The 144,179-nt window shown below is 40.9% G+C and overlaps 3 protein-coding genes across 6 annotated transcripts; all 3 read right to left on the bottom strand.

The window, feature by feature from the left end:
• Positions 1-13,060: 13,060 nt before the first annotated feature.
• On the bottom strand, positions 13,061-35,668 carry paqr7b (progestin and adipoQ receptor family member VII, b). 2 transcript variants are annotated; one of them, XM_043717551.2, is made up of 3 exons: positions 35,539-35,668; positions 35,324-35,432; positions 13,061-21,862 (listed from the first exon to the last, which is right to left on the bottom strand). In XM_043717551.2, exon 3 carries the CDS (start codon positions 21,829-21,831, stop codon positions 20,773-20,775), a length of 1,059 nt encoding a protein of 352 aa, XP_043573486.2. In that variant the 5' UTR covers positions 21,832-21,862; positions 35,324-35,432; positions 35,539-35,668; the 3' UTR covers positions 13,061-20,772. The 2 variants fall into 2 exon arrangements, with proteins under 2 accessions (XP_043573486.2, XP_043573488.2); XM_043717553.2 differs by having other exon boundaries at positions 13,061-21,857.
• Positions 35,669-83,713: 48,045 nt separating this feature from the next.
• On the bottom strand, positions 83,714-117,412 carry LOC122563605 (stathmin-like). Of its 3 annotated transcripts, none has more exons than XM_087977011.1 (5): positions 116,672-117,412; positions 96,410-96,489; positions 92,218-92,381; positions 90,912-91,103; positions 83,714-84,146 (listed from the first exon to the last, which is right to left on the bottom strand). In XM_087977011.1, the coding sequence occupies exons 2-5, from the start codon at positions 96,420-96,422 to the stop codon at positions 84,084-84,086; spliced, it is 432 nt and encodes a 143-aa protein (XP_087833137.1). In that variant the 5' UTR covers positions 96,423-96,489; positions 116,672-117,412; the 3' UTR covers positions 83,714-84,083. The 3 variants fall into 3 exon arrangements, with proteins under 3 accessions (XP_087833137.1, XP_043573485.1, XP_087833138.1); XM_043717550.2 differs by lacking the exon at positions 116,672-117,412 and adding an exon at positions 116,455-116,567; XM_087977012.1 differs by lacking the exon at positions 116,672-117,412 and adding an exon at positions 116,283-116,407.
• Positions 117,413-118,982: 1,570 nt separating this feature from the next.
• Positions 118,983-132,107, bottom strand: LOC122563604 (stathmin-like). Its single transcript, XM_043717544.2, has 5 exons — positions 132,042-132,107; positions 126,202-126,288; positions 121,519-121,691; positions 120,085-120,276; positions 118,983-119,492 (listed from the first exon to the last, which is right to left on the bottom strand). Exons 2-5 carry the CDS (start codon positions 126,218-126,220, stop codon positions 119,433-119,435), a joined length of 444 nt encoding a protein of 147 aa, XP_043573479.1. The 5' UTR covers positions 126,221-126,288; positions 132,042-132,107; the 3' UTR covers positions 118,983-119,432.
• Positions 132,108-144,179: the final 12,072 nt, after the last annotated feature.

Below are 144,179 nucleotides of genomic sequence, written 5' to 3'. Positions count from 1 at the left end.
TAGGTACATGTCACAGGTCAAGAGTTATTGATGGGTAAGGGCAAATATAATGCGATTAGGCAAGAATTAGGATGCATAGAATGGGGTAGCAAAATGCAGGGGATGCAGACAATGGGAATGTGCATCACCTCACATTGAGCTGCATTGAACTCCATTTGCCACCTCTCAGCCCAATTCTGCAGTTTATCCAAGTCCCCTGCAACCTGTAACATTCTTCCAAACTGTCCATTACTCCACCGACTTTAGTGTTATCTGCAAATTTAGTAATCCATCCACCTATGCCTGCGTCTAAGTCATTTATAAAAAATGACAAACAGCAGTGGTCCCAAAACAGATCCTTGTGGCACACCACTAGTAACCCGGGTTCAATTCCTGTCTCAGGCAACTGTCTGTGTGGAGTTTGCACATTCTCCCCGTGTCTGCATGGGTTTCCTCCGGGTGCTCCAGTTTCCTCCCACAGTCCAAAAAAAATGTGCAGGTTATGAAATTGGCCATGCTAAATTGCCCGTAGTGTTAGGTGAAGGGGTAAATGTAGGGGAATGGGTCTGGGTGGATTCCTCTTTGGAGGGTCGGTGTGGACTTGTTGGGCCGAAGGGCCTGCTTCCACACTGTAAGTAATCTAATCTAACCTGACTCCAGGCTGAATATTTTCCATCAACCACCACTCGCTGCCTTCTTTCAGAAAGCCAGCTTCTAATCCAAACTGCTAAATCACCCTCAATACCATGCCTCTGCATTTTCTCCAACAGCCTACCATATAGAACCTTATCAAAGGCTTTACTGAAGTCCATGTATACCACATCAACTGCCCTACCCTCATCTACGTGCTTGGTCACCTTCTCAAAAAACTCAATGAGGTTTGTGAGACACAACCTGCCCTGAATGAAATCATTTTGACTATCTGAAATCAAATTGTTGCTTGGAGATGATTATAAATCTTACCTCTTATAATCCTTTCCAAAACCTTTCCTACAACAGAAGTAAGGCTCACTGGTCTATAATTACCTGGGTCATTTCTACTGCCCTTCTTGAACAAGGGCACAACATTTGCAATCCTCCAGTCCTCCGGTACTAAACCTGTAGACAATGACAACTCAAATATCAAAGTCAAAGGCTCTGCTATCTCCTCCCTAGCTGTCCAAGAATCCTCGGATAAATCCCATCTGGCCCAGGGGACTTGTGTACTTTTACTCCTTCAAGAATTGATAACAACTATTCGTAACTAACCTCAATCCATCCTAGTCTAATATCTCGTACCTCATTCTTCTCCTCTACAATATTCTCCTTTTCCTGAATGAAAATCGATGAGAAATGTTAGTTTAGCACCTCTCCGATCTCCACAGGGTCCACACATAACTTTCCACTTCTGTTTTTGATTGGCCCTATTCCTACCCTAATCATCCCTTTATTCCTCACATACCTATAGAAAGCTTTAGGGTTCTCCTTTATTCTATTTGCTAAAGACTGCTTGTGTCCTCTCTTTGCTCTTCTTAATTCTCTCTTTAAATCCTTCCTAGCTCATCTGTAACTCCCCATTGCCTCATCTGAAACATCTTGCCTCATCAACACATAAGCCTCCTTCTTCTTTGGGGGCTTGGCTTTAAATTAAGGGGTGGTAGGTATAGGACAGATGTTAGGGGTAGATTCTTTACTCAGCGAGTCGTGAGTTCATGGAATGCCCTGCCAGTAGCAGTGGTGGACTCTCCCTCTTTATGGGCATTTAAACGGGCATTGGATAGGCATATGGAGGATAGTGGGCTAGTGTAGGTTAGGTGGGCTTGAATCGGGCGCAACATCGAGGGCCAAAGGGCCTGTACTGCACTGTATTTTTCTATGTTCTATGTTCTATGTTCTGCTTAAGAGATGCAATTTCTGTAGTAAACTATGGTTCCCTTACCTTATCACTTCCTCCCTGCCTGACAGGGACATACCTATCAAGGATACGCAATATCTGTTCCTTAAACCAGCTCCACATTTCCATTGTCTGCATCCCTGCATTTTGCTACCCCATTCTATGCATTCTAATTCTTGCCTAATCGCATTATAATTGCCCTTGCCCCATCAATAACTCTTGACCTGTGACATATACCTATCCCTATCCATTGCTAAATTAAACGTAATTGAATTATGGTCACTCTCTCCAAAGTGCTCACCTGCAACTACATCAAACACCTGGCCTGGTTCATTACCAAGCACCAGATTCAATGTGGCCACCCCTCTTGTCGGCCCTTTGACATACTGTGTCAGGAAACCCTCCTGTACACATTGGACAAAAACTGATCCATCCGACATACTAGAGTTATAGCATTTCCAATCAATGTTGGGGAAGCTAAAGACCCCATAAGGACCACCCTGTTCCTTTCACTCCTACCCAGAATAACTTTGCCGATGTGAGGTGATGCACTTTGGGAAGAATAAAAGGAAGGCAGAGTACTGGGTCAATGGAAAGATTCTTGGTAGTATGAATGTGCACTCCTACCCAGAATAAGTTTGCCAATCCTCTCTTCCACCTCCATGGAACTCTGCGGAGGCCTATAAAAACTCCAAGCAGTGCAACCTCTCCTCTCCTGTTTCTAACCTCAGCCCACACTACCTCAGTAGTCAAGTCCTTATCAAAAGTTATTTCAGCCGCCATTGTACTATCCTTGACTAACAAGATCACATCTCCCCCTCTTTTACCGCTTTGCCTGTTCTTAATGAAAGATCTAAACCCTGGAACCTGCACATCCATTCCTCACCCTGCTCTATCCATGTCTCCGAAATGGCCACAACATCGAAGTCCCAGGTACCTATCCATGCTGTAAGCTCACCTACCTTATTTCGGATACTTCTGGCATTGAAGTAGACATACTTCAAACCAGCTTGCTATCTGCCAGCACATTCCTGTGACCGTGAAATCCTGTCCCTGTCCTCCCTGCTCTCATCCTCTGTGCACTGCAACTATACCTCAGGTTCCCATTCCCCTGCTGAGCTAGTTTAAACACACCCGAATAGCACCAGCGCATTTCCCACCCAGGATATTGGTACTCCTCTGGTTTAAGTGAAGACCATCCTGTTTGTACAGTTCCCACCTTCCCCAGAATGAGCCCCAATTATCCAAATACCTGAAACCCTCCCTCCTACACCAGCCTTGTAGCCACTTGTTCAGCTGATATCTCTCCATATTCCTTGCCTCGCTATCATGGGGCACAGGTAACAAACCAGAGATAACAACTCTGTTTGTTCTAGCTCTCAGCTTCCATTGTAGCTCCCTGAAATCTTGCCTTACATCCCTATCCCTCTTTCTACCTATGTCGTTGGTACCTACATGCACCACGACTTGAGGCTGGTCACCCTTTCCCTTCTGGACCCCAAAGATACGATCTGAGACATCACGGACCCTGACACCTGGGAGGCAACACACCAACCGTGAGTCCCATTCGTTCCCAACATACCTTCTATCTGACCCTCTAACTATTGAGTTTCCAATGACTAATACTCTCCTCCTTTCCCTCCTTCCCTTCTGTCCACAGGAATAGGAACTTCATCAGGAACTTAAGATTATTAGCAAACTCTCTACTCCCAGCAAATTCTCTGATTTCAGTATCACCTCTTGCTCAAAGTTCCACACAATATTGACTCGGACATCTTGTTTGTGTGAATAGCTGCAAACATGTCCAGTGTGAAAGAGAGAGTAGAGAAACCACAATCACATTCATCTACAGAAATAGCAGAAAAACCTCAGCTGGACTGGCAGCATCTATGGAGAGAAATCATCGACACAGTTAAATAATGCCAATGGTTGCTGTTTCAGGTTCAGATTGAGGAAAGGTAGGCACTGCCCGCACAATGTTAGGCCAGCAGCAGTAAAGAGAGAAGGGGTGAAACAAAAAAAATTATCAAAGATCTTGGGGGGGGTTAGGTGTCAATGCAAAGTCACATAGGGGTCATACATAATTTATGCTGAATGTTAACACAGAATCCATCAGCTGGTACAATAAAAAAGGCTTGGCACTGTTTTGTGGAGCTCTTTCAGTTATTTTGTGACAGTAATGATGTTGAAGAGAAGAATATTTGTCCAACACTGTAACCAGGCCACACACCAGGAACTATAATTCCCTGAAATGTATTTAGATCAGTGATAAGTATAGAAAGTGTCTATGTTATTAAGTTTAACTTGGTCATGTCCACGAGGAATTCCTGAGCAGACTTGAACATCACTACTGTAACTCGGTTCCATCCCCCATGCTAATGAACCATGGTTTCACATTTGAGCAAGAGATGAGGTTCTGATTTTTTATTTGCACCAAAACTAAGATCACCTATTTGTATGAGAGTGTGATGCTGGCAAAGCACAGCAGGTCAGGCAGCATCCGAAGAGCAGGAGAGTCGACATTTCAGGCAAAAGTACTTCCAATTTGTACGTCCGTAACCCTGCCTGACCTCACCACAGTTTAGCTCAGCTGCTGCTGAAATATCAATTTCATGTCTTTATAACATCGAGGTTTGATAGTTCCATTCAGCTGCAGCCCCTAAGTTTACTGATCTATAGTAAATTCATAGTCAAACTATAACTTGATTTCAAAATTCTCATAATTGCTTTCAAAGTCCTCCATAACCTTTCCTTCCCGATCTCTTATCCTCCACTAGTGATAAAATGTTTGAGGATATCCGAAATCCTCTGATTCTGACCTCTTAACCTTCCTCAGTTTTAATTGACCGTGTCTTCAGTTGCCGAGCTCGTAATTCCAGCCTAAACCTCTCAATTTCTTCTTGACTTTCTTCCCAATAAGTCACTGTTCAAATCTGGTTCATTGACCAAACTTTGGTCATCTGACCTAATATCTCCTTACGTAGTTCAACGTCAAACTTTAATTTATAATGGTCCTAAAAGGGATCTAGGTTTTTTATTTATCTAAGTATAGGCTGTTGTTGAAATCCCACAGATATAGGCACAATGGGCCAAATGGCCTCTTTCGGTGATGTATTACTCTATGATCCTCTTCAAAATACTTAACACAGACAATATGGGTGAACCAACTCCACAGAGGTCAGTATTCCATCACCAACCCAGTCTTTATTCACACATGGAGAGTCCTTGGCACTGATCCAGCTCCCTCAGAGCCAGCTCTAAGGGTGAACAGAATGTCTGATGCTCCTGATTATCTATCAGCTAGGGCTCCCTGATTGAATCAGATTAACAGCCCCCAATTGGGGAACTCATATTCTATGAGGTCCACCTGGCTGACCTTGTTACGATCATTGCAATGGGTCAATGTATTTTCAAGTTGAAAGTTTACTGAGTAAATATACACCACTATTTGAATGATTAAGGCAGTAGAGCAGTTCCATTGATCAAAAAAAACTTGATCACCCTCCTTCTTTGGATTAGAAGTGTGGAAACAGGCCCTTCGGCCCAACCAGTCCACACTGACCCTCCGAAGAGTAATCCACTCAGACCCATTTCCCTCCAACTAATGCACCTGACACTATGGGCAATTTAGCATGGCCAATTCACCTAACCTGCAGATCTTTGGACTGAGGGAGGAAACGGGAGCACCTGGAGGAAACCCATGCAGACACAGGGAGAATGTGCAAACCCCACACTGACAGTCATCCGAGGCTGGAACCAAACCTGGGACACTGGTACTGTGAGGCAGCAGTGCTAACCAATGAGCCACCGTGCCACCCTATTCTTGTTTTAACATTTTACCAAAAAATGTGTAAAATTGGTTAAAGCTCCCAATTTTAATGGGAACATTATGATCAAATCATACCACTAATGACTATCTTATTATTCATTTAGTCAGATATGGCAAGTGGATAAACATTGATTTAACCTCTGAACTCTTAAAGAACACAAAGATACAGAGACAGTGTCTGCCAATGGGAATTGCTGCACCTGCCTAACAACGCTTCCTTTGTCATTCACCCTGCCTTTAATAGAAGAGTGGTAAATACACAGATTAGAGCAACAAAATGGGCATCTCATTCACTCCAAACATTACTGTCCAGATGTAGCAGGAAGACTTAAAGTACAAACCAGCAACCTACCCTGGCACATTCACATTTTCCAAATTTTCACACTTGTTTAATTTCCAATTGCATTTATTTCCTTCTCTTCTCCCTTTAAACTAATGTGTTTCATAGAATCCCTACAGTGCAGACTGAGGCCATTTGCCCCATCAGGTCTGTACCAACCCTCCAAAGAGCACCCTACCCTATTGCCATAACCCTGCATTTACCATAGCCAATCCACCTCATCTGCTCATCTTTGGACTCATTCCTGAGGCTTCTCTCTAATGCAGTATTCCTCGCATCTGACCTGCCCCTATAGCCATTGTGTTTATATGGCTAGTTGAGGTTCTGGACAATGGTAATCCACAGGATATTGAGAGAGAAAAATTCAGCGATGACATTGCTATTGAATGTCATGTTGGATGTCCTCTTGTTAGAGATGGTCATTGCCTAGCAATTGTGTGGTGTGAATTTCACTTGCCAGTTGTCAGCCCAAGCCTGAATATTGCCCAGATCCTGTTCCATTTGAACATGGACTCCTTCAGTATCTGAGGAGTAGCGAAGGATGCTGAACATTTTGCAATCATCATCAAATATCCCCACTTCTGACCTCATGATGGAGGGAAGGTCATTGTTGAAGGAACTGAAGATGGTTGGGACTTAGGATGCAGAGATGTCCTGGGGCTAAGATGACTGACTTCCAACAACCCCACAATCATAATTCTTTGACCTCGGTATGACTCCAACCAGTGGAGGAGATAGTGAACTGATTCCCGTTGAGTCTAGATTTGCTCGAGCTCCTGGATACCACATTTGGTCCAATTTGGGGGGTAATGAAGGGGACTTGCAAGTAGTGGTGCTCACATATATCTGCTGTCCTTGTCATTCTCGGAGGTAGAGATTGCAGATACGGAGGGTGCTGTTGAAGAAGCATTGGTAAGTTACTGCAGTGTATCTTGTAGATGGTATACTCAGCTGCTACTGAGTGTCAGTGGTGAAGTTGATGAAAGTTTGTGGATGCTAATCAAGGTGACTACTCTGATGTGGCTTCAGGCTCCTTGTGTGTTGTTGGAGCTCTTGTCTTCCAGGCAAGTGAAGAGTATTCTATGACATTCCTGACTTGTGACTTGTAGATAGTGGACAAATTAGAGGAAACATGGATGAGTTCCTGCCACAGATTTCCTAGCTTCAGACGTACTCTTGTAGCCATTGTATTTACATGGGCTGCTTGCATTCCATATTTGGTCAGTAATTGCCAATATTGGTCCAATTAAGTAAAAAGGATCCTGTTTGGTTACCAATTGGCCATGGGCAGGCAGAGTAACTGGAGGATGGGTTCAAGGCAGCAGGTTGAATTAAACCACCAGAAATGTACCCAGCTAAAAGTTCTACTGAAACTCATTAATGGTTGTAACAGATTTTGACATGCACCTTTTTTCGTGTGACAAGCTGAAGTTGGGATCTGGTCATGAAGTGCACTACAGGCTTTGACCATTGTGTGGTAGCATTTTCACCCTCAATGATAAACTCCCACTTAATTGGCTGAAGAGAGATTTCAAATTTCTCCATCTACTAATTATTAAATGCCACCTAATTCACAGCTTCAGTATATCTTTCTCAGATTTCATTGGGTTCAGTAACACATCCTGAAGGAGTGGAGAGATGTAGCATCTGTTTAACAACTCAAATTCATGTCACTCTGTCAGCCTGGATTTCATGCTCTCAAGTGAGACTTAAAACCCACAGCACATAGACTCAGAGGCAACAACATTATTCATTGAGCCACGCTAACCCTTAGCAACCAAATGACATTTCCTGTCAATTCTGATCTGACAAAGTCAAACTTTTGAGTAGAACGTCCAAAGTCACAGTCTCACTTAAATAGATCAGCCATTTAGCCCATCATGACTCCCGGACAGATTTATCTAATCTGTTCCTTAGCCCTGCAAATTCTACTCAATAGTATTTAGCTAGTTCTGTTGAAAGTTATGATTGAACCTGTTTCCACCACCCAGATTCCAGATCAGAGCAACTAAATATATAACGAAAATTCTCATCACCCCAGAATCCTTTTGTCAATTATCATACACCTGCATCCTCTGGTGACTCACTCTCTTGCCAATGGAAACAGTTACTCAATCCCATTGTAATGTAACATGAGATTTGAACATACAGATAAATCAGGAGTTCTTTATTCTACTGGCATCAATTAATTACAAACAGAAAGGGAAATTCAGGATAAACAAGGAAGTACTTATAGAAAATAGAGTCAAGGAGATGTACAGCATGGAAACAGACCCTTCGGTCCAACCTGTCCATGCCGACCAGATATCCCAACCCAATCTAGTCCCACCAGCCAGCACCCAGCCCATATCCCTCCAAACCCTTCCTATTCATATACCTGTCCAAATGCCTCTTAAATGTTGCAATTGTACCAGCCTTCACCATATCCTCTGGCAGCTCATTCCATACACGTACCACCCTCTGCGTGAAAAAGTTGCCCCTTAAGTCTCTTTTATATCTTTCCCCTCTCATCCTAACCTATGCCCTCTAGTTCTGGACTCCCCGACCCGAGGGAAAATACTTTGTCTATTTATCCTATCCATGCCCCTCATAATTTTGTAAACCTCTATAAGGTCACCCCTCAGCCTCCAACGCTCCAGGGAAAACAGCCCTAGCCTGTTCAGCCTCTCCCTGTAGCTCAAATCCTCCAACCGTGGCAACATCTTTGTAAATCTTTTCTGAACCCTTTCAAGTTTCACAACATCTTTCCGATAGGAAGGAGACCAGAATTGCATGCAATATTCCAACAGTGGCCTAACCAATGTCCTGTACAGCCACAACATGACCTCCCAACTCCTGTACTCAATACTATGACCAATAAAGGAAAGTATACCAAATGCCTTCTTCACTGTCCTATCTACCTGTGACTCCACTTTCAAGGAGCTATGAACCTGCACTACAAGGTCTCTTTGTTCAGCAACACGCCCTAGGACCTTACCATTAAGTATATAACTCCTGCTAAGATTTACTTTCCCAAAATGCAGCACCTCGCATTTATCTGAATTAAACTCCATCTGCCACTTCTCAGCCAATTGGCCCATCTGGTCCAGATCCTGTTGCAATCTGAGGTAACTCTCTTCACTGTCTACTATACCTCCAATTTTGGTGTCATCTGCAACTTACTAACTGTACCTCTTATGCTCGCATCCAAATCATTTATGTAAATGACAAAACGTAGAGGACCCAGCACCGATCCTTGTGGCACCCCACTGGTCACAAGCCTCCAGTCTGAAAAACAACCCTCCACCACCACCCTCTGTCTTCTATCTTTGAGCCAGTTTTGTATCCAAATGGCTAGTTCTCCCTGTATTCCATAAGATCTAACCTTGATAATCAGTCTCCAATGGGAACCTTGTCGAATGCCTTACTGAAGTCCATATAGATCACATCTACTGCTCTGCCCTCATCAATCCTTTTTGTTACTTCTTCAAAAAACTCAATCAAGTTTGTAAGACATGATTTCCCACGCACAAAGCCATGTTGACTATCCCTAACCAGTCCTTGCTTTTCCAAATACATGTACATCCTGTCCCTCAGGATTCCCTCCAACAACTTGCCCACCACCGAGGTCAGGCTCACTGGTCTATAGTTCCCTGGCTGGTCTTTACTGCCCTTCTTAAATAGTGGCACCACGTTTGCTAACCTCCAGTCTTCCAGCACCTCACCTGTGAATATCGATGATACAATTATCTCAGCAAGAGGCCCAGCAATCACTTCTCCAGCTTCCCACAGAGTTCTCGGGTACACCTGATCAGGTCCTTGGGAATCTATCCACCTTTAACCGTTTCAAGACATCCAGCACTTCCTCCTCTGTAATATGGACATTTTGCAAGATGTCACCATCTATTTCCCTACAGTCTATATCTTCCATATCCTTTTCCACAGTAAATACTGATGCAAAATATTCATTTAGTATCTCCTCCATTATCTGTGGCTCCACACAAAGGCCGCCTTGCTGATCTTTGAGGGGCCCTATTCTCTCCCTAGTCCCTTTTGTCCTTCATATATTTGTAAAAACCCTTTGGATTCTCTTTAATTCTATTTGCCAAAGCTATCTCATGTCCCCGCTTTGCCCACCTGATTTCCCTTTTAAGTATACTCCTACTTCCTTTATACTCTTCTAAGGATTCACTCGATCTATCCTGTCTATACCTGACATATGCTTCCTTCTTTTTCTTAACCAAACCAAACATGGAACAAACCCTGTCTGTTTGGAACAAACCCTGTATGTTACATTGGGCTGATGAACCCTTTGTTTATCTGCTTCCCCCTTCATTAGCCCATTTATCCAGTGAGAACTGCCCTCCCATATCACTGCCACCTGCTGCTGGAGGTCCCATTGCACACTTCCCTGCTTGAAATGCATCGTCTCGACAACTACAAATAGCACACAGTGACTGTCAAGCAATTGCATGATTAGTAGATTCAGTTCTGGCATGATGGCTAGAAAGTTCAAGCCCACGTTAGTGGCTCTTTCTCTTCTTGCATCGTTGATCATGGCAAATGGTAAAAATTGGGATGATATCTAGCATTTGCTCCAGTCTCCTATCTATGTTGGTACATTCCAAGGGCTCTGGGCTTTGTGGAAGATCACCAACATTGGGATCTAGGTCAATCAATGCTCCAGACATCAGCAGCACATGCAGCTTCAGTTTCTGCCTCCTGACGATTTCTCTTTAAGCCATTTTCTGACATGGGAATAATATGCATCATTGTCCGGCTCCACCCCTCTTGAACATCACGCACTGACACTTCAGGTTTTGCAAAATCCCTGACTGAGCTTCTTGCTTCCTCATCATCCACCAGACTCCTGGCCTTCAGCAAATCCTCTCCCTCTCTGAGCTATTACCTGAGGCTGACTCCTAGCTATCGGTTCAACAACTTGGCTGACTGAGTCCAGATGACTCTGTAGGTTTCAGGGTCCCACACATCCTGTATCTTCCTCTGATCCCTGATATCCCAATTTTGGAAAAATGCCCTGATGTCAATTGGAAGATCAGCTCTTGTGATCAGTCAATGTCTTTCTTCTCAGTGGTTCTCTCTCAGTCCTCTAGGACACCATCTTGAACATCTGGTTTAACCTCGTATGATGCTCAGGCATCTCTTATCAGAAGGCATAGGGAGCCCATGGGGATGGTGAGCCAAAGGGGATAGGCCATAGGAAGCACTGTGTCTCATCAAAAGGACAGAGTGTGTGGAAAATAGACCATGAATGAGTGTGAGGTGCTATCAGAATAATCCAGGCCACTTCTATTTATTCTCAAGGCCCTGACATAGATGTTCATGCAGAGTGCAGGTACACTGTTCATTACTCTCTGGGTGTTACAAGTCAGAGCAGATGTTGGCAATGCCATAGAGCTTGCAAAGTGCCTGTAGGACTTTGTTCTCAAAGTTACACTTCTAATCACTGTGACTCTGACTTGAAGCATTAAAATAGACAAATGAAACATTCAGATTAAAGTTGAGGCCCTTTGACCTTGGATGAGAATGGCCTGCATTAACTTGGTGAAAAAAGTCTAAGTACAAGAACATGCTCAGTCCAGTTTCTACTGGGGTCAAGGACCATAAAATCCATTGCAAATACCCCTAGAGGTCCCTTGGTGAACAGAGATCCCATGCTGGTTCAAAGTCACTTCCCTGCTTTGGCCACATACATCTCAGTCATCCTGGGCCAGTAACACCTCTCTCTGGTCAGATAGTTGTCTTTTCCATCACTTTGTGTCTTGCCTGACCATGAAGTGCTGCCAAAACTTGATACTTGAGCTTGTTAGGAAGGATGAGTTGCTTTTCTCTCTCTCTCTCCTTGTCAATGCACCAGCCAATAACAGATTCTATCTTCTTCCAGCATCTCAACAGTTACTGTTTGGACTCCTTCATCAGCTGGCAGTGCATTGGTGGGTGTTAGACTTTCCAGTAAAGGTGCAGTCTGCTGCTGCACATGTAAATCAGTTGAAGATTACTGAGGTTCTTATGTTTTCCCTGGGGTGAGGGAGTTCAGAACTAGAGGACATAGGTTTAGGGTGAGGGGGGAAAATTTTTCATGCAAGAGACATGAAAACGGGCAACTTTGTCATGCAGAGGGTGGTGCATGTATGGAATGAGCTGCCAGAGGAAGTGGTGGAGGTTGGTACAATTACAACATTTAAAAGGCATCTGGGTAGGTATATGAATAGGAAGGGTTTAGAGGGATATGGGCCAAGTGCTGGCAAATGGGACTAGATTAGGTTAGACTATCTGGTTGGCATGGACAAGTTGGACTGAGGGTCTGTTTCTGTGCTGTACATCTCCATGACTCCAAGGTAGATAGGAAAGGTGACTATCTGGTTGAGACCTCACTCACAGGTGTATTGGTGACATTCTGCTGAATCTTATTCCAAATACCATAGGAAATAGCGATCAGAATGCTGTCTTTGATATGAGGCGTTAGCAAGGGCAAGGCATCAGCCACAACTCCCTGCATCCAGGTAAGGGTTTGTCCTCTCCCTGGTCAGTCATCTGATTAAAGATACCACAATTTTTATTAATTTTGCCTGACCGGTATCAGATCTGGAATTGAAACTGTGGGAGTTCAATGGGCTATTGTGTCTCTGTTGGTCCCTGTTTGGTGGGCAATTGAAAGTAGCTGAATTCCTATTCGAAACTGGGCATCATTATCTAAATAGCTGTGCTGAAATGCCACCATATCCTTTTGCTTTGAAAACGTATGTTTCCCCTTTCCCAAACCCTACCCTTCTATTTTCGTTTTACAACCCTCTCTACTGTCCTGGTTATTCAACGCACCAGTTCAGATTACTCCTGCCAATACCTGTGACTCCAATGATCCTGGAGCAGCTTTGACTTCTCTCATGATCATTACCAGTTTCAACTCCTCCACCGTCCACTCTATCTTGGCCAGGCGCCTTTCACCCCCTTCCACCAAGATTTCATGCCTGTGTAATGGAATCGTGTTGACTATGTCAGAAATGTAACAGAAAATTTAAACACATGGGAAAACCAAAGATCATGAAGCAGAGATTCTTTATTCCATTTGTATTGGGTCATTATAAACATGAAGGGAAATTAAAGGATAAACTAAGAATTATTTATAATACCCACAGGGAACAAAACCTGTGGGTTATATTGGATTTAGGAATCCTTTGCTGAAAATGTGTTGCTGGAAAAGCGCAGCAAGTCAGGCAGCATCCAAGGAGCAGGAGAATCGACATTTCGGGCACGAGCCCTTCTTCAGGAATTGTCTCTGGGCAGAGGAGATGACCTGGGGTATGCAGTGAGAGAGGGACTCACTGAAATCCTTGTAGAGGGAGGAAGAGAGCTTCTTCAAGGACGGCATCCTTGTAATAGGATTTGCAGTAGGTTAAAATCAACAAGGAGAAAGTGAGAACTGCAGATGCTAGAGATCAGAGCCAAAAATGTGTTGCTGGAAAAGCGCAGCAGGTCAGGCAGCATCCAAGGAGCAGGAGAATCGACGTTTCAGGCATGAGCCCTTCTTCAGGAATGCTCCTTTAGGAATCCTTTATCTGTCTTCTCTCCCTTCATCAGCCTTTCTTCGACCAAAGACATTTTCTTTCCCTATCCAGAATCCATTCAACTACTTCAACTGCCCTCCCCACAGTCACCATTGGCTGCTGGAAGTCCCATCACAACAATTTTAAATGTCTCCATTAATTCTATCCTTATTTCTCTCTGCTCTAAGGACGTCTGACGTAAATTCAGTCATTTACAAAACTGTAAAATAATTCTGCTAAATACTGGACTTTGTGTTCAGCACTGATTGTGTTTACATTGTGCCTTTGATATTGTAAAAACATCACCATCACGGAAGTATTGAGATAACCTTTGACACGTCACAGAGATTTTGGGACAGCTGACCAATGTTATTCCATTAAATATATTTTAAGGAGCAGCTTAAATAGAGTGCTGTCAAAGATGTTGAGTGAATTGCTGCAATACATCTGGTACATGTTGCACAGAGTTGCCACTGCCCCATCAATGATAAAGGGAATGAACAGTGAAGTTGTGAACGTGGTGGATGAGATGCTAATCAAGTGAATTGCTTTGTCCAAGATAATGTCAAGATTCTGGAGTGTTGTTGGAATTGAACTCATTCAAGAAAGCAGAGAGTACTCCATTACAGCACAGCCTTGCAGCACACCAGGTGTAAATGCAGTTTAGCAAGCAAAACCAATGATCAATGAATGGAAATTGGTAGGAATTTTCATGAGCTTAAATTTACAAAGAGTGGAAAGTGGAAGGACAGTGAGCAGAGTAGTGAATCCGAACAGTTCAGCTGAAGGACAAGGACTGCTGCTTATTCACCCATTCCTTTTAAGCTCATTACTAGAACTTTCCACTGGTGAACAGAACAATTTACAGTTCCAGGGGAATGGCTTGAGGTTTCCATTACAGTACAGGAAATGAGCTTATCTCCGGTTCTTGATTAGTAAGGGTTACAGCAAGAAGGCAAGTTGAGAAATGCAGAATGGGGTTGAGAAACATATCAGCCATGATTGAAAGCTGGAACAGACTCCATCGGATGAAAAGCCTAACTTTGCTCCTGTATCTTATGGTCTGCAGCTGAAACAGGATTTGTTTTAACTTACATTTGTGTAAAATATTGGCAATGGGATTCTGAATATAACAATGAATGGGCTGTACGTTTAATAGAAATGAAAACAGTTACTCACAGCTCAGAGTCCTTTCATGGTTACAGCTGTTTGTGTCAGTGTCATTTACTGGCCACTCCATCACACAATCTAATGTAAAAAATGGATTTTAAAACATACACTGCACATTGTCACCTGTGCCAGAATTTTAAAGTCCAGCAACTGTGGAAACAAGCGTCAACTTGCTCTTACGCTCAAATTTCTGATCACGGCATTCTGCAGTGGCCCAGGAAAACCCAGCACAAGCTGAAAGAATAGCATTTCATTTTCCATTTAAATACTTTACAGCCTTCAGGACTCAACGTTGAGCTTGATAACTTCAAACGTGGCTCAGTGATTAACACTATTGTTTCACAGTGCCAGGGATCCAGGTTTGATTCCACCTTTGGATGACTGTCTGTGTGAAGCTTGCACATTTTCCCCATGTCTGGGGGGGGTTTCCTCTGTGTTCTCTGGTTTCCTCTCACAGTTCAGAGATGTGCTGATTAGGCATATTGGCTATGATAAATTGCCTTGCAGATAGATTAGCCATGGGAAATGCAGGGTTACAGAGATAGGTCTGGGTGGGATGATCTTTGGAGGGTTGGTGTGGACTCGATGAGCTGAATGGCCTGTTTCCACACAGTAAGGATTCTATGATTCTAAACCATGAACTCTGTCCTCAATTTTGACTGTCATGGAATAGTTGTAAAAAGGGACCAAAAACATTGACTTAAAAAGATATTGACTTAAAGCATTGACAGAGACAGGGTAGATAGAGATGAGCTTTTTCCCAAGGTGAAGGATGCAATAAAGAGAGGTCACGCTTTCATAGCGAGAGGTGAAAAGTTTCAGGGGATATACATGGCAAGTACTTTACGCAGAGGGTGGTAGGTGCCTGGAAGCGTTGCCAGCAGAGGTAGTGGAGGCAGGCATGGTAGATTCATTTCAGATGTGTCTGGACAGATGCATGAGTAGGTGGAGAGCAGAGGGATACAGATGCTTAGGAATTGGACAACAAGTTTAGAGAGTACATTTGGATCGGCTCAGGCTTGGAGGGCCGAAGGTCTTGTTCCTGGGCTGTAAATTTTCTTTGTAAAAAAGGTCACAGGTGTTACCTGACCCACAGAGGTTGGTGACGTTTCACAAAACTGACATGGATTAAATAAAAGATAAAAACCGAAAGATCTGTGATGTGTAAATCAGAAACAAAAACAGAAGTTGCTGGAAAAGCTCAGGTCTGTCAGCATCTGTGAAGAGAAATTAGAGTTTATATTTCAGGTCTGGTGACCCAGTTGAGTTAACTCGGATTGTTCTCCACAGGTGCTGCCAGACCTGCTGAGCTTTTCCAGCAATTTCAGTTTTAAACAAAAGATAGATAACCTGAAATAAAATTAACGTTTTTGCCCGAGGCAAGAAAAAGCCCTTATCTCCTATTTCGACTTGCACCATGATGAGAATTTTGACATGCGAAAGATGGAACCTCACCCGCAATAATATAACCCTGAAAGCAAAAACTTGAGCAGACAGAGAATATGCATCCAGCTGTAACTTCAAGGGACTTCTTTGATTGAGCAAGGGAATTGAAACTAAGATGCAGTCCTCAAAACACTTCACGAAGAAAAACACCTGCCTAGCTGTAACAGCATATATATAGTGTTTTTCTGATTGGTATGCTGTGACAAGTGGCATGTCCCAAGTTTCAGTGCTGAGGCTTCAGCTTTTTGCAATATATATTAATGAGGGGAATCAAAGGCATGGGAGCTGAACTTGCAGATAAAACAAAGTACAAATGGTGAAGAAGGCATAACAAAGTTGAAGACTGATATAAATACGTTGAATGAGTGGGTAGATGTCCAGTAGGTGGAACAATGTAGGAAAACATGAAGTTGTTCACTTCAGCAGGAAGAAATAAGGAAGTGTTACTTAAATGGAGAATGTTTGCAGAATTCTGAAGCACAGAGAGATCTACATGTTCTATTTCATGCATCAAAACGTTATATGCAGATACAGCAAGTAATTAGGAAGGCTAATGGAATGCTATCCTTTATTACAAAAGGAATTGACTAGTGAAGTGAGGTCATGCTTCAGTTCACAGGATATTGAGGAGATCACATTTTGAATACTGAACGCAGGTTTGGTCTGCTTGTTCAAGGATGTAAATGCATTGGAGGTGTTTCAGAAGAGGCTTTCTAGGTTGGTACCAGGCTGTTCTTTCACTGGAGTTTAGAAGAGCAAAGGGTGAAGTGTATAAGTTCATGAAGGGTGTTAATAAGGTGGACATTAAAAAGAACATTTCCTCTTGTAAGGGGAGTCTAGAACTAGTAAGCATTATTTTAAACTTCAGAGTCATCCTTTTATTATAGAGATGAAGATTTGTTTTCTTCCCCAAAAGGTTTGTGTAATTTTGGAACTCTGTTCCTCAAAGCAGAGGTGGTAGTGTTATTGGTTTTTTCATTGTTTAATAAAGGTGGTGATCAATAAATTCTAAACAGGCAAAGGAAGCTGAAACTTTAAAAGTCAGTGCAGACTTTGCTACTGTTGATATTCCAAGAAGCAAAAATCAACCAATCACTATTTCAGGTTTTAAAAAAAGTTTACACTTCAAGGACACCATAAAACTATAACACTTTCTTTTCTACTGGACTATAACCCCTTTTAACTTTGTACCTATTTACGAAAGGGTCATGTGACTACACAAGAGCCACACGTTCGATGTTGCATCTTATTTAATTTTCTCTCAGGATCAGCATTGAATAAGGTCACTCTTTCTCAAGAAACCCCTGCTGCCTTATTCCTGACAGTAAAATAATAACTAGAAAAGGTACAGCTACGTGTTAAAAAGAAATTAAATGTTTATTACAACCAACTCATGAAGTTGAAAAGATAGTGGTGTCAGCCCTCCTCACCTGGTCAGAACATATTCAACCAAAGTTCCATCCTTGCTGTCATACATATTTATCTCATTATTCTTCCAATGTCATTTCTCCCTCATCTGTGTTCATCAGAACTGGTGCAGCACATCAGAATGATGCAGAATGCTGGCTCAGTCCATTTTGGCTGACAGCCATTAGCAGCACCAGCAGCTGGGGAAAGGGATATACAAGTTTACACCATTTCACAGGATCTGGTTACTGTTGAAGATGGAGGCTTTGAAGATGGCCTATCCCCTCAGGGCCAATTCTCAACTGCTCTCCATGACAACCTGTATTCACAGCCTCCGCTCTTTTAAAGATCAATTGTTGGAGAAAGTTTCTCGAGATTTGCCAACTACTCATAAACCCTGCCTTTAGCAAAGCTAGGTCAGAATCAACAGAAAATAAAAGGCTTTTGTGTGGCTTTCCTTTTAAAAAAAAATGCATTTTGAATAGGGACCGGGTTAAATCCAAATATGCAGGTCAATTCTTGCCAATCTGCTACAGCCCTACTAAGAATTACACAGTACCTGCAATACGGATTCTAACAGATAGCTGACCAGGTATTCACTTTGGTAATGCGGTCTAAATAGGTCCTTACATCCATTAAAAGCGCAACTGATGTTAATGTTGAGCATTTCATTAGGTTAGCAGCTGCTCAGCCCCATCATCACTAGCCTGGTGATCATTGGGTCAGAAAATTACAGGAATAAGTTCATCTTTTCCCCCAAAATATTTCAGTGACAAACAAGTATTTTACAGAGGGGATGATTCACTGACTTGCAATAGAACTTTACAAAATACCTATGGCCAGAAAAATGGGCTTAAATAAACTTTTATTTTAGGGTAAGTACGAGTGGAGAGGCTGAAAAATGTTTACGTCATCAATGTACTCTCCATTTGTTCCCTTGCCACTCCTGAAAGTGACTATTAGAGAAAGAGCCGAAGCCCACAATTCACTTTACTTTCCAACAAAGGAATAGGGCATCAACAAAATGATGCATTAAGGAATGAGGAACAAGAGGCAGCATCTCTACTTAAGTCAGCACTTAGCTCACGGAAGACAGCACCAAATGGATTAATTTCTCTTGGAACATTCACAGATACTCAACACCGTTCATATCCAATTAAGAACGGGTCCATTTGCAATAGACTTCATTCACCAACTGGAGGTCTCCTATGTTCATTCATGTGTGCTCTGACCAAAGGCAGGTCTGTAGCCCATTATCTGATGTTGCTTCATCATGGAGATGTTTCCTTGGCATTTTTTCTCAAGAATGTCTTGGCATTGCTTTCCACCCTTAGTGGTGAGATGAGCAGGAAGGTCATATATCTACTTCAGCTGGAATGGGAATCAAATCTACACTTCTGAACCACAAATTAACTAGCTTTCACTATTTGTGCAATAAGCAGCATAATTTATTTGGTACGTGTGACAATTTCTTACTGCAATACTGTTAGATCTTAAACCTGCACCCTGATCATCCAAGGCTTAGTAAGTAATACTTTTTCCTCAAATCAAGAGACCATGGGATCAAATCCTACTCCAAATGTATGCTAATACTCTCAATTCTGGATTCATGGTATGTTGAAATGAAGAGATCATTTCATTGTTAAACTGAGACCTTTCCTACTGTCTCAGGAGGGCATAATCAATCCATTTCATTATTTCAAAGTAGAGAAGGGAGTTTTCTCCAGTATCTTGGCCAATACTGTATGTTTCAACCAACGTCCCTAATTGTTATCATCTAATTTGTTTGTGCTTTATCCAAGTTAGATACACGTTTGCTAATTTATCAGAGCAACAACAGTTCATTAAAAGAATTTCAAATTGGATACAGAGGGACATCATGCGATCATGACAGACTCTACACAAATGCAAGTATATTTAATCTTTTGTCCTAAGGTGCCTCAAATAGTAAAGCATTGCAAACAAACAACACAATTTGTCGAAGATATCTGGCATTAAATGGTAGAAAACAGCACTTAGCAAACTGTACACCGACTTTTGAAAGATTTTCTAATCGTGTAGAAAATCTAATGGAGTTTATCAGGAAATCTCCTTTCTACCTCTACTGACATTACACCAACTGAGCTTGCAATGATATCAAATGTAGTGGACAATGTCACTGAAAAAATCTCCAAGTCAGCTAATCAGGAGTTGAATGGGACGCACTGGTATGGAATTGAAACATCCAAATGGTTGAGAAGCAGAAAAGGAGCTGCACTGATTCTGGCAGGGATGCTTTGCCAATGTTATTTCATTTCTACCATTAAAAAGGTACCATTGGGAGGTGACCACTAATTATCACTCACGGATCAGCATGACACGACAATGTGCAAACTTCTTGACCAATCTGAAATGTTCGCTTTGGTACACATTAAAGCATTTCATCAGTCAATCAGCCAAATTATTCAGTTTGAGTATAACTCTGGATAGTTGGAAATATTGAATATGACCTAAAGAAAGCACGGAAATTAATAAAATGCTGGAGAAACACAGCAGGTCTCACAGGGTCGGTAGAGAGAAAACAAGAATGAATGTTTCAGATTTCAATGACCCTTCTTCCTGAAGAACAAGTTTTGAAGATGGATCACAGGATTCAAAAAGTTGACTCTGCTTTCTCCCTACGGATGCTGCCAGACCTGCTGAGTTTCTCCAGAACTATTTTAGATTTCCAGCATCCGGAGTTGAGTAAAGTTGGACAAGTTAAGTGAACAGGCCAAGGAATTGTTGCTCGGTTAAATAATTAAATTCAGACCCACTTTTGATATTCAGGCATAGTTAGGCACGCCATATTGAATAACACAAGGCCAAAAGTCACTCGTTGTCTGAACTTGACACAGCAACACTTGTTGAACAAATCAATTATAACAGAACATGTGGTTTGAACCAGCACTGAGTTCACATCTGAAGCTGAATGTTCAGCAACAGAGCTTCACTAACATGACAATTTTGTTTATGTAATAGCAACTTTGGAACATGTTATTTTGTCTCACTGCAAAACAAATTGAGGTCAAGTTCAAGCCAAGAATAAAAATCCCCATTCCACCACCCAACGGATAGAGCCACCCTTCCCTCTTCTCCCTTCAACCACACACAAAGTTGAAAATGTCCTAAATGTTGAAGATAATAAATCGGGAAGTGACAATCTTCATTTCTCCTTGTGGCTCAGTTTGATTTTAATGAGGTGCCTCATGTAAAGCATTGTGGCAATGCTGAAGGAGATAAGGAGTACAAAACTGGTGATCACAGACCATGTGGAATCTCTGTGCCAAATCTGATAGAAGTGCTGTCTGTTTTTATAATCCAAATGGACAGCTTCCAGTTGGGCCAGGGTACACAGGACAATGAACACGTGGAAAATCTGATGCCCCTGCAGGAAAATGTCACACTTCCCCGGGAACCACTTCTCTGGGTGAGGGCAAGAGAAGAAATGAGCACTAATGAGGAAGAAGATGATCTGGCCTGAATGGTACCAAATGGTGTCATCGGTGCAACCAGAGGAATAGCAATTATTTATTCGGTGCACTATAGGGCTAATGTCTAATATGTAGGCCAGCCCTGCTGGCACTACTTGGTAGAGTTTGCGTGTCCAAGGGCACAGCACCTTAGCATTGGATTTTGAGTAGCAGCATCCCACACAGGACAGCCAAGCCAAAATGGTAGCCATTGGGAGGTAGAAAGGCTTAATAATGTGGTACCACTCCTCTTCAACAGAGTAGTAGTAATGGACCAATGCACTACCATATTGATAGATGGCCACGCCAACATAGTCCAAGAAGAAGAAGGAATAGTGGGCAAATTCAGAGGTTGAGTGAAAGAGATGGGCCAAGGAACTGAAAGTCAAGTATGTGAAGGCAGAGAGGAGAAGGATCAATAGTGGCAGCGCATGGGGATCAGACAAAAACTCCTCTGTCTCGGACAGCTTCTGTAATTTGAGGAGGACGACCAGCGCAGCAATAAGGTGGGTCCAAACATTGACAGATTCATTGTGCCGCTGGAACAAGGTGAAGAAGTAGTAGCGCCAACTCTGTTTTACAGGCCTGTAGCCAGAGTAGATATACTGCTCCCGAAATATCTGTGGCACTTCAGAATCCTTCACGGGGCACGGCATACTAGGGATGGACTGCTCCACCAGGCTGGGGATCTGACGGATCTGCTGGATGTTGATGAAGAGTCTGCCAATCTGATCCATCACCACTGTTGCCATTGTCACACTGGGGACTGTTGCAAGATCTAGACTTTTAAACACAAAACAAAAAAAAACAACAGTTAATAGGATCAAGAAGGAATAATGTGAGCATAACCCAATCAAAAACAACGGGTGCTAACTCTAAGGCTGAACACAAACTTCATTTCAGGGGAACATGCAGTACCATATGGGGCCTCAGGACATCCCAGGGTACATTCACATCCATATGCACATTGCTGAAGTACCTTAACTGTGGTATCATAGGAAATTTCTGCACAGCAAAATCCCACAAACAAATTAAGAGGAAATTTAGAAGCAACATCTTTACACAGAGCAACAGTGTTAAACTCACAAAACAAGACAGTTGAGGAAAATAACGTAGACACATTTAAAGTACCAGCTAAATAAAGCACATGAAGAAAGGTAAGGTTACATGGAGTGTAGGACAAGAAAAAGCAAGTGCGAGTGATGGATTCACATCAGTGTGGACTGGTTAAACCATATGCCTGTTCCTACCCTGCATGTCATAAATGATTCTGTTTGAATTTGTTGACAGCATTAGATCAGAAAATGGATCAATTGTATTATGTCATCAAGTATATAACAGCTTATCTCCATCAGGGGTCCTTTGAAAAACATTACTAATCAAAGTAGTCTGGAGCTTTTTTGTCAGTTTTTGTCTGCTGAGGGCAGGGTATGGTACCGCTCAAACTACCTCCTGCTGTGACTACATTCCAAGGCTCGAAATTGCAATGTTGACTGGCAGAAGGGTGGAGTGGGGTGCAGGCAGAAAAGGAAGCAAAAGAAATGTTAACCATCCAAGATTTTTTTGTTTTAAGTGCTCACTTTTTTTGCAGCAAGCATCAGGCCTCTCAGATTGCTCAGTTAGTCTGCACCAACCATTTAAAAATGAGAGGATTCACTGGGACACCATTGTTGCCTTGGAGCTCTCAATCTCAAAATCCTGTCTTGTGACCCATCCCCCACAAGGCATGCTACCTAGTTTAGCAGTTTGAGTGAAAACCAAAAGTGAGTTTAAATATTAGGATCCAACAGTGGGCTACAGATGGCCCGAAACCATCAAGCAGCTTTCAAGTAGAGAGTTTCGAAGCACACTGTCCCAAATCTAACGTGTTACCATTCCCTCCATCCTGTGCCACTATGAAGGGAGGTAAAGGTGGGCAAAGTGCTCAGCTCCAGAAGTTCATTTTCTTCATGTCTTTGACATTATCGCTGGGATGGTTAATGGACCCTCATCATCAAGACCCCTTTAACAATTAATCAGTTACATTAACATAACTAGCACCCTTTTGTTCATTTTATGTCATTGCCTGCTTAGACAGGCTCCATGACACCAGACAAGCACTGGTTGATGCTGCTGATCAAGTTGCAGCAGAGCCAAATCTCAGATACATCTCCAGGAATGAATCAGCACAATTTGCTGGTGATAATTCATCTCTCTTGCATCAGCCAGTTAATTAACCCTTCCAAACCAGTATCCCAATTGGTATTCACTGTTAAACTCAAACAAAATAAACATTTTTTTTGTGACTGTGTCATTATATTGAAAATGTTTATGCAGTTTTACAGAAGGATTTAAGAAAGCAAGATCTTAGTACTTATTATGCAGAAAACCTCTTGGTTTAATGATTCTACATCAAACAGATTTGCAAACAAACCTAGATCCAAATCCAACTGGGAATAGGTGATAAGAAAGAAGTCTGAGAGCTTTGCAATCTCATCCCAACCCAAAAGATCTGATGATATTGGAAATGAAAAAATATCACTGCATATAGAACCAATCGTCATTAGGTAGGTCTGAGACAGTATTAGTGGAACACCTAAAGAGTTCTGCAGTTTTACTTGCCCGGAGTATACTTGATGGAGAAGTGTAGAAGAATTTTTCCTCACTAAATTGACATGTCCCAAAGTGCTTCATAATCCATTAAGTTGCATGTACTTATTCTGATAAACATGTACACTGCAACTACGAATCATCATAGAAAATCAGGACATCAGAACTCTCTTCCTCGTATTTTAAAGTTAAAATCACACAACACCATGTTGGATGGACGCTCCTTCATCAACCACCTTTTGAAGGAGCAGTGCAATGAAAGCTAGTGCTTCCAAATAAACCTGTTGGACTATAACCTGGTGTTGTGTGATTTCCAATTTCACCACGATGGTGCACACAGGAAGCTTTACTGACACAGACACATTGTACTAGAGCTGGCAATGAAACCAACTTCAAACCTGTTGAAATAGAGTTACAAGGATGACAACCAGACAGTTCCCGACTATAATTTGCATTTATAATACTTCAAGTAAGTGGTTCACAGGAGTGTTACCAATAAAAATTTAACACAAATCACTAACAAGCATTGGGACAGGTAATCATAATCTTAAATTTTTATAGTTTAATGAGCATCTTTAAACAAAAGTGCAGATGTTTCGGGAAGGAATTCCAATACTTATTGCCCAACTGACTGAAGGCACAACTGCCAGTGTGTAGCAAGTTCAAAAATCACAACACCAGGTTATAGTCCAACTGGTTTATTTGGAAGCACCAGCTTTCGAGAAGGAGCAGTGCACTGAAAGCTAATACTTCCAAATTAATCTGTTGGACCATAATCTGGTGTTGTGTGATTTTTAATTTTGTCCACCCAGTCCAACACCAGCTCCTCCACATAATGTGCAGCATTTAATTCCAGGAATGTGGAGAATCTTAGCTCTATGGTTGGTGGTAAGGCTGGAGGAGGTTACAGAGGCAAGGTGGGGTGAGCAATCATGAAGGAATTTATAAACAAACATTAGAATCTTAAAAATCAAGGTGTTGCCAGGGCTGAAATCAAATACAGGGGGAATGGACAGTTACAAAATGGGTAGCAGAGTTTTGAATGAGTCTTAAATATTTTCAGAGTGCAAGGTAGGAAGCCAGCCAAGGGATCACTGAAATACACCCATTTAGATCACAAACATTCACACATGAAATAAACAGGCAGGTTAAGATCAAGTGGTCCATTAAGCTGACCCCACACTCAATGTCCAGAGCATCGTGACTAGATACCTCAAGTTTCAGCAGCGTAAAAAGTAGAAGTTAACATTTCGACATAGATTAGATTAGATTGCTTACAGTATGGAAACAGGCCCTTCGGCCCAACAAGTCCACACCGCCCCGCCGAAGCGCAACCCACCCAGACCCATTCCCCTACATTTACCCCTTACCTAACACTACGGGCAATTTAGCATGGCCAATTGACCTGACTTGCACATCTTTTGGACTGTGGGAGGAAACCGGAGCACCCGGAGGAAACCCACGCAGACACGGGGAGAACGTGCAAACTCCACACAGTCAGTCGCCTGAGGCGGGAATTGAACCGGGGTCTCTGGCGCTGTGAGGCAGCAGTGCTAACCACTGTGCCACCGTGCCGTACTCCTGTCCTATCAGAGATGTCATCTCCTGAACGAACTATTCAACTCAGGCCCTATCTGCCTGCTTCTGTGGGTGCTAAAGGCTCTATTTCAAAAGGGCAGGGGAATTATGCTTTGTGTCCTTGCCAATATTTATCAACATTATAAATACAGGACATCTGTTCATTACCAGATAGCTTTTTGTGGGAGTTGGCTGAGTGTAGATTGGCTTCCACATTTTCAAACTCAAAGTGACCACACTTCAAAAGAAATTCATTGTTTGTAAAGTGCTTTGGGAAGTCCAGAGGTCAAAGGCATGGACAACAATTCTTTTTAAAAAAAGAAAGGGAGAGGCAAGGAACAGAAATAACATGGGCCAAATTAAAAAGCAGTACTGTGAAAAGTTCTTGACACCCTTAGATGACAAACCAATAAACGGAGAACAGGGTTGAACACTTCAAAACAATTTTCACAGAATTTGCAGAAGTGATCACATTTAGCATTTTGAAAAAAAAACACTGGGGCAAGGCAGACACCCTCATTGAATCCCTTGATGAATTAGCTGAAATCCTGAACAATGAGGCAGCCACTGAGTGAGGGAAGATAAACAACTATGAAGCAGCACAATTGAAACTGGTTCACCATAACACAAACTATGTTGTCTAGCTAACACCAAGTGTTACAGTTAACCTGAGAATGCACCTTTTTAAAAAAAAAGGTTTTTTGTGATTTACACATGAAAGAAGTGAAACTATAATGGTATTTGAATTGTTGAGAAATGAATGTTTCTAATTAGGAGACAGAACAGCTGATTCTTGAAACACTCAAAGCCTACCCGACACCAACATCCAATAACACACCTCAATGATCTCAGGTTGACATGGTACTGGCTCCAGTCCAAGTCACCTGTTGCCAATTGGATAGTACCACGCCCGAGTTGGATAGTAAGGGTTCATATCCCTACGTCGGAGTCTAAAAAAAGTGTGGCACTGGAAAAGCACAGCAGGTCAGGCAGCATCTGGGGATCAGGAGGGTTGATGTTACAGGCATAAGCCCTTCACCAGAAAAAACTGTAGCACGTGATCTAGACTGACACTCCTTCAATAACACATAATCTAAGATACTGTCTTTTGGTTGAGATGTTAAATCGGTTTGTTTTTTCACATGAATAGTTGAGAAAAAGCAAGGAAATTCTCCCCCAGAGTTTCAGTCTATATTTATTCCTCAACCAATATCTAAAAGGGCCATCTTTATGATGCCGTTTTTGACAGCAAATTTGCTCTTACCTTTCCTACATTCCATGAGTGGCTAAATTTCAAAAGTACTTTAATCGTCTGTGAGACACTTTGGGATGTACCAAGACCATGAAAGACATGCAGAGATGCAAGTGTTTTGCTTAACTTTAGCCTGTTGATATTGTTGCTCTTGCTCTTCAACTCATCAGGACAAACACAAGAATGCCAAATTTCAAACGATTTTATCAATTTATACAATAGGAGAAGAGGAATGCCTACTGGATGGCAAGTTGACTCTGATTGACAAAGGTGTTGCCAGTGACAAAGCAAAGAGGAACTATAGGTTCACCAAGCTACTGGTTTAGCAGATAGTAAATACCAACTTAGAATTTGTAGCATTCTATTCATCTGACATGAACACCACACAAAGTTTAATGAAGTAAAAAACTGGAGTTTGGTATCATGGGAGGAACTGCAAGGAGTGACGTGAACTAGGAACTGTTGGTACAGAGAATGGTAGACTCCTGTACTTTGAATTAACTGCAGAAAACTATGTGCCCTTAGTTAATTGTCAGTAAACAAATTTATTCCTCTCCATACAACAACAGGCAAATTACCAAATATATTACAATCCATATGATGGCATGTCTGACTTGAGCCCATTACAATGTCTGTGCATTCTCATTGTCTGCAGAGACTATACATTCAAAAACATGTTTTCTCCAAAAGTTACAATTCCCAAAGAAAAGACTAAAAGGGAATAATTTTGTGCGTGCCACTTTCTCTTCAGGCCCTGCTCAAGTCTTCTGCTGAAAATATTCTAATATTGAAATTTGGTTCCACAATTCACTTTACGCACCCATATCAGGACCATGGCAAAATCCTATTCAATGAACTCAGAAGGGCTAATCGACTACTCAGACAGAATCTGTCTTCATCCAACTTGCAAGGGTAAAGGAGGTTGGGAGATATTTTGTGGGGTTTGCAGCTGATCCTGGTGGATCAAGGCAAATTGTAAATCAGGTGCAGAACAGAATTGCGCCTCCATCTCATTAGTATGATGCTGCACATGAGCTCGGAGTGCATAAACAGCCCAAATCAATAACCAAGCTTTGCACCTTCGTCTCCCAAAACCACCCCTTGAAAAATGCAATGCCCCAATACACTATTTCAGTGAGGAGTGACATGAAGAAAGCACAATGGAGGAGATACACAAGGGAGAGTTACTACACTACCAGGAGGATGTGGTGGCTTTGGAGAAGCTACAGAAAAGGCTTACCAGAACATTGTCTGGTTTGAGGGATATTGACTGTGACGAGAGATTAGATAAACTTGGTTTGTTTTCACTTGAACATTGGTGGCTAAAAGGTGACCTAATTGCAAAAATTATGAGGGGGGATGGAATAGAATGGATAGTTGGAGTCTTTTTCTCAGACTAAAAAAATGTAAATTATTAGGGCACATAGGTTTAAGGTAAAAGGGGGAAGTTTAGAGAAGACACGACAGGCAAGTCTTTGTTTTAAAAGCACAGTGGGTGGTAGGTGTCTAGAATTTGCTGACAAAGGAAGCGTTGGAGGCGAATACAGGAGCAATGTTTAAGTGGCATCTTGACAGATATACAAATAGACAGGGAATTGGGGACATGGACCATATAGAGCCAAAAGGTTTTTAGTTTAGATAGGTGCCATGTATTGGCACAGGCTTGGTGGGCCATAGGGACCTGTTCCTGTGCTGGACTGTTCTTTATTCTTTTACAGCGGATGGGTCTGGTGTGTGACAGGAGAAAGATGGCAGCAGAGAAGGACCAGGAGCAGGGCAGAGAAAACTCTGTTTTTCCTCTCCAAATTTAACCCAACAAGTAATACTGAGAATTAATTAGCTAGTCAGAGCATGAAAGAAAGATTTTTCATATTTTTGGACAAAATGACCTGGGCTATTAGCATATTTATAAAGTCAGAGGTGTACAGCATGGAAACCTTCAGTCCAACTCGTTCACTATGACCAGATATCCTAAATTCATCTAGTCCCATTGGCCATCATTTGACCCATATCCCTCTAAACCCTTCCTATTCATATACCCATCCAGATACCTTTTAGATGTTATAATTGTACAAACCTCCACCACTTTCTCTAGCAGCTCATTCTATACACATGCCACCCTCTGCATGAAAAAGTTACCCTTTAGGTCCCTTTTATATCTTTCCCCTGTCAACATAAACCTCTGCCCTCTAGTTCTGAATTCACCCACCCAAGGGAAAAGACCTTGTCTATTTACTCTATCCGTGCCTCTCATGATTTTATAAACCTCTCTAAAGGTCTCCAATGCCAGGACACAGTGACGCAAAAGAAGTGACAAGCAATTCAAAAGATACCAGATTCAAAGAAAGAGTTCATACCAGGGAACAATGAAAGGAGGACACAGGATCTATCAAGATAAATATTTAATCTTTATCAACAAGGTCACAAATCTGTGGTTTATTGTATATTAGTGCTTTGTCTACAAATTAACATGTAAACAATGGTACTTTACTAAAAATTACATAATACATCAGCCTTGTGTATGTTAAAATGAAACCCAAATAACCTATGTCTGTCTTTTTCACCCCGACCTCATTTTCAAGGCTTACACTTCAAGTCTTACCACAAGCCATTTGGCATTTAGTAAGGAATTACAGTTTGGTAACTGATGAACGTAACTCCCACGGCCCATAGTCCTGGCCTAGAAATCTAACAATTCTGGCTAAGTGGTGGAGATGCTCCATTGAATCACAAGTCATTATATACTAAACTGAAATCTTGTTTTTAAAGCATACTAAACATCACACGTTTGCATCTGTTGCATCCCTTGCCAACTCTCACACTTATAGAATTGTACAGCTCAGGAGGTAACCATTCAGCTCAAATTTTGACTGGCACATTGGAAAAATAAACTATCTAGCCCCACTTCCCTGCTGTTTCCCCATATTCTTACATTTTTTTCCCTCCCTCAAACAATCTATCCAATTTCCTATTGAAGCCAACTTCTAAATCTGTGTTCATGAACTTGTTAGGCAGTGCATCCCAAATCCTAGCCATTCAAAATGTTTTCCCTAACATTACCTCTGGTTCTTTTCTCACTTACCATAACTCTGCCCATTGGTTACCAAACTTCTGCCACTGGAAATAGTTTATTATTTACTATTCTTTCAATCAGAGGCTGTGCCTTTAGATCTTGAATTCCCTCCTTAAAGCTTTCCACTCCTTCTAAAAGATGCTCTAAAATTGTCAGCTGAACTCCTTGACTCCATCCTCCTGAAAACTTTGGCAAAATATTTCCATTGCTAACATCAGTTTGAAGTTTTACTTTATTAACAAACTGATGTTGAACTAGTTGGAGTTACCTGCTTCACCTAATCACTGCCACTTAATACATAATGTCTCTGCCCATCCACACAGAATTGTTTTGCGATGAAAAATAAACTCTCAAATGTTTAAAAAATTCAAGACTAAGGCAGAACTACAATTGTTGAACACATTTCATTTAGTGCTAATAAAAATAGGAATAAAGCCATATTTTCACAAGAGAAATATAATACTTGGGTCAACAAGATAAGTGTGTTAGATCAGGAAAGACATAGGAGGAACATAAAGTGGAGAGAATAAAGTTGTGGTATCTTACTGCTGAGGCTCATGGTCACATGCCTCAGCTTGCAGAAGATTTTCAGCAACTTGTGACACATGAAAACACTGACCATCATGCAATGCAGAACATTCTGAATTAAGGTGGTGATGCAAATCTGGAAGCACAGAATCATTCACTCTGCACGTTAGTTTTCTAACTCCAACCTTTCATTTGCTCTCAAATAAAATAACTGAAAAACTGTATGCCTAGGTTTGATTTTCTTCTATTCTTTCATGGGACTGAGGCAATGGAGGCGAGGCTGGCACTCATTATTTTGAGCTGAAGTGCTTGCAGGCTATTTCAGAAAACAGTTAAGACTCAACACAAATTATTCCGGATCTGGAATCACACGTTGACCAAACTAGTGAAAGAAATCTGCAACGGTGGAATTTGAACTGCTTTACCCAAAATATTAGCCTGGGCCCTGGATGACTAGTCCAATGATATTACCACTTTATTAATTAATCAAAAACACAAAATATCAAGTGTACAAAATTGCTGTTAATAATTTTAGGTGTTAGTTAATGTCAAACACCAGTGGAGAGGACTTTGAAGTACAGCGGGAAGTGAATAGCAGGGAGCACTGTAATGTGTAATCTCTCAGGCAAATTTCTTAAAATTAAAATAAATTTAAAACATTCCCCTCTCTCTTGATTCTTCACACTTCTGCTTCAATGAGGGTGCTGCATTGTTAGCCTGAAAGTACCTCATGAGTTCTTTAAGGACTGATCAAAAATGAATACAAGATGACATGTGTTTTCATATAAAGCAAATTTATTAGCTTGATCTACTTTAGATATATGCAAACTAATGAGTGAATTTATTAGACACATTGGGAGTCTGATGAAGGGCCTTTGCCCGAAACGTCGATTTTACTGCTCCTTGGATGCTGCCTGAACTGTTGTGCTTTTCCAGCACCACTCTAATCTAGAATGTGGTTTCCAGCATCTGCAGTCCTTGTTTTTACCATATTGGGAGTCTGCCTGGCAGAGTTTCCTGGGGAACAGCTGGCATTAGGAGCTCTCAGATTCCACCACACCAGTTCATGAACCCCAGTCCAATAGTGAAGGTCCATGACCCCACTGTCACAAGTCTGGTTTGATGGGGAAAGTCCAAAGTGTGGGATAAAGTCCCTGATCTTTGCACTATCCTGATTATGTGATGAATTACCATTTCACCCTATGTTTGTACTACTTTTCCAACCCTCAAAAAAAAAAAGAGGTGAAAAACAAGTTCAGGTGGCCCATGCAAACATACATGTAAATAGTTCCCACCAATCCTCCAGGTCAGGCCGTTTCCACCCACCCACACCCATTCAAAATAGGCTGTTTTTGCATCAACCATGTTTTACATGAACTATAATAAAAAGTCCCGTATTCAATTTGCTCCCTTCCTCAAAGAATTAACTCCCACAAGAAGCTGAAGATGAGCTAATATGATATTCAACTGTAAATTATTTTAGGATCAAAATGTGTGGCACTGAAAAAGCACAGCAGGTCAGGCAGCATCCAAGGAGCAGCACAGTCAATATTTCAGGCATAAGCTCTTCATCAGGAAAGGGAAGGAGCTGAGAGTTAAATAGGAGGGACTGGGGCTGGGGGGAGGTAGCTAGGAAGGCAATAGGTAAATGCGGGTGGGGGGTGATGGTAATAGGTTGGAGTGGAGGGTGGACCGGATAAGTGGGAAGGAAGATGAACAGGTAGTTTGGAGGGTTGGATCTGGATAAGGTGGGGAGAGGGGAGATGAGGCAATGATTATTTTTGCAGCAAATTATTTTACGAGGATGTGATGAGCACTCAAATAAGTCTCTTACGTTTTCCACCTTAAGATAGTGGCCAGAGCTATCTGATGGAAATGAAAGGAATCTTGGCCAATTCTGTTTCTCTGCCGACTCAAAATGCAGCGGTCATCTAGAGTGTCAGAGCCCATTTTCTTCAGTGGTTGTCAAATACAGAAAGCGAACAACCCTGTTAAATATGATGCAGTAGAGATGAGGGATACCAGTTATGTGGAGGGATAGACAAACTATGTTGTTCACAGACCCAATGGGTCTAAGGGAGTGCAGGAGGGGGGCATTGGATTTAATAGTTCAAAATGATAATAGAAATAAGTAAGGAGTAAAAGTATTGGCAGATCAGTAATAGAAGGGGAAAATAAGGATTTAAATCAGGATCTGGAATGTGCTACTTGAAAAGACAATGTAATAACTTATAACTAGAAAAATATTTGAAAAGGGAAAAGTATTCATCACTATAGAGGGGGAGGGAGGGGAAATCAGGGGAGTTTACTATTTCCTATTTCAAACAACCAGCATGGGGACACAGGGAGAATGTACAAACTCCACACAGACAGACACCTGTCAGAGTCATCGAGATGTACAGCATGAAAACAGACACTTCGGTCCAACCCGTCCATGCCGACCAGATATCCAAACCTAATTTAGTCCTAACTGCCAGCACCCAGCCCATATTTCTCCAAACCCTTCCTATTCATATACCCATCCAAATGCCTCTTAAATGTTGCAATTGTACCAGCCTTCACCATATCCTCTGGCAGCTCATTCCATACACGTACCACCCTCTGCGTGAAAAAGTTGCCCCTTAAGTCTCTTTTATATCTTTCCCCTCTCATCCTAACCTATGCCCTCTAGTTCTGGACTCCCTGACCCCAGGGAAAATACTTTGTCTATTTATCCTATCCATGCCCCTCATAATTTTATAAACCTCTATAAGGTCACCCCTCAGCCTCCGACGCTCCAGGGAAAACAGCCCCAGCGTGTTCAGCCTCTCCCTGTAGCTCAAATCCTCCAACTCTGGCAACATCCTTGTAAATCTTTTCTGAACCCTTTCAAGTTTCACAACATCTTTCCGTTAGGAAGGAGACCAGAATTGCATGCAATATTCCAACAGTGGCATAACCAATGTCCTGTACAGCCACAACATGACCTCCCAACTCCTGTACTCAATACTATGACCAATAAAGGAAAGTATACCAAACGCCTTCTTCACTATCCTATCTACCTGCAACTCCACTTTCAAGGAGCTATGAACCTGCACTCCAAGATCTCTTAATTCAGCAACACTCCCTAGGACCTTACCATTAAGCGTATAAGTCCTGCTAAGATTTGCTTTCCCAAAATGCAGCACCTCGCATTTATCTAAATTAAACTCCATCTGCCACTTCTCAGCCCATTGGCCAATCTGGTCCAGATCCTGTTGTAATCTGAGGTAACCCTCTTCGCTCTCCACTACACCTCCAATTTTGGTGTCATCTGCAAACTTACTAACTGCACCTTTATGCTCACATCCAAATCATTTATGTAAATGACAAAAAGTAGAGGACCCAGCACCGATCCTTGTGGCACTACACTGGTCACAAGCTTCCAGTCTGAAAAACAACCTTCCACCACCACTCTCTGTCTTCTACCTTTGAGCCAGTTCTGTATCCAAATGGCTAGTTCTCCCTGTATTCCATGAGATCTAACCTTGCTAATCAGTCTCCCATGGGGAACCTTGTCAAACGCCTTACTGAAGTCCATATAGATCACATCTACTGCTCTGCCCTCATCAATCTTCTTTGTTACTTCATCAAAAAACTCAATCAAGTTTGTGAGACATGATTTCCCACACACAAATCCATGCTGACTATCCCTAATCAGTCCTTGCTTTTCCAAATACATGTACATCCTGTCCCTCAGGATTCCCTCTAACAACTTGCCCACCACCGAGGTCAGGCTCACTGGTCTATAGTTCCCTGGCTTGTCCTTACCACCCTTCTTAAACAGTGGCACCACGTTTGCCAGCCTCCAGTCTTCCGGCACCTCACCTGTGACTATCGATGATACAAATATCTCAGCAAGAGGCCCAGTAATCACTTCTCTAGCTTCCCACAGAGTTCTCGGGTACACCTGATCAGGTCCTGGGGATTTATCCACCTTTAACCGTTTCAAGACATCCAGCACTTCCTCCTCTAATGTGGACATTTTGCAAGATGTCACCATCAATTTGCACATTCTCCTTGTGTTTCCTCCAGGTGCTCTGGTTTCCTCCCAAAATCCAGAAAACGTGCAGGTTAGGTGAATTGGCCATGCGAAATTGCCCATAGTGCTAGGTGCATTAGGGAGATGGGTCTGGATGGGTTGCTCTTTGGAGGGTCAGTGCGGACTGGTTGGGGCCGAAGGGCCTGTTTCCAAACTGTAGGGAATCTAATCTTATCTCTAAAAAAAACTTTCATCTTTTATAATGGATTATGCTGGTTTCAGTTCTTTGACATGCAAATCCCAGAGCTTCTTTCAAATTATATTCTCAAGATAGCTCAGCCTCCAGTACTCAGAACAGCAAGTAGTTTCCGTGTAGTTCTACTCTTGGCAGAGGGACATACGGTAGTATGATAAAGTATGAAGTATGGGAAAGAATGTCACCACCCATAGAGCTCTCAAGAAAGGCAGCAGAGAGAAAGAGGGACCTGTAATTCCATACTGTTTGAGTCATCCACCGGCTTTTTAAAAGGGGAAAGTTACACCCAGAAAAGGGTTAGGCGATAAGTGGCTAATTTAGCCCACTTCAGCTCAACTAACTTGAAAATGTCATCGCTCTCCTCACCCTCATGGTACCTCCCGATTATTTGTACTGTATAAATACATACACGCCTATAAAACACAATGGCCTCAATTTCAAAATTCTCGTCTTCTCAGAACACAGATGTCCTGTAATTTAAGATCATTTCGACATTTACGTTTTTGGGTTTGGGAGCTGACTGTACGTACCTCCTTAAATACAAGTGACTTACAACCGTCGAGAAAAAAGTACCTCAGGGTCTGTAAAGTGCTTTGCAGCTTCCTGAGGTAGTGAAAGGAAAACAAAAGGTCTCCTATTTCTGGAAGTTTCATCAGATATGCCCCCATCTCTAACCAGCCCTCAAGACAAAATATTCCGAAAGGAAATAAAACAAAACCATTTGATGTTTATCCCGGTTTTGCCCCCCACGTCCTGGAGATCAGTCATAACGCTAACTGGGAGCCTCCAGAACAATCTGGAAGAATTGCAGCTTGTGTCTCCCAGCGACATAGTGGAGAAGATCCAAAGGGAACCGCTTTCCGGTGAAACTGTCATTGCTGAAATTGTTAAAGCCGCTCCCCACAGTCACTTAACATGTTACTTACCAGACGGAGAAAAAAATACTTGTCATTGCCCCTGACACTTACCGATTTATTGAAACCTTGTCACTTTCCAGGCGCAGAGTTCAGCTCCACATCCCCTTCTCCGAAAGCTGCCGCCAGCGCCGGTGTTTCCAAAAATACATTCGCCTGCAATCTACCCAAGAGATTAATGAGATTAATGAAATTAAAGTGAAAGACAGTCCAGTGTTTTCTATTTTTGGTTCAACTTTTTAATACCGGTTTTAAATTGAAGATATTACATCTAACTGCTGAGTGCCATAGGGAATATCTCGGCCTGGATGCTGCTGAGCTCGCTACTTCTCCTCTGTCGGATACACAGCATCTCCCCCAGCTGCAGCCCCCAGCAGATACATCGTGTTCCAAATCCCGGACACGCCCTGTCAATCAATCAACATAGAACTGTCAATCAAATTCCCGTCGCAGCAAATCAGCTCCTTGCTACTTGCGTCGCACCGCCAATCAGCGAGACACGCAAGGGTTGGACGGGCGAGGCCCCGCCCAGTCGTGGGTGTCACTGAGGAACAAAACAAGAGGGAAGAAAAGGGAAGGGCTGTGGATTGAGAATGGCTTTCATTCCATGAAGAATGATAACGTGCAAGTCAGTCATAGCCACTCTCTGAGCATAGAAAATATGTAATTGTTTTATGAGTATACCCAGTTCATTACTTATGCATGTTGTTTCTCACGGATGGAGGTAATTGGCACTCAGGGAAATGCAGGGAACTACTGGGTCTGCTTACTGGACTGATAAAGTGAACCACTGAAACCAAAGCAGCAATTTCTGTTAAACCTCAGCAGGTTTGGCAGCATCTATGGATAAAAACAGAATTAGCATTTCAGATCCAGTGTCCTTTCTTCAGAACTGTTCTCCATAGAGCTCCAGACCTGCTGAATTTCTCAAGCAATTTCAGTTTGATTCAGATCTACAGTGTTTGTCTCAGTTTAGAGGTAAACAGCTTCCTGGTCTAAGTAGAAAAGGGTTTTGCAGTTGGCATGATAAAGTACGTTTCATGTTGATTACTAGTTACAGATTATATTGATACATTAGGCTTTATTTCACAGGGAATTTGATCAGGGCTAGATGTTAGGTCTCACGCCTTAAAGATCTTAAGTTGCTCTGCCACAAATCTAAGGCACATCATCACAGTAGATGGCATTCCTCAGTATTAACCCTTTCAGATCCATTTACATCAGCAGCCCAGGTTCAAGTCCCAACTGCTGAAGATGTGCGACACAACATGTCCAAACCGGATTAAAAATAATTCCAACAACAATGAGCTCCACCCATGCATTTCCAGCTTGTCACCATGTCTTATCTCATGACAAAATGGCCAATTACCAGACAGACATAGGAAAGAAATGCCACATTGATCAAGGTGACTGCCCTAGTGTGAGTCACTTTATCCAGAAGAGGAATAATGCTGCAGCATGTGAGTATAGGAAATGGAATTCAAAAGTTAGAGGTGCTATCAGCAACTTCCTTGGAGTTACCATTGACTGGAAACTGAACTGGATCAGTCAAACAAATGCTGTAACTGCAAGAATGAGTCAGGCAACAAAGATTCTGCATCAAGTTAGTCACCTCTTGACTCCCCCAAATCTTATTTAATATTTCTCTCCTGAGTGAGTGTAGCTCCTATAATGCTCAAGAAGCTTGACACCATCCTGCACAAAGCAATCCACATGATTGGGACCAACATCCACTATGCTCAACATTCACTCCCTATACTAGCAGTGCTCAACTGCAACGGTGTGTGATCTCCGCAACAACTCACCAAGGTTCCTTGACATCATCTTCCAAACCAACTCCATCACCTAAAAGAACAAGCACAACAGATATATCGGATCAACACTTCCTAAAAAGTGTTATCGCTGTTTATTATTGCTGGTTTAATAATACCTTGAAGAGTATCTTAAGCTGTTTTTAAAATTAAAACTTTAAATTTTAATTCAAATTCTGGGATGCCAGTATGAAAGGATGGCATGAAATACAAATGCAGCTTCACTAATCCTGTTTTTTTCACCAAACAAGGAACACCCATTGAATTTAGGTGTCAGATCTGGTAATACAACTTCTGGGATATAATTCTGCAATTTTAAGTGAAACAGTACAAATAATAGCAACAACTTTCCAATATATTCTTGTCAGTGTCAGCTTTGGCTCAATTGACAGCAATTGTGTCTCTAATTCAGAGGCTTGTGGGTTTACTCAAATAGCTTAATCACATAATTTAGGTTGACATAGTACTGTGGCAACAAAAGAGTGCTTGTTTTGTCAGTGATGTTGTACTTCAGACCAAAGCTATGTTTAAGTTGAGAGGGGAATGATTTGAAAGGAACTTACGAGGCAACTTTTTCACACAGATGGGAATGCATGTATGGAATCAGCTGCCAGAGGAAGTGGTGGAAACAAAAACAACTGCAGATGCTGGAATCCAAAATAAACAGATAGGAGGCTGGAAGAACACAGCAAGCCAGGCAGCATTGGGAGTTCAAAAGGGTTACATCCAAAAGTCGACTTTTCCACCTCCAGAGGAAGTGGTGGAGGCTGGTACAATTACAACATTTAAAAGGCATCTGGATTGGTATATGAATAGGAAATGGGCCAAATTTTGGCCAATAGGAGTACTAATTTAGGATATCTAGTCAGCATGGATGAGTTAGACTGAAAGATCTGTTTCTATGCTGTACATCTTTTTGACTCTATGACTCTAACCTGTCAGGTGGATCTAAAGGTGCAACAGGGTTATTTTGAAGAAAAGCAAGGGAGTTTAACTAGTGTCCTTCAACTGATATCATTAAAACAGTGCTTCATGAGCAATACCTACCCCTGCAACCTCCACCCTGAATAACAAAAGCAATAAGTTAATGAGAAGGCCATCACATTCCCAGCACCCACCATCCTGAATGAAAATAACCTTCAATTCCTTTATTGTCACTTGTGCAGAATTCTGAAACTCTTATATAACTAACATCACAATTGCACAAGTTTAAGATGAGTATTTTCCACAACCGGAGGTAAACTAGATTTGGATAAATACCAGCCTTGCCAGTGACATCCATATTTTGAAAAAAAAAGTTAAAATTTCAAAATCAATCTTTGAGATACCCTGTGGAAATGGTCATTGATTAAGAAATCTTGATTTTCCATTTCTATCTCCATTTCTCTCTCGAACTCTGTTTCAACTTTCTTGAATCACCTCATGAAAGTTATCTGATTTTTCATAAGCTTTTCTCCGTCATAAGACAACTTGTTCTTTTTTTATTCTTGTGTCAATTTTACCTTGCTGGATATTGATGCAACACCTTCACTGCCTCTGATTTCCTGCATCCAATGGCTCCTGCATCTGTTTCATTTCTTTCTTGGACTCACTTCACTTGACAGATCACAACACAGTAATTGATTGCACATAATTAATTTCTGCTTTCCACTTTGTTTTCAGTTATTTTCTATAATTTTCTCATGTACTGCTAGTCATTTCTCAATTGTTATAATAATGGTCTGCAATTGGTTGGTTTGAGAACATATTTACTGATAATGTCTCTCCGAAGTCAATCAGGCAGGCAGGAAATTACTTGGTATGAAAATATTATTCTATAATATCAAATAAATGTCACTGTCCAGCAGGAGCAATGCAGTTTTTAACAGAGTCCCTAAACTTATTTCCTATTTGCCTTCAATTCATGTTAGTCTTTAAAAGAGGATGTTAATATCAGTGTTGTGATCATTCCCAGGAATAAACAGGTACCATATGGGAACAGGATCATTGAATTTCTTTCCTCTCATATGATCTGCAAAAAGCACAAAGACTCTTAAAACAAAATGTAAAAGGACATCTATTATTGCACTGTTTAACAAACACATTAATGATTAAAAGCAGTTTACAACTAATTAAGTACACTGAAAGGCATTGTTGTAACATAGAAAAGGCAGCAACCAAATTGAAAACAGCAAAATCCCACAAACAGCAAGGCAGCAGTGACTTCGTTGAATGATACAATACAGAAATAAACGCTCATTCAACCCATTGTACCTGTACCACTTCTTTGAAAGGCAGTAGAAGCAGAATCTTTGAATATTTTTAAGGCAGACAGAGATGTGGCTGAATCCTACATTATACAGTCTGTTCTGCAATAGTTCCATTCCTGTGCAATCCTGCGTTATAAGAAAATTTGTGTAATAGCCGCACTGTCTAAACCAATGGGATTACAAATGTGTTATAGCCAATACAGGTAAGGAAAGTTCATGTTCTACAAACAATGGTCTAAATTCTTCAATCGTGTCATAGCCAATTCGCATTGAAGAAACACATGTTAGAACAGAACTGACTGTATACATTGGAGTAAAAACAATAACTGCAGATGCTGGAAACCAGATTCTGGATCAGTGGTGCTGGAAGAGCACAGCAATTCAGGCAGCATCCAACGAGCAGCGAAATCGACGTTTCGGGCAAAAGCCCTTCATCAGGAATAAAGGCAGAGAGCCTGAAGCGTGGAGAGATAAACTAGGGGAGGGTGGGGGTGGGGAGAAAGTAGCATAGAGTACAGTGGGTGAGTGGGGGAGGAGATGAAGGTGGTAGGTCAGGGAGGAGAGGGTGGAGTGGATAGGTGGAAAAGGAGCTAGGCAGGTCGGACAAGTCCGGACAAATCAAGGGGATAGTGCTGTATACATTCCCTGGTGCTCGTTCATTTGGAACTAAACCTTCCCCACTGGTTGAACAAATAACAGTGTAAACAGTACATAAAGTAAGTGCTGGTATCTTGTTTAGAAATGTCCAGCTGTCCCTTCTGTGATCCTTGGGTTTTAGAAGGTATGGTGCACAACTACCGTATAAGGTATTGTAATTGGCTTTATCAGTAGGCAGTAATTTGGCTATTATTTTCCAATGGATCACTAAGGTGTGATCAGATGCAGATTAAGGCAGTTGCAAATTAGATCTGGTCAGCTACAAATTGTGACAAGTGAGTACATATGGCAAAGACCTTCAGGTAGGGAGAGGAGGATGAGGAAATAGCCCAGGCATTTACCATAACTGTGACAAAGCTGGAACATCTGCTTGGTCATTGAGAATGGAGGATAAATGTGGAATGGTGTTTTTCTGACTGGAGGTATGTGACCATTGGTGTTCCACAAGGATCGGTGGGTGACTCGTGTTTTTTGAGATTTATGATTTGGATGAAAATTTAGATGATCTGATGAGTAAGTTTGCAGACGATATGAAAATTGGCGAAGTTCTGGATGGTGAGAAGTTTGTCAAAGGATGCAGCAGGATACAGATCCCCGTTGTAAAGTTGAGTGGAAGGTAGGTGGAATTTAATCCAGCCAATGGTGAGGTGATACATTTTATGAGGTCAAATGCAAGAGGGAAGTATACAGTAAATGGCAGGACCGTTAGGAGCCTTGATGAGGGGCCTTGAGGTGCAAGTCCATAGCTCCCTTAAAGTTGCAACACAATTGGATAAGGTGTTTTTGCTAGAGTGTCAGAGGCTGAGGAGTGACCTGAAAGATGTATATAAAATTATGAGAGGCATGGATAGAGTGGATAGTCAAAGGCATTTTCCCAGAGTGGAAATGTCATATACTAGGGGGGAAATAGGTTTAAGATGAGACAGGAAAAGTTGAAAGTAGATGTGTTAGGAATGTTTTTTATGCAAATGATGGTAAGTGCCTGGAACGCACTGCCAAGGGAGGTGGTATAAGCAGATATGATAGCAATATTAAAGAGACAGTTAGATAGACACATGAACAGGCAGCATATGGAGAGATATGAACCATGTGCAAATAGATGGGATTAATTTAAAGTGGCATTATAGTCGGTGGAGAAATGGTGGGCCGAACAGCCTGTTCCTGTTCTGTATTGTTTGATGTAATAGCCCAGGAATCAACATAAGAGACCTTACAGGAAAGATGGAGATACCCCGATCCAGAAACAGGCCATTTGGGAAATGTCTCGACTTATCAATGCGAAGACAGATATCAGAGCTATCTGACTATTGTAGAAACTCTGTTGAGGGGTAGACAGAGATGATAGCTTCGCTGGTGTCCCCTGTGAAGCAAGGTGGGAGGGGGGCACACCCCAGAAAAGAAGTGTTCCTCTTGGGTGAGGAACAAGAAAATGAAGAAAGCTCTCTTGAAAGCTCCTTCACTGGGACTCCCACATCCTGGGAATGGCCTTACACCTGGATGGTCATAGTGCAGGAAGGCATTGGAGAGCTATTCTGGCTCAGGAACATAGAGGCCAGTTGATGCCAGTGGTGTATACAGTCAGTTTTGGTGGAAAGAATATCACGCTGTATAGCAGCAATTGACTGTGTCTCATGGGCAGTGAAGGCTTGTGACCTGTGCTGTAAATAGAGTCAATGGGAATGAGGGTGAAAACTCCCAGCTGGTTACAGTCATACCTGCCAAAAAGGAAAATAGTTCTTGAGGTTGTTTGAGAGCTGACAGCTCAGCTCCAGGATGTCTCTGCAGGAGTTCCTCAGAGTAGTGCCCTTAGCCCAACCATCTTCAACTGTTTCATCAATGACCTTCCCTCCATCATAAGGTCAGAAATGAGGATGTTCACTAACGATTGCACAATGTGCAGCACCGTTTGTGATTCCTCAAATACTGAAGGAGCAGGATCTGGATAATATCCAAGACTGGGCTGACAATGGCAAGTAACATTCACACCACTCAATTGCCAAATAATGATCAACTCCAACAAGTAATAATCTAACAATTGCCCTTGATATCACATCCAGTAACCTGCACTCCCTGAGTAGTAGCAGTGTATACTATTCACAAAATGCACTGCAGAAATTCACCTAACATACTTAGAAACCTTCCAAACTCATGACCACTACCATTTAGAAGGACAAGGATAACAGAAGTATATCACAGTTCCTTCAGTGTTGCTGGGACAAATTCTGGGACCTCTCTCCCTAATGGCATTATGGATTTATCTACAATAAATGGACTCCAGCAGTTCAAGGAGGTAGCTCATCACAACCTTCCTAAAGGCAGCTCAGGATAAAGAATAAATATTAACCCCGCCAGCAACACTCACAAGCCATGAACGAATAAAGAAATATTTAATGACAATTGTGTTTGGTCCTAAAGCTACATCAGGCCGTCCCATAGTGCTGTGAAGTAGGGAGCTTCAAGATTTTGATTCACTCATGTGCAGAAACAATGATGTATTTCCAAGTTAGGATGATGGATAATTTGGATGAGAAGTTGTAGGTCATAATTAGATTAGATTAGATTAGATTAGATTACTTACAGTGTGGAAACAGGCCCTTCGGCCCAACAAGTCCACACCGACCCGCCGAAGCGTAACCCACCCATACCCTTACATTTACCCCTTACCTAACACTACGGGCAATTTAGCACATCTTTGGACTGTGGGAGGAAACCGGAGCACCCGGAGGAAACCCATGCAGACACGGGGAGAACGTGCAAACTCCACACAGTCAGTCGCCTGAGGCGAGAATTGAACCGGGGTCTCAGGCGCTGTGAGGCAGCAGTGCTAACCACTGTGCCACCGTGCCGCCCACATGCTATCCTTGTCCTTCTGGGTGAGGAAGGTGAGGACTTTAGGAGATTTTGGAAAAGTATGCATTTGCAAGTTGCTGCAATGTGGCTGGTATAAGGTGCAGTCATGCTGTCTAAGTGGTGAAGGTCGTAAATGTTTGCAGGTGGATGGAGTGCCATTCAATAGGCTGTTTTGACCTGAATGATATGGATTTTCTTGAGTGTTGTTGGTTTAGTACTCATTTAGGTATGTGGAAACTATTCCATTACATTCCTGACTTGTACCATACTGGAAAGGCTTTGGGAATTTAGGAGGAAGCTTTGTCCTCTGAATACCCAGCCTCTGATCTGCTTTTGTAGCTACACTATGTATCTGCTGATGCAGTTACATTTCTCATCAATGATGATCACAGGGTGATCACACATTTGATAATGGAAACGATGTTGAATCTCAAAGGGAAGTGGTTGGAAGTAGTCATTGCTTGGCACTGTGTGGTTTTGGACTCTTATCAGCCTAAACCCAAATGCTGTCAGATCATAGCAGTGGTAGTATTTTCACCCTTTAGTCTGAAATCTATAGGTCATGTCTGACTCCAGAAACGTGAATATAAAATCTATACTTCAATGCCACAACCGAATGAGAGCTTAACTATTCAAGTTGCCATCTTCCCTTTAAATCCCAAACCCTGTTTGCCTTCTTGTTGGACTTAAAAAGAATACATGGAATTATTTGATGAAGTGGAGAGGCATTCACTCTAGCATCCTAACCAATATTTAACAATGTATCCCTAAGCAACATCAGGTCTATTGAAAACATTATTGACATTTCCCCGGAGAAAGGAAAAGGTGAACTGAGCAGCATTTTAAGACCATTGTCCTTTGTTTGCTGTTTGATCAATCACTAAAACAGATTAGCCAATTATTTAATCTGCTATTAATCAAACATTGTTGTGACCAGATTGGCTGCTGCGTTTTGTTGACATTACATCAGGGTGACTACACTAAAAAAAATTAATAATTAGCTAAGAAATTCATTGGGATGTCCTGAGGATGTGAAATACAGGTTATTTATTTCATTCTGTTTTGCAGATATAAGAAAAAGCTCGTTACAGGAGGTGAAAGGCTTGATTTCCCCAGTGTGAAAATTAATATTGAATTCACTGCAATGGGAAATTTACTGAGGAGTGGCTGTATTTGGGCCTTGTTTGCCTAGTGGTGAAAATGAAACTAAGTTGACAGCAAAGTAATTTGAAGATGCCACAGCAAAGCAATATGTTGATCAGCAGCTGCCAGACCAAAGTTTGCTGCATAGCCACGAACAGAATAGCACATTATTTAACGGGAACATGTTGAAGAGGCAATCAGTCCAAAGTGATAACATTTGGATAAGTCGTTGACTGTATAGAAAAAAAGAAAGTCCCCCTGACTGAGTGCCTAGCCTTGTAATGTTTCACTGTTAATTACAATCCGCGCTCAGCAAATGAGAAAAAAACACAGACTTGCATTTAGATAATGTTTTTCATGACTACTGGAAATTTCATAAAGCTTCACAGCCAATGAAGTGCTTTTGAACTGTAGTCACTACTTAATGCAGGAATTTAAATTGCTAATTTCAAAAGGCAATGTGATCATATGAATTAAGAATAGAAATAGACCATTGGGCCCCTCTAACCCGCTTCTCCTTTCAAAGAGATTGTGATTGATCTTTTTGTTTTTTTCAATTACACATTCCAGTTACTCCAAATATCCTTTACAAATAAGAATCTAAAAAGATTTTAATTACCTCTCATGTAAAAATATTCAATTACTCTGCTTCTACTGTCCCCTGGAGCACAGAGCTCCAAAGTCATGGAACTCACTGAAAGAAAGAACTTATCCTCATCTCTGACTAAAAAGGATCTGATTTTAGATCAGTAGTCACAGTTCTTGACTCACTCACAAGACGAAGCAACCTTTCTATGTCCATCTTGTCAAGACCATTCAGCAACTTAAAGGCTTCAATCAATTAGCCCCACATTCTTCTAAACTCCAGCAGAAACAAAGACCACTTTGTCCAACCTATACTCGTAAGACAACCTACTCAATCTAGATATCAATCTAGTAAACCTCCTCTAAACTGCCTCCAATGCAGTTCCATTCTTCCTTAAAGCAGGAGACCAAACGTGCACACAGTATTGGAGGTGGGGCCTATCCATAAACCTGTATAAGTGAAGCATAGCATCTTTGCTTTTATGTTCAATTTCTATCATAGTAAAGGATACCATCCATAAGTCCTCCTGGTTTGTGCCATACCTGCATACTATTTTTTTGTGATCCATAAACTAAATTATCTAGTGTACCTTTGATTTTGGCAGTCGAACTTGGAATTTGAATTCATAGAGTCATAAAGTCATAGAATCATACAGCACGGAAACAGACCCCAATCCAACCAGTCCATACCAGCCATAATCCCAAACTCAACTGGTCCCACCAGCCTGTGCTTGGCCCAAGTTAAAAAAATGCCCCCGAGTTTGAAATCCCTCACCCTAGGGAAAAGACACCTCCATTCACCTTATTGAAACCAATCATTATTTAAGAAACCTCTATAAGTTCACCACTCAAGCTCCTAGACTCCAGTGAAAAAAAGTCCCAGCTTCTCCAACCTGTCCTTATAACTCAAGCCCTCCATTCCCGGCAACATCCCAATAAATCCCTTCTGAAACTTCTTCACTTTAATAATATCCTTCCTATAACAGGGAGACTAGAACTGATAGTACTCCAGAAAAGGTCTCATCAATGCTCTGTACAATCTCAACATAACATCCCAACTCCTATATTCAAAGATCTGAGCAATGAAGGCAAATGTGCTAACTACCTTCTTGAACACCTTATCTATATGTGATGTTAACTTCAAAGAGTTATGCACCTGAATCCCTAGGTCACTCTGTCCTATGGCACTACCCAAGGCCCTACTTTTAACTGTAAAAGTCCTGCCCTTGTTTGTTTTACCAAAATGGAATTACCTCACATTTATTCAATAAAACAATCTCAAATTTAGAATCTAATGATGACAAGAAACCATTGTTGATTGTCAGAAAAACCCATTTGGTTCACTAATGTCCTTTAGTGAAGGGAACTGCAGTCCTTACCTGGTCTGACCCTAATGTGACAACAGACCCACAGTGATGTAATTGATTCTTAACTGCCTTCTAGGCAATTAGGGATGGTCAGTAAATGCTGGCCTAGCCAGCAATGACTTTTATTTGTTTCAAAAATATACTTTATTCTTAAAATATCTTTAGATACATAGTTGGCACAAACACAATTTAGCTCTGTGTAATAGCATATGAACAAACAAACACTGGAGTTTGACTATCGAGCAAATAAACCAAAGGCACTTCTTACTTGCACAAGACTATATTTACACATATTTCACAGAGAGTATCTGATCACTGAAGGGACTCCCATTTAACTTCAGCAGAAAGACCACAGAGCTGCCCCAAGCTTTAGTGCGTCCTTCAGCATGTAGTCCTGGACCCAGGAAGGTGCCAGTCTGCAACTCCTTGCTCTGGAAGACCAACAAGTTTCAGGAAGAGTAAAGAGCATCTTCCACCAAGTTGATGGTTCTTTAGATGCAGTCAATGTTTGATTCGGTATGTGCGCTGGGAATAGCTTGTAGATTACAGAGTCCTGCATCATGGAGCTGCTCGGGCCGACACTTGACCAAAACCACTGCATCTTCTCCAAACTTTCTTTGCAAAGGCATATTTCAGAAGGAAGTGTGTGACAGCCTCCATCCCCCAAACTGCCTCACTTCCCCCCCACCACACCCCCCACAGCTGCTTTGAAGGTAGCGTGCAGTGGCACAGGCAGTCTGAGTAGTTATGAGAAACTTCTCAGGTAGTGCCCTTCTCATCACCAGCCAAGCAATGTTTTACTGCTTTTTGGAAAGTTCAGTGATGAGGCATTCTGTCAAATGACTTTGACAGTCTGTTCAGGGTCAATCTGACAGAATCTACCCTCTCCTTTCCCCCCAGGATACCGAGGATGCTTGGTACTGACCATTTCCTGTTGGACTTATGGTCAAATGTGTTTTTCTTTACAAATTTCTCCACAAAGGATAGGTGATACAGAAAGGTCTAACTGCTTGAAGCATTTCACAGCAATGAGGTCACTCCTATCATTCACAACACTAGGGAAAGTTAGAACCTCAGAACATAGTGACTCTTGGTGTTTGCGTACTGAAGGTCTATGCACAGCTTGATGCAGCCACACATTAAGGTGGTCATCAGGATGAGGGCAGCATTGGGTACACTCTTCCCTCCCTTATCCATTGTTTTTTACATGGTGTTCCTATGGACACAGTCCATCTTAGACCTCTTGATGAAGTGGAAGATGGCTTTGGTGACTGCAAAGGTGCAGATTCTGGGAATGGGCCAGACCTGTGCCACTTAAAGCAACAGAGAGAGTACCTCACACCTGATGACCAGGCTTTAATGGAGACAAAGCAATGCTCCCATAAGCCCAAATTCTGCCTCACCTTAGCAATACTCTTCTCCCAAGTTTTTGTGCATGCCCTAGCACCCCCAAACTATATTTCCAGCACCTTCAGGTAATCTCTCCTTCAGGTGAAGGGGATAAAGGACCAATTCCCAAAGAATGTAGCTTCATTCATGTTTTGATTTATCTTGGCTCCCAAGGCCAGTTTGAACAGATCACAGATGCTCATAAGCCTGTGCACTGACAGCGGATTCGAGGTGAGGTCATCCATGCACAAGGAGGCTTTGACCTGCAGGACTCCGCTGCCTCTCAGACTCACATCCTTCCTGATGGACTCATCAAAAGGCTCTATACAAAACACAAAGAAGACAGGAGAGAGTGGGCAGCCATGATTGACTCCAGATCTGATTGGATTCCCACCCATTGATTGAGACTGCACTAACGATGTTGATGTAGAGCAGATTCCCTCCCCAAAGCCCATTTTGAACAGCAGGTACCTCATGTACAATATCCTGTAAAAGGCCTTCTCCTCTCCAAGCTGATGAGGCAGATACCCAGCCCCTGTCCTGCACTTAGGAGATTCTATCCCTGAGGAGCGCCATGCTGTCAGAGATTGTCCTGCCCAGTAAAATAATACAGGTTTGGTAAGGGTGAATCACTGATCCCAGAGCAAACCTGACCCAGTTGGCACTGAACCTTCGATAGGATTTTGTAATCTGCGTTCAGCAATGAAATTGGTCACCAATTTCTAATTTCCTCCCTCTCCTCCTTCCACTTGTAGATGAGGACTTTGATACATTTCCTCATGAATTTGCACATGCTACCTGCTAGAAGCATGCTGTCATACAGCAGCAGTGACTACTATTTTTAAATTTCAAAAATATACCTTATTCATAAAAAAATCTCTTTGTGTATATCAAGTAAATACACACAACGTTGGACTGTGACTTTATGGTAAAAATCAAAGACCTCTCTTACACATACAATAGTAATATTTACATATATTTGAAGCATTAGGATCCGATAACTGTACAGACCTTCAGCAGGAAGACCTCAGATGGTCATTTTTCCCCACCGCGCCTTGGTGGTAGCTGCCCCTAGCTTTAGTGCATCCCTCATTTTGCCAGGATACATACTGAGACAAACATCAACTGCATCTGGAGGACCATCAACTTGATGAAAGACACCAGCGTCAACTATATCCATAAAAGAATATTTTTTAAAATGTTATGTTCCACTCTTCACTCTGCCTGTAAAAGTGAACAACTTCACATTTTTCTGCAGTATACTCCATCTTTCAAATATTTGGCCATTCACTTAGCTTATGGAAATCTGTCTGCAAACTCTTTATGTCCTCCTCACACATGCTTTCCTAACTATTTGCGTGTCATCCACAAATTTATCTACCATGTCTTCGCTTTCCCTCAGCATTGATGTAAGTTGTTAAATGTTCCTGCCCTCAGCCTCCAACCTCTAGGGAAAACAGCCTCAGTCTATTCAGCCTCTCCCTTTAGCTCAAACCTCAACCCTGGCAACAGCCTTGGAAATCTTTTCTGAATCCTGTCAAGTTTCGCAACATCAGTCCTATAGCAGGGAGACCAGACTTGAACACAGTATCCCAAAATGGCCTAGTCAATGTCCTGTACAGCCGCAACACAACCTCCCAACTTCTACAGTCAATGCACTGACCAATACAGACAAGCATACCAAATGCCTTCTTCACTACCCTGTCTACCTGTGACTCTAGTTTCAAGGAACTATGAACAAAGGAGAAAAAAGAACAAAGAGAAGTACATCTTCGACCCTCCAAGCCTGTGCTGATCATCATGCCCTAACTAAACTAAAAAACAAGCCTCCTGCCCTTTTTCAGTCCCTATCCTTCTATTCCCTCCCAATCATGTTACCATCCAGATGATTCTTAAATGTCACCAACATGCCTGCTTCCCCATCTCTTCTGGGAATGTGTTCCGGGCTCCTACCACTCTCTGCGTGAAAAATTTCCCTTGCACATCTTCCTTAAACATTTCCCCTCTCACCATGAATTTGTATCCTCTTGTAATTGAAGCTTCAGCCCTGGGAAAAAGCCTCTGACTATCCACCCTATCTATGCCTCTCATAATCTTGTAGATGTTAATCAGGTCTCCTCTTAGACTAATTCTTTCCAGTGAAAATAATCCTAGGCTTTTTAACCTCTCCTTATAACCAATGCCCTTGAGATCAGGCAACACCCTGGTGAACCTTTTGTGCACTGTCTCCAATGCTTCTATGTCCTTCTCGTTGTGTCTTGAACAAAACTGCACACAATACTCCAAAAGCAGTCTAACAACGGTTTTATATCACTGCAATATGGTTTTCCAACACTGGTACTCCATGCCCCGGCTGATGAAGGGAAGCATGCCATATGCCTTCTTCATCACTTTGGTCACCTGTATTGCCACTTTTAGGGATCTGTGGACCTGCATGCCCAGGTCCGTCTGTATGTTAATTTTTCGAAGGGTTCTGCAATTTATTATCCTCCAAACTGCATCACCTCGTATTTGTCTGGATTGAACTCCATCTGCCATTTCTGTGCCCAAGTCACCAATCGAGCTTTTTCCTATGGTATCCTTTCGCAATTGTCGGCTCTATCAGCAACTCCACCAAGTCTTCGTGTCACCTGCAAATTTACTAATCAGCCCATCCACATTTTCCTCCAGATCATTTATATATACTACATGAACCTGCACTCCAAGGTCTCTTTGTTCAGCAACACTCCCAAGACCTCGCCATTAAGCGCCTAAGTCCTACCCTGATTTGCCTTTCCAAAATGCAGCACTGCACATATATCTAAATTAAACTCTATCTGCCACTTTTCAGTCCACCTGTCTTGAAAGATGTCAAGCTAACTGGCCTATAGTTTCCAGTTTTCTCCCTCCCTCCTTGAGTAGAGCGACGATACTTGTTCTTTTTCAGACCAATAGAATCTTTCCAGAAAATAGGGGATTTTGGAAAATTAACACCAACGCATCCATTATCCTATTAGCCACCTCTGTCAAAACTCGAGATTTGACTCCGGAACCGAAGTCTTGTGGCTCCATTGGTTTGCTTAGTACCACCTCCATGGTGGTTATTTTTCACTTGATTTGTCTCTCCCTTCTACAGCCTTATAGCTTTTACAGCTTTTGTATCACCTATAATGAAGACAGAAGCAAAATATTTATTCACTTCATCAACCAGTTCCTTATTATCTACTGTTAACTCCCCATTCTCACTCCCTACAGAACACTCATCTTACTTATTCTTTTCTTTTTTAAGTACCTTTAGAAAATCTGCTATCTGCATTTATTTTTGGAGCTACCTTCCTCTCATACTTTAATAATGACCATGTAATCTGTCCCTGTGATACTAATTGCAGGATAAATATTGGCCAGGACAACAGGATGACTCCCCTGCACTTGTTTAAAATGATGCCATCTGACCAAAAAGCCACATGGGGCATCAGGTTCATGTCTCGTTTGAAAGACAGCTCCTCAAACACTCCAGCCCTCCCTCACTAGTGTAACATCAGTCTTGATCTTTATGCTTATATTCTGCAGTGGGGCGCCAATGCATAACCATGTGATTCAGAGGCAAGTGTGCTACACACCGAGCCAGAGCTGAAGAACATAGAGTTCATAGATTCCCGAGAACAATCCATAAAAGCATTGCTTTCAGGCAACCTGCTGAGTCATTGAATATTTGACTGATTCTAAGCTATTGTGAACCACATTTTTGCTAGTCATGATCAAAGTACTGTTCATTCAGCAAAAACAACCTCACCATTTATTTCATCAGTGCTATAATAATCAGCCACTCAATTTCTTTAAATCTAGGTTTTGTGTGGAGCACTGCAAAGGAAACTGGTAATATTAAAAATGGAATTGGATCAATACTTGAAGGAGAGTAAATTGCAGGATTTTGAGAGAAGAGGAGACTTTCACCCATCACTTTCTTGAAGGTTTCCATTGAGACTGTGACTATTTTCACTGTGACACTGTTCAACGTACTCGTGAATTGCATGAGTTTCACCTTCACACTCACAAACATTAAAATTAGAGCAATGGATTACAGTTGCTGACTTTACTGTGTTCAGCAGATTCCCATTATAATTTTTGTGTCACAAGACTATTTAAACTGACTTGGTGAATTCTACTTCAGTCTCTATTGCATTCATGGGAGGTGAACCTGCTTCTCAGAATCTTGCTGGGATTTTGATTTTACTGGAATTTAAATGTGAAATATATTATCCATTTAAGATTAGGGGTGGCAGTGAGATATTTCAGGCCCCTGAATGCCAATAAATGCCTTTGGGGCAGAAGAGGGGACAACATGGGCAAAAAGATAATTAGCGTTGAGGACCCAAAAATGACTCTAAGACTCAAGAGAGATACAAACTACATGTTCATCCTTTGCTTAATTCTGATTGTTGAATTGAAACAAATGGTCTCTTTGAAAAGCTCATGCAAAAAAATTTCTCTTTCCAACTGAGGCTGGATTATCGCATACCTGACCCAACCGAATTCCAAAGAGCCAATTACAATCACTCGTGTGGTGTCAAAGTCCTGATTCAAGTGTAACGTTTCTTGGCAACTCAGCTACATGCTTCTCAGCAATGGATTGTGAAGCCTGGGATTAGTGTGGAACTCCCATGGAGCTGGGCACAGAGTTGAAATTCATTGCTGAGATTAATTAAAAGCTAATGTCTGGCGGGGGAGATGCGGGGGGTGGGGTGGCAGTGTGGAAGTGTTCCTGTTACACTCATCTCCAGTAGAATGCATGTTCACATAGTTTAGTCCAACCTGTTCCTGATTGCGTGCGGATCTGTAAAAGACAGAAGCGTTTCCATTTCAGTAGTGCCTTTCATAACTTTTAGGATGTGCAAAGAGCTTTGCAATTAACAAAGATCATGTTTAAGTATAGTCAGTTCTGTAATGTAGGATCCATGGCTGCAAATTTATCCACTAAAACATTCCACAAGTAGTAATGTGATAATGACCAGATCGTCTGAAGCTAGTAAAAGGATGAATAATAGGATACCAGGGAAACCCCCCTGCTCTTCCTTGAAGTAATACCATCTTTACCATTTAGCTGACATGACAGTAGACTGAAACAGAGTTTAACACGTCATCCAAATGATGGCACCACTGGTGGTTCAGAGCTTCTCAGTTCTGCAGCAAAAGGTCCTGTTTGTCAACCAAATGATAACCCTTCTCACAGGATCTCAACCATAAACTGTGAATGAATTATAAGGTGATAATGAGTCTTGAAAATAAGACAATCACAGGCCATTTGGTCCAATTATTCTATGTTGGGTTTGGGTGCCATGCAAGCCTCCTCCCTAAACCATCTCCAACTTTTCTTTCTTGTTCCTTTTCTTTCCAATTTCTCTTCAAATTAATCTATGATATTCAGCTCAAGTGCCCCATATAGTACAGATTCCAGAGTCTAATCACTCCCTGAGTAAGTAAAATCTCCAGTAGATGCAAGTTCACATAGTTGTTCCAGTCTGTTTCCTTATTGCATGCACAGCTATGAAAGACAGAAATGTTTGCATTTCAATACTGGCTTCCATAATTTTTAGGATGTGCAAATTGCTTTGCAACTAACAAAGTCATGTTCAAGTGTAGTCAGTTCTGTAATATAGAATCCGTAGCTGCAAATCAATCCACTGCAACATCTCACAAACAGCAATGTGATAATGTGCTTGGAAACTCACCAGGCCTGGCAGCAACTGTGGAGAGGAAACAGAGTTAATGCTTCAAGCCCAGTGATCCTTCTTCAGAACACGTTTTGATTAAATCAGTTTCTCATGAATTCCTTGTGGATTTTTTTTCGAGACTATCTTAAATTTATAGCTCCTGGTTTTGGACTCCACCACAAAGAGAAATATTTTCTCAACATGCCTTAATTTCAAAGATCTCTATGAAGTTATTCCTCAGCCTTTACTGTTCTGGACAAAAAAAAAGGACCCCAGCCTGTTCAATCTTTCCTTATAGATATATCCTCCAATTTTGAAATCATCCTTGTACAATCTTTCTTTGAAAATTTGTCATGCATCTATATTATTTTGTCCTAATATGGACACCAGAACTGAACACAGCACATCAATTGTGATCTAACCAAGTTAAAAATCATGCAACACCAGGTTATAGTCAAACAGGTTTATTTGGAAGTACAAGCTTTTGGTGGACTGCTCCTTCGTCAGGTAGCCTAGGGGGGCAGGATCACAGTCGGGCAAGATCAAAGTGTCATAAACCTGATGCGATGTATTGAACAAACCTAGTCAGACTGGTTTTATTTCCAAAGTAGGAATTGATAAAGTGTCATGTGGATTGACTGCCTACAGATTGTCACATGTGAACAAAATAGAGTGTATTTGCAAATACACGACTGCAGTTTTGTATAGAACCAGTCTGATTCAAGGTTGGTATACAGACAGACTCTTACCTCATACCTTTAATGCATTGTCTGAGCTGAGATATCACTTTTTTTGAATAAAACCTTAAGTTATCTCAGGAATGTGATTTGAAAGAAGTTTTGGGATTTACATATTAATGAATCAAAACCTGCAACCACATTCCAAGTGATTAAAGACTTAACAGCAATCGAGCTTTGGTCAATGCATTACATCAGTTGTATGACACTTTGATTTTTTACTATAAATTCTACGTCCAATGATCCTGCCTCACTAGCTCCCTGATGAAAGAGCAGTGCTCTGAAAGCTTTTACTTCCAAATAAACCTGTTGGACTATAACCTGGTGTGTGATTTTTAACTTTGTCCACCCCAGTTCAACACTGGCACCTCCACATTAGATCGAACCAAGCCTCGACACAAGCTCTGTTTTGTAAACAAAAATACTTCAGTCGAATATGAACGTCCCAACTATCCAACAAGCCAGAATGTGAACAAAATTACCGAGAACTAGGTCTGCTTGGAATCTCCCTACTGAGTTCATGTCTTATCATTAATACAATCTGCACTGATGGGAAGTCGGTGTTCATGCATGAACATAAGTTGCGTCAGTGAAGTTTGGAATTAATTTTACTTTCTATTCCAACAAGTGGAAAGTGGAAAACCCAGAGCTGCAAAGTTTCAGATTGCACAAATTTTGAAGTAGATGTTAAACACCTTGCTCTGTAAGGGGTTGCACGATGGCACAGTGGTTAGCTGCTGCCTCACAGCACCAGAGACCTGCGTTCAAATCCCACTTCAGGCAACTGTCTGTGTGGAGTTTGCACATTCTCCCTGTGTCTGCGTGGGTTTCCTCCGGGTACTGCGGTTTCCTCCCACAGTCCAAAAATGTGCAGGTTAGGTGAATTGGCCATTCTAAATTACCCGTAGTGTTAAGTATAGGGGAATGGGTCTGGGTGGGTTGCTTTTCGGAGGGTCAGTGTGGACTTGTTGGGCCGAAGGACCTGTTTCCACATTTTAAGTAATCTAATCTTCTGGAAATAAGTAAACAATTTTCTACCCACCTCCAGCCAGTACATAGAGTCATTGAGTAATAGAGATGTACAGCATGGAAACAGACCCTTCGGTCCAACTCTTCCATGCCCGACCAGATATCCCAACCTAATCTAGACCCACCTGCCAACACCTGGCCCATATCCCTCCAAACCCTTCTTATTCATATACCCATCCAAATGCCTTTTAAATGTTGCAATTGTACCAGCCTCCACCACTTCCTCTGGCAGCCCATTCCACACACGCACCACCCTCTATATGAAAAAGTTGCCCCTTAGGTCTCTTTTATATCTTTACCCTCTCATCCTAAACCTATGCCCTCTAGTTCTGGACTCCCCCACCCCAGAGAAAAGACATTGTCTATTTGCCCTATCCATGCCCCTAATAATTTTATAAATATCTAAAAGGTCACCCCTCAGCCTCCGACGTTCCAGGGAAAACAGCCTTAGCCTGTTCAACCTCTCCCTATAGCTCAAATCCTCTAACCCTGGCAACATTCTTGTAAATCAGTTCTGAACCCTTTCAAGTTTCACAGCATCCTTCAAATAGGATGTGACTCTAGTTTCAAGGAGCTATGAACCTACACTCCAAGGTCTCTTTGTTCAGCAACACTCCCAAGGACCTTACCATTAAGTGTATAAGTCCTGCTAAACTTTGCTTTCCCAAAATGCAGCATCTCGCATTTATCTCAATTAAACTCCATCTGCCACTCCTCAGCACATTGGCCCATCTGATCAAAATCCCATTGTAATCCGAGGTAACCTTCTTCGCTGTCCACTACACCTCCAATTTTGGTGTCATCTGCAAACTGACTAACTGTACCTCTTACGTTCACATCCAAACCATTTATTTAAACGATGAAAAATAGTGAACCCAGAACCGATCCTTGTGACACTCCACTGGTCACAGACCTTCAGTCTCAAAAACAACCCTCCATCACCACCCTCTGTCTTCTACCTTTGAGCCAGTTCTGTATTCAAATGGCTAGTTCTCTCCCTATTCCATGAGATCTAACCTTGCTAACCAGTCTCCCATGAGGAACCTTGTCGAATGCCTTACTGAAGTCCATATAGATCACGTCTACCTCTCTGCTCTCATTAATCCTCTTTTTTACTTCTTCAGAAAATCAAGCAAGTTTGTGAGACATGATTTCCCACGCACAAAGCCATGTTGATTTTCCCTAATCAGTCCTTGCCTTTCCTAATACATGTACATCCTGCCCCTCTGGATTGCCTCCAACAAATTGCCCACTACTGACGTCAGGCTCACTGGTCTTTAGTTCCCTGGCCTGCCCTTACCACCTTCCTTAACTAGTGGCACCACGTTTGCCAACCTCCAGTCTTTTGGCACCTCACCTGTGACTATCGATGATACAAATTTCTCAGCAAGAAACCCAGCAATCACTTCCCCGGCTTCCCACAGAGCTCTGATCAGGTCCCAGGGATTTATCCACTTTTATGCATTTCAAGACATCCAGCACTTCCTCCTCTATGATATGGACATTTTTCAAGATGTCACCATCTGTTTTCCTACAGTCTATATCTTCCATGTCCTTTTCCACAGTAAATATTGATGCAAAATACCTGTATTCGTTTAGTATCTCCCCCATCTCCTGCGGATCCACACAAAGGCTGCCTTGCTGATCTTTGAGGGCCCTATTCTCTTCCTCGCTACCCTTTTGTCTTTAATGTATTTGTAAAAACCCTTTGGATTCTCCTTAACTCTATTTGCCAAAGCGATCACATGCCCCCTTTTGCCCTCCTGATTTCCCTCTTGAGTATACTCCTACTGCCTTTACACTCTTCTAAGGATTCACTCAATATATCCTGTTTATACCTGACATATGTTTCCTTCTTTTTCTTAACCAAACTCTCAATTTCTTTAGTCATCCAGCATTCTCTATACCTACCAGTTTTTCCTTTCTCCCTATCAGGACTGTCTCTGGACTCTCAGTTATCTCATTTCCGAAGGCTTCCTATTTTCCAGCTGTCCCTTTACTGCGAACATTACCTGCCACTTGTCAATTACCTTCAATCCTCCAGCAGATGACTCAGTTCAGAGGTGATGTTTTGGGACATCACTAATCTGCATCTTTTTAGACAGTTGAAGAAAATGACAATAAAGCCTGTAGATCTAGGGTCTCATCCTTTATCTCTGCCTCCTTGGGGGATCTTCTCTTGGTGCTTTTCCAACTGCTAGAGGTTGCTGCTTTGGCTGGGCTGGTAAATGGAAACTTCAGATTCTGCTCTTAAATGTCTTGTTCTTACTACATTTATTTGAACGAAGTGACATAGAGGAACTTAGTGTACACAGTGCAATTCTCATCATTTCTTGAGGCTATAATTTCTAATTTGTGTTATTGGAACATAAATGATTTGCCAATGAAGTTCGCATTGAAGCCAGATGACTGATATTACTGAATCAGTGGAGGAATGATAACTGTAGAGGTCAGAATTTATTGTGATCTGTATGAACCCTTCCCACAGCTCCCAGACCCTCCCATTCAAGATGGCAGAGGCGGCAAGGTAAGAGATATTCAGGCGCCTGGCCCATCTGCTCCCTCTCACACAACTGATTGCATCTCTCTGTTTTTTAAATTATATTTTTTTTCATTTAACTTTTGAATTAAATTTATTTTTTCTTCTTTCTGTGACAGTGGTGGTGGAGAGAGGTTGCGGGAAGCTGTTGAGCAAAGGATCCAGTCCATTCCTCTTGGCCATTGTGTCAGCTGCTTGTTCCAGCAGTGATGAATTGGAGTCCATTCTTATCCTCTGATGTTTCGGCGGTGTCTGCAATGTCACCAGAGTGAATGATCTCTCAGTCCCTGAGAGTTCATCTGGACCGTCAATCAGTTCTCAGAAGTTGTGATGGGCTCCAGTCCTCGAGAGGTTGGACAATCTCCTGGCTGTGGCGGTGGCTGGAGTATCGGTGGCGATGAGGTGACTTTGGCAGAGGCGGCGTTCTGGGTCCAGTCAGCAGCAGTGGGGACTGCTTCCTCGTTGGTGTTGTGGCCTTGGGGAATGGTTTGGCTGCCATGGAGTGTGTCCTGTAGCCACTTCGAAAATCCAGGAGCTGTGGATGGAACATAAAACATAATTTGTCCTAACTTTGTATGATTTATTTCTTTTTATAATTCATGGAATTAAAACTGTCCTGGTTTATGGCGATTGTTGCACATTTTGCTGTATTTTAACAAATACCTGTAACAATAAATTACTATACCGATCAATGTGCGGTCCTACTCTATTATCTATAGTTGCCCCCTTCCCCCACCCCCCAGATTACAATAACCATTCCCTTGGAAATCCAGTATAATAAAATCTATCTGTTTTCTCCAGGACTCAATGACTGCCTGATAAGCCTTTGACTATTGTTGACCAACCCCCAGGCCTGATTGTGGCCCACAGCCTAGACAGACTTAGCAGGACAATCCTGATGGACCATACTCCAGCAACCTGGATTGTTGTTTCAACAGCATCCTGACTGACTTTCCTGCAAGCCTGAACTGATTTCACTTGACCTCCTGGACTGACCATGCCCCACTCCCAGTGCTCAGATCTCCAGGCTCAGGTAGGACGAAGTGCCTCACTGACTGTCGCCAACCCCTTTGACTAGAATATTGACTAAATATGACAGTACCTTCTGAATGACTGTAGTTTCACTTTCACCCTGTTAAGCACTGCTCCTCTTTGACTTTCAGGCATGGCCATTTTCTTGAGACACAATGCAAAATGTTTGCCACATAAACTACTGGCACATGCTGCAGGTCTGGTAAGAATGCAGCAAGGGTCTGCAAACAATATACCCGTCTGTTATCTAACAGATTCATAGACTGTTAAGTACACCCCGCCATCACATACTGCCTGCATATCCCTCTGCATTAAAAGCATCACAAGCCATGGTGGCTAGCAGTCTATAACTAAGCACTAAAGATGCCGTGTGCTAAGAAAGCAGGGTGTCCATACAAAGTTTGGCATTCTATCAGTCAGTGCTGAAATCAGTATGTGCTAAGAATACAATGTGAAGCAGACAGACGCTGGCGGGCCCCAGGTAAGTAAGAAAAGTGAGTGAGCACCAAGAAAGCAAGAGGCATGTGTCCATGTGAGCACAACAGCATCCTGTGCTGATAAATGAGATGCATATCTGTCCCTGTATGATCTGACAGAAACGTATAAATTAAAGGGGTCCCTGAGCTGCCAAGTAAAAGTGTTTAATTTTAGTATTTAATATGAACAGGTGTAGGCGATTCGGCCCAAGCCTGCTCTACCATTCAACAGGACCATGGCTGATCTGACTTTCCTCACCACTACTTCCCTGCATTTTCTCCTTGGCTGGCCTCCGAACAAGACTCCATCTATCTCACCCTTAAATATACTCAAGGACTCCACTGCCACAGCTGGCAAGGAGTTCCAAAGACGCTCAACCCTCTGAGAGAAGAAATTCTTCCAGACCTCAGGATAAAATTGGTGCCCCTTTATTCTAAGATTGTATCCTCTGGTTCTAGACTCTCTCATGAGGGGCAACATCCTCTCAGCATTTACCCTGACAAACCCCTTAAGAATCCTCTATGTTTTAATAACATCACCTCTCATTCTTCTAAATTCCAGTGAGTAGAATCCCAATCTGTTTAACCTTTCTTCCTCCATACCAGGGATCATCTTAGTGAACCATCTCTGAACAGCCTCCAATGAAATGATACCTTTCCCGAAATATGGGAGGTCACTCACTTTTCTTACTTACCTGGGGCCAACCAAACCAAAACAGCTCTCAGTACTCCAGATGTGGTCTCACCAGTACCTTGTACAGTTGCAGTAAGACATCCTTACTCCAACCCCACCTTGAAATCAGAGCCAATATTCCATTATCGTTCCTGATTACCTGATGCATCCGTGTGCTAGCTTTCTGTGGTTCATGCACAAGGACACCCAGGTCCCTTTATATCGCAGCTTTCTTCAGCTTTGATCCATTTAAGTGATACTGTTCTTCTGCTCTTCTTCCAAACTGAATAACTTCACATTATCCCATATTATATTCAATTTGCCAGCATTTTGCTCATTCAATTAATGTATCAACATCTCTCTATAAACTGTAATTAGATTTTTTTAGATTAGATTACATTACAGTGTAGAAACAGGCCCTTCGGCCCAACAAGTCCACACCGACCCGCCGAAGCGAAACCCACCCATACCCCTACATTTACCCCTTACCTAACACTACGGGCAATTTAGCATGGCCAATTCACCTGACCCTGCACATCTTTTGGACTGTGGGAGGAAACCGGAGCACCCGGAGGAAACCCACGCAGACACGGGGAGAACGTGCAAACTCCACACAGTCAGTCGCCTGAGGCGGGAATTGAACCCGGGTCTCAGGCGCTGTGAGGCAGCAGTGCTAACCACTGTGCCACCGTGCCGCCCACTTAAAGTTTGAATACCCTCTCATAACTTGCCTTTCCACCTATTTTTGCTTTGTCTGCAGATTTGGCTGCAATACATTTGCTTTTCTTATCCGAGTCGGAAGTTACAGGACTGAAGTGGCCAGGCAACAGGCACGATGATATGGTGAGACTGGTGGTTGCCAACACTAGTGTGGATGAAGCATTGATAAGGACACTGGCCATACAGCATGCAAGGAGGTTGTTGCAAAGAAACATTTGGTGAACTGCAGCAGCCAGATACTCCCATTGATATACACGTCAGAAACCTACACTGTCTAGTTTCTTGTTGCTGAATCAGAAGTGGCATGTAAATAACGGGAGGTGGGACTTTAATGAGATGCAAATGCGTAGAAAGCAAGTGGTCACTGCTCAATGGCAAAATTTTGAAGTTGCTATTTATGGCTTCAGGGAATAATAGGAAATAGGTTCTCCATGTTGAGAATCTGATTTTTGTTTTCACTCACACTATATTTTGTAGAAGGTGATTGATACATTTTTAGATATTACGGGCATCAGGGGATATGGAGTGAAAGCAGGAATATGATATCGAGATAGAGCATCTGTCATGATCATGATGAATGGCTGAGCAGGCTGAAAGGCCAAATGGCCTACTCCTGCTCTTAGTTTCAATGTCCTAACTTTCTCACCATTACTCCTTCCATATTAGCGATGGGATAATTTCACCCCTTGTGTTCAAATCCCTCCATGACCCTGGTTCCTCTCTATCTCTGTAACCTCCTCCAATCCTATGAGATGTCTGGGCTCCTCCAATTCAAGCTTTTGAGTACCCCCAGTTTTCCTTTTATCTTAATTGGTCATCTGATATCTGAACTCTAGTATTTCCAACTGGATCCTCACATCTCAACATTAAACCATCAAAATTCTAAAGATGTACAGCACTACTCTTCCAAATTTGAAGGCTACCTCAAATTATTTGGTAATGGCAAACATTTACATTAAATTGGCATTAAATTATCTCTATCATGTACCACTTAAGTTACACTTACTGGATGATACAAAATTTTTTATTGTCAATAACTAATTTTAAATCTCAGAAGCAGACCATAAAGTAAAGATCTAGATACCAAATCAGGTGTTAACCAGGAGAGAAATGTGAGAAAAGAATATCATTCAATTTCTTCCATTGCCTCTTCATCTCTCTCCCATTTCACCCACCCTTTAAAACTTATGTCTTTGACTGATTATTTATTGCAATATCTGCCTGTGTACGTCAGTGTCAAATTTCTTGTGAAGTACTTTATGTTATCAAACTGCACTAAAGTTGCTGTGGAATTGCAAGGCTTTGATGTTGAGAAAAATTGAGATAAATAGAGATGTAATTATTAGGCTGAGTTTTTACAGCCCAAGTAGGAGGAAGTCCAGACTGAAATTTGACAAATTCCAAAACTTTCAGATACCATGACAAAATAAGTTTGATTGAGATGTGGGTAAGTTCTGTGGGAAGTAGAAGAAAGGGACTTACCATTCAGTGTGCATGTCAGCACTTGTTTTGTATGTGTGGGATTACTGAGGGGCGTTTTGCAAAGATTAAGCATTTTGCATAGTTGCTACTGTGTTTATCACTAGTTCCTCTGCTGGGAGGCATTGGGTAACTGAAGTCCTGTTCCATTACTGGCTATCATGCTGCCCATCGTCGGCCTCAGCCCTTTATATGTGGACCTAGAGTTCTGACAGATTAAATGATGGCGCAGAGGGGTAGGAGAGAAAAGCATAACCAAATCCAGATTTCTACACCTACAGGCCAAGGATAGACAAATCTGCAATTTCCCTATCAGGTAGAATTAACTATATGCATTGAAAAAGAACAAGGGAGTTCTATCTATTGGTCAGGCCAATATTTATCCATAATCAACATTGCTAAAGTCACAGCAGAATTCTGCAAATGGTAGAGATCTGAAATAACATATAAAAATTGGAAATACTGAGCAAATCAGGCAGCATTTGTAAACGGGGAAACAAAATTAATGTCTCAGCTCAGGGTGACCAACTGGGGAAATATACAAAAGATGCCTTAGCACGTGAGACCACGTGAATAGGTGGGGTAGGTTGCTATAGGAACCTGTGAGTGTGTGCCATCAGGAGTAGAGTGCGGATATGAAATTTAAATATATAAATACAGAACAGAGAACCCCCCCACTGCAGCCAACCCAAGACAAGGGACAACTGTCTCGAGTGTGGGAGTTTAGATCAGAGTGGTGCTGGAAAAGCACATCAGGTCAGGCAGCATCCGAGGAGCAGGAAAATCAATGTGTCAGGCAAAAGCCCTGAGACCGTGCCTCGAGTGTGGCACAGTCTCAGATAATATGCCATCTGATTCATACCCCATATCAGAGTCTAACCAAAACTTAAAGCACTTTATGTAATTTTTATTTAAAATGGTAAATAAATCAACAGATCAGGCAGCACTTATGAAGAAAGAAACTTTGAAGCTTTTCAGATAAATTACTTTTCATCAGAACAGTTTGTCATGTTTTTTGATTTACTGTTTTTGGGAGTTGCTGTATGTAAATTGGCTGCCATATTTCCCACATTACAACTGTAACTACACTTCAAAAATGACTTCATTGGCTGTAGGTGCTCTGGAACATTCTAATTGCATGAGAGGGACTGTGTAAGTGTACTTATTCCTGTTTTCTAAAATATTTTAAGCTCGTACATTTGAGAAAGAAAAAGATGTGCAACAAATAGCACTTTGTGTGACATCAGACACCTCAAAGCATTCCTACAGGTAATGAAGCACTTCTCAAGTGTAGTTACTGATGTACAGTAGGAAATGCAGCAACCAAAGCCTGTCCATCATCTACTGCAGTAATTGTAACAAAGTCAGCCAGGCAGAACTTATGGAATATGACTTCCCTGTTAATCTGGTACAATCAGGGAGCTCTGGCTGACAGATATAAACAAGAGTGACAGACATCCTGTTCACTCTGAAGCTGGCTCTGAGGGAGCTGGATCAGTGTCATTGACTTTCCACGTGTAAATAAAAAGTGACTTGGCAACAGAATACCAGCCTCTGTGAAGTTATTTCATCTACAAGGCACAAGTCAGGAGTGTGAAAGATCTGCTTGCCTGGAAGAGTGCAGCTCCAACAACAGTCAAGAATTTTGATACCATCCAGGACAAAGCAACTCTCTCGATTGGCATCAAATCCACATTCAGTCCCACCACCACTGATGCTCAATAGCAGAGTGTGTACTATATATCAGATGTACTGCAGAAATTCACCAAGGTTCTTAGGTAGCACCTTCCACATTACGATCACTCCAATCGAGAAGAACAAGAGCATCCAATGGAAGCACCAACTCTATGGACCAGAAATGACAATGGTCAACACAGACCTGTTAACCCTGCAATATTGTCCTCACCTTCAGTGTCACTGGATCAAAATCCTGGAATGCATTCTCCAAGGGCAGTGTGGATGTATCTACATGACATGGACTACAGCAGTTCAAGAAGGCAGCTCAATAGCACCTTATCAAGGGCAACTAGGGAGGGCAATAAATGCTGGCCCAGCTGACTATTGTCCCATCATAGCTGCCAGAGGAAGTGGTGGAGGCTGGTACAATTGCAACATTTAAGAAGCATCTGGATGGGTATATGAATAGGAAGGGTTTGGAGGGATATGGGCCGGGTGCTGGCAGGTGGGACTAGATTGTGTTGGGATATCTGGTCGGCATGGACAGGTTGGACCGAAGGGTCTGTTAACATGCTGTACATCTCTATGACTCTATAGGAATGAATAAAACAACTTTTGCTCCTACAAATTGCAATGCAACAAAGACCAGATAATCTCTTCTTTTTGTGATGTTGATGGAGGGTTAAGTAATGGCCAGGACACCAGAGATAACTGCAGCTCTCCTTCAGAATAGTACCATGGGTTCTTTTACAACCAACCAAGCAGGCAGATGCGGTCTTGGTTCAATGCCTGAAAAAAGACAAAAAAAAAACTGCTGCATCAGGCTCAGCTTTTATGTTCAATCCCTGGACTGGGACTTGAACCAGAAATCTTAAGAATCCAAGGTAAGAGTGTACCCAAATGAACCACAACTGATTTAAAACATTGGCTGTTGACAGGACTTTCATTTATCATTGAGATTGACAGAAAATTGTGGCTGTCCTGTTAATTTTGGACATAATATTAGGATAATGCCAAAAAATCTGAATTTCTAAGATTGCTAATGCCCAAGTAGCAAAAACATTGCTTTCTGCAATTTTGGGAAGTAAACAGTGATAGCATTGTGTTACATCTGTGCTCTGCAATTTGCATTGCTTCGATTTGTCTTGTTTCAGAGTTCTGTGGTCTCTTTTAATCACTACCAGGTGCATTTTAACAGTTGCATTTTTAGTAATTGAAAACACACTCAGAAAAGTTACACTTGTTGAAGACTTCGCTCTTTGAATCGCATTCTGCACCAAATGACTTATCTTCCCCTGGTCCTTGCTGCTTTACAACAGCTCCCCAACCCCCCCAAAACAGAAAATTCAAAATTCTCCCTGATTTAATCCTCCTGCCTTGCCCTCCACCCTCCCTACATTGCAATTGCCTGAGGTGCCTTGCACACCAGTGCTGCCCTTGCTTATTATTTCACAGTTTTTTTTTGCAAATGTTAATTCAAGTGTGTTTTAAGTGCTCTTACTATGCAAATAAAACATGTCTGATCCACTCAAAGCTGTAAAACATGGTTAAAAAATCACACAACACCAGATTATAGTCCAACAGGTTTAATTGGAAGCACACTAGCTTTCGGAGCGACGGTCCTTCATCAGGTGATTGTGGAGTGTCGCTCCGAAAACTAGTGTGCTTCCAACTAAACCTGTTGGACTATAACCTGGTGTTGTGTGATTTTTAACTTTGTACACCCCAGTCCAACACCAGCATCTCCAAATCTGGAAAACATGAGTTACGATGACTGGAGAGGTTTGAGACATTTGCCCTGAAAGGTGTTTGAGAAGTCATCCTGTTGAGACGAATGAATTTGCAGAAAGTTAATTTGAAATATTGTTTTAGATTAAAGTGCAAGGCTCAATTGGCCTTTCAAATAGGCTCACAGTGTCAAACAAGAAGTAAATTTTGGATTTAAATGTTGTAGTTCATATGCAAGCAATGATCTCGAAGAAGTTTGAATTGCCTTCAGTAGCTAGCTGCCTGAGGAAGGAGTGAGGGCTCCAAAAGCTTTCAGTTTGAAATAAACCTGTTGGACCATAACCCAGTGTCATGTGGTTTTTGCCTCCAGTACAGTAGACTGTCTCTATCGGCTGTCTGTCTGTTTGAGGATGATGTGTGCTGAGAGGCGCAGGTTCCCATCATGGGTCTTCTCATGTGACTGGTCGGTTCTCAACTGACATACTTTGAGGTTGGACATCTCACAAGGTAGAGCAACTGGGAATACAAAATTTACTCCCTTTTCTCTCCTTCTCTGCTGCGACTCTGCCTCAGCAGTAAGATGTTGTGATTTAAAGGCTCATGTAGTTTGACCAAGGAGATGTTGTCATTCCAAGCTCTTCCATTCATTAATATTGGTGATGTTGTGCTTCAAAGAAAGCTCCAGAGTGAACTTCAAGCATTTTCTTTGTCCTCCCCAGATGTTGGACATTTGAGAGTTGGGAAAGCAGAACGTGTCTGGGGAATGTTTTAGGAGAAAGTGAGGACTGCAGATGTTGGAGATCAGAGTCGAGAGTGTGATGCTGGAAAAGCACAGCAGGTCAGGAAGCATCTGAGGAGCAGGGGAATCAACGTTTCAGACAAGAGCCCTTGGGGAATGTTTTGGGCCATTTGGGCACAGGATCTAGTCCATTATAGGTCATGTTTCAGGAGTTTTGCCTGAATGCTCATGAACCTGGTTTCAAGGACACTAATGTTTGCTCGATAGTCTGCCTGTTGGAACCAGATGACGCAGAGGAAACCCTAGGGTTGGAAATTCTCTTGCCTTTCTTCTGTGTTGCTGCTACAGTCTAGGTCTCACTGCAGTATAGGAGTATGGAGATGACAAGTACTCTGTTAACTAGGACCTTTGCTAATTGCAGATGTCAAGAAGCACTTATTCACACAATGCGTTGTGGAAATCTGGAACTCTCAATGCCAAGAAGCAATTGAAATTAGTGTCAAGAGGTTATGTTGCAGCTGTATAGGGTGCTGGTGAGGCCACTGCTAGAGTACTGTGTACAGTTTTGGTCTCGTTACTTGAGAAAGAATGTACTGGCACTGGAGGGGGTGCAAAGGAGGTTCACTAGGCTGATTCTGGAATTGAGAGGATTGCCTTAATGAGGAGAGATTGAGCAGACTGGGACTGTACTCATTAGAATTTAGAAGAATGGACATATTAAAAGATGAAGGGAACAAATAACATAGAAGCAGGGAGGTTGTTTCCACTGGTTGGTGAAACCAGAATTAGGGGGCATTGCCTCAAAATAAAGTGGAGCAGATTTCGGACTGAGTTGAGAAGGAACTTCTTTACCGAAAAGGTTGTGAATCTGTGGAACTCCCTGCCCAGCGGAGCAGTTGAGGCTGTCTCATTGAATGTTTTTAAGGCAAAGATAGATAGATATTTGAATAGTAAAGCAATTAAGGGTACAGGCGAGCGGGTGGGTAATTGAAGCTGAGTCCATGAAAGATCAGCCATGACCTTATTGAATGGTAGACCAGGCTCGAAGGGCCAGATGACCTACTCCTATTTCTTATGTTCTAATTGAAAATTTAAAATCTTAGGTTGATCATTCTTCTGAGGTAAGCAAAGTTTTAAAAGATACAGAATGGCAGGGAAACAGAGTTAAGGTACAGATCGGTCCTGGAGATCAGTCATGATTAGATTGAATGGTAAGATGGGCCAGAGGGTATGAATCACCTCCTTTTGATTCAAGGTTCAACACTAGATTTCGGTTCCAGGCAGTGGCAGAGTCTGAAAGGCTGCAATCATTAAAGAAATAATTAGTTGCAACACTGCAGGGAGGGAAATGGAGTAGTTCTAAATGGATTAATTAAATATTAAGTAGATCTGTTTCCTATACATTGGATCTTGCTTCACCTCGGTTATTCAATAACCAAAAGTGTGGTTATCCTGTACCAACATGAGGTGGCAGTGTAATGCTAATAAAATTTTGCAATCTGCAATGTTGGATCAGATCACTAGGCTTTCATTCAAACTATTCAATTAGAAATGTCACTAGCAGTCAACAAATCTGCTGCATTTGATTCCTAAGCTCAGACATATAAACCCCGGACAAAAAAATACTTTCTCTCTCTGCAGATGCTAAAAGGCCTGCTGATTTTCTCCAGCAACTTCTGTTTTTATTTCAGATTGTCAGCATCCGCAGTATAACAAAAGTAACATTTGGAAATTAATTCTGATTGTATAGGAGCACTGTTGATATGTTTTACTGTTCTTTCTTTCTGGGACAATGACATTTCAGGGGAAATTGGTTTGCTAATAACACTTGATATAATATTCACTCTCCTTTATGCATACTGGAGTGACACCATGAGAGAGAAATGGATGAACAAAATAGACTCTGACCCAGTGGAGATAATAACGTGACCGAAAGCATTATTAAAGAGTTGGACTTTAAGTAGGTATTTTAATGAAGGATATCGAGGTAGACAGGATTAGGGAGGGCATGCTAATGAGGCAGCTTATAACTAATTAAACAAGACCAGAAAGCTAACTTGATTCCAAATTATACTGAGTTATCTCATCTTAGCTATGAGAGGTAGGGGTGGAGATAAAATTTATTTCAGCTGCCCTGGCTGGAGAAACAAATTCCTGGCCCCATTGCTTTCTGTTAATCATAGAATCCCTACAGTATGGAAACAGGCCACTCAGCCCACACCAACTCTCCAAAGAGCATCCCAACCAGACCCATCTCCTACCTCTGTAACCCTGCATTTCCCATAGCTCATCCACCTAGCCTGCACATCCCTAGATACTATAGGCAATTCAGCATGGCCAACACACCCATCCTGCACATCTTTGGACTGTGGGAGGAAACTGGAACATCTGGAGGAAACTCACAGAGACTTGAGAAAAATATGCAAACTCCATACAGCCTGAGGCTGGAATTGCACATGGGTCCCTAGCACTGTGAGGCAACAGTGCTACCCACTGACCCACCATGCTACTGTTGGGAAGCGTTTGTATATATCGTGGGGAGACAATGGGTCTCTGTAGATTCTTCCATAACCGCAGAATGGCCACTTGGATGAAGCACTCCTGTTGCGATCAGAGTTGGTTGAAAGGTGAGTATTGGAAAACTAGGAAGAAAATTGTGGTACTTATCTGCTGGTTACCCTCTATCCATTCTGGTTGAGACTTCCTCAGAAATCTCAAAATAGTCAAACACGATTTCCTTTTCATGAAGCCATTCTAACACTGTTTAATTAGGTTATGATTTTCCAAATGTCTTTTCTTTTATAATTAATTAAATAATATTTGTTAGGCTAATTGGCCTGTAGTTATCTGCTTTTTTCCACCCTCCCTAATTGAGTACGGGTGTTACAGTTCAGTTTTCCAATCCTCTGGTACTTCTGCAGAATCCAAGGATTTTGGGGAAATTATAACTAATGCATCCTCTATCTCTGTAGACTTAAGAATCCTAAGATGCAAGCCATTGGAGCTAGGGGTCTTATCCATCTTTAGACCCATTATTTTGACTAATATGCTTGTCTAGTAATGGTGATGGTACTTAATTCCCCCCCGCCCCCATATTCTTTAGTATTAATGGGATCTTCAAAGTATTTTCTACCATAAAGAATGATGCAGAATATCATTAACTCTTCTGCCATTTCCCTGTTCCCCATAACTGACTCCTCAGATTCATTTTTAAGGACCTATGTATGCTTTGACCACTCTCTTCCTTTTTATACACTTAAAGAAGCTCTTATTATCAGTTGGTAGATGCTGCCAAACCTGCTGAGTTTCTTCAGTATTTTTGATTTTTATTTCTGTGGCTACTTCCTCTAAAATCCCAGGATGCAACCCATCAGGTCCAGTCTTTATCATCATTAGTTTCGAAGGAGGTGGTGCAAGAAAAGCACAGCCAATCTGGCAGCATCCAAGAAGCAGGAGAGTTGACACTTTGGGCATAAGCTTTTCACCAGGAATGAGGCTTGTGGGCCGTGGGGCTGAGAGATAAATGGGAGACGGATGTGGCTGAGGGGAAGGTAGCTGAAAAAGTGATAGGTAGATGAAGGTTGGGGTGGAAGTAATAGGTTGGAGAGGAGGGTAGAGCAGATACATGGGAAGGACCGTTCAAGAGGGCGGTACTGAGTTGGGAGATTGGGACTGGGATAAGGTTGAGGGGAGGGGAAATGAAGAAACTGGTGAAATCCACATTGATTCCTTGTGGTTGGAGGGTCCCAAGGCAGAAAATGAGGCATTCTTCCTCCAGGCATTGGGTGGTTAGGAGTTGGCGATGGAGGAGTCCCAGGACCTGCATGTCCTTGGCAAAGTGAGAGGGGGAGTTAAAGTGTTCAGCCAAAGGGCGGTGGGGTTCATTAGTTTGTGGGGATCATCATTAGTTTGTCTAGTGTTTTTTCTCCAGTGTTAGTCATACCTATTTCATTGCTTTTTTTTGTCCCTTGATTATTTATAACTTTTGTATGCTATTAGTGTCCTCAACCATGAAGACTAATGCAAAATATTTATTCAACTCCTTTGCCATTTCCTGGCTCTGCATTTATAATTCCCCAGAACAAAATAACCGAAAAAACAGCAGATGCTGGAAATCAAAAATAAACACAGAAATTTCTGCAAAAACTCAACAATTCTGCTATGTTCACTTTGATTTATCTAATCTTTATTATATATTTAAAGAAGCTCTTACTTTTATGTCATTTGCTAGTTTATCCTGATATTTTATTTTATCTCTTTTCTTTTCAGTCTTGTCCCAATTCTCTAGTGTACCATTAATCTTCGTCAAGTTGCTGTTGTTTCAACGTGATATAATTTCTAACTTCCTTGCTTGGAGTAAATTTGCTAATTATAAATGCAACCAACAAAGGGCCTACCTGAGTCGGCTAATAAGGATCCAGTTTAAGACAATTCTCCATTAGACTGCTCTTTCAATGGACCACTTGAAAACCTAACTCATCTTATAATCATAGTCACACTGCATTATACAGGGCCTAACTCTGATATAGTTAACCAGTTTGGTACCTGTGCTGAGGAGTGAGATCTTGAATAGACATGGACATGTAAGAAAACGTTTATTGTGTCTTTTATAGCTGCAGAACACCTATTTCACATTGTAGCCAATGAAATACTTTTGAATTAAAATTATCCACCAACCACTTGGAAATAAATTTCACAAACATCTGTGAAATGCACACCAATTTAATTTTTCTTTGAAGATATACCACAAGATGAATGATGTAATTAAAAGTTATAACCATTGTGTACTGCTGTCCACTGACCTCACCCCACCCTGAACAGGAATTGAAAACATGGCCATTGCATGAAATGAGTTACATTCTATTCAGCACATGATACCAGTGTGTTGGCTGATATCATCAGTTTTACCCAAATGAAACAATGTGCTGCTGTATTAGTACAGAACAATGGATTTCTAAATATAACTTTCCCAGTTACTCTTTTCATTCACTCTTCACTTCAACATTTAGCCATGTTAATTAAAAATTTTGTTTAATTTATGATTTATTCATTAAATATTTGTTAACAATCATGACGCTGCATCTTCAGAACCTTTCAAGGGCCTGGATATTAAAGCAGGTTTTTGCTTAATCAGACTCAATTTTTATTTATTTGATATCCGGACAAGATCAGAACTGTAATTTAAAATACAAGTCCTATTGACTGGCTCTCCCTCATAACTGTTCTGTTGCCATTTTGGAATTAGTACCCAGCTAATTACTATTGTTAGTGTAGCACTACATTCATGTTGGAATGTGTAAATAGACTGGGTTTTAGAGACTTAGTAAAAATGGTAATTGGGATGATGAGGACAATTATTTTTCTGCAACCTGTTGTGGTTCGAAATATACTGTCTATTGTCTTAAGGGTAATGGAAGCAGATTCAATAGCAACTTTCAAAAAGATGGTAGATATTTACAATTGAAAAGAAATAAAAGCTGCAGAGCCGTGGGAGAAGAACATGGGACGAGGAAACCTTGGAAAGTTGGCATAGGCACAATGGGCTGAATGACTTCCTTCTGTGCTGTAGGTTTTGATGATTTATTTAAAAAGAAAATAATGCTTTACAAAGTTGTTTTTTGTCTTTTATGGTCTTATTCATTGCATGTGTAATCATGTTCACCAGACCCTGCACATATATAGCCATATAGTTGTTGTAGCACATCAGACTTTCCAGAAAACTGTGAAATCAGTTTGGTACAGATACTTGAGTATTGAATGTGATTTAAGATTAATAGATCTTCCAAGATACATTCACAAATTTTGTAAGTCTGGGTGAGACTGAGAGGGGGAATTTGTAGGAACTGAGGAGATTATCACTGGATAATGGTGGAATTCAGAACAATTATATGCCTATAACTCTGTGATAATTGGTGAGGGATTGGAACTTGGTCTAAGGACCAGAATACAGTTACTTACAATATTTACTGAAGCATTCAGCACAATTTTTATAGTAAAGACCCTTCCTGAAATATTTTATTTGAAAGCATTAAAGTTAAAATCCTTACGGTAATTTAGTGGATTTGTAGAAAATACTTGACAAAAGTTTGGGTAAAATACTTCAGTTAAAACCAAAATAAATCAAAACGTAGAAAAATGGGGTATTCATAATAAAAGCAATAAAGTTATTGGAGAAATGCTATGCGGTCTAAGGTTGGATACCTTGAAAGAGGCCCTATTTAAATAAGTGTTTGAATTCTTGTTTTCAAATAATAAGAACAATCCAGGGGAGATTGGGAGAGGGAAATTGTAGGAACTGGCCATTATCCTGGAAACATTAATGGCTTAAAACTGGATTGAAGCTTGTTAACTTTGTCCAAAATTAAAATTAAGTTACAGAAGATAGAAATGATGCACGAGAAGATTAACTCAAGGAATCACTTAGTTATGCAAACTGAGAAGGCAAATTTTATTCTAAATTTAGCCAACAAATGTAAAGTTCAGTGATTAGTTGAATTAATGTGCATTGTAAGTATGCAATGAATGGAACAGGATTGGCTGAGACAGAGCTAATAATGGGGATGGAATACCCATTCTACCCATATCTAGTCAATATGGCAAACAATTCAAAAGGCATTAAAGAATACTGTGATGCAGCGGCACAGGAAAGTGTAAATGTTCAGATGATTATGTAGGTAAAGAAAAATGTGCAAATATTGGAGAGGTTGTAGAGAACAAAATTAATCCAAAAGGTAATGGGGAATGAACTATGATGGATAATTAATGAAGGCTGAACCCTACAGGAAAGATGGAGATAAAGTATGGATAGGCAAAGATAAGGAAACCCAGAATATTGCTCCAAGTTTAGAAAACAGAAATAGTAAGCTTAAGTTGATTAAAAAAAATTAAAACGTCCCAAGGTAGGAGAAAAATTCCTCTACTGTAAAAGATAAAATGACTCTAATAATTTGCTGGAAGAAGTTGTTGAGGTTAATACATTTGGGACCTGCTTGCTATCATGGGAGAGTTCATACACCAGATGCAAAACATTAGTTGGGCCAAACAATTCTTGCTTGGCTTTGTACCAGTAGAGCAGAGTCCTTCCCTACTGGACAAGTACAACTGCAGACAATGGTGCAATTTCATGGGAAACTGATCATTTAATTGGAAAATATGAAACATAAAATATCATCTTTAGATAGAAAATCTAAAATTAAAGGTGTAAAGCTACCACATGCTTTGTCAGATTATGCACATTTTTGTCACATTTTGGTGGAAGTCAAGCACAATGAAAATAAATCAATTTTCTATCCAGGGTGATAAAATAAACTTCCTGATGATAATATCCTCTTGAAGCGCATGGAGGTTCTCACACTGGATGTGACTCAATAAACATTATGTGGGCCAGATCTTCCGAGGAGTGACACGCTCACATAGAATGCCACTCCACTCCATTTTTACAGAAGACCTCTGCATTTCTCACAGGTAATTCCAATCAGGGCACCTTCAGAAATATGGAGCCGTACTTCCATTCTGAAGGCCCCTTGTAGCATTGAGCAGTCAGGGTAAGCAAATCATGCCTCTTTTTATATACAGCAGTCTGCTACAGTATTTTGTAATTTATAGGTCCAGCATCACAGTCACTTTGACAACTGCTATTAAAGGGTAAGCATTTAGGACATGAGGTAAGGTGCCAGGTAGGTTAGGGTGGTGGTAGGCCAGCTGGATATGGTGGCAAATAGCCATAGTTTTTTCCTAGACTGTGGGAGTCCAAGCCTACAGGGCATAAGTTTAATGTGAAGGGGGAGTTCGAAAGGACCTGAGTGCTAACTTTTTCACACAGAGCATGGTGCGTGTATGGAACGAGTTGCCAGAGGAAGTGGTGAAGTTGGGTTAATTATAACATTTAAAAGGCATCTGGATGGATATTTGAATAGGAAGGGTTTAGAGTGATATGGGCGAAATGCTAGAAAAATGGGACGAGGTCAAATTGAAATGTCTGGTTGGCACGGAGGAGTTGGATCAAATGGTCTGTTTCCATGCTGTATGAATCTATGACTTAGTGAGTTTGTACAGGAAAACAACACATACAGACCAAATATTAATTTACAGAAGCAATCATCCCAACATCCACAAATGATCCTGCATCAGAACATTACTCCAACGAGCCAACACACATTGCAGCACAGAGGAACTACGCAGAGCAGAGGAAAATCACCTATACCATGTATTCAAAAAGAATGTGTACCCCATGAACACAGTCCACCGATTTCTCAGCAACAAACCCAAACAAGCAGACAAAACTTGTCCAGAAACCCTAGCTATTCTCCCCTTCATCAAAGATATCTCGGAAATGACTGCCAGACCACTCAGATCCCTTGGCATCATGGTAGCCCACAAATCCACCAACACATTAAAACAACAGCTAATGAACCTTAAAGACCCTATTCAGACAACAAGCAAAACTAATATCATTTACAAAATACCATGCAAGGACTGTAACAAACACTACATTGGACAAACAGGCAGAAAACTAGCCACCAGGATACATGAACACCAACTAGCCACAAAAAGACAAGACCCCCTCTCACTAGTATCCTTACATATGGATGAAGAAGTACACCATTTCGACTGAAACAACACCTCCATCCTAGGACAAGCCAAACAAAGATACGCACGAGAATTCCTAGAAGCATGGCATTCCAACCAGAACTCTATCAACAAACACATCGACTTAGATCCCATCTACAACCCCCTGAGAAAAATAACAGGAAGTGACTTCACCACAGGAAATGACATCACAACAGGAAAAGACATCACCAACCCAAAGAAACCCAAACATATAAATAGAAAGCAGGAATTATCTGCAGTGCTTTGCCTGAGGTCCACTGTAGATGTTTCCTAGTAGAGTGATGAAACATCTGGAAATGAACCTTCCAGTTCAGCAAGCAAACCTACATCCAGAATCTATGACTTTATAAATAAAAGTTCTGGGCGGTTTAAAATATATTTATTCAGAGAAATGGCTCCATCATTTGTTCAAGCACAAAGCTACATCTCAGAAGGAATCCTGAAATAGATCCAATTGCTCCTATCCCTTAATTTTCTTCTTCCTCACTTAAAAATGTGACAGGTTTTACATAGGTGCACATTCTCCTTCAGTCAAATTCTCATTCATCCAATGACCACATTCTACTTAACAAGCAAGTGCTTCATATTAGCAGGATTCTTTTGCAGTCTGATTTTCAGATTCAAGTTCAAGCCAACTGTGCCTAAGCAACAGGCGCGCATTTTCAGAAAACAAGTGTCCTCTTTTACCAACAGTCATTGTCAATAAACCTTGAGAAATTCAGATGAATCATGGAAATTCTCCTGCACAGAGTTGGTGCTAAAGCTCCATTGTAAATTGTGACACTAAAAATGGGTTCCCAGTCAAATTGATTGGTAAATTCACTATGGAATGAATAACTGATTTGATGGCTAGCTTGTATAGAGACAGTTGTAACAGCAATAAGAATGCTATTGTTGGCCATAGCGACGTTTAGGATACAGGAATGTGGCATTTAAACAAAATCAACAGACACTTCAGTCCATTGTGCCTGCTCTGTGAAAAAAACCTAGTCATCATGGATTCTGGCAGAATTTTACAAGGGCTTGAAAAGAAAACTCCGAGTCTTAAATGTATGCCCTCCTGTTATCAGTCAGTGGAGCTAATTTTCCCAAACAAAAAAAAAGACCAACTGAAGAAGGGTCACTGGACTTGAAACGTCAATTTTGCTTTCTCTCCACAGATATGCCAGATGTTTCTGAACTTTTCCAGCAATTTCTATTTTTGAAAGTTTTCCTATTGAATCCTCCATTTTGACTGCTATCTCACAACCTCTTAAATCTTTGTTCCAATGGAAAGAAGCATACTGCTTTTCAAGTTGAGCCTCATAATTGAAGCCATTGTGTTCATTCACGCAAGCTCTAGAATTAACATCTTTCCAGAGATACAGGGCTGAGTTTTACCAAATGTCGGCAAAGTGCCATTCCATGTTTAAAGCTGAGCAATGCACCAGGTAAAATGCTGCCAAAATAGTTCTTCACAGTACATGTAATGGGAAGCAAACAAAAAGTACAAATGGTTGACATGTCATTACAAGTAGAAGTTCACATTCAAAAATGTGTTGCTACTTTACATCAACACCTGTCCAACTGAATCTACACGAGCTAGCCATCCTATTTCATGTTTGAACCTGTCTAAGACAGTGTTACTCTTTCTCTAATGCAACTGTAGCATAACATGTTCTCATTGTTTATGTGGGAAAATTATATGCTGCAAAATCTTCAAATGGTTGAAAAGTTCACTTTTGTTGAAGAACAGTGAAACCAAAGTAAACAAATAAAAGTTGCTTTTGCTTCTGAAAACAAATGGAGCGCTAGTCTTTGAGCAATAACGAGTTTACCATCAATGATAGATCATTGCATCCAATTCACATATTTTGGAATTGGGTGTCAATTTGGCCCTGTCTGACTTGTGTACCAAGTAATGGAGCACTCTTCCACATTGAAGGTGCTGATTCTCCTGCTCAATGTTCTCACTTTCTCCTTGGAAGACCACTGCTGCTATCCCAAATCTTTAGGACCATCACATCCCGTCTTTGCCGGGTCTGGTGTGTGCTAAAATCATATGGCACACACTGTCTGGAATGTATTGCAAAGCTCCCATGCAAAGCATTGGAATCTCATCTTCATGAGGCCTATATTCTACTCCACCAATGTCCTGGTGGAAAAATGAGATGCAGCTTTAGCTGGGAGGGGTGATGGTGTTAGTGGTTGGGGGAAATGTTGGTGGAGGTTGCTTAATGGAGCCAACAACTTTGTCTCCCAGTAAACATCCTTGTAAAGTATTTCATGTTTGGTATGAAGCAGGAATCTGGGAGTTCTCAAACTTATAAATACCATGGCAGTTTTCAGCATACCTGATGCAGACTTCAAAGGTATTGGATTGGTGATCTCAGCTGACTTGTACATTAATTGAAGGGAAGTTTTTTTATTGATGAAGTCAGCTGTGTTATGATGTGGCCATCTCAACGTGCTGTGTGTATAGTCTATAGCACCCTACATCTGGTGAAATCTGTTATGTTAGAAAAGCTTACTGCATGTTCAGCTGCATGGATCTCGTCATGAGGAAATAAGTTGAAGCAATGTGGCAGAAATTGCATTGGTAACAACCATGGAATATTCGTGGGTCCAGCGTTGAGAGGATCCTTGGTGAATTCTCATGCTTTATTGTGCACACTACAAATCAAGCCCTGCCTTTCCTGGAACCATCTCAAAGGGTAGAGATTTTATTTAAGTATGCAAAATTCCCCAAGTTACCTTTCTTTCAGCCTCAGGTGAACAGCAAACACAGACAGGTTTCAGTACTTAACTAGAATTACTATTAACTACAAATAAATAGATTCTAGCTACAGGTAAACAATTATGAATTGATGACATATAGGTCTATCATACTACGGTGGCTCAGTGGGTAGCACTGCTGCCTCACAGCGCCAGTTCCCTGGTTCGATTCCAGCATTGGGTGACTGTCTGTGTGGAGTTTGCACATTCTCCCTGTGTCTGCCTCGGTTTCCTCTGGATGCTCTGGTTTCCTCCCACAGTCCAAAGATGAGCAGGTCAGGTGAATTAGCTGTGTGAAATTGCCCATTGTGTGCAGGGATGTGTAGGTTAGGTGCATTAATCAGGGGTAAATGTAGAGTAATGGGGATTGGGTTTGGGTGTGATATTCTTTGCAGGGTTGGTGTGGACTTGTTGGGTCGAAGGGCCTGTTTCCACGCTGTAGAGATTCTGAGATAGTTAAAACTCTAACCCCATTATTAAATTGCCCCTGCGCACACACACATATAATACTAATCATTTTTTAGTTTGTGAGTGAAGAAAAACACGGGAAAAGCAGTTTATATGGTGACAGTCCTCAATGTTTGCTGGGATGTTGGTTGGCTGTTTGTTGATCTCTCCTCCAGATACTTTTCACTTTTTTGCAAAGGCACAGAATGACGAGGTCACACATTTTAAAGTCCCTAACGTGTTACAAATCATGAATTACAGCAACTGATGAGAGAAAATAAATGGCTTCATAATGATAGCTTTGTGTCAAAGGGAATGATTGTAGTATGCAAATGGACAAGTCTTGCTAAAACTGTATAGGCCACACCTGAAATATTGGTTCCCTTATCTAAGGAAAGATATGCTGGCGTTAGTAGTCCCAAGAAGGTTCACAGGACTGATTTCAGGTATGGAGGCAGTTTCTTATGAGGAGAGGTGGGTAAATTGGCTTTCAACTCATTGGCATCTGGAAGAAAAAGAGAGATCTTATTGAGACATGTAAGAATCCAGAAGGTCTAGAAGGTATAATCTCATTGTGTGGGGTCATTCACTTGATGCATAGATGAGAAATTTCTTCTCCCAAACGGTAGTGACTCTGTGAAATTCTATACCACACAGGGCTGACAATGTTGGGTTCTTAGGAATGTTCAAGGCTAAGATAAACAGAATTTTAATCAGTAAGAGAATGAAAGATTATGGGGTTAAGGCAGCAAAGATTGTCATTACAGCTTTGATATTATTAAATGATGGAGCTGACTCAATGGCTTACTGGAAAACTTTCAGACATTTTAGAATCCCTAGAGTGCAGAAGCAGGTCATTCAGCTTCCTGTCCAAACCAACCCACTGAAGAGCATCCTTCCTCCTCGTCCCACTATCCCTGCAACTCTATTTCCCATGGCTAGCCCACCTAGCCTGCATATCTTTGGACTGTGGGAGAATGTGCACAATCCACGCAGAGGCTGGAATCAAACCCAGGTCCCTGATGCTCTAAGGCAGCAGTACTAACCACTGAGCCACCATGCTACCCCTTCTACTCCTATGTCTTATTGTTTATATGATATAGCAATGGCATTGATGTAGAAAGGTGACATGCAGCAACAGGAGACCCTTTGACTCATCACTGCTGACAACCATGACAAGCTGCCTGGTTTCTGTCTACACTAATGGTAATGCCACACAGAAGTACTGCAAAACTTCAAGTTCTGAATGAAGCTGTAAAGCACAAAAGACCAGGCAAGGCATGTGCTGTAAGCACTCAAGTAGGCACAAATTGAGTGAGCTAAGCAAGCGAACAGCATTGAGGTTCACCCTGTTCTGTTGCAATGATATTGATGCTTGTCTGTGCATTCAAAATGGCCTTTCAGCATCCTTACAATGAAGGTTGCCCAACCTGCAATATTGAAGTGAAGAACTGTATTCTGTTTAGTCAGAATGATGTGGTGAGACTGATGCCTACCTGATGTCAATCTCCTTGGACAGAGTGTGTTCAGGCAGTCTTGCCATTGGAGTGTGACCTGAGAATTTGGGGAATACTGTGCAAAATTGAGAAATGGAGCTATACATACTTGCTCTGACTTTCATGTGGAGAATTATTGCTGTCTAGTTTCCCTCCACCTTTGGGAGAATCGGAAATTTCATGTAAATGAGGTGAGATTAGGTATGATAAGCAAATCGCCTCCTGCTGCTCACTAGTGAGATTCTGTTGTCAGTGTTCAATCCTTGGATGAAAAATCAGATTTGCTCTTTCCTGGACTTTGAGATTCTCATTTTTTCTAGTTTTGCCACATTTTCAAAACTGATTTGCCATTGCTGTTTGGAGCTAGGAAAATTCAAACTGCAGAATAAATAAAAAGGCATTTTAACTACAATGATTTGTTCAGTATTGACATTGTACATTTTAATATCATTTATCTTAAAATTTGGATTTTGATTAATGGCTTATGAGTTTTGTTGTGTGTATGATTTAATGATTAACTTAATATTTCTGAAGCTGTGATTTTTATTAAACCAGTGTGGGAGAGAATTTGTTTGCTTTGAGATTTTTACAAGTAGACAGAGTAAACGTTGAAGAGCCTTAGCTTACTTTCAGTTGAAATTGGATGTATGAAAGTTTGTCGTCAAGAAAAGGAGTGAGTTCAGGAAATTGTAGGAGCTTGATTACCTCAGCATAAGGGTTTTAGTCGAAAACTCCAGACCAAAAGTGTTTTGTTAGAACTTCAAAGGAGTTATCAAATCTGAAAAATTCTAAGCTCTGTTCCGTGAATAATCAAGAAAGCAGCTATCCAACTCTCAAGTCTAGGAATTGAAAGGAACAGTTAAATTAAACTTATAGCTGTGAAAGAAGGAATTCTCACTGGTGCTCAAGTACTGGAACATGATAAGATAGGATTGCATTTTGCCATGTTTCAAACTCTTTTATATCGCGTTATACATAAATAACTTGGTTTAATTCTATTTTAATATCAGTTCTTTTGTGTTGTGAATTTCTATTTTATTGTTGAAAGCAAATCTGCAGCATTTTGTTCTTGTGTGTCAGTGAAAGACCACTTCATTATATTTTGCTCTTATTTAAGCAAGATTTCAGTTTAGGATCTGGCTTGACCAGTAATAACATCAGTTGGGATCATACCAAAACATTTAATAACTGGTCAGAGGGAAGAGAAGTTAAACAAGATCTGGTTTAACTTATCAGAACTTCATTCATGAAAGAACTGATTGGAAAAGATGACTTCCCATCAAATTAAAGCAAATAAAATGCATTTCCTAACACAGAACGATCCAGATTTCAGTCATAATGATAATGAAATGTTAAGCATTGGTTGTGATTACTTCACTGAAACAAACAAGAATTTTAGGAGTCAGCATGTGCACAGCAACTTAATTTCCAAGGTGTCTAATACCTGTACTGTATCCATACTTCTCCAGAAGGTATTGAGGACCTGTTTGGATACAAATCCGAAAGTGATCAGCAAATTGACAAAATCTTCCACTTTTATGCCGTTACTCTGCCTATAGGATTCATTGTTAAGAGAAATCATTGTAAGTTGGATACGTCTGAAGTCATCTCAGATAAATGCTTACAGGGTGCTTTGCAAAAAAAAAAGACCGGAGATAAGCTTCAATTTGAACAGCTTAGAGGGCAGATGAGAAGTATTTTAGCTCTCTTCCCAATTGTCGTTACACCAGTTTCCCTCTTTTTGAACTTTAAAAATGCTTGGCAACTGAGAAGGTTTACTTTCCTGTTCTGTCTACAGATACTTACTCACCCACCCCTTGCCATAACATCTCTAGTTACAAGAAAACAAGTGTCGAAGATAAGTTTTCCACTTACCTATGAGACTCTTTGGAAGTTTTCAGAATTTTTAACTCAACCTGTTCAGAGATCTTATTACACATCTCTGTAACAGATTAGAATTGAATTCAGGCCTCCTAGCTCAGAGGTAGGGACACAACCACTTTGCCACTATATAGCCTTCTTTGCAATATTGTATTGTACCTTTTTATATTCCTTTTACCTTACCATCTGGCCCCCTGTCTCAACATAATGTACAGCCCAAGTAAACATTCAAACCTAATATTGGATTCCTGGCTTGCAGGTTAGTAATATTTTCATTCATTGTGCATTATTCTCCAATTCTGTCCAGGCCATTTTAATTCCCAGTATCCAATGGGAATTATGTACAGTATGTACTCAATGACATGGATTTTATGCTCAGCAGATTTCTCCTTTTCCTTACAATATTTAAATCTGCTTCCAAGTCAGAAGGATCTAAGGAGCTGGGATAACAGCAAGGAAAGTAAGCAGCCAAAAGCATCAAAGTATTTTTACAGCAAACTGGAGAGATGGAATGCTGAACCCTTCCAATTTTCATTTTTCTGATAAAGCAGAATAAATGATTTAATTACTTTGAGCATTTTATCTTGTGTTTTAACGTGATTTTTAAAAGCAAATATTACTTTAAATACATTTACTTCATCAAGAAAAAGTTTTTTATATTCCACAAATACAAAATTATCTTTTCAGAACTAGTGAAGTGTTTAGCAACAACAATTAAGTTCAAAAAGTTAATTTTTAAAAACCTGGCTGCACTTCATTCAATGAAGTTTCTGTGATTAATTTTTAAATTTTATTGCATTTTCCCAGGACTCTTACATTTTGGCTACTTACAGTTACCTTTCTCAAATATCTCAATGTTTCTGCCCTCTATTACCACAATTCTACTCACAATGTCGGTTATTTTTGTTTGACAATAATTATTCAACCTTTTTTTAAATTTAACTTATTTTTCCAGTCAATCTGTTAAGAGATGTAATTACACACCTTTGGAGCAGGTGGGACTTGAAACTGGACCTCTTGGTCCAGGGATAGGGACACTACCACTGCACATGAGGGCCCAACAGTTCAACACTTCCCGGCTTTGAGGAGTCCACACTCAAAAGGTCAGCTTTTCAAATCCCTTTATACAGGCTGCCTGGTCTGCCCTACATACTTCCAACATTTTCTTTTTGATTTCCAGCATGAGCAATTTTTGTTTCTTAATTGTTGTCACAAGAACTCAAACTACGTTTACCCTGATCAATGAGAGTTGCCCAGTCAATACTCTGGCTTTTACAACCAAGACAGATAGCCCAATTCAGGAAATCTTTTGACTCAGTGGTTTCCACAAGACCTGACTCAGAGTAACAAAAGGCACAGATTGCTGTGACAGTTGCTAGGATGTGATGAGAAAATGGGAAGACAAGTGAGGCATGGAGTTGGGCCTGCCAACTCCAAAAGAACAAAATCAAAGCATAACAGCCACAGTTCAGGCAAGCAACATCAGTACTACATCAATAACTTCGCCACAGTTGTGTGTTATTAAATCTTAGGTCCTTTAGCTCCAATACTCTCTAATCTGACATGACTCTTTATCCACTCCATGCCAACTCATGCTTCCTAATCTCTATGGTCACTTATACTCTTCATCCTGGATCTACCATAGTCGGGCTTTAGGTGCTGTAATAAAAGGCAGACCTGCTGTGAGGAATGAGGCAGAGAAATGCAAAAAGACAAGGCAAAGCCGAGATGCTACAAGCATCCAAACAAGCAAAGAACCCATAAGAATCTGCTCAAATACAATGGGTGCCTGGCAGCAGCATTGCAATGAAAAGTGTCAGTGCATTTCACAATGCACCATTAAAGTAGATAAATGCATTCTGAGTGGAGATGTTCTGTGATGAAGTGATGAGGCTGCTGCGTGTCTGATGCCAATCTTTGTGGATGGGAGTATGCAGCCAATCCCTACCCATGGAACATGCCCTAAGGTATTGAAGACTGCTGGTCAAGACTGAGGCAAGGAGAAGCAAGCAGCGAGCTGGAGCTGTCAGGTACACATTGACTTTCTGACTGCTGTTTGTTGAACTTAGCATCAACTTCAGTGGTCATGCTGAATTTGCATCTCCATCCTCATCAATGCCAAAGAAAGGGGGCTTGTTGAAAATGGGGTGGGATTTCTACTGCCTGGCTATCCCTCATTTAAAGATCTGTGAAGTCTTTCCAATTCAGAGCAAGGAATTCAAATACCCTGTATGAAGACTTGCTATTGGCATAAATGTAGCCCAATCAGATCTACACAGATTTGGACTCAAAAATCTGAATCTAAGATCAGATCCTAAGTTATTCAAGCCGTTGAATCATATGAAATCGTAATCTGCTCCTGCCTCATTCTATATTAATACAAATTTTCCTCATTGACCTGAGCCAATATTTCTATTTATCTCAACTCTTCAGGACAGAATGCTGACAGTGCAAAATATATATATATACTATATATATATATATATATAAATAAATCATACAAACATATTCTCAGGATAGGGCATTCACATTGTAAAGCAGACATTAATATGAACCAGGTGGAATTCTGCAGGCTTATGTTTAACTGCCTCCATATTTTAATTATGTAGCAATACCTCACTGGATAAAAGATAAAATGTGCTTAGACACGGTCAGCAATTAATGTAGTTTTATTGAAAGATAAAGTTTAGGCATGTTTGGACAACTTACACAGTGGGCATGAAAATCAAACATTTAGTAAATGCAGCTATTACTGGAGGACCAAGGTGAAAACTGCTGATTTTCTTCAATTTTAGACTCTATATAATATCAGCAATACAAAAAAAACAAACAGCAGTAATACTTGAAATGACTAGCAAAGGTAGAACTCAATGCTGCAATTTTTGCTATCTCCACCCTTCCCTCACCCTCCCCATCCCAATCACTCAATTCAAAATGTGTAATTTCTGGTTACAGGTTTTTAAAGCATTGTAAGAGGGTTTTGTTAAACGCATTGACTTTAATTTTTCTTTAAAAACAGTACTTTTGAAAACCCTCACTTCCAAAAATGGACAAGGCTAAACAATTTCTTCACTTTCTTTGCTTTCTCTATTCTTTCTCACTTCCTCCAGGTGTTTGTCCTAAATTATACAAAAGAAAATTAGATAATTATTTAACATGTGTACAAGCGCAGAGAATATATTAAAACTAGTTTTGAACTGGTGCTGAATAATCACACTAAAGTCAATTTAACCATCCAACATTTGTTTATATAAATAATAATAACTGCTTTTTGAAAAGTAGCTAATTGTCAAGTGGTCTGTTTGGTTAATGTGCTGAATGAAGCACTTTCTCATTCATAAACTAATTATTTAAGGATAATTGAGGGAGAGCTTTCAGTGCCGACATACTCTTCAACACAGGAAACATTAAAAACTACCCAGAAGATTTTATTATTTAATTTTCCTTACCCATTGACAGCCAACAAGATTCAATATGCAACATACTAGGAATCATGTCTGCCTTAAAGCTTCTTCAAATTACTTAAAATACCAATTCATCGGAACGTCATCATTAACACATCGACCCAGTGTTGTTGCTGACAGCATTGACTCAACAAGATGAGTACTGAAAAGGGCTGATGTCATCAGGAAGAAAAACAGAAAGAGTACAAAGAGCCTTCATGTTAAAGGGCAAAAAAAAACTTCAACTGGAGAGGAGGTTGTAATGACAAATATTCAAGAGTTTAGTGGTGAACATTGCTTTGTTTAGTGTGCATATTTCTTAGTCTAAGTTTCCCAACCCAGGCATGAAGAAAGCAGGTGCTTTCCAATTTGGGCCAATTCATACTCAAAAGAAAATCAATTTGGATCCCTTCTACTTCAAGCAGTTTGTTCCAAAGCAACATGATGAAATGACTGCAGGGTTTTCCTCAAACCTGCTAATCCTCAAGACGGTATCCACATTCCCTTTTTAAAAATGGCAGTCCATCAAAAAAAAATGTTGGCTTGTACTTGCATTGCTAATAAGCTAGTGACTTGTATTTGTCAATTTGCTGCACTATGTTGTTAAAAAGTTTGGCTAAATGTGTACTCTCAAACTTGGATATATTCTTTGTTAATTTATCAGCACAATGACAATCCAATAACATACATAGGGGGAACCAGCAATGCCAAAGTTCAGAAACCATGGAAAAAACAATGCTCAATATGAGATACACGAAGATTGAGCTAAGCTCAACAAATGGCATTTCAGCTACTTGAGTGCTTCAATTAGATTATGATGTTGGAAGTTAAGTTTGAATGCAGCAATTATGCTTGCTCAAACTTCCAAAGCACTTCAAATGAACAACTAAAACTTCCTCCAGTAACTTGCAACCTAGCTTAAAAACTGGCAGCTGACATTACAACTTCATCAATATACCAACGTAAATCTTTTCATTGAAATTAATATTTGCACTTAGCATGAATATGGACACTGCCGCCATTTATTCTTTCGGTAACAAACTTCCAGTCCATTCAATAGGAAGTTTCCAAAAATCACCATTTTGTTGGGTACGAGCAAACGCAATCCCATATTATTCAGCTTTATTTTTGCTGGTAGAGAAGTTACAACATTTAAATATATTTCTGTTCACCCATTGGGTTTTTATTTTGTTTCTTGTTCAGACGTAGGCCAAAATCTACATATTAACACTCAAACAAGGAACAAGAGCAGAACACGCAGCCCTTCACGCTTGCTCCACCATGCATTAAAGCACACGGCCAATCGGATTTTAACCTCAACTCTACATTCGTACATCCCCCTGATAATCTTTCATCTCCTTGGTAATCAAGAACCTATCTACCTCTGCCTCAAAAACTTTTAAAGATTCTCCAAACACCTTTTCAGGAAGGAAATACCAAACCTCATAACCCTCTGAGAGAAAAGAAAATGTTTCTTCATTGCTGTCTTAAATGGGCAATGTCTTATTTTTAAACTAGATTCTCTCACAAGAGGAACATCCTTTCAACATCCACTCAGTCAAGTCCCCTCAGGATAACATATTTCATTTAAATCCCCTGTGTCTCTTCTAAACTACAGAACCAGGTAGGACTGATGAAGTGAGCTGCATTCATTTCAATGCAAGAGGCCTAACAGGGAAGGCAGGTTAACTCAGGGCATGGTTAGGAACATTGGACTGGGCTATCATAGCAATTACAGAGACGTTGGTCAGGAATGGACAGGACTGGCAGCTTAATGTTCCAGGATACAAATGCTACAGGAAGGACAGAAAGGGAGGCAAGAGAAGAGGGGGAGTGGCGTTTTTGACAAGGGATAGTGTTACAGCTGTACTGAGGGAGGATATTCCCGGAAATACATCCAGGGAAGTTATTTGGGTGGAACTGAGAAATAAGAAAGGGATTGTATTATAGACCCCCTAATAGTCAGAGGAAAATTGAGAAACAGATTTCAGTTATCTGTAAAAATAATAGGGTGGTTATGGTAGGGCATTTTAACTTTCCAAACAAGGACTGGGATTGCCATAGTGTTAAGGGTTTGGATGGAGAGGAACTTGTTAAGTGTGTACAAGAACATTTTCTGATTCAGTGTGGATATACCTACCAGAGGAAGTGCAAAACTTGACCTACTCTTGGGAAATAAGACAGGGCAGATGACTGAGGTGTCAGTGGGGGAGCACTTTGGGGCCAGCGACTATAATTCTATTCGTTTTAAAATAGTGATGGTAAAGGGTAGACCAGATCTAAAAGTCGAAGTTCTAAATTGGAGGAAGGCTAATTTTGAAGAATTAGGCAAGAACTTTCAAAAGCTAATTGGGAGCAGATGTTCACAGGTAAAGGAATAGCTAGAAAATGGGAAGCCTTCAAAAATGAGATAACGAGAGTCAGAGACAGTATATTCCTGTTCGGGTGAAAGGAAAGGCTGGTAGGTGTAGGAAATGCTGGGTGACTGGAGAAATTGAGGGCTTGGTTAAGAAAAATAAGGAAGCATATGTCCCGTATAGACAGGATATATCGAGTGAATCCTCAGAAGAGTCTAAAGGCAGGAGTACACTTCAGAAGGAAATCAGGAGGGCAAAAAGGGGACATGAGATAGCTTTGGCAAATAGAGTTAAGGAGAATCCAAAGGGTTTTTAAAATACATGAAGGACAAAAGGATAACTATGGACTAAATAGGGCCCCTCAAAGATCAGCAAGGCGGCCTTTGTGTGGAGCCGCAGGAAATGAGGAGATACTAAACGAGTATTTTGCATAAGTGTTTACTAAGGAGAAAGGCATAGAAGATATAGAATGTAGGGAAATAGAAGATGACATCTTGAAAAATGTCCATATTACAGAGGAAAAAGTGCTGGATGTCTTGAAATGCATAAAGGTGGATAAATCGCCAGGACCTGACCAGGTGTACCCTAGAACTCTGTAGGAAGCTAGGGAAGTGATTGCTGGGTCCCTTGCTGAGATTTTTGTATTGTCGATAGTCACAGGTGAGGTGCCAGAAGACTGGAGGTTAGCTAACGTGGTACCACTATTTAAGAAAGGTAGTCAGGACAAGTCAGGGAACTGTAGACTGGTGAGCCTGACATCGCTGGTAGGCAAGTTGTTAGAAGGAATCCTGAGGGACAGGATTTACAGGTATTTGGAAAGGCAAAGACTGATTAGGCATAGTCAACATGGCTTTGTGTAGGAAATCATGTCTCACAAACTTGATTGAGTTTTTTGAAGATGTAACACACAGGATTGATGAGGGCAGAGTGGCGGACGGGATCTATATGAACTTCAGTAAGGCATTCAACAAGGTTCCCCACATGGGAGACTGGTTAGCTAGATTAGATCGCATGGATTACAGGGAGAGCTAGCCACTTGGATACAGAACTGGCTCGAAGGTAGAAGACAGAGGATAGTGGTGGAGGGTTGTTTTTCAAATTGGAGGCCTGTGACCAGTGGAGTGCCACAAGGATCGGTGCTGGGTCCATTACTTTTTTTCATCATTTATGAACATAGAAGGTATAATCAGTAAGTTTGCAGATGACACCAAAATTGGAGGTATAGTGGACAGTGAATACGGTTACCTCAGATTACAACGGGATCTTGATCAGATGGGCCAATGGGCTGAGGTGTGGTAGATGGGAGTTTAATTTAGATAAATGCGAGGTGCTGCATTTTGGGAAAGCAAATCTTACCAGGACTTATACACTTAATGGTAAGGTCCTAGGGAGTGTTGCTGAACAAAGAGACCTTGGAGTGCAGGTTCATAGCTCCTTGAAAGTAGAGCCGCAGGTAGATAGGATAGTGAAGAATGCGTTTGGATGCTTTCCTTTATTAGTCAAGAGTATTTGAGTACAGGGGTTGGGAGATCATGTTGCAGCTGGACAAGACGTTTGCGCAGAGCAAAAAACAAAGGGGTGCAAAATGCAAAACAGGTACAACATAGGTTAGGCCACTTTTAGAATATTGCATGCAATTCTGGTCTCCTTCTTATCAGAAGGATGCTGTGAAACTTGAAAGGGTTCAGAAAAGACTTGCAAGGATGTTGCCATGGTTGGAGGATTTGAGCTATAGGGAGGGGTTGAATCATGAAGGGCATGTTTAAGACAAATAGACAAAGTCTTTTCCCTGGGATGTGGGAGTCCAGAAGTAGAGGGTATAGGTTTTCAGTCAGAAGGGGAAGATATAAAAGAGACTTAAGGGGCAACTTTTCATGCAGAGGGTGGTGCATGTATGGAATGAGCTGCCAGAGAAAGTGGTGGAGGCTGGTACAATTACAATATTTAAAAGGCATCTGGATGAGTAAATGAATAGGAAGGGTTTGGAGGCATCGGGGACTAGGTTAGGTCGAGTTACCTGGTCGGCATGGACAAGTTGGACCGAAGGGTCTGTTTCGGTGCTGTATACCTCTGACTCTATGACAATACAGGCCTTTCCTCACTTTTGTTATTTAGATAGTGATATTTGGTCACATTTCTCTTTGATCGATCGAGAACATGATCCAGTACCCTTCCTCTTTCTGAAACCTCTCTGCCTTTGTGAAAAATAGTCCTGTCTAAACTATATTTACTTAATATAAAATATGCCCCAGCTTCTGAAATCTCCAATGTAAGTAATGTGATTAATTTATGATCCACTTATCCCAAGAGTAAATGAGTACATTTCTAGAGTTTCTGAATCCTGTACCACCTTAGTTGCCACATAATACACCCTCTCAAACCTAATATCTTTCTTCTAGCATGCTGAGCAACACTGTATACTGTATTACAGAAAATCTGTTCAGAACATTATTGCAACATTATTTTACTTCTTCAGAAAGTGTTTTCATATTCCTAATACAGTTTCAGGATTTCCTAAATCATTATCCACTCTGGTTGATAAACTACAAACATATCAGCAAGAGCACTCAGATAAGACTTACCTTGTCACTGCAAGGAATTAATATATTGGCATTTTCCAACAGGTACCCTCAATAACTCAATGGGTAAATAAACCACATGGCACTGGCTCTGACCACAAAGTTCAACATGTGCACTACGCTTCTGTTGCCAGGGTTGCAATGTGTCACAGACTGAACATGGCAGTGATAGACAGAAACAGATTTACCTTCAGTAACCCATCAGGCTTCAATAAGTTGTTAGCACTCACTATCAAGAACAATCTTGTCTAAAAGGCCTACCACCAAATTTCTAAATACAGAAAGTGAATATAGAAGATTCTACAAGGAGGTGTTCTTCCAATCAGAGGCCCTTTCTCTGATAACACTGGAGAAAAACAGTCTCTGATTGGAAGAGTAGTGAAACATACGAACGTGAGTAGCATAATCAAGCTACAGACCTGCACACCAGCAGTGGCAAAGGCAGGTCTGCCGAGAAGGACGGCAAGCATGCATGCAGGTATATGTGGTAAAATTGGCTCAGAGCCTCCAGACTATTGTGCAAGTAGATTTCAAGTTGTCAGGTGGTTTGAGGGAAATAGGGTCTGAACTGAGGAGCCAGTAGTGGGTAATACAAGATTCTTCTTTCTGTGCAGCACCGGGTTTCTTAAGGCCATCAAAATGGCTTCCAATTATGCGAATGAAGGAGCGGGGTAAGTGGGCAAGGGGAGAGAGAGTATTTGAGATGATGTGGGAGGAAGCACGAGTGAAGAGAATGTGTGCATGGGAGGAGGAAAAAATAAAACTGTGCATGTAAAGTGGGAAAGGGAGAATGTGACAGTCCTAAGACCAATAGTGAGCTGGACACACATTTAGACCTGCCTTCCTCTTCTTCCATCTCCAAAAACGTGTCCAGAATAGAGAACTTTGAAAAGGATGCTGAAAGGTGATTCACTTCTGGCTCTCATTTTCATACAAACTCTGCCTAGGTCAGCCCAAAGTGTGTACATCACCAGAGAAAACACAATGTCAGCATTAGTTAAACACAACTGCTTAGCTTGGTCCCTGTCCCCACCTGGCCCCTGATGATCAGGACTTGAGACCTATTCTATCTCTCCACAGCTCTACTTCTTAATTGAAAGGCAAGAGAGAGGGTTTATTAGTTAGCTCTGCTACTTGTGATATTTTAATGGTCATGTTGTTATTAACTATTCATTTATAAAATTATTGATTTATTACTTTGGAATGTTTTCCTGAAATTCATTTACTGTTGTGAAAAGTTTTATCTTTCTGAAATTTGTCCTCCAGCCCTCCTATCTGCAATGCACGAAAAGGAAAAAACATTATGTGGCACCTCCATCAAAAATGTTTTGCCAGACCTGGTCTAGACTCATGAAAACTGGCAAATTAGATATGGAACTTGGAGGACTTCTGTCACCTATGGGAATTCACCAGTCACAGTCCTAAAAGAGCAGTAAGAGTAACAAAAATAAGTCATTTTGGATTTCATCTCGACCATGTAAAAAGGGTGTTAAAAGTTAATTTGCCTTTTCACGTAGACGCTCGAGCTTGGCAGCTAATTGAGCCTCACGGTTCTCCTTAATAAGTTCCATCTTGGTGATCAGTCTTTCTTCTGCCATTTTGCTGAATTTGGTATTTTCTTCAATAGCTCTCTGAAGCACTTCCTTTACATGCTCTTGTTTTTCAGCCAACTGTTTCAGAACTTCTGCTTCATGTGACTAGGGAAAGAAGAGAGACCAATTGTTCAATTGAACATCAATACCACAAGGTTAGTTCGGTATATTCAGAGATGTAAGTCACATTCTGGTATCAAGTATTTTTGCAAAGAAAAAAAGTTTGAATCTTAACAAAAATTATTTAAAAAGATAGTTGTCTGTGGAGGTCTTTTGGTAGAAAAACATGTTGTCCAGGCAACTAATAATTGTTCCATTACATTTGGAGGTGGAACAGTAGTGTAATGTCAATAAAGGTCAGAATTATAAAGAAATATACAAATCAGGAAGAAGTTAAGCTAATGTTTTGGACTAAATTCTTCAAATGTCAAAAAGGATCTCAAAAATAATTACATGCATACTTCATTTTAATACTATGCCTTTCTAATACTCATTGTTACAGATCTTCAGCATTTTAACATTTCTACTTAATAAAATTACATGGAATAAGAATCTGAGCACATTATACACAGGCCCAGTTTGTAAATGTTGAGAAATAGCCTCTCAACCCTTTTTTCTTTAATTCTAAAATTTGTTTCAATCTAGCTAGCCCAAAGCAAAGAGATGAAAATTCTCCTATAGTAACTACAAAAGCTGTACAATCATTTCAGGAAATATTGGTTCAGTCCCTGCAGCCTCAAAATCACAGTAATCTCCTGCTCAGCACTTTTCAAGGACGACCAAAGTGCAAAACCAAGATAAATACTAGATTGCTCCACAAGGTTAGGGTAACATAGGTGTATTCTCCATTTGATCTTTGTTATAGTGTCATAGAGAGTTACAGCATGGAAACAGACCCTTCGGTCCAGCTCGTCCATGCCGACCAAATACCCAACCCAATTCCTATACATGGCAAGTGTTATTTTTCTCAAGAAGAGTTGTTGACAATGTATAGTATTTCTCCAGTTTTAATTTTTAGCACTCAAATTCAGAAATGCAAAGCACAGGAGCACTGCTCAGTATCTAAAGTAAGCAATCACTGCACAGTACTGACAATTCAGAAGGAAACACCTATCATTTTAGGCAGCACATGTTAGCTGGTCAAAAGGGCCTTCTATCCAATACACTTTTAAGTACCATGTACTTCATACTATGCTCATACTGTATTCCATTTAAGTACCTTTCGTCTGTTCTCTGCTGCTTCCATTTTTTTTTGAAGATCTTCAAGTGACCGATCTTTCTTGGGAGAAAGAGGAAATTCTGGAATTGTTTCAGCAGTGGGGCTCAGAATGATCTCAAAAGCCTGGCCTGAAGAACGCTTGTCTAGCTCTTTTACTTTAATGTCTGAAATGAGTTATATATATTTTTTAAGAAATGGCATGAGAGCATTAACCCAAGTCCATTCTGACCAACATAACTCCTAAATATATTAACTGTGCAAGTCAAATAACAAGATTGCTGTCAGGGCTTTCTGACATTAAGATATTAAATGACATAATGCTACATTAATTAAGGGTTAAATTTTACAACAAAAGAAACTGAAGAATTTTTGTTTCTCAGGTAGATGGTCTTGGAAAGGTTACATTGCAGATGCATCAGAATGATACCAATTTTAAAAAGGACTAACTGCATAAATATTACTTGTATTTGTTCAAGTTGAGCAGGCTGAGTGGTGATCCAACTGAGGAATTTACCATATTGAATCTCTTTCCAGTACACAAAAACTTATTTCCTCCTTTAGGGAATACAAAACCAACGAAAGATGCATACAGGTAGTTCTTCTATAACGCAATGGTTGCATTCTTGTGCAACCCCGCATTATAGTAAAATTTCACGTTAGAAACAGCTCTTAAAGTTGGCAATGTAACCAAGTTACAATCAGCAAATGTTTTTAAAGTTTGCATTTCAGAAACAGTGTTTCCAATTAATCAATTGCATTACAGTAAACTCATGTTAACAAAACATACATGACAGCAAAATGATTTGTAGTCTTATTTTTGAATGCTTCAAACACTCCTTTGAAATAGTTATTAAATGTATATTAGTAGCCAACATAATGATTTATTTGCAAAGAAAATATTGCTGAACATTAAAAAACTAGTATAAAAGGAAGAACCATTGGGTTCAAGAAACCACAGGAATTGGTGTATATGAAAATTTCTATCAGTTAAATTAATCACAATCATCCTCATTATATGTTAACTGGCTTCTCTTAGCCAGTGCACTTCATTCTGCAATGTTTACAGCTACATTATTCATTGATATGCTACCGCAACATAATAAATAAAGCAGCTACAACATTAAAATCTTAATTCTTCTGGATGACAATTTGCATTTATGTAGTTCCTTATGTCTCAAATATTTCAATGAATATACTAAATTAAGGAGCTGATTCAGGCAAATAAAATATGAATCTTTTAGAGTTGTATTCCTTACTTATATTGCCTCTCCTTTGTGCAACATCCTAAAATGCATCACCTCATACTTCTATATATTCAGTTTCACCTTCTACATGTCAATCTATTCTACTAATCTACATTGTACTGAAGTATATTGCAAAAGAGCTCACAATTCGCAATATATTCAAGTTTTGCATCATCGCAAACTTTAAAACCTGACCTATACACCCAAGTCTAGGTAATTAATTTGATTCAAGAAAAACAATGGTTCAATACTGGAGCTGAGGGAATCTCATAAATATACTTTCCTCCATTTCCTGAAAAGTGACCACTCCATTTCCTGTCACTCAATCTCCTCTGTATTCACGCTGCCACTGTCCATTTTATTCAATAATCTTCATCTTTTGTGAGATGCCTGTTATGTGGTACTTTATCAAATAGATTTCAATATTTAACGTCCACCATATGAAATATATCATTCTCATCAACCTTCTCTGTTACAGCATCAAAAGAATTCAAACAAATTACTTAATCATGTACTTCCTTTTACAAATTTATGTTGGATTTCCTTATTTTATTCAAGTGAACCAGATCCACCAATGCCTCCTTTCTCTGGGACTGGAAACAATGATGTGGAGTAAGTTCTTTTTTAACATTGTTTAGCCTTAATGCCAATAGGACAATGCAGACTATATGCTCAATGATGTTAGATTCATTTTAATGCCATTTTCCACACGACCCAATTGTTAACATTTTGAAGTGGCCTTGTCAGCTCTGTGACTCGCAATCTTTCTGCCTGACCTGCCGCATCTTGCAGCATCTCCAAATATCTGACCTACCATTTTACCAAATCTCCTGCTCCATGACTTAAAAATCAGTGCTCCCATTCAAGATCCAGCTTTGATCCAATGTTCTGAGCTTGTGATAGTGCAGGTTCCAAAAGATGCCGAAGTGCTAAACTGGAATGATTATTATCCTTTATTTTTAAAATGACTGAGAAATCTGCTCTTGCAGTGCATTTCGTATCAAAAGTACCTCTCCTACAGCTTGGATGCAAGAAAGGGAAAACTTTTCATTTTAAAAGTTAGTTCATTCAACAATGCAGGAATGTAGCAATGTTAAGTATTTCAACCTACGGGGTATAATATTTTATTGTTTCTTACTGTTAAGGAAGAGCCTACAGAACCCAAAAACAGTTTTAACATTGATTTTTTTGGAAACAAATAGTAAGATCCTACTACCTTCCTTCCAACATAAAGTCAGAAGTAGGGAAGTTTGCGGATAATCGCACTATGCTCAATGTCATGGCACTCCGATACTGTAGCAGTCAATGTTCATTTACAGTAAGACCTGGATAACATTCAGGCTTGAGCTAATAGGTTGAAAGTAACATTTGCATCACACAAGTGCCAAGCAATGACTATCACCAACAAAACAGATTTTAACCATCATCTCTTAACATTTAATGGCAATTACTATCACTGAATCCCCCACTAACATCCAGGAAATTACCACTGACAAGAAACTGAACTGAACTGTGGCTACAAGGGCAGATCAGAAGCCAGGAATTCTGCAGTGAATATCTCTGTCACCCCAGAAAATGTCCACCATCCGCAAGGCACCAGTTAAGAGTGAGTTGGAATACTCCCCACTAGCCTGGATGTGTACAACTCCAACTATGATCAAGCAGCATGATACCGCCCAGGACAAAGCAGCCCACTTGATGCCATTTCATTCACCACATTCAACATGCGCTCCCTTCATCACAGACACACAGTAGCAGTGATAAGTACCATCTACCACAAGACTCCTCTGACAGCACCATCCAAAGCCATGATCTGTATCACCCAGTAGAACAAAGGCAGATACATAACAACACCATCACCTGCAAGTTCTCATCTAAGGCACATGCTATCCTGATTTGGATCCATATCTCTGACTCTTCACTGTCACTAGTTCAAATTTTGGAACTCCCTTCTAACAGTACTGTGGGTGTCCCTACACCTCAAGGACTGCAGTTGTTCAAAGCAGCAGCTCACCAACACCTTCTCAATGCAAATTAGCTTAGCCAGTAATATCATATGCATGAATGAAAAAAAACTATGGAAATTTCAAGTAATTACGCTTAAAGTTGCAATTTTCAGGAAGGCAACCGCAATTTTAAGTGATGACATACTACATGTATATATCATTACCCAGATTAAATTTTAGAAACTCCCCCTCTGATTTATGCTACTGTTATCACAGTCTATATAGGGATAATTCAGATCATCCATTACAATTGTAGTTTTTGCACCTCTGTAAATTGCTTGCAAGTGCCTTGTCTTCTATCTTTCCTGCTGGTTGGTGTTACCTCTAGAGTACCTTATCTCTCACCAAATATTCTGTCTTTGTACTTCCTAGGAAAGATTTTTTCCAGCATTCTAATTTAATCTTCAATCAAAAACAGCTGCTAATCCTCCTTTTCCTTCCCATCGCACCTATTATCACATTAGATCCAGGAATACAGGGGACAGATAGGTAAATGAAATTAGCCAAGATCTAAGAGATCCAAGATCCAAGAGACTGAATGGTCGATTCTTGTTCCTAAAAGCCAAACTACTGAATTTGATGTTATGAATGTGAAAAATTGAGATCTTTTTTGGTTAGTTCTGTTCAAGATTGATTTATCTTCCCAGCTTGTGAAAACTGCCTCAAAAAGAGGTGCACTGTAAACAAAAGTAGAATAGAATAAGTTAAATTATGACTGCAGACAAGCAAAGTAGCTTTTAGACTGAAAAACAAAAACATGAAAAGTTCAGAGCAAAAGCTGTCAGACAGATATGCAACACATTACTACTCCTTGTGCTATTTCTTGCATTTAATTTTGTTCTTGCCTTCATATTCTGTATCCTCAAAAAAGAAATTACCATGTATTCATAATGTGACATCCAAATGTCCAGAATTACGTGTACTAAATCAGGTAACACTTACCAGTGCAAGCCATGCTCAACAAAATGGAACAGAAACTAAAGTGGACACCTCAGAAAAATGCTCAACGAGAAGGATAGAACCTGTAAGATAATCATATAATGGCATTTTAAAAATGGTCATTCCAAGCCGCTGACGTTTCAGAAATCTAACTGCTCAAGTCATACAGACTAAAAGGAAACAATTTTTTTCAAAAGCTGAGACAAACTGGAGCTTGCTCTAGTTAAGAGAATCAAAGTGCTGGAGGAACTCAACAGGTCTAGCAGCATCTGTGGAGAGGGAAACAGAGTTTATGTTTTAGGTCCAGCGTGACTTGATCTAGTGGTTGCATTGTTCCAAATTCATTCAAGAATGTGTATTTATACAGGTCCCTTAAAATAGGAAACCATTCATAGAGCTGAACAAAATTAATAAAACATTTGTTCACGATATAACAGAGATGAAGAATTGGAGCACATTTGGTATGATTACCTTAAGCAATAAATGTTTACTTGATTAATTATTTGTTACTTTATGAACAGAGATTGAGTAAAGTGTACAGATATTCCATGGAATTTGAAAGATAGGAGGCATATCATTGCATCAAACACTTAAAAGGGCTTGTGAGGATAAATGCCTTTTAGGGCAAGCCACATTAAGGCGGAGATTTGATTACTTACAGTGTGGAAACAGGCCCTTCGGCCCAACAAGTCCACACCGACCCGCCAAAGCACAACCCACCTAGACACATTCCCCTACATTTACCCCTTCACCTAACACTACAGGCAATTTAGCATGGCCAATTCATAACCTGCACATTTTTGGATTGTGGGACGAAACCGGAGCACCTGGAGGAAACCCATGCAGACACGGGGAGAATGTGCAAACTCCACACAGATGGGCGGGTATCGAACCCAGGACCCTGGTGCTGTGAGGCAGCAATGTTAACCACTGAGCCACCATGCCGCCCAGATGAGGAGTAATTGCTTTCACTCAAAGGATTGTAACATTTGTAATCTCTTCCTCAGAAGGTTGTGGACAGCTGAGACATTGAGTACATACATTCAAGACATACAGTCAGAGTCAGAGATATATAACATGAAAACAGAGCCTATGGTCCAACTCGTCCATGCCGACTAGATATCCTAGATAAATCTAGTCCCATTTGCTAGCATTTAGCCTATATTCCTTGAAATCTTTCCTATTCATCTAACCGTCCAATCCTGGCAACATCCTTGTAAATCTTTCCTGAACCCTTTCAAGTCTCACAACATCTGCCCTATAGCAGGGAGACCAGAATTGTACACAGTAGACCAAAAGTGGCCTAACCAATGTCCTGTACAACTTCAACATGACCTCCCAACTCCTATACTCATAGCAGTGACCAATAAAGGCAAGCATACAAAATGCCTTCACTGTCCTTTCGACCTAGTACTCCACTTTCAAGGAACTATGAACCTGCACTCCAAGGTCTCTTTGTTCAACAACACTCCCCATGACCGTCCCATTAAGTCCTACTCTGATTTGCTTTTCCAAAACGTAGCACCTCACATTTACCTAAATTAACCTCCCTCTGCCACTCCTCGGCCCATTGACTAAGATCCCGTTGTACTCTGTACTTCTTCATTGTGCACTAAACCTCCAATTTTTGTGTCATCTGTAAATTTACTAACCATTCCTCCTATATTTATATAAATGATGAAAAGCAGTGGACCCAGCAGCGAACCATGTAACACACAGCTGGTCACACACCTCCAGTCTAAAAAGCAACCCTCCACCATCACCTTGTCTCCTACCTTCGGGCCCATTCTGCATCCAAATGGCTAGTTCTCCCTGTATTCCTAACTTTGCTAACCAGTCTACCATGATGAACTTTGTCGAACACCTTACTGAAGTCCATATAGATCACGTCCACTGCTCTGCCCTCAATTTTCTGTTACTTTTTCAAAAAACTGAATCAAGGCAGTGAGACATGATTTCCCACACACAAAGCCATGTTGACTATCCCTAATCAGTCTATGCCTTTCCAAATTCATGTAAATCCTGTCCCTCAGGATACCCTCCAACAACTTGACCATCATCGATGTCAGGCACCCCAGTCTATGGTTCCCTCACTTTTCCTTACCATCTTTCTTAAATAGTGGCATCACATTAACCACCTCCAAACTTCCGGCACCTCACCTGTGACTATCAATGATACAAGTATCTCAGCAAGGGAGCCAGCAATCACTTCCTTAGCTTCCCAGAGTCCTAGGATACACCTGTTCAGGTCCCAGGGATTCATCCACTTTTAAGCCATTTTTAAGCGTTTTAAGCCATCCAGCACTTCCTCCTCTGTAATATGGACATTAAACATTTTTCCTTTGATTTCTTTGAAGTTGGGGAACTCCTGGGTTTATCAGTACATGGTTTGGCGGGGGACCTTGGATGTGATTCCCTGGCTATGATTTGATATTCAAAGTCTTTGACTATTACTGAAAAAATACACTTTTCGTCAAAGCTATTCATCTTGCACTCACCTGGCCAAGAAAGAATTCAGCAAGCAACACAATAATATTCACAAGATTTAATCACAATCATGGAAAGCTTTAGTTTTAGACATTTTTCTTTATAGCTTCTGTAACAGGGATAAAAAGAAAACTTGACCAAAATTAAGTGTTGGCACGATCTAATTACCTGATAGAACAATATTTTGGGGATTGTGAACAAAAACTGATATTGTTCAGAAATCAATTACATTAATCCTACTTGATTTCCTATTTTATTGCTGGTGTTCACCAACCACAGTTCTTAGTGGCCACAATGACCATTCTCAAACAGAAATTTCCAGTTATAAATTAAGTTTCACCTGTACAACCACCAAACCACACCAGGTTCCCCACCCCCCAGACAGATTTATAAACTAATACCACTTATTTCAAAACATCCAGGCTTTTTCAAGGAATTTCAGTAGAAATCAAATAATTATTTCTTTAGAATTGACTAGGTAACAAGCCAAGTCTTGTTTATGAATGAGACAGCTGTAACTAAGTGTAGAAGAACAAACAACCTCATAACAGAAGAGTTGTCCAACTACTGAGGCATGCCAACAATTTAGTCACAACAGATAGCAAACTTTCAACTGGAAAACGACAAAAACAATAATAGTGTTCTGTAATAGTGTTCTGCACCAGGTCAGACCCCCCTCAAAACATTTCTAGTAGTAGCCCAGACCCTAACTTTACACCTGCTTAAAACAATTTAAAAAGTGGATATTCCAGGAGTGATGCTGCTGGCTCAACCACTCAATTTTAAACAAGACAGAATTTATTTGCAGACTAATGAAAGAAACACAAACAAAAGAGAACTAAATTTAGAATAACTTAACCTATCTTAAAACCCAATCGACTCATCTTAATGGAACAGCCTCATTAAGATGAGTCAATTGGGTTTTAAGATAGGTTGAGTTATTCTAAATTTAGTTCTCTTTGCGTAATAGGGTGTGTCTAATACCGGGATAGTGGTTAACACAGCTTTCAGGCTGTCAAATGCCTGCTGACAGTCCGCTGTCCATTGAAACTTCTTGCTTTCTTTAGTAATTCAGTGAGTGGAGCAGCCACATTGCTAAAATTTGGGATGAACATTGAACATACAACATAGTACAGGGCCTTGATGTTGCACCGAACTTTTATCTTTCTCTAAGATCAAACTAACCACATACCCTCCATTTTCCATGTGCCTATCCAAGAGTCGCTTAAATGTCCCGAATGCATCGGACTCTACTAGCACCACTCTCGCAGTGTGTTTCACACACCCTCCACTCTTTGTGTAAAGAATCTATCTTCCTCCAATCACCTTAAAATTATGCCCCCTTGTGATAGCCATTTCTGCCATAGGAAAATGTCTCTTTCACTCTATCTATGCCTCTCATCGTCTTGTACATCTCTATCAAGTCACCGCTCACCCTTCTTCACCCCAATGAGAAAAGCCCTAGCTCGCTCACCCTTTCTTCACAAGACATGCCCTTCAGTCCAGGAAGCATCCTGATAAATCTCCTCTGCACCCTCTTTAAAGCTTCCACATCCTTCCTTTAATGAGGCGATCAGAACTGAACATAATGTTCCAAATGTGGTCTAACCAGTGCTTTATAGAGCTGCAGCATAACCTCGCGGCTCTCAAACTCAATCCCTCTGCTAATGAAAGCCAACACTCCACAAGCCTTCTTAATGACCCTATCAACTTGGGTGCAACACTGAGGGATCTATGGACATGGACCCAGTGATTCCTCTGTTCTTCCACACTGCCAAGAATCCTGCCTTTAACTCTGTAGTCTGCATTCAAATTTGACCTTCCAAAATTAATCACTTCACACTTTTCCACTTACCAGCCCAGTTCTGCATCCTGTCAATGTCCCATTGCAACTGAGAGTAGCCCTCCAGACTATGTACATCCACCAAGCTTCATGATATTGGCAAACTTACTAATCCAACCTTCCACTTCCTCATCCAAGTCATTTATAAAAATCACAAAGTGCAGAGGTCCCAGAACAGATCCCTGCAGAACACCACTGGTCACAGAGCTCCAGGTTGAATACTTTCCATTCTACTACCATCCTCTGTTTTCTAACGGCCAGTTGATTCTGTATGCAGACAGTGAAATTTCCATGTATCCCATGCCTCTGTACTGAGTGAATGAACCTACCTTGAGGAACCTTATCAAACACCTTGCTAAAATCCACGTACAACACATCCACTGCTTGATCTTCATCAACATGTTTTGTCACATCCTCAAAGAATTCAGTAAGGCTTGAGAGGCATGACCTTCCCTTCAGGAAGCCATTCTGATTACCTTTAATCAAACTTGGTTTTCCAAGTAATCATAAATCCTGACTCTCCGAATCCTCGCCAACAATTTGCCCACTACCAACGTAAGACTGACTGGTCTGTAATTCCCAGGATTATCCCTATTTCCTTTCTTGAACAAGGGAATAACATTTGTCACCCTCCAATCATCTGGCACTACTCTAGTGAACAGTGAGATTAGATTACTTACAGTGTGGAAACAGGCCCTTCGACCCTAACACTATGGTCAATTTAGCATGGCCAATTCACCTAACCTGCACAATTTTGGACTGTGGGAGGATGCAAAGATCATCGCCAAAGGCACAGCAATCGCTTCCCTCGTTTCCTGTGGTAACTTTGGGTATATTCTGTCTGGAAGAAAGTGATGGCTGCAGATGCTGTTGAGTCAGAGTCAAAAAGAGTGGGGCTGGAAAAGCAACGCAGCTCAGGCAGCATCTGAGGAGCAGGAGAATCAATGTTTTGGGTACAAGAGACTTACCTATACTTATGTTTTTCAAAATTTTCAGCACATCCTCCGTAACAACACAAATGAAAAGGTCCCTCTCAGTAGTGACTACCGAAATAGAGTATTCATTAAGGATCACCCCAACCTGCTCCAACTCCAGGCACAAGTTCTCTCCACTATCCCGGATCGGCCCTACTCTCACTCTGGCCATCCTCTTGCTCCTCACACAAGTGTAGGACGCCTTAGGGTTTTCCTTAATCCAACCCGCTAAAGCCTTTCCATGTCCCCTTCTAGCTCAAAGTCCATTCTTCAGTTCCTTAATGGCTACCTTATTACCCTCTCGAGCCCTGACAGATCCCTGCCTCTTCAACGTTAAGTAAACTTCCTTCTTACAGCTCCTTTCTTGTTCGACTTCCACCCATACGGACTCTGTACACAAACCCACCTCGACAAGCTCCTCCTTTGCAGCTGTGCCACTGTGTCCGATTAGAAATGACACTCCCTCACCTCTTTTACCTCCCCCTCTATTCTTTTTGAAACATCTTAATCCTGGAACATCCAACAATCATTTCTGTTCCTGTGATATCCAAGTCTCCATGATGGCCACAACATAATAGTTCCATGCTGAGCTCATCACCCCTATTTCTGATACTTCTTGGGTTAAAACAGACCCATCACACTGACTGCAACTTTGCCCTATCAACTGTCTATCCTTCCTCACAGACTCTCTGCACGCCGTATCTGGCTGTTCACTATCTACTCCATTCTCCGATCTGTAGCTCCAGTTCCTATTCCCCTGCCAAACTAGTTTGCAAACTCCTGAAGGCCTCTAGGCAAACCCCCACCCAGGATATTGGTGCCCCTCCACATCAGGTGCAACCCATCCTTCTTTTACAGGTCTCACCTTCCCGAGAAGGTATCCAATGATCCACATACCTAAAACCCTCCCTCCTTTACCAGCTCTGCAGCCACATGTTCAACTGTAGTTGCTCCCTGTTCCTAGCCTCATTAGCCCTTGGCACCGGTAGCAATCCTGAGATTACTACTCTGCTCGTTCTGCCTTTTAGCTTCCAACCTAACCCCCTATATACACATTTCAGGTCCTCACTCCTTTTCTTAGCTATGTCATTGGTACTGATGTGCACCACGACTTCTGGCTGCTCTCCCTCCCCCTTATGAATTCTGTAACCTTGATCTGAGACATCCTTGATCCTGGCACTCGGGAGGCAACATACCATCCAGAAATCTTGTTCACGACCAAAGAATCTCCTATCTGTTCCTCTCACCGTTGAATCTCCTATCACTACCGCTCTCTTATTCTCCCCCCATTCCTTCTGAGCCACAGAGCCAGGCTCAGTACCAGAAAACTGGCTGCTGAGGCTTTCCCCTAGTACATCAACCCCCTCCAAGAGAATCCAAAACAGTATACTTATTGTTTAGGGGAATGGCCACAAAGGGTCTCTGCACTGTCTGCCTATTCCCTTTCCCTTTCCTGACGGTCACCCAGCGACCTTTACCCTGTAACTTAAGAGTAACTACTTCCCTTTAACTCCTCTCTATCTCCTCCCAGCCTCCCGAATAATCAGAGGCTCACCCGGCTCTAGTTCCCTAATACAGTCTAAGAGGAGCTGGAGTCGGGTGCACTTTTCACAGGTGAAGTTGCACATCACATCACGAAACAGGAGCATGCAACTGCCCTAGTTTCTATCCCTTCTGCTCTAAATTGCCAAGAGAGATTGAATAAATAAAAATCTTACCTTACCAACCCTCCACACACAGTCTTTTTTTTGGTTAGAGGAGGACGACAGGTGAGAGACACTACACATGTAGTGTCTTCGGTTCAGCAACAACCAGAGTATACCAGTTCACATACCCAGCTGTCCCCATGTCCATGTTCACTCCTGTTGAGCCTGCGCTCCGCCTATTCACGAGTTAAGTATTTAACAGGAAAATTTACCTTCCCAGCAGCCGCTGGTCCACAATCTCACCAATCCTCCTGTTGAAATCGATGATAAACACATCTTGTCCTGCACGATGTCTGCCCCCTTCCAAAGTTAAATTCCTTTCCCTTCAGCTTCTACAAGTTAATCACTTAATCCCAGAATTTAAAATCAAGGAAATGGACAGAAACATAAAAGCCAGTGCTGTGCTGCCAGATGGTGGAGAGAGGAGGTTCAGTTTGGGTGATGCTCCATCTTTATTCAGACAGAGGAACAGCAGCAGCAGCTGCGTTGCTGGGCAGGAATGAGCAGCTTCACGATCTCATTCAATTTCCAATAAAACCCAGGAACTGTAGTACTGCTCTTTTTGTCGAATGGTAGGGGAAATTCCCCAATTACCTTTGTTTTTGCATTCAGTGGAGCCATTTGTCTACGTTCAATAACATAGCTCAGGAAGGTGACATGGGCTTTGACAAATTCACTTTTAGCCAGGTTTAACCACCAAGCCTCCCGAAGTCTATCAAACAATTCTAATAAATGCTGCAAATGTTCTTTCCATGTGCGACTAAAAATCACCTTGTCATCAAAATGTACGACACAATTCGGTAATCCGGAAATGACCTTATTGGTTAGTCTTTGAAATGTGGCTGGCACATTTTTCATATCAAATGGCATGACTTTAAATTGATAGTCCATTTGACGTTATGTAAGCTAAAATTGACTTAGTTCTTTTGGACAAAAGGTACCTGCTAGTAAACTCTGAGCAAGTCCAACTTATATTTCTAAGCTGCTTGTCTCATCCGTTCAATCCAGTCTTCCAAATGTGGAATTGGATATGCATCAGTTTTTGTAACAGTCCACACACAACCATCGGGTACTATCTGACTTTGGCACCATTACTATGGGTGAGCTCCAGTCACTATAATGCACTTCGATTATTGTCGCCTTGGAGCATGCAATCTCCTTTTGAACCTGTGCCAACTTTAGAGGGTTATGCCTATAAGATTGTTGCTTAATCATAACAGCATTTCCTATATCTACATCATGCATACTTAGGTTAGTACTCCCCAGCTTATTTCCACATATCTCCCCATGCGATAGCAATAACTCTCTCAGGTCATTGATTTTCCTCTGGAAGGTAACTCAATAATTTATCCCAATTTTTGACAACTTCCTCATTGTCCAATTTTATTTGGGGAAATCGGCAATTCAGAGAATTTGGTTGTTCACTTTTTATTGGAACAAGTAACACAGTCTCCTTTTGCTTTCCTTCCCTGTCAAAATACCTTTTCAGCATATTTACATGACAGACAGATTTCTGTCCAGAATCCTTATCAAATAGTTCAATCTCCTTTTGACTTGATATGGTCCACTAAAGCTTGCTTTTAAAGTTTCACCTATCACTGGAATTACACTAACACTATTTCCAATAGCAAAATTGAGAGTTTTTGATTTATTGCCTGCTTTCCGTTTCATTATATGCTGATACTTTTAAATGTTAACCATTCCCTAAAATTTGACATTTCAAACATGTGGTCTCTGAATTCTGACTCACCAATTTCTCCTTAATCAATTTTAGCAGTCCTATCACTTCATGCCCAAAAACTAACTCAAATGGACTGAATTTGACTGATTCATTTAGTGCACCTGATGGCAAAAAGCACAATCAGAATTCCTTTATTCCAATCATCTGGATATTAGAGTCATAGAGATGTATAGCATGGAAACAGACCTTTCAGTCCAACCCGTCCATGCCGACCAGATATCCCAACCCAATCTAGTCCCAACCCAATCTAGGCCAGCACCCAGCCCATATCCCTCCAAACCCTTCCCATTCATATACCCATCCAAATGCCTTTTAAATGTTGCAAATGTACCAACCTCCATCACTTTCTCTGGCAGCTCCTTCCATAAACATATCACCTTCTGTGTGAAAATGTTGCCCCTTAGGTCTCTTTTATATCTTTCCCCTCTCACCATAAATCTATGCTCCTCTAGTTCTGGACTCTCCCACTCCAGGGAAAAGACTTTGTCTATTTATCCTATCCATGCCTCTCATAATTTTGTAAACCTCTATAAGGTCACCCCTCAGCCTCCGACGCTCCAGGGAAAACAGTCCCAGCCTGTTCAGCCTCTCCCTATAGCTCAAATCCTCCAACCCTGGCAACATCCTTGTAAATCTTTTCTGAACCCTTTCAAATTTCACAACATCTTTCCGATAGGAAGGAAACCAGATTTGCATGCAATATTCCAACATTTGCCGAACCAATGTCCTGCACAGCCGCAACATGACCTCCCAACCCCTGTACTCAATACTCTGACCAATAAAGGAAAGCATACCAAACGCCATCTTCACTATCCTATCTATCTGCAACTCCACTTTCAAGAAGCTATGAACCTGCAATCCAAGGTCTCTTTGTTCAGCAACACTCCCTAGGACCTTACCATTAAGTGTATAAGTCCTGACCTAGAACTAGGAGAGTCCCCTAACACAATTGATCTCTTGGAACCTAATGTTGCATTAGAGCTAGTCTCAATACCAGAAACTTGGCTGTTCGTGCTATGTTCCCCTGAGAATCCATCACCCCCTACATTTTACAAAACAGCATACTTGTCGAAATGGGATAGCCACAGAAGGTCCTACACTAGCTGCCTACCTCTCTTACCTTTCCAAGAGTTAACCCATCTATGTGACTGTATCTGCGACTTTCATCATATAGTGTTCGTGTTGCAAATTTCTCACTGCTTCTAACTCTCCAACTGATCCATTCAATCTGACAGGATTTGCAACGAACAGCATTTAATGCAGATATAATCCGCAGTAACCCTTAAACTCTCTTTAAACTCCCACATCTGACAAGGAGCGCATATCACTACTTACAGGCCATTTTTGCTCCTTCACAATCTACAGACCCAGAAAATAACACTGTTTATTCATCTACAAAACACTGCCCCAGGTGAAATTAATAGTTTTGGCTAAAATTTTAAATTTAATCAAGAGATATATTTCAAAAAACATATAATCAAGAAAGAACTCACACACTTAAAACAATTCACTTACCTGTTTCTGTGCTATGAACTTCACCCAAACAGTTCCTCCAAGATCAGTTGTGAATTTCAGTATTTGTTAATTTTCTCAGACACACTCCGATGTCCAGCGATACATGAATTCAAACAGCAAAGGCAGTAACTGTGCAGGTTCCCTGTGGCGTCAGTTTCTTGCTCTCTCTCTCATATTCTTGACTAAGACCTCAACGTGGTCATTAATGTTTGATGCCACGTTTCTAGTGGTCCCTATGATTCTGGATGGTATGCTGTAGATTGGAGTTGTTTTATTCCTAAACTGTCCATAACTTCCTTGAAAAATTTTGATGTAAAATTTGACCCTTGATCTGATTGTATCTCTGTGGGTAGTCCACCTCTAGTGAAACATTTGAATAACTCCTCTATAATCCTTTTAGCTGTGATATTGCTTAATGGGGTGACCGCTGGAAATCTAGTGGACACATTCATTATTGTTAACAAATACTGATTCCCACTTTGTATTTTAGGTAGGAGCTGTACACAATCAATTAAGACTCGTGTAAAAAGGTTCTTCAAATGCAGCAATAGGTATTAAAGGTGTGGATTTTATTACTGCCTGTGGTTTTCCAATTACCTGATATGTATGACATGTCTGGCAAAATTCAGCTTTATCCATGTGCAGTCCAGGACAGTAAAAACATTTTTGTATTTTAGCTTGAGATTTTCTTACCCCTAAATGAGCTCCTGCTGGTAGTTCATGTGCTACCCGCAACACCTCCTTTCTCTTAATACCACTTAATGAACTTTTGCCTATTTCTCATCTGCCCGAATATGTGATGGTCTCCATTTCCTCATTAAGACATAATTTTTAAGATAGTGGCATGTCAGGATACTTCTTCCATGTATACTTTTTGACACAAAGCAAAGACTCTGTTTGGAAGGCTATTAAGGTTTTTTTTAAATCTCTTTTGGCAATTTAGAGCAAAGGAGATGAAAGTTAGGGCAGTTGCACACTCCTCTTGCATGATGTGGAGAGTAAGGATCACCATGAGTGTCCCTGCTGACTTCACCTGCAAGAAGTGCATTCAACTCCAGCTTCTCACAGAACTGGAGCTGGATGAACTTCGGATCATTCAGGAGGCTGACGGGATGATGGAGAGGAGTTATAGGGAGATAGTCACACCTAAGTTACGGGATAAAAGTAGCTGAGTGATCATCAGGAGAAGTATAGGGAATAAGCAGACAGTGCAGGGATCCCCTGTGGCCGTTGCCCTCAATAATAAGTATACCGCTTTGGATACTGTTGGGAGGTGTGGATGACCTACTAGGGGAAAAACACAGCAGCCAGGTTTCTGGCACTGAGCCTGGCTCTGTGGCTCGGAAGGGTAGCGGGAGAATAGGAAAGCGATAGTGATAGGAGATTCAATGGTTATAGGAACAGACAGGAGATTCTGTGGTTGCGACCGAGAGTCCTGGATGGTATGTTGTCTTCCAGGTGCCAGGGTCAGGAATGTCTCAGATTGAGTCTACAGAATTCTTAAGGGGGAAGCGAGAAGTTGTGGTACACATCGATACCAACGACACTGGTAGGAAAAGGGATGAGGACCTGAAAACTTAATATAGGGAGTTAGGTTAGAAGCTAAAAGGCAGGATGAGCAGAGTAGTAATCTTAGGATTGCTACCAGTGCCACGGGCTAGTGGGGCTAGGTACAGAGAGCAAGTGTAGCTGCAGAGCTGGTGTAAGAGGGAGGACGTCAGATATGTGGATCAGTGGGATACGTTGAGGAAGGTAGGACCTGTACAAGGAGGACTGGTTGCACCTGAACTGGAGGGACACCAATATGCTGGACAGGTGGTTTGCTAGAGCTCTTTGGGAGGTTTAAATTAGTTTGGCAGGGGGTTAGGGACCAGAGTTACAGATCAGAGGATGGGGTAACTGATGAACAGGCAGATACAGCATGCGGAGAGTCTGAGAGGACAGATAGACAGTTGATAGAGCAAAGTTGCAGTCAGTGTGATGGGTTGAAGTATTTCTCTTTTAGTGCAAGTGTCAGGAATAAGGATGATGAACTTAGAGCATGGATCAGTACTTGGAGCTACAATGTTATGGCCATAATGGAGAGATGGATGTCACAGGGCCAGGAATGGTTGTTGGATGTTCCAGGGTTTAGATCTTTCAAAAGGAATAGGGAGGGAGCTAAAAGAGGTGGGATCAGGGATAGTATCACAGCTGCAGAAAGGGAGGTTGTAGGAGGATTTGTCTACTGAGTCAGTATGGCGGAAGTCAAAAAATAGGAAAAGAGCAGTCACTTTATTGGGAGGTTTCTATAGACCCCCCCCCGCCAATAGCAAATAGCTTGGATGGAACAGATTTTGTCAGGTGTGTCCAGGAAGGATTCCTGACTCAATATGCAGATAGGCCAGTGAGATGGAAGGCCATACTGGATTTGGTGCTTGGCAATGAACCAGGTCAGGTGTCAGATCTCTCGATGGGAGAGCATTTCGGTGATTATGATCACAACTCCTTACTATAGTCATAGAGAGGGATAGGAGCAGACGGTATGGGAAAGTATTTAATTGGGGGTGGGGGTGTGGGATTACAAATACAGGAAATGTGAAGCATAAATTGGTAAACAGATATTCCCAGGGAAATACACAACAGAAATGTGGAGGTTCTTTAGGGAGCATTTGCTGATAGTGTTTGTTAGGTGTGTCCCACTGAGGCAAAGAAGGGATATAGTAGGATGAAGGAACCTTGGATGACAAGATATGTGGAACATCTAGTAAGCTTTCTTCTTCGTCTTGACTAAAGGTTGAGGGAGCAAGTACCAGACAGGGCTCTAAAAGGTTATAAGGCAGCCAAGAAGGAACTGAAGAATTGACTTAGGAGAGCTAGAATGGGGCATGAAAAACCTTGGCGGGTAGGATTAAGGAAAACCCCAAGGCATTCTACAGTTGGGAAGAATATGATGATGGCGAGAGTGAGGGATAGTGGAGGGAACTTACGCCTGGAGTTGGAGGTACTTAATGAATACTTGGCTTCAGTATTCACGGGCGAGAGGGACCTTGTCATTTAAGAGGACAGCATGAATCAGGCTTATATGCTCGAACATGTTGATGTTAAGGAGGATATGCTGAAAATTTTGAAAAACATGAGGATAGATAAGCCCGCTGGGCCAGATGGGATATATCCACGGTTACTACGGGAAATGAGGAAAGAGATTGCTGCACCTTTGCCGATGATCTTTGCGTCCTCACTGTCCACTGGAGTAGTACCAGATGATTGGACAGCAGCAAATGTTATCTCCTTGTTCAAGAAAGGAAATCGGGATAATGCTGGGAATTAGAGACAGTCAGTCATGTGCAAATTATTGGAGAGGATTTCTGATTATTTGATTAGAACTGGATTAGAAATAGTTACCATGGCTTTGAGAGGGGCAGGTCATGCCTCACAAGCCTTACTGAATTTTTGAGGATGTGACAAAACACATTGACGAGCGGTGGAAGTGGTGTATATGTATTTTAACAATGCATTTGATAAGGTTCCCCGTGGTAGGCTCATTCAGAAAGTTAGGCGGGATGGGATACAGGGAAATTTGGTTGTCTGGATACAGGCCCATAGAAGCCAGACGGTGGTTGTAGATGGAAAGTATTCAGCCTGGAGCTCAGTGAGCAATGGTGTTCCGCAGGGGTCTGTTCTGGGACCTCTGCACTTTGTGATTTTCATAAGTGACTTGGATGAAGAAGTGGAAGGGTGGGTTAGAAAGTTTGCCGATGACACCAAGGTTGGAGGAGTTGTTCATAGTGTGGAGTGCTGTTGTAGGTTGCAATGGGACATTGACAGGATGCAGAGCTGGGTTAAGAAGTGGCAGATGGAAGTTCAATCTGGAAAAGTGTGAAGTGATTCATTTTGGAAGGTCAAATTTGAATGCAGATTACAGGATTACAGGCAGAATTCTTGGCAATGTGGAAGAACAGAGGAATCACGGGGTCCACATTCACAGATCCATCAAAGTTGCCACCCAAGTTGATAAGGTGGTTATAAGAAGGCGTATGGTGTGTTGGCTTTCATTAGCAGGGGAATTGAGTTTGAGCCGCAAGGTTATGCTGCAGCTCTATAATGCCCTGGTTAGGCCACACTTGGAACATTATATTCAGGTCTGGTTGCTTCATTATAGGGATGTGAAAGCTTTAGAGAGGGTACAGAACAGATTCACCAGAATGCTGCCTGGACTGGGGGGCATATCTTACAAAGAAAGGTGGAGGGAACTAGGGCTCTTCTCATTGGAGCAAAGAAGGATGGGAGGCAATAGGTAGAGTGGATAACCTGAGACGTTATCCCATGGTGAAATGGACTATAACGAGAGGGCATAATTTTAAGGTGATTGGAGGAAAGTTTAGGGGAGATGTCAGAGGTAGGTTCTTTAGTCAGAGTGGTGGGTGTGTAGAATGCACTGCCAGCAGTGGTAGTTGAGTCAGATAGGTTAGGGACATTTAAGTGACTCTTAGATAGGCACATGGATGACAGTAAAATTAAGAATATGTAGCTAGCTTGATCTTAGAGTAGGATAAATGGGTGGCACAACATGGAGGGCCAAAGGGCCTGTACTGTGCTCCGTTCCAATTACTTTAGTTTCTCATCTTTCTGCTGTAACTCAGTTAATTTGAGCTAAAATGATTTCTACTTTTTCATCCATTTGTCTCAACCATCTCATCAAACAGGGTCTCTCTCTGCTAATTGTACTTCAACTTCCTTATCTGTACTATTTGATCTCCCCTGTTTCAACTGGTGACTTTGTGACCTCATTACCACAGTCAGGAAAAATCCCAGGAAAGGCTTCCTCTAATAGTTCAGTTGCCCAAGTTTCCACTGACTTTTCAACCACAGTACGCAGCACTCCTACCTGTGAGCCAGCTGTATCATTAGAAAGGACAAATTGTGTTCCTGGAGCTAAGAGTTTGTCCAGTACTTCCATCACAACTATTTCACTCTTCATTCGACACTAATCTCACTCTACACAATTGAGCACTTCTTGTCTCACCATGAATTCCCGTTATTAGCACTTTTTCTGGCAATAGTCCCTCAGAGTAGATATCTCATCTTTCAACATCAGATTAGAGGATCCTGTATCTCTTAATACTGTAACCTCTTTACCTGCTGCTCCTGGCCTACGCGAGTAAACTTTCTTTTCACAAGTATGTGGTTTAAGGAGGTCTGATACTGCTTTCTTAACCACCCTCTGCTCAGGTTGTACATTCTGGTGCAGCTTTTTAGCCTCCACTGGGCTTTCTGTTACCATTCCAACGAAATTTACTGGTTTATCCTTTTTTCCTATATTTGACTTCCCAGTGCATTTTCTAACCTACCAATACTGATTCACATGACCTACTTAATTGCAGTGAAAACACTGGAACTTTTGAAACTTCTTTCCTCTGCAAGGACTTCCTTTTTACCCTGTGGTAAATTATCCTTATGAGCTTCACTAAGATCTACCTTTCCCTTAACACAACGAGGATTTCTCTTTTCCCTAAATTCTACTCCTCATGGATTGAAATTGATGTTGGAAGCCAAATTTTGATTTATGTACCAACTCAATCATCAACCATTTCAGCTGCTAATCTTGCCATTTTAACTCTCTGCTCTTCCATGAATTCTCACTACCTCAGGAAGTGAATTTTTAAACTCCTCCAAAATAATCATCCAAGAGTGTCAGAAGTTTGCTCTATTTTTAACCCCCTTATCTACCTATCAAAATTACTTTGTTTGATCCTTCCAAACTCAATATAGGTTTGACCAGGGTCCCTCCTTAGATTGTCTGTAGGCTTTAGGCACAAGCTCAAATACACTTTAAAATGGCTTTCTTCACCTCCTCATATGCCCCAGATCCCTCCTGATATTTATGCAAATACCTCATTAGCTCTACCTACAATTTTTGTTTGAATCAACAAAATCCACATGGTCACTGGCCACTACACTTGATTAGCCACCTTTTCAAATGAGGTGAAAAGGCTTCTATATCCTCCTCATCAAATTCAGACAATGCTTGAATATACTTAAATAGATCTCCACCGTGCCTTTAGCTACCATGGGTTTGCTCATCCTCACTAAAAACTTACCTTCAAACCTTCATCCTTTCGTTTTGAGCTGACTTTCCTGTTTAAGTGCCAATTTCTGAAGTTCAAATTCCCTCTTTTTCTTCCTTTCCTCTCTCCCTCCTTGTTCTGCTTAAGCGATTCAGTTCTTTTCTTTTTGTTCTGTTACAGCCTTCATTCTTTTTCTCCTTTACTTTTAATTGTAATTCAAACAGTTTCTTTTTTTTTCTAACTCAAGCTGCTTCATTTTCAATTGAATTTTAGCCATCACAAAAGATTCCGATGGTGTTTCCAGCAAATTTAAAAGCTGAGCTAATTTTGTAATTATCTCTCCTCTTCTTACAGATGGAAGGTAACTCCAACTCCAGCTTGACTGCCAATTCCAGCAACTTTGCTTTGTTCACTTTTTGTAAAACCCCCCAAAGCCACTTCTTCCACCCCAGAAAACTCTGACTAAAAGAGTCATTTCCACACCAAGCACTGTTTAAACCAAGCAAATTCAACACCCAGAACAAAAGACGCTCACACCTCTCACTGGCTGCCTTAGTCCAGCAACCCTGTTCCCAATTTGGAACTATATAACAAATCCCAAACGAACCCCCAATCTCTTATAGACCAGGCCAGACCCCCTCAAAACATTTCAAGAAGATAGCCCAGATCCTAACTTTTCTAGTGGTTTTAAGCAGGTGTATGGTGGATATTCCAGGAGTGATGCAGCTGGCCCAACCACTCAGTTTTAAATAAAACAGAATTTAATTACAGAATTTAGAATAACTTATCTGAAAACCCAATTGACTCTATTGCAACTTAATAATGCGTTCCAAATACCTGCAACATTCCCATAAACATCCCCTTGGCAAAAAAAGGTAAAATCACATATAGGATCTTACAGGAAAGATGACAGAGAGGATTATAACACAGTCCCTTAGTCCTCACACACCATCCCATCAACCTCCGAATCTAATGCATTGTCCTCCGACATTTTCGCCATCTACAATCAGACCCCACGGCCAAAAAGAGGTTTTCTTCCCCACTTGCCTGCTTTCTGCAGGTACCACTCACTCCATGACACCCTCAACTCTACACTCCCTATCAACTTCTCCTTTCCTTGCAACCACAACAGGTGCAACACCTGACCCCACACCTTCCCTCTTACCTCCATCCAAGGTCCTAAACAATCCTTCCGGACCCAATTATCTAACCTCATTTACTGCATCAGTTGCTCCTGATGTGGTCACCTCTTTATCAAGGAAACCAAATGCAGGCTTGGGAACTGGTTCACAGAGCATCTGCGCTCTGCATGCACTAACCAACCTGATCTTCCTGTTGCCATCCACTTTAATGCCTCCTCCCACTCCTTCAGTGACATGTCCACCCTTGGCCTCCTCCACTGTCAGAGTGAGGCTTAACAGAAACTGAAGGAACATCTTATATTTCGCCTGGGAAGCTTTACAGCCCAATGGTCCCAACATCAACTTCACCAGTTTCAAAGTCCCTCTTCTCCCAGCCTTATCCCATATCTAGCCATCCCTCCTCCTCTCCTCCCTGACCTGTTCTAACCACCCTTCCCACTGACCAATCATAATAACCCTCTACATTCATCCAACTATCACCATCCCTCCTATCCTTCCCCCAGCCCCACAACCATCCCCAGTCCTGACGAAGGGTTTTGGCCCAAAACATTGACTTTCCTGCTCCTTGAATGTAGTTTGATCTACTGTGCTTTTCCAGCTTCACATCTATTGACTCTGGAATATGAATTTGCCTTTTCACTCTGTAGATGTTACCATTACTACAGCGTGTTTCTGGTTGTCCTGATTTTGTTACAGACAGAATCAGAAGGTAGAGCACAGGAATTAACTTGGTTCATTGAAAATATTATCTGCTCTTTTAAAGAGCAGTACAGTTAGTCCCATTCTCCCACATTTTATACATCATGACAGTATTTTCTTGTTCAAATTTCCTCCCAAAAAGCTACTTCTTGAAATCTTTTCCACCATCCCATCAGCAAATTTCAGCGATTTGTTGTGTAAAACCCCTTTCCTCATGTTGCCAACACTGACAGATTTATAAACTAGTACCAAAATAACCAGACAATGACAAGGCGATTCTTGCTCTTTTGTCAATCACTTCAAATCTGCGTCTTCTGACCATTAACCCGTAGGCCAATCAAGGGTTCCATGATTTATTCTAACCACTTCATAATTTTATTATTTTAGTTCTCCATTTAACATTATCTCCAAGAAGAATCCAGCCTCAGTAATCTATCCTCATAAATGGAATTCCACATTGCTGAAATGATTTTAATAATAACTTTTGTAATGTCTCTAAAGTAGTCAACCTAATACCTTAAGCATGGTATTAAAAGTGGACACAAAACCTTAGAATTCAAATCAGCATTTTATATAGATGTACTTCTTTGCTTTTGTATTCTATGGTTCTACTCATAAAGTCCAGCTTCATTCACATTTAAAAAAAAACTTATCCTGACACGTTCAAAGAATACAACTCAAGCACATCCAAGATTCTTTCTTGCATCTGCTTTAAAAAGAGAAAGAAAATACATATTATATTGAGACATCTTTTCTCCTATCAAAGCACATCATTTCTCACTTAGTCATAGAGATGTACAGCATGGAAACAGACCCTTCGGTCCAACTCGTCCATGCCGACCAGATTCCCAGCCCAATCTCGTCCCACCAGCCAGCACCTGGTCCATATCCCTCCAAACCCTTCCTATTCATATACCCATGTATTTTTGGAAAGCAAAATGCTACTTTAAAAAGAAGTTTAAAAAAAGGTAAAGTTACACAACTGTTTTCAGATAATGCAGCACTTTTTGATATTGTATATTAAAATGCTAGCAGGTTTATAATAGTTAACTTTCAAATTAAAGCAATTTTCCAACAAATAAATTTCACCAGTATAACTAATTATCTTCAGCACACTTCCTTTCCAAGGGAAATTACTTCAACACAAGCTTATTTATATTTGATCCACACTTACCAACGAAGAATTATGACCAATATTCAAATGATAACCATGAAAACTGACCAACTTCTAAAAAGAAAACGGGTATTAATTTTACCCCAGACAATACTAATGTTACTTTTAAATTACAAAGAGGTTTGACAAATAGAAAAACCTGTTCAGGAAAGTTTTGGATTCGGCCTGACAAATTATTTACCAACATCCCTGGAAGCCCTGGCAGGTACTAGCCATCCTCACTGGTAGCACTGCTAATCTAATCAATTGGAGGAAGCATCACAACTATCCCTAATTCAAACCAAGCTCTTTATCCAAAAGAAATGGAATTGGGTTAACCGAACGAAGGCGAAAGTGAGGACTGCAGATGCTGGAGATTAGGAGCATCCTACTCCTCGGATTATCTGCTGTCCTTTTCCATCGCCACACTCTTGGTTAACTGAACGGCAACCAAAGCAGGTCACCGAAGTGGATTCACCGAAATGAAGTCTGTGGGAGAGTGAAGACAGACCTTGGGACAATCACATACACAAAACACCGACAATTTGCTGACACCAGTTTTTGATTACCCTTTAAAATACCAAGCCGGTTGCTAGTCAAAAGACAGCGGGCATCAGATGGGTGGGGGAATCACAAGTCAGTTAAGATCATTACATCCACCCGTCCGAACATCAAGCATGAATAAACGTCGCTGGGGGCTAACTGCGATCACATGTAGCCCTGCCAACATGTTCCCCTCACCTCAGCTCAACAGCTACTGCTTCCCCTCCCGGGATCGCGCGCCACGCCACGGGCTCCGCCTCTTTACATTCAAACCAACCTCGTGGTCAACGGGTAACGGTCAACATCTAACGGCTTAACGGCAAGACCTCAAAAAAAAATTAAATGTTCCAAAGACGTATTTTTTTAAAAAAATATAAACAATATATTTGCTCGACATCTGGTTTAATTCCCACACCTGGTACTTTTGGGTTATTCCCATCGTGTCACGTGCATTTCAGGGAACCGGATCTTTATAAAGAAGCAAAACGAAATTTATATTCGGTACATTAAAACAAAACGCGAACAAGAGTATGAAAATACCCCCTCCAACCATAAAATTAGGTCGAAAGGCAGAAAACGTCGAATCGCTGAACAGGTGTTGGAAGGCATCGCCAGGGTCACGCAGGACGCTGCTCGAGTAGGGGTAATAACGCGGTTTTACATTTATGGGTTGTGCGAAGTACTGATTATTACAGGATTTATTATGCTGCAGAACAAAACTTGCATTTGGCTGACACGAATTATCGCAAATAGGTACATTAAAGAGCCAGCTAGAGATCAATTGCGTTTGATAGATGATGCTCATAACCTGGTTAACCTGTAGTACTATATTGATATGGCACAATAAGTAACATGAGATGCCTGGAAATTATGGATCAGGGGCAAGGAGAAGGCGTTCAAAGAATGTCAAAGCTAATAATTAGCAGTTGATTGCTATGAAGAATCAGAATTCAGAGGGTCAACATACTGACCAGCAAGACCCATTTCACTGACAAATACCAGAGGTCACAAATCCCTGCAAAAGAAAATCAAAAGAATTTCATAGCTGAACATTATTAAATGTACTGAGCAAGCTGCTTAGGCAGTTAATATCAATTTACACATATTGGACTTGTTTCCAAAAAGTAATGACACTTTGAGTATAAAGGTAACGTGACTTGGAATCTACCATTCCAAAAGTTCACCAGAGACCTTTCCTGTGTCTAGAATGATTTGTCAATTTGATTTATATTGCATGCAGCTACAAAGAATTATCTGACAAACTTATGGGATTTTCACCATTCATTCTACAATCTAGAAATCCTCTGCAGGACCTTTTGCAGGTGTTAGCTGCTTATAAACGGAGGAAAAAAACAAAACTTTAAAAGATAATCTTGGTATTTAACTCAGGATGTACTCTTACATTGAAGTATTATCTAGAAAGGGTGATGTTACAAAAAAAAAATCCACCAGTAGACCACATTCAATACTTCACAATTATGTTACTAGCAGTGTTAAATTGGTATTGTAGAATTTTGAATGGATAGAAATATGGATAGAAATATTATGGACATATTTCTATAGTATTTTTACCACTGAAGCCATATAACTTTACTGAACAACCTTAAACAAGTCTGCTTTGCTCACCAGATTACCTAGCTGGGGACATGCTTCAGGTTTCATACACCTCACCCCACACTGATTCAGGGGGCTTAAAATTGTAGCTGTCAGTTAAATAAAAAGTGAAAAATCACAACACCAGGTTATAGTCCAACAGGTTTAATTGGAAGCACACTAGCTTTTGGAGCGACGCTCCTTCATCAGGTGATAGTGGAGGGCTCGATCGTAACACAATTTATAGCAAAAATTTGCAGTGTGCTGTAACTGAAATTACACATTAAAAAATTGATTGTCTGTTAAGCCTTTCATCTGTTAGAATACAGTGATAGTTTCACTTCTTTCATGTGTGAAAGAAGTGAAACTATCACTGTATTCTAACAGATGAAAGGCTTAACAATAAATTTCAATTAAACCTGTTGGACTGTAACCTGGTGTTGTGTGATTTTTCACTTTGTACACCCCAGTCCAACACTGGCATCTCCAAATAAAAAGTGGGCTTCCTAGTGGAAAAAGTTTCCATAGTCCACTCAAGACTGACAGCGTAAAACAATGCCAGCTAATGCTTTGAAGGACTGGCTTGCAGGTCAGGGTTTGCTCTAGGTGTAGTTAATATGCATCACTTCCCAGAGAGCCAAGTAGATATGATACCATCTGGTATCATTCATACCTATTTCTTCCTCAGGTACACCTGTGAAAACAATGGTAGAGGGTTTCCAAAGTTTTGAGGTGCAGGAATGCACTATCCAACAACTGTTTGACCATCTTGCCGATGAGGCCCAGCAATCTCCATCCACACGTAATGTCTCTTACAGAAATATTTTACCAGTTTAACTGCCAACAGTACCCAGAGCTTAAAGTTTGCATGAAGTCAGTAGAAATAGCATCAGAGCCCAGTTCCCACTGAGGCAATTTGGGATAAGAATGTTGTGTATTGCTTGATCTAGTGGGACTCTCTTCCAGACTCAAAAGCATTTTATCTAGTATTGTGAATATTCAATGCAAAAAGTATTCAGGTAGTAAGACATGGCTTATGTTAATAGGAATGAAATTACTACACATTGTATCAAACTGCAGCAGCCTTGTACAAAAAGAATTTGCTCTGTTCCTCCATGGAATAAAAAGGCATATTAACATCAATGGTGCAGTTTTATTGAAACCAAGGCAGACGTAAAGGTTAGTCAGGTTTACACAGTTACACACAGACTAGACGTGTAACACATCAGTAAAGCATGCGTAAGTTACACATTTCACAAAAGGAAAAACTTGAACCAGCAATTCCATTCAATTCACTACTTGTAGAAAAAAAACGCAGGAGCTCCATTTATCTACATGGGGTTTGGCTGGGGGTAGAAAGGGGAAAACAAGGGAAGAATAATCCACAAGATTGCTTACAAAAAAAAGTGAAAAGCATACAAAATACAAGCTTCCACACTGGTCAGCTTTTGGCTCGCAGTTGCACACTTAACAGCATTATTACAAATTAGGAGTTCCCAATAACACACTGGCCATTTAAAAAAAAACACATCTTTGGATGTTTGAAAATCCTCAAATTCCAAACAAAAAGTATTGACATGGAGCTAATCTTCACTTTCTTCTTTGATCTCTTTACTCTTTCGCACTTCTTCCATCCGCTTTTCCTAAAAATAAAAAAAATTAAGTCACAAAACAAGATTCAATAAACCACCTATGCCACAATTTTTCCAGAAACACTTGGTCAAATCAAATTGATAATTAGGACACATTCTCAGTATTCATGTGGTTGGTCCTTAAATAGAGGACTAAGAGACAGGGAACATTTTTCAGGGTAACTGTGGATTAAACATTGAAAAACAGCTTGCTAGTGTGAGGGGATACACCTAGGATTTAACTATCCCAACTTTTATAGTACTTGTACTAAAAGAGCATCTAGAATAGAGATTCATTGGGAAATATAGGGAAAATAATTCTTGCTTCCATTTGATACCAAACAAATTTTTAGAGTTACTGCTATAAAGGACAGGATAGTACCTAAAAGCATAAAACAAAAATTAATTCTTCACTACAAAATAGCTTGGTAGACTGCCAACACCACAGAAACCAAATCATATTGGTCTTCAGAGAAGAGGTGGGGAATAAGAGAGAAAAAACAACAATGGTGATTTTAGCTGATGGTGTCATTCCAAGTAATGTTGAATTCCACTCTGCATGTAGCAACGATTATGACAAGATATCCACTAGTTTAATTGTTACCTTCTCCCTTAGGCGCTCCAGTTTGGCTGCTAGTTGAGCTTCACGATTTTCTTTGTTAGCTTCCATCTTGGTGGTCAGTTTCTCTTCTGCCATTTTCCGGAAATTATTGTTTTCTTCAATAGCTTTCTGGAGCACTTCCTTTTCATGCTCACGTTTTTCAGCCAACTGCTTTAGCACTTCTGCCTCATGTGACTAAAGAGCCGAAAATAAATTTCAAATAAGACTGCATTACTAGAGAAACCTCAGTGCCCAAAAGATTCAAGTTTTGCATTGATACCAAAAAAGAAACACTTGCACATTAACTGCTTCTAGTTCTGTACAACAAGCTTACTGTAGCCTTCATGGGTAAACAAACTGAACATATTACTGTATTGAGGTAGCTTCAGTATGTACATCACAGACCTTTAAATAAAAGGTATCACCAAGAAAGAAACCAATCAATACAAGAAAGACATTTTGTATATTTTGTAGGGAAAACAGCCAAGTTGCATGGCTTAAGCAAGCTGTCCATAAATTCAGTAAAGCTGCTGTTTGATCAGTTCTGTAAATAGATTAAACATTTCCTTTTTAGAACTGATGGGGTGAGGAAGGCAGTTGGATAAAAGCCTGGAAATTTAATTTTTTTTAAACAGCAAATGAGTTAGCTGATAGAACAGCTGAAAAGAAAAAAGTTAAGTGCAAGAACAGCTCTGTTAGATGGAATGAGCTGCCAGAGGAAGTGGTGGAGGCTGGTACAATTGCAACATTTCAGAGGCATTTGGATGGGTATAAGAATAGGAAGGGTTTGGAGGGATATGGGTCAGGTGCTGGCAGGTGGGACTAGATTGGGTTGGGATATCTGGTCGGCATGGACAGGTTGAACCGAAGGGTCTGTTTCCATGCTGTACATCCTGATGACATCCCAGCAGTAACATTTTTCATCTATCAATCACTTTTCACATTTTCCAGCTTGAAAATAGTTATAGATTTAAGACATTTATCAAGCCAGTTAATTTTTTTTTAATCATTGCATTAAGTGAAAAGTTTATCTATCATCTTTTGCTAAATCCAGAGAGTCTCTGCCAGAGACAATCAGCTTGTCTTGTTAGATATTGACTGAACAGATAACCATTGTTTTTGAAATACTTTACTTAGCATTTAGCTAAATGAGCTACATCATGCTGTTAATAGCATAGAATAGATTATAAACAAATTTGACAAGGTAAAGTTAGTTAAGAAGTGCAATACCATAAGCAAGGGTATTTCAAACTGCTACAAGAAAATTACTATCCTTTTGGAAAGTCAAACCAGTTAGTTCAGCATGTAATAGAACAAAGGTGATGCCCAATCTAATCCTGTAGTACTTGAAAGCCAGGACACCAGTAATGATTTTTTTTAAAAAAAGCACAGATGAGAATTCAATCATACAAATTTTAGTTTCTCAGATTTGTGTACCTTTCGCCTGATTTCTGCAGCTTCATGTTTACGCTGGATTTCTTCCAATGAAAGATCCTTTTTCTTAGGAGGAGAGAGGGGAAACTCTGGAATAGCTTCAGCTGCAGGTGGACTCAGGATCAACTCAAAAGCCTGTCCAGAAGATCTCTTGTCCAATTCTTTCACCTTGATATCTAAGAAACACATCTACTCAGTACTGCTCCAACATTCTAGCTTACTAGAAGTAATTGGACCTCAAACTTGGTGACAATTTCAAAGAATGACTGCAGTCAGGAAAAGCTGTCTCATGACAATCCATTATCACAGGAGAATAACATTTTAAATTTGGCATATTGTTTTGATGACAATCAGGCAATAAAGAATGCCCCAAGCTGAATGCAGAAAATCAATTGAATTTTGAATCTGCCCACTTGTTAGATCCAGTATGTCTCAGAATATTGTTTATTGTGGTTGACAAAGCAACATTGTGCTTCAGTGACAGTTGAGTATTGTTTCAGTTGTGCACATTGTAGCATGTGAAGATGTTGATTAAGCAAGATTAACCTCACCATCTGATAGATCATCTAGTTTTGCGTTTCGCATTTAGAATTTAAAGATATAGCACATTACAAATTAAAACCGTACACTGTGCTACAACTAGTGGAATCAAGTCCAATTCATTCTTCCGTAAGACAGTCACAAAAAAATTGCTGATTAGATTACTTAGTGTGGAAACAGGCCCTTCGGCCCAATGAGTCCACACCGACCCTCCGAAGAGCAACCCACTCAGACCCCCTTCCCCTAACACTACGGACAATTTAGCATGGCCAATTCACCTAACCCACATGTTTTTGAACTGTGGGAGGAAACCGGAACACCCAGAGGAAACCCATGCAGACACGGGGAGAATGTGCAAACTCCACACAAACAGTTGCCTGAGGTGCGAGTTGAACCGGATCTCTGGCACTGAGGCAGCAGTGCTAATCAATGTGATGCCCATGATTCTAGAACAGTTTAGTTGTAACATCTATAGATATCTGATTAGTCTAACTCATGTTGAAAACCTTACTGATCAACTTCCACAGCGTGCATTGATCAATGAAAGCTTGACTTACAAAACATTTCTCCCCTTTATCTACCAGGCTATAAATCATTTCAAGAGATGTGGGCGTTGCTAGCTAGGCTAAATTTTATTGTCCAACTCATGCCTTCAGATGGAGGTGATGAGGTGCCTCCTTGACTGCAGTTCTTTTGGAAAAAAGGTGAGGACTGCAGATGCTGGAGATGAGAGCTGAAAAATGTATTGCTGGAAAAGCACAGCAGGTCAGGCAGCATCCAAGGAGCAGGAGAATCAAAATTTCGGGCATAAGTCCTTTCTGAAGAAGGGCTTATGCCCGAAATGTCGATTCTCCTGCTCCTTGGATGCTGCCTGACCTGCTGCGCTTTTCCAGCAACACATTTTTCAGCTCTGCAGTTCTTTTGGTTTAGGTGGGCATAGTGACAGAACTCCAGGACTGACAAATGATATTGAAGGAGTAACAATATTTTTCAAGTCAGCATGGATTGAGAATTGCTTGACAGATTGGAAACAGAGGAATAGGTGGGTCTTTTCCATGCGACAGGCAGTTGTTAGTGTTGTATTACAGGGATCAGTGCTCAGGCCCCTCACTCAACTTAATTAAAATACAATATTTCCAAGTCTGCTGATGACAACGGAATGGGTTTGAATTGATGAGGATGCAGAGGCTTCAGGTCAATGTAAACAAGTTGAACATATGGGCACACATTATGACTGTGTAGAAATACACAGATAAATGTGAAGTCATACATTTCAGTATGAAAAATAGAAGGACAACACTTAAATTAGATTAGATTACTTAGTGTGGAAACAGGCCCTTCGGCCCAACAAGTCCACACCGACCCGCCGAAGCGCAACCCACCCATACCCCTACATTTACCCCTTTAACCTAACACTACGGGCAATTTAGCATGGCCAATTCACCTGACCCGCACATTTTTGGATTGCGGGAGGAAACCGGAGCACCCGGAGGAAACCCACGCAGACACGGGGAGAACGTGCAAACTCCACACAGTCAGTCGCCCGAGTCGGGAATTGAACCCGGGTCTCTGGCGCTGTGAGGCAGCAGTGCTAACCACTGTGCCACCGTGCCGCCCACTAAATGGTGATATGATGGAAAATGTTGACATGCAAATCTGAGTAGCTTTGTAAAACAGTCAAGTAAAGTGAACAGCTCCTCTGATGCTGCCTGACCTGCTGTGCTTTTCCAGCACCACACAACTCTAATCTCCAGCATCGGCAGTCCTCACTTTCGCCAAGTAAACAGGCAGGGACAGCAATTAGAAAGACAAGTTATATGTCACTCTGAGGGGAGTGTTCAGAAAGAGACATCTTCCTGCAGTTATACTGTCTTGGTGAGATTCCAGTTGGAGAATTAAACAGTTTTGGTCACCCTAAGAGGACTTGCAATATAGAAAGAACAGTACATCACTAAGCTGATGCCAGGAAAGGCAAGACTGTTGTACAGTGAGAGATTGGGAAAAGATGAGGTGCAACTAGATAGGTGCCCTTGTACACCAGTTATTGAAAGCAAGCATGCAGCTGCAGCAGCTAGTGAAGGCAGCAAGTATGACACTGACCTTCACAACAAGATTCAAGTACAGAGCAGGAATGCCTTACTACAGTTTTACCACACTTCAGTGTACTACATGCAGGTTTGTAATCCTTATCTGACAAAGGATGTTGCGACTATCAAGGGAATATTGTAAAGGTTTCAGACTTATTCCTAGGATGGCAGGACTGTCTAGTGAAGAGAAACTGAATCAGTTACAATTATATTCTCTGGAGTTAAGACAGATGGTCCCAGAAACCTATAAAATTCCAACAGGACAAGACAAGGTAAATGCAGGAAGGATTGTTTCCAATGACCAGAGAATCTGGAACTAGGTATGTTCTTATGATTAGTGAATATAGGCTCAGTTGAACCAGAGTATATAAAAATTGAATTTCATTGGGAAGGGCAGGGTCTGATTGAAGTGCATAAAATTCTAACATAGCTGGATAGATTAGATGCAGAGAGTATGCTTTCCATGGTTGAAGAGTCTGGAATTAGGGATCACAGTCTTTGGATACAGGAGAGTCCATTTAAGACAAGAAGGAACAGTCAACAGTAGAAGCCTCTCCATTGTGGAAGTCAAGTCTGAGTATATTAGAGAGACAGAAATTTCAATAATAAAGGATATCAAGAGATGTGAAGAGAAAGCTGGAATATGGCATTAACAGAGGATCATCCACAATCATATTGAAAGCCAAAGCAGGCTCATAGGGTTGAATGGCCTTTTCCTGCTCCCAGTTTCCAGGCGAGTGGCTTGGAGGGGAAATTGCAGGTAGAATTCCCATGTAGCTGATACCCTCGTTCTCCCAGATGTCAGTGGTCACGTATTTGGAGGGCACGGTGAAGGAAGACTGTATTGAATTCCAGAGTGCATCTTGTAGGTGATGCACATTGCTGCTGAGCTTTGGTAGTGAAGGGAGTCAATGTTTGTGGGCATAGAGCTAATAATGCATGCTGCTTTCTCCTGAATGGTGTCAAGCTTCTTAAATGCTGTTGAAATTGAATTCATCCAAGATAGTGAAAAGTATTCATCAGTCCTGCCTTGGGCTTTGTAAAGTAGAGGACATACTTTGGACAGACAGGTGATGTTGTGGTTCTGTTCACCAAGCTGGGAATTTGTGTTGCAGACGTTTCGTCCCATGTCTAGGTGACATCCTCAGTGTTTGGGAGCCTCCTGTGAAGCGCTTCTGTGATGTTTCAGGGGACGAAACGTCTGCAACACAAATTCCCAGCTCGGCAAACAGAACCAAAACAACGAGCACCCGAGCTACAAATCTTCTCACAAACTTTAGACAGGTGATGAGTTGCAGGATTTCTGGCTGCCTTCTCAGCCGCAATAGAGTTTTACACAGCTACAAAGAATGTTCAAGACACTCAACAGGCCTGGCAACATCCGTAGAGACAGAAATAGTTGAGAGTCTGGCACAACTCTTGATCTTCACTGCCAAGAGTCATACTAGCCTTGAAATGTGAACAGTCTCTCTTCAGGGGTCTCCAGACCTGGTGAGTTTCTCCAGCTTCCTTTATTTGTTCAACATTTCTTGCATCTGTATTGTGGAGAGGAGGCGGTGGCTAGTGGTTTTATCGCTGGACTGTTAATCCAGAGAATCACAATGTTCTGGGGACCTGGGCTCAAACCTCACCACTGCAGATGGCAGAACAATTCATTAAAAAAAACCTGGAATTAAGGGTCTAATGCCAATTAACAAAAAAACCCATCTGGTTCACTAATGTCCTTCATAGAAGGAAACTGCCATCCTTACCTGGTCTAGCCTACTTGTGACGTGACTAGAGACCTACACCAGTGTGGTTGACTCTCAACTGCCCTCTGGGTATTTAGTGTTGAGAAATAAATGCTAGCCTAGCCAGTGATGCCCTTAGCCCACTAATGAAATTGCTTTTATTCAAATATTTATAGGGCTAATTCAGTTCATTTTCTGGTTAGTAGTAACCTCAGGATATTGATAGTCAGGGATTCAACAATGGTAATGCAACTGAATGTTAATGGTGGTTAGATTCCCCCATTTGTAGATGGTCATAACCTGGAACTTATGGATATATTTGTACTTACCAGCTGATGCAGATGCCATAATGGAACAAGACCAGATGGGTTGCTAACTTCCAAGTGTTGAACACTGTCCAACTTGTGCAGCAGATCCTGTGGTCAGAACATTGTTAAAAACGTTAACATTATCAAAGTACCATTTACATTCCAAGTGCAAAATGTGATGAAAGCTGAGGAACAAAAAGTTGAAAGAACAGAGCTGTATTATAAATGAGAAGGAAAATAAATATTGCATTCACATCAAAACCATTTGTATCAAATGACAGGTTCGTCGTACATGTCCAAATCTGCACATAGCAGAAACAAGTTGCAAGGACCTCTTGAGCACAGCAACTTTATAGCAATTGGGAGAAACTCAACCTCAAAAAGGTTTGACTTTGCAGTTGCTCACTTGAGCTTCATTTCTCAAATGTATCAGAGTATGATAAGCCTTAAAATGGGAGCATTGAGATATTAAGATCATGCCACATTTTCAACATAAGTATTATATCCTCAAATTTAATGGCTGCCCTTTTGAGTAACTTTGTGGGCACCGCTGTTTAGCCAGCATTTATTGCCCAAACTTAATTGCTCCTAAAGTGATGATGAGCTACCTTCTTGAATTGCTGTAATCCACATGCCATAGGTTGCCCCACAATGCCTTTAAGAGAATTCCAGGATTGTGACCAGCAACAATGAAGGAATATATTTGCAAGTCAAGATGGAGTGTGGCTTTTCTCCATATCTGATGCCCCTGTCCTTCTAGAGGGAAGCAGTCATGGATTTGGAAGGTGTTGTCTAAGGATCTTTGCCTGGAGCTAAGTCACAAAAAGGACATCTTATTGTATTGTAGGATAACACAAGTCATTGTAGTTGCTGATCTGAAGTAATCAAGATATAAAAATCCAATTACAACTCCACTGTTGGCAGCATGGTGGCTCAGTGGTTAGTACTGGTGCCTCACAGCACCAGGGTCCCAGATTAGATTCCAGCCTTAGGCAACTGTCTGTGTGCACATTCTCCCAGTGTCTGCATAGGTTTCCTCTGGGTGCTCCGGTTTCCTCCCACATTCCAAAGATGTGCAGGTCAGGTGAACTGGCCATTTTAAATTGCCCATAGTGTTATGTGCATTAGTCAGAGGGAAATGGGTCTTGATGGGTTATTCTTCAGAGGGTCAGTGTGGACTTGTTGGGGCGAAGAGCCTGTTTCCACGCTGTAGGGAATCTAATTCACTGGGATGATTTATAGCTTGTCCACAATTATTGCATATGAACATAAAAACAAAGAACAGGCCGTTCAAACATTTGATGATTTTATGGCTGATCTTGATTGCAACCTCAAATCTACATTCCCCTACCCATGTGCGACAAGTCATCACATGGATGTTTCAGAAACCAGCACCATTTGGCCTATGCTATGCCACAGAGGGGACACCTCAATTAGGGATGAGGTGTCAGTGCATAGAAATACCACAAGATATTACAACTGGGCAAAGAACCTCAGGTTTATATTTACAGCTACAAAATTAGGACAATGAAACCAAAAATAAAAGTCAAAATAAGGTCAAAACTACTGTAGTTCTACCTACAGTAGAAGTGTGGCAATATTAAAAGAGATTTGAGAGCAAACATCTGTAAAAAAGAGAAAGAATTAATGATTCCGCTCAGTGGTCTTTCAAATAACTAAGATTTCATGTTTGTGACCTTAAATATTAGATATTTCAGACTTAAAGCATTAGTTATGATAGTACCCAGAAATACTTGCTGCCAGCATTTTGTTTTTATTTCATATATTCAGCATTTTGAAATGTTATTGTATAAACAACATCAACTGAAGACTCAACTCAGGTTGATACTTTGAATAAGTACTACATGTTTATCAATAACCAGTGGGGAAATAGCTATTTAGATAATAGAATAGAAAAAGATGCCATGTACATTTCACCATTTTAAATACCCATGTCATGACAGAAAGAAACCCCAGTGAAACACAAGTAGCCAGAAGTGTGTTAAACAGATTTTAATTGCAAGAACAAAGCTAGTGAGTATTTCTGTACTCCAGTGGAATGCCTTAGTTTTAAGCTCAATTTTTTATTCTAGCCTGAATTAGATTAGTTTCAGTCTGTCTAGGAATCTGAAGCATCCACCAAACATGCAAGGTCTATGAAAAAAAATTAGATCGCCAATTATCTTTCATTCAACTTGACTAAACATTTTAGAAACAGAAGATCAATCAATTTCAGCAAGGTTGCAACAGCTATGATATAGTTATATGACTTCATAAGATTAGTAAGCATTACAAAATAGCAGTGTTTTCCATCTGATGCTACACCAAGTGTAGAGATAAACACAGACAATTTGTTCTCTTTGCCAAAATTAAGCATCCTAATCAGAAGATGCAATTATTTTGAATTACACCATTGTTTTTCAGAATCAGCCAGCAAATTGAAAAGGAAGGATTAACAAAAAAAGACCAGATGCAGCCTCAAGGAAGCCAAACAAGATATTTAATCTTTTGGTGACTATGACTTCAAAACCGTTTTGTTTTAAGCTCAAAAATCTAAAAAGCTCCCTTGACAATTTAATGTTTCAGCAAATGTAGGGTTTGGCACTGTCTAATCACTTGGAAATTCTAGACAACCATTGGCACAATGACACTGGTAACAACAGGCAGCACTATTTACACCAAATGAAATCAAAACCAAATTTATAATACATTAGAGCAGTTAAGTGCTTTGGAAAATGGCAAAGCATTACACTACCAAAATTCCTTCAAACAAAACCTATTTTGCATTTACACCACCACTGACACTAAACTGCACTGTTAAAAAGGGAGCTGACATGCATTAATATATTCACTACAAAATTATATTTATCCATATAATTCAGGTAAGTAGCCACTTCCCGAATGTGTTCTTTTAAGAACAATCAATGTAAGGCCAACTGAAGTACAGCTTGGATAATCCGAATTTGACCTAGCATACAGACATTTTAGTAATTCACGTTTTATTGACTAATATTTGAAATAGATATTAGCCTACTAGATAAAAGTTCAAATCAGGAAAGGGCACCATTATGCAACTACATATGAAAGTTTACAAGAATATTGATTTAAACAGAAGTGATCTTCAAGGTAGTATAGCAATGCAAAAGGCTTGGACAATGCATGGGTATGCAAGAATCCATCTAACTTAACAAGTTGGCTCAGGACAATGTCACTACATAAAACATCCATTGTATGGAGCCTTAAATATATTGGGGAAAAAAGCACATCTCTAATTACAAACCTCTATGGCTGATAACATGGAATAACACTAATTTTTGGGTCCAATGTGATATGACCAAGTGTGCATGGATGGAAAGAGTCTGTCAAAGTAGGTCAGAGCTAGGATCTAAATAAGTCAATGAGATTCCAAACTGATTCCAATAGAGAGGAAGTTTTGTTTTAAAAAAGTGCAGTGGGCACGGTGGCACAGTGGTTAGCACTGCTGCCTCACAGCGCCAGAGACCCGGGTTCAATTCCCGCCCCAGGCGACTGACTGTGTGGAGTTTGCACGTTCTCCCCGTGTCTGCGTGGGTTTCCTCCGGGTGCTCCGGTTTCCTCCCACATTCCAAAGATGTGCAGGTAAGGTGAATTGGCCATGCTAAATTGCCCGTAGTGTTAGGTAAGGGGTAAATGTATGGGTGGGGCGGTGTGGACTTGTTGGGCCGAAGGGCCTGTTTCCACACTAAGTAATCTAATCTAATCTAATCATGAAAAGTGTCAGGGATATGAGATTGTCAACATCAGGAGTAACCTTCAGTATCTGAAGAGGACTTGACCAGCTGGGAGCTGTTCTCCTTTAGAGAGAAAACAAAAAAAAACATTTGAAAGAATAGAGTTTCAATGTGAGTAAACAAATAAATGGTTTTCAATCGCTCCCGCTTTAGTTAATGCTAAAAGACTCGAGTGATTAAACGTTTTAATAGTTATGTTCTGAAAGGTGCAATGACGAAAAAATAATTATTATTTAAAAACTCTTCGACAGAGCTGGCACAGGCGCGATTGGCGGAGTATTTTTGCGCTGTATTATTTAGGGACCGAACTCTTGTCTCAAGTGACTCTGGCAGACGGCCAACTGTGCCCGCCCTCGCTATTTTATTTTCAAATTAACCGCTCATTTAGATCATCCGTTGGATACGAAACGTAAATTATTCACTTTCGGTACTGGAGTAAAATATACATCTGCTTTTAAGATATTCGAATAACTCGTTTGATTAATTTCCCAAAGCAGTCAAACAAACCTCCAGTTTCCAAAATAAAAGCTACACCCCACAAGACTTCAATTCGTTGCTGCATGTTAACAGTCTCAAGACAAAACTGTTGCTCTTCAATCTAATTTCTCGCCTTTAGATAGCTCAACTCAAGCTGGGGCAAAACGTGATGGTTTAACCCAAACAAAACAGTCCCGACTCTCTCGAGACGATGATAAATCTGAAACCTATGTAATAGACATTGTAGACAGCAACAAGACTCGAGCGCCACCTGAAGCCGAAGAAAATGGTTGGCAACACAAGAGTAAGGCAGATGTGAAAACATGCTTTTATTCATCTGACTATGACAAAAATACAGTCTAGTTGCTTTGGTGCCAGTAAGGTGCCCAGTGCATTAATGATCATAAACAGACACTTTATAACATCAGTTAAGTGTATTTTCTAGGTTTAAAAAAACTGATCGGATCAAGTTACTGAAAATCAACAGCGGGCAACACCCAACCTAAATATGGCAAACCTAAGTGGATTTGAAAACAGATTTTGTACAAATTTAAAAAAAAAGATTTTTAAGCAATTATCCAGTTTTAGAAGTAAATACGACTAGTAAGATCGAATTCATCCCAAAACGGTACACGAAAGTCAACTGCTGGTCCATCCCCATCATTAAACCATAGGTATACAAAGCGATTCTTTGGGTACAATGGGTCTGGTAATAAATATCGCTTTGTTAAAAAAGGGCAAATATTCAGCTTTGATAGAAATTCAAAACAAGCATTGGCCTTTGTTTTTGTATGCAGCTTTTATATCAACCCTTTGTGCCAAGATAGGAAAAACACTCAAACGTTATTTCAGAACAAAGAGTCACTGTATTTCTTGACGGCTAAAAAACAGTGGCATTGAAAATCATACGGAAAGCAAATAATACAAGCTAGCGTGCGCTTAAAAACGGACAAGCTAAGTAATAATTCAGACAGGTGCAATAGATGTTGCAACATAAAAAATTAATGGAATGTTGCAACTGATACCTAGAAATATTTATTGGCTTTAAATTCTCCTCCCCAATTGTCTAGTTAGAAGGTGCCCCTCCCTTATTCTTTTGATGACTATTTCCAGACAATAACAAAAAAATTAGTGAAGTTAGGCAAAAATAAAACACGGCTCTGAATTTTTCGGATTTTTTTTATAAATGGATGTACGACGTTTCAAAACATTGAAGACTCATTAAAATCATTTTATAGAATTTCGAGTAGACATCTTGCTCAAAATAGGCAGCGCCCTCGCCCCCCATCCTTTGTACCTATTGCAATATGCACCTCTGGAAAATTAGATCGCCCAAGAAATTTAATCGCATTGAATACATGCATCAATTTCATTCCTTTTCAACAAAAATGATCACAGTAGCTTTGTTTTGCATCTTAAGCTAAAACAAGCAGCATCTCAATATGCAACAGATATACATTAACCCCAATTAGCCCGCTCGTTCTCAGACTTATCTGTTGCATCGGCACGAAACTGTAAAATTCCAAAATAACTCCTGAAAAAAAAACCCAAAAGATGAATTGGTTAATCCCACCTAACGAAGAGCATGCATATGCCTAACACGCTTCCCCTTACCCTTGCTCCTTTCTTGTTCCCTTTGTCTCCCGCGCTCTGCACAAACCCGCTTTCAATTGCCAAAGCGCCCCCCGCCACTCCACCGAATAAAGACCGCCAAAAATACACCACGTGACAACATTCGCGCTCTCCCATTGGTAATGAACTGCAACACATGAAGGGCGCAAACAACGGTATGTCGATTCTATTGGTCCTTTTCAATATACTCCATCCAACCAAGATTTACTACGACGGCGGTGTACATTCATTGGTTTGTGACTTGAGAATTCCAACCCTGGTTGGCTAAGACGGTCCCCTTTTTTTCACTGATTGGCTGTTTTGCTCTCCAGTCCTTGCTGCATTCTTATTGGTCAAGGGATCTTGCCGCCTGACGAAACAATCACAATGTCGCCATAATATTTAAATAAAGGTTAATTTCACCAGCCTGTGTAGATGCTATTCTGGTCATTTGGACCTGAGACTGTGTGGAGATGGTGTTAGTATAATGTTGCTGAATTAACAGCAAGGCTATCTGAGTTCAGTGTATGCTGACTAGTTTAGAAATGTTTGGCTAGCGACAATTATTATTGGTTCGTGGCAGAGCAATAGCCGCCTCGTCAAGGTACATGAGTTTGTTTCCATATTCGATAAAATGTTTGTAGTTCCGAGGAAATGTCGCTTCAGCCGAAACGTTAACTCCGATTTCTCTCCTGAGATGCTGCCAGACCTGCTGAACTGTTCTTGTTCTTTCTATTTTAGTTTCTGATCTACAGCATCTGCAGTTCTTTCGGTTATTATTAAGATCATGATTTATCTGAATCATTGAATAGAACCGCTACAGTGTGGAAACAGGCCCTTCGACCCAACAAGTCCACGCTGACCCTCCAAAGAGTATGAGTATCCCATCTAAACCCATTCCCCATTACTCTATATTTACCACTGATTAATGCACCTAACCTAATGCACCTAATCCCTGAACACTATGGCAATTTAGCATGGCCAATTCACCTAACCTGCACATCTTTGGATTGTGGGAAACTGGAGCACCCGAAGGAAACTCAAGCAGACACGGGGAGAATGTGCAAACTCCACACAGTCACCCCGAGGCTGGAATCAAACCGGGACCCTTGTGCTGTGAAGCAACAATGCTAACTACTGAGCCACAATGCCACCCCATCTGATTACTATCATTCCCACTTACATCATAAGACATAGAAGCAGAAGTATGCTATTGGGCACATTGAGTCTGCTTAGCCATTGAATCAGATCGTGGCTGATGATAATATTCAATTCCACTTTGACCATATCTCTTTGTTAACCTTTCATTCCCTTCCTAATTAAAAATCTGTGTCTATCTCAGCCTTGAATATACTGAACAACCCACCGGAGAAAGCTCTTTGTTGTAAATAATTTTGTAGATTCATCATCATCTCAGAGAAGAAATTTCTATCATAAATGGAAAATGTATTATTAATGTCCCCTGGTCCTAGACTCTCCAAAGGAAAACAACTTCTCTGAATCAACAGTCAGGAAGATCACCTCTCATTCTCCTAAAGTTCATTGAGTACATGCTCAACCTCTCCTCAACGAAATCCCTCCATTCCCAGAGTCAACGTAGTGATCCTTCTCTGGACTCCCTCCAATGTCAACTTATTTTTCTAAGTGAAATTTTTTTTACTAATACTAAACATGCTCCCCCAAATACTTCACAACTTTGGTAACAGGATAAACCTTCAGTTTATCCTTTGAGAATTTGTTTTGAAGGCAAGGTAACAAGTTCGGCCTGATTTTAATTCAGCCTATGAAACCAGGCCAGGAAGGTAGGGGAAAAAAGGGTGGTTCTAGACAGTAGCGTGAGTGGGCAGTTAAAAAGATTTGATCTCAGATTACTCTGATCTCTTGGAAGTGACAGGCAGGCTTACTAAAATATTCAGAACAGGGCTCATTGATGTCACGGTGGACAGTTTGCAATTTTAACTTGAAGCTTGAATAAGAAGCTTGGATTCAATCTCACTCCATATCCACCACAACACTTTCTGTCAGGAAGGGGCACAATAGTTAGGGGAGGCGCAGGTAGATTTTTTTTTAACTGCTTCTTTATAGGCTGGGACAGAATGTTAGTGTTCTTCCTCCATCATTTTTGATTGGCCCCAGACTTTACCAAAAATCTGATGGTCAGGGATCAATCCCATGAGATCCTGTCTATTATCTCCTGCTGTCTAATAACTGTTACATCGTACTTGGAAGACTGTGCCTAATACCATGCTCCACTGTTTCACAAGTCGTCACAAAACATGAAATCCTAATGAGACACCAAAATGACCAATTTTCTCAACTAACTGCTAGTAAAAACAAAAGCAATTCACACCAGGTTAGTTCAGTAACAGTAAAAACTATTTATTGTAGCACATTTTAATTTAACAAGAGCAGTAATAAGAAAAAGGGCAGCACGGTGGCACAGTGGTTAGCACTGCTGCCTCACAGCGCCAGAGACCCGGGTTCAATTCCCGCCTCAGGCGACTGACTGTGTGGAGTTTGCACATTCTCCCCGTGTCTGCGTGGGTTTCCTCCTGGTGCTCCGGTTTCCTCCCACAGTCCAAAGATGTGCAGGTCAGGTGAATTGGCCATGCTAAATTGTCCGTAGTGTTAGGTAAAGGGTAAATGTAGGGGTATGGGTGGTTTGCGCTTCGGCGGGTCGGTGTGGACTTGTTGGGCCGAAGGGCCTGTTTCCACACTGTAAAGTAATCTAATCTAATCTAATCAAAAGATTTCTTATAAACATACACACAATCATATTTAAGTTAGACAGAAGACTACAATTTACCACATACACTGAGGTTGGAAAATATATAGACAGGGTAAATCCAATAATCAAAAGTCAAGACCGCAAAGTAGAAGGTTATTTTCTCACAGTCAAAATCATAGAGCACAGAAACACAACTTTCCGTCCAACTTGTCTGCCTTAAACAGATATCCTAAACTGATCTAGTCCCATTTGCTAGTATGTAGCCCATATCCCTCAAACCCTTCCTATTCATGTACCAATCCAAATGCCCTTTACTCCACCTCCTCCGGCAGTTTGTTCCATACATGCACCACCTCCTGCATGAAAAAGTTGCCCCTTTGGTTCTTTTAAATCTTTCTACTTTCCCCTTAAGCCTATGTTCAAAACTCTAGTTTTGGATTCTTCTACTCTGGGAAAAAAGACCTTGGCTATTCACCATATCCATATCCCTCATTTTATAAACCTCTATAAGGTCACCCCTCAGCCTTGATGCACCAGGGGAAAAAGCCCCAGCCGAATCAGCCTCTGCCTATAGCTCAAACCCCCAATGCTAGTAATATCCTTGTAAATCTTTTCTGCACCCTTTCAAGTTCATCAACATCTTTCCTAGAGCAACAAGACCAGAATTGTACAGCTGCATCATGATGTCCCAACTCCCATATTCAATGCATTGACCAATGAAGGCAACTGTGCCAAACACCTTCTTCACCACCCTGCCTACTCACAACTCCAGTTTTGAGGAACTATGTAATGACAACCCTAGGTTTCTTTGTTCGGCAGCACTCCAGACAGCCTTATCATTAACTGTATACGTCCTTGTCCTTTAGATTTTTTGCAATGTTGCCACACTGTTTTCCTTATGGTGACTGTGGTTCTTCAATTCTTTGATCAGGGAAATTTAGTCATTTTCTTAAAGGAATTCTTTCTTTTAAGCTTTCCTGGGTTTTTAAAATGCCTTTTCCCCACAGAGACAGTGAGAGAAATGAATACTATTTGTCTGCAGGCTCTGGATTCTTCCACTCCCTACTGTTCTTGGCTGAACCAGAGGGCTTTTATCAGGCAGAATGCTTAACTTGGAAGATTCTTTGCGCTGCTCAATCTCAAATTTTCCTTCTTGCTGCTTCACATACTGCCCTGATCTACAATATATGCAGCACTTGATTTTTCAAGTTCCAAAACATTTCTAGTATTCATCTTTCATTTCAGTTTATAGTCCCAAAAATGGAAAACATATGATCTCTTATTCTGCAAATTCCAGACCTTGCAGTAGTGGCTGGTCCTGAAACTTTGATGTCACTAATTTTGGCACTTGCACCATCCTATGAAATCTTCCTATTGCCTCTCATGTTTTTATGTATTTTACAATATCGCTGCAATTGAGACCAGAAAAGTTCTTTGCCTGGGGTGTGACACTTGCACAGGCTTTAGGATCATGAGGTCTTCAGCCGTTGAAACTATTTTGCTATTATGATAATATTACACCCCTGGCTTATCAGGAATTTGTGCCTTAAGTATATTCAAGGCTTCCATCACCTTTTGCAAAGAGAATACCCAAGTTTCATAATGAGAAAAAAAATCTCCATATCTCTATCTTAAATGTGTGACCCCTTATTTAGAAATAGTGACCCCTAGCTTTAGAATCTTCCACAGGAGGAAACACCCTGTTTATCACACACTGCCAAGGTCCCTCAAGATTTTATATGCTTTAGTCAAGATGTCTCTTACCTTGCTAAACTTCAGTGGATGCAAGTGAGTTTCTCCTCATAATAAAGTCCAGAAAGTTGTGTGGTAAATCTCTGAACTGCCTCCAATGCATTTACATTTTTCCATCTAAAGGGAGACAAATGCTGTACAAAGAACCCTAGATGTAGTCTTATCAATACCCTTACAACTGAAATACAAGCTTATTCGATTCCCTCACAATAAACCATCACATTCTGTTAGATTATAAATTTTTAAAATTCATTCATAGGATCCGGGTGTCACTGGCTAGGCCAGCATTTGTTGCCCAACCCAAATTGCCCAAAGAGCAGTTAAGAGGCAACCACATTGCTGTTACATGTAAGCCAGATCGGGTAAGAATGGCAGTTTTCTTCCCTAAAGGACATTGGTGAACCAGATGGGTTTTTCTGACAATTAACAATGGATTCATGGTCAGCATTAGACTCTTAATTCCATATGTTTTAATTGAATTCAAATTCCATCATCTGCAGTAGCAAGATTGGTACCTGGATCCTCAGAATATTACTTAGGTCACTGCATTAACAGAGCAGCAATAATACCACTAGGCCATCACCTCTCCCTAATTACATGCTATACCTGCCTACTAAGCTTTTGCAATACAAGCAGTTAGACATTTGATCTGCATCTGAAATGTTCAATCTCTCAAGTTAGTAATATGTTTCTTTTTAATTGTTGTCACCAAAATGAACAATTTAACATTTTAATCACATCATACTAAATTTTCTAGATCTTCGTCCACCCTCTTAACCTATTCCTTTGTAACCTCCTCATGTCTCCTTTACAACTTACTTTTCAATCTATTTTTGTGTCATTAGTAAATGTAGAAAATATACCTTTGATCTCTTCATCCAACTCAACTACATTCATTGTAAGTTGAGACCCCAGCCCTGATCTGTGGTATGCTTCTTGGTATTACATCTTGCTTCTGTGGTATTACATCTTGCCAACCAGAAAATTACTCGTGTCTACTTTCTATTTCCTGCTTTTTTAAAAAATTCATTTTGTGGACTGGGTCAGCATTTTAATGCCAATCCCTATTTGCCCCAGAGAAAGTGGTGGTGAGCTGCCTTCTTGAACCATGATGCGGAGGTACTGGTGTTGGACTGGGGTGGTGCTGTGTGATTTGTAACTACTTGAATCACTGCAGTCGCCTGCTGCTTTCTAGCCAATCTTCCATCCACGTCAATATCCTATTGTCAACACAAAGATTTTATTTTCAACAATAAACTTTGATGTGCCATCTCAAATGCCTTCTGGAAATTGAAATACAGTATATTCACCAGATCCCCATTATCCAAAGCAGGTTACTTCCTCAAAAACTGCAACAAAGTGGTTAAACATGATTTCTCTTTCTCAAAACCATTGTGTTTGCCTACCTATCTTGATTTTTTTCTAAATTCCCTGCTAAAATATTTTTAATAATGGCTTCTAACACATTCCTGATGAAAGATATTTAGCTACCTGGCCTATAGTTTCCAGCTTTGTATCCCTCTTTTTTTTGAAGACAGCAGAAACCTTAATTACTTTCTAATCTAAAAAAAGGAACCTTCCCAAAACTGTGGAATTTTGGGAAACTAAAACCAATGTATCAACTATTTCACTAGCCATTTATTTTAAGTTCCTGGGTGAAGTCTATCAGGACCTGGGGCCTGTTAGCCTATAGTTCAAACAATTTGGTCATTACCACATCCCTTACTTTTCCTATGTTCTTCATTCCCTTCCATTCCTGATTTAGAGCTGTTTCTGAGATATTACATATCTCCTCTATAATGAATCAACCAGTGCAAATACTTGTTCAATGTATCTGTCCATTCCTTGCATTCCCTTATAAATTTCACAGACTTACTTTCCAAAGGATCGATATTCAATTTTCCAACTCTTTCCCTTTTATAAAAACTAGAGAAACTCTTAGTATCTGTTTTTTATATTTCTAGCCAGCCTTTGCTAGCACTCTAATTTTTCTCTTCTTATTCATCTTTTTATCATTATTTGCTGTTTTTTATATTCTGTTCAATTTTCTGATCTGATTTACATATTTGTATGATTCTAAGCATTTAGGTTTGATACTACTTTTAATTTTTTCTTGGAACCACAGCTGTTGGCTTCTGTCTTGAAATTTTTCTTTCTTTTTAGGAAGTATCTGTTCTATGTATTTCAAGTTATTCCTTCACTGTCCAACACTGCATCTATATTGACCCACCCCTTAGCCTAATTTGCCAGGGAATTTTAGTTAGCTCTGCTTTCACGTCTTCACTATTGCCTTTATTTAAGTTTAAAATACTGGTCCTACATCCACCCTCCTTTGACTCAAACTCTAAAAATTTAATCATATTATTGTCACTGCTGCCCAAGGGTTAATAGAGATACTGTGGGGAACTTTTTCATAGGATTTCCAACAGAGCCTTAAGGAAGTTACATGCTGACTGACTGCTTGATGCATTTGTTGGCTAAGGTGTTTCTGTGCATAAACTACTCTAAAAGTTTTGATGACATCTTCCAACTACTTGGTATGTTCTACAGCAATTTGCTAGACCAACCCTTCACAACACTCAGGCAGGTAGAATCTCAGTGTGTTTGTGTACAGAGTGTGCACAAACAATTTGATGCAACTGTACACAAAAGTAGCCATCATGATGAGGGGAATGTAGGGCATGTCTTTTTCTCCTTCATCTCAAAGTTTGCACATCCCTGTGAACAAAGTCCATTCATGACCTCCAAATTAAGCAAAAATTGGCTTGAATAGTCACCATGCATAAATGAAAAATCAGTAGGCCAGGCAGCATCCAAGCAGCAGGAAAATCGACATTTTGGGCCGGACGAATCCTGATGAAGGGCTCCGGCCTGAAACATCAATTATCCTGCTCCTCAGATGCTGCTTGACCTGCTGTGCTTTTCCAGCACTGATCTCCAGCATCTGCAGACCTCACTGTCTCCATAAATGAGAAATCAGCCAGGCCTGCGCTATGTACGATAACACTGAGAGGAAAGGGTTCTATACAATACAAAACAGAGCAGGGAAAAGAGGGTAGTCCTGCTTGACTCCAGACTTGATTGAAAAGTTTTCTGATCCCCATTCATTGATTGAGACTGAGCTACTGATGCTTGTCTAAGTTGTGTAATGAGCGCATTGTGAATTCTATCCCCAAACTCAATTTTAGACAGCACAATATTATATATGTAGGTTACAATGTTCTGTAAAAGGCTTTCTCCTGGTCCAGAATGACAAGGCAAGTGTTCACTAATGCTGCACTACACTGTCAGATTATATATAACACACTACGGAGGAGGAAATGCTGGATGTCTTGAAATGCATAAAAGTGGATAAATCCCCAGGACCTGATCAGCTGTACCCTAGAACTCTGTGGGAAGCTAAGGAAGTGATTGTTGGGCCTCTTGCTGAGGTATTTGTATCATCAATACTCACAGGTGAGATGCCAGAACATGAGAGGTTGGCTAACGTATTTAAGAAAGATGGTAGGACAAGCTAGGAAACTACAGACTGGTGAGCAGTGGTTGGCAAGTTGTTGGAAGGAATCCTGAAGGAAAGGATGTACATGTTTTTGGAAAGGCCAGGACTGATTAGAAATAGTCAACGTGGCTTTGTGTGTGGGAAATCATGTCTCACAGACTTAATTGCATTTTTTGAAGAAGTAACAAAGAGGATTGGTGAGGGCAGAGGGGTAGGCGTGATCTGTACTGACTTCAGTCTGGCATTCGACAAGGTTCCTCATGGGAGACTGATTAGCAAGGTTAGATCACATGGAATACAGGGAAAACTAGCCATTTGAATACAGAACTGGCTCAAAGTAGAAGACAGAGGGTGGTAGTGGAGGGTTGTTTTTGAGACTGGAGGCCTGTGACCAGTGGAGTGCCACAAGTATCGGTGCTGGGTCCACTACTTTTCGTCATTTATATAAATGATTTGGATATGAACATATGAGGTATAGTTAGTAAGTTTGCAGATGACACCAAAATTGGAGATGTAGTAGACAGCGAAGAAGGTTACCTCGGATTACAATGGGATCTTGCTCAAATGGGCCAATGGGCTGAGAAGAGGCAGATGGAGTTTAATTCAGGTACTGCATTTTGGGAAAGCAAATCTTAGCAGGACTTATATACTTAATGGTAAGGTCTGGGGCAGTGTTGCTGAACAAAGAGACCTTGGAGTGCAGGTTCTTAGCTCCTTGAAAGTGGAGTCACAGGTAGATAGGATAGTGAAGAAGGCATTTGATATGCTTTCACGTCTACCCCTTTGCCCTCATCAATCCTCTTCGTTACTTCTTCAAAAAAACTCAATTAAGTTTGTGAGACATGATTTCCCACACACAAAGCCATGTTGACTATTCCTAATCAGTCCTGGCCTTTCCAAATACATGTACATCCTGTCCCTCAGGATTCCCTCCAACAACTTGCCAACCACTGACGTCAGGCTCACCAGTGTGTAGTTCCCTGACTTGTCCTACCACCTTTCTTAAATAATGGTACTACGTTAGCCAACCTCTCATGTTCTGGCATCTCACCTGTGAATATTGATGATACAAATATGTCAGCAAGAGGCCCAGCAATCACTTCCTTAGCTTCCCACAGAGTTCTAGGGTACAGCTGATCAGGTCCTGTGGATTTATCCACTTTTATGCATTTCAAAACATCCAGCATTTCCTCCTCCGTAGTGTGTTATATATAATCTGATAGTGTAGTGCAGCACTAGTGAACACTTGCTTTGTCTGGACCAGGAGAAAGCCTTTTACAGAACATTGTAACCTACGTATATAATAGATGTGCTGTCCAAAATTGAGATATAAAAGGGACCTGCGTGCAACTTTTTCAAGCAGAGGGTGGTGCGTGTATGGAATGAGCTGCCAGAATAAGTGGTGGAGGCTGGAACAATTGCAACATTTGATTAGATTAGATTAGTTACAGTGTGGAAACAGGCCCTTCGGCCCAACAAGTCCAAACCGACCCGCCAAAGCAAACCCACCTAGACCCATTAGCATGGCCAATTCAACTAACCTGCACATTTTTGGACTGTGAGAGGAAGCCAGAGCACTGGGAGGAAACCCACGCAGACAAGGGGAGAATGTGCAAACTCCACACAATTGCCTGAGGTGGGAATTGAACCAGGGTCTCTGGTGCTGTGAGGCAGCAGTGCTAACCACTGTGCCACCGTGCCACCCATTTAAAAGGCATCTGGATTGGTATATGAATAGGAAAGGTTTAGAGGGATATGGGCCAAGTGCTGGCAAATGGAACTAGATCAGATTAGGTTATCTGGTCAGCATGGACAAATTGGTCCGAACGGTCTGTTTCTGTGCTGTACATCTCTATGACTAAGTTAAGATCAATGTAAACTATTCCTTTTAGTTTGTTATTTGCAGTGAACAATTGGTCAGAGTATTGAGTACAGGAGTTGGGAGGTCATGTTGCGGCTGTAGAGGACAATGGTTAAGCCACTTTTGGAATATTGCGTGCAATTCTGGTCTCCCTGCTATAGGAAAGATGTTGTGAAACTTGAAAGGGTTCAGAAAAGATTTACAAGGATGTTGCCAGGTTTAGAAGATTTAAGCTATAAGGAGAGGCTGAAAAGGCTGGAGCTGTTTTCCCTGGAGCGTTGGAGGTTGAGAGGTGACCTCATAGAAGTTCATAAAATCATGAGGGGCATGGATAGGATAAATAGACAAAGTATTTTCCCTAGGGTGGGGGAGTCCAGAACTAGAGGGCATAGGTTTAGATGAGAGGGGAAAGATATAAAAGGGACCTGCGTGCAACTTTTTCAAGCAGAGGGTGGTGCGTGTATGGAATGAGCTGCCAGAGGAAGTGGTGGAGGCTGGTACAATTGCAACATTTTAAAGGCATCTGGATGGGTATGAATAGGAAATGTTTAGAGGGATATGGGCCAACTGCTGGCAAATGGGACTAGATTAGATTGGGATATCTGGTCAGCATGGACGAATTGGACCGAACGGTCTGTTTCCCTGCTGTACATCTCTATGACTCTAAGTTAGGATCAATGTAAACTATCCCTTTTAGTTTGTTATTTGCAGTGGACAATATATTCAGCGTCTAAATGTCCTCCAACGCCCTCCTCATCCAACCATTATCGATGTTGTTTTTCCCTCTATTGGACTAATCTACATCTCCCTAGAAATACTGTAATAATGTGGCGAATAGCCGCTTCTGAGCATCAAATAAAATATATGTTATTATCTCTTTCTTTAAAAATATAGTCATAAGTTTAAATTTTCCAGCTGAATGTTCAAACATCAGTGGTGATTTTGGTGATTTAACATGCAAACATGCGGATTAGTTTAACGCGGATCAGCGAGTATATTAGCATGTGATTAGCCTTGATGTTTAAATGATTGTTAATCCACTCCCCTTTCTTCTCATGAGATTTCAGAAATGTAGTTGTCAGATTGACTTGACAATAAGATACCCTCTCATCTTTGTCACAATGCAAGATCATAGGCAGACTCTGCTCAACATATTAATGTGTTCTCATCTCTCAAGTCTTCTCTTTCAGAAATAGTTGAATGCTTATTGGGGATTAGAGTTCCATGGGGCCCAGTCAAATGTGCAGAGTCATTTTTGACAGAGAGTGGGATTATTCAAACTAAACTCAAGTATCCATTGCTGTAAACTTTCTAGAATAGGATCCTGGATATTCATCATAAGTGGGAATGATGGCCAAATTCCACTCCCTCGTCTAGGGGTCCTGCTGTTGTATAATCCTCTTGTTTAAGACTATGATCCGTTTCATTCTTATTTGAGAACAGAAGGATACCCCCAGAGAGATCAATACTATCACTCATTTTCCTGTCACAACCATGACCAGGTAAGAGTGCTCATGCAAAAAACTGGGACCATTATCAAACAGATCATTGAGGTTCTCAAGGAAAGCTTCCACATGTCTGAATCAGGCATCCTTTTATCATATACTTCTCACTCCATGCATCTTCACAAATTTCCTGTCCTTACTTTATGCTTCATATTTCCTCAATGAGCATACCTTTTCATTTCTTCACTCTAACCTATGACATAAAGAGACCCAGCACAATGTAGAATTCAAATATAGTGCATTTTTATTCTAATCATTGTTCACTGTTGGGCAATTTACCAGCGTGACGCAGGGGTGCACTAATCATCAGACAAGTCTGGTAACAAAGAGACTCTTCTCAGATTTATGGCTCACTACCTAAAAGAGTGGTGGAGGCAAGGCCTCGATTCAACATAGTGAGAATGAGAGGAGAAAGAGTTCTCAGGATGATAAATTTGAATGAAAGAAAAGGTGTTAAAGAAAACAATGATATTGATAAAAGGATAAAACCTCTACTGTTATTAGAACATCACAAGATGTTACACAAAGAAGTCCATCCTTTCGATATGACACAAAGCACTGTACGCCACTTTGAGCTCACAAATGAGGTTGGCTAGAATCTCCAATTTATTTCCAAGAAGTACATGAAAGGAAATTAAAATGAGTGACATTAATTACATTCATCTTCCAGGAAAAAGAGCAATGCCTAAACAGAGCCATTGTGACAAATGGCTGAAGGGTGTGTATTTGTCTCCATTAAATAGAGGGGCTGGTTTAACAGTGTAGCCTCTAAAACAAATGGCTCAATATTTGCCTG

Source organism: Chiloscyllium plagiosum, unplaced genomic scaffold (genome assembly GCF_037043375.1).
Source record: "Chiloscyllium plagiosum isolate Xiang-an unplaced genomic scaffold, Cpla_swu_hap1 HiC_scaffold_30, whole genome shotgun sequence".
Classification (NCBI taxonomy): domain Eukaryota; kingdom Metazoa; phylum Chordata; class Chondrichthyes; order Orectolobiformes; family Hemiscylliidae; genus Chiloscyllium; species Chiloscyllium plagiosum.
The sequence above is the reverse complement of the archived record's forward strand: the minus strand, read 5'-3'. Positions and strand labels throughout refer to the sequence as shown.

What these genes read in the sequence shown, in the direction of transcription:
- LOC122563605 (XM_087977011.1), bottom strand. An exon ending in CAGCAGAGAACAGACGAAAG is followed by an intron (nt 91,104 to 92,217) that starts GTACTTAAATGG and finishes TTCTTTCCCTAG; the next exon opens with TCACATGAAGCAGAAGTTCT. An exon ending in TCGAGCGTCTACGTGAAAAG is followed by an intron (nt 84,147 to 90,911) that starts GCAAATTAACTT and finishes TGTATAATTTAG; the next exon opens with GACAAACACCTGGAGGAAGT.
- LOC122563604 (XM_043717544.2), bottom strand. An exon ending in CTGCAGAAATCAGGCGAAAG is followed by an intron (nt 120,277 to 121,518) that starts GTACACAAATCT and finishes TCGGCTCTTTAG; the next exon opens with TCACATGAGGCAGAAGTGCT. An exon ending in TGGAGCGCCTAAGGGAGAAG is followed by an intron (nt 119,493 to 120,084) that starts GTAACAATTAAA and finishes TTTTATTTTTAG; the next exon opens with GAAAAGCGGATGGAAGAAGT.
- paqr7b (XM_043717551.2), bottom strand. Translation starts at nt 21,831, where the DNA reads ATGGCAACAGTGGTGATGGATCAGATTGGCAGACTCTTCATCAACATC.